Source organism: Pipistrellus kuhlii, unplaced genomic scaffold, assembly GCF_014108245.1.
Source record: "Pipistrellus kuhlii isolate mPipKuh1 unplaced genomic scaffold, mPipKuh1.p scaffold_m20_p_2, whole genome shotgun sequence".
Taxonomy (NCBI): domain Eukaryota; kingdom Metazoa; phylum Chordata; class Mammalia; order Chiroptera; family Vespertilionidae; genus Pipistrellus; species Pipistrellus kuhlii.
In genome coordinates this window covers 153,743,713-153,860,168 of record NW_023425515.1, presented here as the reverse complement: position 1 = coordinate 153,860,168, position 116,456 = coordinate 153,743,713, and the positions used below count along the sequence as shown (strand labels likewise).

Below are 116,456 nucleotides of genomic sequence, written 5' to 3'. Positions count from 1 at the left end.
ATTTTTACCAAAGCGGGGCTTGGTAGGAAGGTCTACCTTAGTCCTCGGGATTTAATACTCCGAAATCGCTTTTGGGATCCAGGGGCTGCCGAGGGCAGAGTGAAGAATGAGGGGCACAGTGCATACTGGACCTTGTAGTTCCTGCGACCAGGCAGGGCGTGGTGTTGCATGGCATGCTGGGAGTTGAAGTCCACTTGTTCAACCGTAACTCAACGGCCGGCAGCATGTGGTTTGTCTAGTAGAGACACCGCTTACAGAAGGATCCTTTCCCTCGGTTCTGCGCGTGCCAGACGGTGACGCCAGGGGCTGGGGAGGCGGACAAAGGGATGGAGGAAGTCCGCGGAGCCGGAGCGCGTAGGCGGCTGTGGCTGCTGCCGCCCACTGAAGGAAGTTGGTACCCCGGAAGTGGCTGGCCTATTGGGTTTGAAAGGGAGGCCGTTCCTCTGAACTACGGTGGCCGGCGGCCGGGAACTGGCGGTGCCTGAGGTCGGAGCCGCTGCCGTGCGGCACGGCTGTTTCTGGGGCGGCTGACGCCAGAGCTGGAACGTTTCCCGGGTTGGTGGCTCCTGCACATTTTTGTACACTTCTCCCGTTCTGATTCGGTGAGGGACTCGACGTGAGGCGAAGGGAGTCAGGAAAAGGTTGGGAGTGACCGTCTGGGTCCCCGGTTGACGGGTATCCTTGTGCGGGGCCCTGCCCTCCGTGGAGACCCTGTGTCCCACCGTTTGGGCTTGGAGGGTTTTGGCTCCTCCCTCATGTCTCCTTTCTAGTGTCATTTGCCTTTCTGACTTCTTACCCTTCCTGGGACTCAGAGCTAACAAACCTCAGTAAGCCTTCCCGGCCCCTCTCTCCCTGTGGCTTTCCTGGTGTGTTCCAGGCACGACCTCCTCTCCCCTGCGCTGTCGCACCCATTGAATTCCTCTCCCTTTTCTCCCCACGGAAGGTAAAAGAAAGGGGCAAAAATCAACAACAACAACAAAAAACCATCCCGAAAATCGGATTTCTGAGATCGCAATCTTCTCATTCCTAAATCTTTCCCCCATGTTTGGCCTCTGTTACTGCTTCAGACCTTAACATACTCCTCTGAATATCTGAATGCTTTTGCATCCAGACAAACTTTCAATGGCTTGATCTGGTTCTCGCTTCACCCTCCCCTCTTCTGCCTCCATCCACATGTGAGGGCTTTAGGTTGGAGAATAGAATCTTATGATGACTGATGAATGAGGAAGATGTCAGTGGTCAATCAGCATGTCTTCTGCTTATTGAGTTTCTATTTCTTAAGGTTCCTTTGGCTTACACTTTTGTTGTGTATGGATTATTTTCCCATAGGGGGTTCATTGCTACCCTGTAGGCAAGAGGAGAATACATGACCGTACATCTCTTTATATCTGAATTAGGTATTTAGACGGGATTTTTTTTTTTCTTTGCCTACCTGGAACCTATGCTCCTTGTGGAATTTTTGCAATGATTTTATGCCAATTAATAGAAGATAGACTGAAGGGAATACTCTTTCCTCCTTGGTTGTTAGTGATTTTGTATTTATGTTATGAATCATTGAAAGTGCCCAGAGGGATGGGAAAAGCTTTGAAAGGCAAAGACTGTGTGTGGTCCAATTTACACGTTAATAAAGCTTCCTTCCCTGAATAAGGAAGAGTTTATAATTAATCCAATAATCTGATGTATGTTGAATTATCAATTCATTCGCTGTAAAGTTTTTGAGAACAGTTTAAAGTTAAAAAAGTAGCCAGTATATGAAATTGTATGATTTAGTAAAAATTAAAAAAAATAAGCTGATGTTCTTTTCCTGTAAAATGAATGCAAATATATTGAAAAATTTATTTGTTGTAATTGCTTATGAGGTATTTCTTTATATTTTGACAGATCTGGTAAAACAGCATTGTATACTATTCACTGATATTGACAGAAATTATTGTCAATTCTCACTTTTTGGGGGCCATGTAACCCAAATGAGTTTTCAGCTTTTCTATTCTAATTATTGCACTATAGAAATTATAATAATAAAGTTACCATTTTTTAAGCAGTCAAATGTAATCTTTATGTGTTAATAAAATATAAATATTAATACTTGTACCCTATCAAATTGGAGTTATTTCTAATTAATCAGAAATGATTTCAGCCATACTACTCATGGCTAAATGGAAATATTCCATAATTTACTCATGGAATTCTTTTTGGGTAACTGATAAGAGGCTCAATATTAAGTAAACTTTTAATATTTTTCCTGAGACTTTATTCATTTAGTGGGCATTTATTAATACTTTTTACTATTAATCCCAAATCATCAAAACATTAATTGAGAGTGTTGCTCTTGTCCTCAGGTCTGTATTAAATTGCACTTGATTGTTTTAATTCATTGAGCTGTTGAGCATTATTTATATTTAGCTGAGGAAGAAACTGAAGCTCTAAATAGTTTGTTATTTAGTCTAGTTCTTTTTCTTTCCCAACTGTAAAGACTGGCTTACACAGCTGCAAAGATTTGTTTTCTACCCCAGAATATATAAAGAGCATTAATTCAGTAAATATTTGCTGAGGAGCTATTATGTACCAGATAGTCTTTAAGGTACTGGAACTAACAGTAAGCAAAACAGATGAAAGCCCCTCTCATAGGGAGCTAACAGAATGTATGAAATGTAAACCTTGTCTTCAAGAAGCAGAGAATATAGCCAATATACATGAGATTGTACGTGTTTTAGAATTTTAAAGTTGAAAAGAGATTAGGGAAGATTTCATGAAGTATATGAGATTTGATTTATAACTTAAACAGTACGTAGGAATTTAGTAGGTAGAAATTGGGAGGAAAGTAATTCTGGCTTAAGGCATAAAATGAACAAAATTCAGAATTGTAGGGGAGAGAGATTAGAAGGGATAGGTAACTGGACTGCTTTGTATCTTTAGTTTCTTGTACACGGATGCACAGTGTTGGTTGAATTTGAAACATGTTTAAATGAATGAAGTTAGAACAAGAGTGCAGCTACGAGGTAATGAATTAGATCTAGTATTATCGTAGGGGGAATGAAAGAAAGGGATGGGTTTAACAGCAGTTGGTGAAAGAACCAGTAGGCTCTTGTTAATTACTGACTGTTTGACGTGGTGTGGTAGCCAAAGGAGAAAGGAGACTAGATTATTAGGCTTGAACTGATTTTCCAATTTCATCAAATTATGAGATTTATTTTAATAAAAATATTTTTATTGATTTTTTTTATAGAGGGGAAAGGAGAAGGATAGAGAGTTAGAAACATCAAAGAGAGAGACACCGATTCAGCTGCTTCCTGCTCATCTCCTACTGGGTATGTGCCTGCAACCAAGGTATACGCCCTTGACCGGAATTGAACCTGGGACCTTTCAGTACGCAGGCAGACGCTCTATCCATTGAGCCAAACCTGTTAGGGTGAGATTTTTTTCTTTTTCCATTGAATTTTAGAGTGAGTGGAAGGGAGTTAAGGAGGGTAAGAGAGAGAAACATGGATGTGAGAGAGACACATCCATTGGTTGCCTTCCGCATGTACCCCACCCAGGGTCTCGGATGGAACCTGCAACCCAGGCACTTGCCCTTGACTGGGAATCGTATCTGAGACCCTTTGGTACAAGGGCTGACACTACAACCACTGGGCCACACCGGCCAGGGCCACGATAGTTTTTTTAAAAAAATATTTGATTTTTAAAAAAATTAAATTTTAGAGAGAAAGGAAAGAAGAGAGAGTTAGAAACATCTATGAGAGCATGTGCCGTTAAAGGGAATGGAACTCGTGACCTCTCAGTGCATGGGTCAGTGCTCAACCACAGACAGTCACACTGGCCAGGCTCAAATCATGAGATTTTAAAAAAAATTCCAAGATGCATCATTATTTTATGAGCCACTATGAAAAAAATATTTCCAATTAATCAAAGATTGCCAACTCTAAAATATATTCAGTTTCAGAGTTAAAGTGTAAAAATGTGTGATCTAGAAATAATGAAATAAAGTACTCCTGATGATGGTTAGTGAGCCTATAACCACTTTATTTTTATTTTTTGAGGACTATTAATAAATCAATTTGTAATCGTAGACATGTATTCAATAATTTAGTATTTACTTATTAACTAGGCACTCTTCTAGGCCACAGTGATATAGTGGTCAGTAACTACAGTCTCTACCCTCATAGAACTTTTTGTGTAACAGGGGGAGGTAGACATAAATCAAAGATTCCATCAAATTTAAAGTTGCAGCTATTGTAGTGCTATGAAAAAGCACTTGATGTAATACAGAAGAAAAACTGATTACGGAGGATATAAGAGTGTGGATGGGAGAGGCCAGATGACAGATGATGATAATATCTTGGACACAGTAGTGATGAAAATAGAAGTGGATGGATTTTAGAGATATTTAGGAGGAAGAACTGGATGATGGATAGGATATGAGGAATGAGGGAGAGGAAGGTGCCACTGCCCACCACTAGCTTTTTGGCTTATGTAACTGGATGGATAGTAGTATAATCAGTTCCCTGAGATAGAGAACATTGTAAGATGACCAGATTTGACAGGACATGCTTTGTTAATTTTTTTATTGTGGCATCAGTGTTCAAGGTTAATTTCTTACCCCCCACCCCTTATGTCTTTGTTTTATTTAAATACTAGGGGTTCAGCCTAAACAGGTTTGGCTCAGTGGTAGAGCGTCGGTCTGTGGACTGAAAGGTCCCGGGTTTGATTCCTGTCAAGGGCATGTACCTGGGTTGCGGGCACATCCCCAGTAGGGGGTGTGCAAGAGGCAGCTGGTCGATGTTTCTCTCTCATCGACGTTTCTAGCTCTCTCTCTCTCCTCCTCTCTGTAAAAAATCAATAAAATATATTAAAAATAAATACTAGGGGTCCAGTGCACGAATTTGTGCACCTTGAAAGGAACTGTGAACTATGAGGCTGCGGTAGGCACAGGGTGGGTCTTGGTCTGTCCTCTGCGTCCCCGCCTGGCTCCTCCTGCTGCAGCCCTGGTCCCGCGCCTGCCAGCAGCTCTGCTCCCGCTCGCACCTACTGATGGCACAGAGTGATTGGGGCCGGTGCCAGCAGCGGTTGTGAGTGGGATTGGCACTGTCAGTGGGCGCAAGTGGCGGCTGCTGCCCCGATCACCCCTCAGGAGGAGAGGGAGGTGGAGAAGCAATCAGGGCCGGCAGCCACAGCTTGCACCCGCTGATGTTACCAAGTGATCAGGACCCGAGCCGGGTGCTGGCAGCAGGTGTGAGCAGGGCCAGCGCCAGAAGCAGGTGCAAGTGCTGTGTGGGACCGAGGCACTGGACCGAGGCACGTGGGAGCAAAGAATTTTCAGTAACCACAGAGGCTGGCGCCCCCCCTCCCCCCTTGGTCTGGTGCCCCTGCTCACCTGCTCCATCCCACTCCACCATCCCACTGCAGCCAAAGCTCTGCCACCTGCTACCAATGCCCACCATGTTTTGCACAAGCCCCATGGCCATCAGTGCACGTGATAGCTACTGGTTGTTCAGTTGTTCCGCTGTTCAGTCTATTTGCATATTAGCCTTTTATTATATAGGATATTTAAGAAATGGTGTTGCTGAAATATATATATATATATATATATATATATATATATATATATTTTTTTTTTTTTTACCTTGCTTGAGCAGGGATAAAGTTCTGGGTGAAAGCATTTGGAAATATTTTGGTATTTGTTTTGAATTTATATGTAACATATTCAGCCATATATATGAATAGGTAACTGAGTAATGTAGTTATACATTATATTTATTTTCACTTAAGATTTGGCATTAAATTGGGCATCTGGTTAAACTTTAACCTTATGCAGTTGGTGTATATGTAATGTGTAATAGGGAAAAAAGACATGTTTTGAATTTCCTTTGAAATATCCCATTTGTATAATTTTTAACAGATATGGAATCAATACAACCAGTTTATTATTTAAATTTTACATTTCATAATATAGCAGTAAAGCATATAGAGTTTGGCTCTGGAGTCAGACTGCATGGATCAAAGATGTGTTATGCTGTTTACTAGTAATATGACCTTGCAGAAGTTATTTTGTTGTTTTAAGCTGTTTTTATTTTTAATCTATAAAATGAAGATAATAATACCTGTCTTATGGAGTTGTTGAGAGGATTAAATGAGATGATATATCTGTCTCTATCTCTATCACTATCTCTATAAATCTAGATCTATAGAGATAGATATAGATATAGATATAGATATGAATATATATCTAATCTATGTATCTATATATGTATAAGTTTATAAAACTTCCGGTGCAGAGTTTGTGTTTAATATTTTTTTATAGTGATATGGGGTCTCATATTTTCTGGACTTCTGTGACAGCATTTTAATTTTAGAGTTCTTATAGCTAATAGATTTTAAGTGGAAAAAATTGGGTTTGGAGAAAATGTTTGCTTCTTCACAGTCATACTAGATGAGCCATCACATGTCATCTTTCACAGATTCTTATCAGAGGTTATATTTAGGAAATTAATAGGAAATTAATGTTAGATTAGTTTGTAATTACTTATTATTTAATATTATTACTTTTATTCATTTATTTTTATTTTTTTAATGTTTTAAAAAATTGGTTTCTGAGAGAGGAAAAGAGAGAGCTAGAAACATCATTAATGAGAATTATCTATCAGCTGCCTACTACTGGGAATTGAGCCTGCAACTCAGGCATGTGCCCTGACTGAGAATCAGACCAGTGACCTTTAGGTACACAGGATGATGCTGAACTTGAGCCACGCTGGCCCGGGCAAAACATTGACATTTTTAAAGAGTCCAGGCCAGTTAATTCGTAGAATGCCTCACAAAATAAATTTGTCTAATTGTTTCTTCACAGTTTCAGGTTAAATAGCTTTTTTCAAGACTGTTAATTACATAGAAGATATAAACTTTCCATAGCATCACATCAGGAGTAATATAATTTGTCCCATTATTGTGATGTTAAATTTAATCACTTGAGCTGGACAGATTTATATATTCAAACAATGTCTTTTCCCTTTTATACTTAATAATTAATCTGCAGGGGTAATACTTTGAGATCACTGGATATCTTGTTTTCCAACAATTGTTTTTCTAGTTAGTAATTTTAGTAGCTGTTGATGATCCTGGCCTGAATCAAGCATTGCTTTGGTGGTTTTCAAATAGTGATTTTCCAGTTCTCTCAGTCCTCCTATGTTTGCTGGCTATCTTCTCTAAAGAAGAGCTATTTCTCATATCTCCTTTTATTTTGGTATCACTATATAGCTAAAGATTAAAAAAAAATTTATCCAGTATGTTATAACCTGTTATTCTTATTGATGATTAAATCATCTCAAATTTGGTTAGTCTCTCCTCAAGCTGGTTTCTATGACCTTTGTTAATGTCCACATTGGTGTTTGGGTGAAATCTCACCTTTTGTACAATAAGATATTCCTGGCTCACTTGTATATTCCCAGCTTGAGACTAGTAATCAGCCATTTACCATGGGGTCCTGGTTTATTTTAATGGGAAATAGTACTTAGAAACCAAGGTTTGGGCATTGACTGTACAGTTAACTCTTGAACAGTGCAGTAGTTAGGGGTGCTGACCCGTTTGCAATTGAAAATGCTCATATAGTTTTTGACATCCCCAAAGCTTACCCACTTAATAGCTTACTGTTGAAAACACAGTCAATTAGCAAATATTTTATTATATATATATATATATATATATATATATATATATATATATATATCTCTTACAATAAAGTAAGGTAAAGAAAAATATTAAGAAAATTATAATGAAGAGAAAGTACATTTACAAATATTGAAAAACCTTCATGTACAAGTAGATTGACATAGTTCAAACCCATGTTTTTCAAGGGCCAAATGTTCTTATGGCTACTGGAATATCATGTTTCTAGGCCCTGTCAATGGACACACACACACACACACACACACACACACAGTTTTTTGAAGATGAGTTAATAGGATACCTTCAATTAAAATTCAAAACCATGGAGTTCATTTTCACCTTGTCTTAGTTCATATGGTATCTCCTTTTTTATACAGGGAGGATTCTGATTCTCAACCACATCATTATATTTACTCATCGAATCTCTCCTACAACAACACACATAAGTTAGTTTTGGAATTTCTATACTGATACACCCTCCAATAACAGATTTATCAAGTAAAGATTTCTTTGCCATTTTATGTCCTTATAATATACTGTATCCCAATAAACATGTATAATAATAGTAGGTGTTTAAAGTTATTTGTATTATTTTTTCTATGTGATTATGTTATCAATTTGAAATAACCTTTGATAATATTATGCTAAGCTAAATAAATCAGAAAAAGCTAAGAACTATATGATTTCACTTATATGTGGGATATAAAATTGAAACTCATAGACAACAGTATGTGGGATATAAAATTGAAACTCAGACAACAGAGGGAAGGGGGTAGGGGATAGTATAGTATAAAGGTGGCCAAATACATGATTGTGGAAGATATTTGATACAATACAATATACAGATCATGTATCATAGAAATGTGCACTTGAAACATATGTGATCTTAACCAATATTATCCCAATACATCTAATAATAAAATAAATGTAGTTAAGTTCCTACTAAACTTTTTAATAGACTCTTTTTATAAAATCAGTTATATGTAAAACTAAAGTAAACATTTTAAAACTTCATCATAGTATATACTTATGAACAGTTACATCAAATAGAGCATATGCAGTTTTTAATCTTTGTAAGGCTTTAAACTTGTAGCTCTATTTTCAAATTAATAGGATATTACTTAAAATTAGAAATGAGTAGAAAAATTACATCAGACAATGCCATTTGAAAGCCAAAACAACTGTGATTGGGAACATTTTAAACAATGCTCTTCTTTTGACTGATGATACAATTCAAGCATTAATCTTTAACAATAGAATAATTGTTTTTCTGTATTCACACCCAGAATAAAAAGATTTATGTTATTTGTAAGTTCTTTTGTATTTGAAGAATGCCAGTTGTGACTGTGTATTACCCTGTAACATATTCATACATTTTTCACGTGTAAATATTTTCATTGGAAAAGGGAAACTTTCTCTTACAAATTATAATACTTATTATTTCTATTGAGAGACATATCCATAAACAGTCTTGAGTTTTGATTAGTTATAAACATCTTGCTTATTAGAATGTAAGGTTAATGAGGACAGAAATTGGATTTCATGGTTCATTGTATCTCTCATTGTGCCTTACATAAATAACCACTCAAATACTTGATGAATAAGTAAATTTGATGTTTTATAGTTAAACTAGAGGCCTGGTGCATGAATTCGTGCACTGTTGGGGTCACTTGGCCTGGCCTGTGGGATCGGGCTGAAACCAGCTCTCTGATATCCCCTGAGGGGTCCCAGATTGCTAAAAGGCCAGGTCGAGGGACCCCACTGCTGCATGATTGAGACTGGGGAGGAACCACAGGAGAGCTCCAGAGCCTGTCTGGCCAGTCTGGCTCAGTCCCAATTGGCCAGACCCCAGTAGATAGCTAACCTACCAGTTGGAGCATCTGCCCCCTGGTGGTCAGTGTACATAATAGCTACTGGTTGACCGGTTGACTGTCCCCTGGTGGTCAGTGCATGTCATAGCGAGCAGTTGAACCACCTTAGCATATCATTAGCATATTGCACTTTGGTTGGTTGAACAGATGACTGGACACTTAGCATGTTAAGCTTTTATTATATAGGATGACATGTAATTAATTACTGGTTTCAATAATATGGATTTACCTTTTCCTTACCAAAAGTAATTAACTATTTTGTTGATTAATTGATTTGACTCAGTATGTTACTTCTTATATGTAGACTGCATATTATAGTTACCTTGGACTCAACAGAGGTTACTGAGGTGCTGACATAATTAAACTTTGTTTATCAAACTGTAGTAAACAATATTCTTAGATGTAATGCTTAAGACAAGAAATGCTCACGATAGCTCAGATATCATTAAAAATTATTGCTCGTCGAGACTTTGGCTTAGTGGATAGAGTGTCGGTCTGCGGACTGAAAGGTCCCAGGTTCAATTCCGGTCAAGGGCATGTACCTGGGTTGCGGGCACATCCCCAGTGGGAGGTGTGCAGGAGGCAGCTGGTCGATGTTTCTCTCTCATCGACGTTTCTAGCTCTCTATCCCTCTCTCTTCCTCTCTCTGGAAAATCAATAAAATATATTAAAAAAATTATTGCTATAGTCTTTGAGCAAGTGGTTGAAGTAATCTCAACTCTTTAATATCCCATTTAGGTTGGTAATGATGACGACTTCACAGTCTGTGAACATATAATACTCAGTGCTGCCCAAGTGCAGAATTTTGCCTGTTGGAACTTGATCCAAGTCGTGTGTGAGGGTAAATGAATGTCTGCTCAGTATTTAGTTTCTTCCTTAGATGTTTTTATTTTTTTTTAGTTTAAGAGAAGAACACATAAATAGAGCATTTTATTGATGTCATATTGTAAATTTGCTGTGCAATGAGTGTTTTTAACTGGAGGATGTGATCCTGAGGAGTCCTAACAATGTTTATAAGATATGTCCTTGAGACAAAACAACCTTATTTTGTCTTTTTGCTATAAGACCTTTATTCTTATTTTAAAATCAAGTTTCTGAATAGGTGTGTCCTGCCCTTATCATGTTGCCTTTTTCTTTTGTCTTTATCTGTCATCTACTTTACCTAGTCCTTAGCTCTGAAAGAGGACAGTCCAAAAAATATTACATTGTTCTGCTTTTCTTCGTATTTGCCACTTAAAAGCAATAAGCATGCTAAGTTTATAACCTAAACACAAAGTTCAGTGCATAAGGATAGAGGACTGGCAGGTATAAGAGAGGGAGTAAAAATTGATACAATAATTGATGTTTCTATAAACAAAGAACTGAGATGGGGATAAGAAATAAGAGAGCAGAGATGACAGATCAACATATTGAAAGGCATTTAAGGTCAGACAAGGGATTGCTATTTGTTACTAAAAATGCAAGCAGGTAGAAAAGGTTGTAGATGAACAACTTAGAGCGGACCTCACACTTATTTTATTTGATTGTACAGCTAAAAGCACATCAAAAGTTCTAAATCAATATCTATATTTTACCTTGTTGCAGAATATTATTTGGGAAAGATGCTCAAGCATACACAAGTACTGGAAGTCTGCATGTTTTTATTGGTCATACTATGTGGCTAAGATATATTGTGTAAAATCATTCCCTAAAGTTCTGTCTGCCAAGAGCTTTTACTTGGCTTGAAATCCTCAGTGGGTAAAATATTCTATCTATTGCCATATGGGAGACGCTGATTACCTTCATCTGCCCTTCAAGGACATTGGTTTGAGTACCATTTTACATTTATCAGTTTATAATTTATCGACTGTCTTAATGCATGGTTACGGTTAGAAAAGTGACTCTAAAAATGACATCTGGGTCTCAATCGATGATTTTCATATCAAATGTTGTAGCCCTGCCTTCCAAAAGGACTCTGCTTGGTCTTCACTCTGCTTTTCACATCATTAACAATAAAGTTTAGTAATAACCTCATCTGGTAGTTTTATCTATATTTACTAAGATAGAAGTTTTCTCATTTTTAATGCTGTCACCTTTTAATTAAAAATGGATTTGTCACAATGTAAACAGGGAACAGAAATATGGAAATGGTGATGGAAAGATTTGTTGTAATGTGCATTAGTGACGAAAGTTTACTTGAAAAAGGTTATTAATTTCCCAAAGTTTTAAGAAATAAGCTATAAATCTATTTGAAAAGTGTTTGGAAATTGTAAAGAGTGTTATTCTGGTGATTTTCCAGACTGAGGCTCTGACATCACTATATAAAATAAACAGGAATTTTGACAATCACTGGGACAGTCAAGCCAGCTATTTTAGGTTCCATAGCAGATTTACGTGTGCTGGATCATGAGTAAATTATCACTGCACGTTATACTTGATAGGCAATGAATTTTATTTATTTTTAATTAAGAAAGCTTTTGGAAAGTGAAATTGTAGGTGAAAATAATTTAGAATTTTGCAGGGAGACTACTACTATTAAAGTTCATTATGGTTTTTTCATTTGTGTTTTGCTCATTTGTAGTTAAATTAAAAGTACTGTTTATCTTGGATTTTCTTTGGCTTATTTCATACAAATATAAAGAAAACATTTTAATAGACTGAATGGACTCAAGTCTTAATTTATTTTTTTTCCTTTTTCCAAGCTCACCACATTTATGTTTAGGAGAAACAAAAATTATGAATTATGGAATATCCGCTAAGTCATTTTATTTAGCCAAAGCTGCTCTGGGGAGTTAGATTGAGGAAGTTAAAGTTTTCTACATGACTAAGTAGCTGAATCCGATGTCTTTAAGAACCACAAGAATGAAGTTGTTTATCTTAAAAAGGAAAAATCACTTTGTGTCAGCATTTTTATCTTTCTTCTAGACTGTTTAGGAATTTCGTAACAGAATGTCTTCTCGGCAGGTTTCTTAGTCAAGCAGTTTTAGTCATTTTGTTAGAATTTAATATAACCTGGACACATTTGTAATTTCGTGTATTCAGTTTTTCATTTGAGTAATTTATTTTGAATAATTTATTTTAAAAGAGGCTCAATGTAAACACTTTCGATAATAAAGTATAAAATGGCATTTCATGTCTTAGAGATTCCACTTTGAACATCATGGACTTCTAGACATTGTTTTATGCATGTATATGTGAGTGACGCAAAATATATATGCAGATAGATGCATAAATCATATTCATGATGTTCTTTCTTCTCACTCAGTGCCCTGGATACCTCCTTTTAAAAATAATTAATAAACTTTATTTTTAGAGCAATTTTAGGTTCACAGCAAAATTGAAAGTATACAGAGTTCCCTTCCAGCACACACAACTTCCTCTACTATCTACATCACTGTCAACATAGGTTTCATTTATTACATTGACACATCATTACCATCCAAAGTCCATAGTTTACAGGAAGATTCAGATTTACTGCTGTAAATTTTAAGAGTTTGAATGAATATATAGTGACATGTATCCACAGCTGTAGTATCATACACTATTTCAAAATCCTCTGTGTTCTGCCTACTCATCCTCTTCCCACATGCCCCCGAACTCTGACAACCACTGATCACTTCACTATTTTCATAATTTTGCCTTTTCCTGAATGTCATACAGTTGGAATCATACAGTATGTAGCTTTTAAAAATTGGCTTCTTTCACTTAGAAATAATGCATTTGATTTTTCTTGACATATTTTCATGGCTTGATAACTCATTTCTTTTTAGTGCTGAATAATATTCCATTGTCTGGATATACCACAGTTTTTATCCATTACTGAAGGACACCTGGTTGTTACCAGGTTTGGTAGTTATGAATAAAACTGCTATAAACATCTGTATACAGGATTTGGTTTAGATACAAGTTTTTATTTCATTTGGGTAAATACCAACAATGCAATTGCTAGATCATATCGTAAGATAGTGTTCAGTTTTATAAGAAACTGCCAAACTGTCTTCCAAAGTATCTGTACCTTAAATTCCAAATAATTTCTATGAGCATTGAAAGAGAGTATCATATTGCCCCACAAACTTGTCAGCATTTGGTGTTATCTGTGTTCTGGACTTTGGCCATTCTAATAGTTTGTAGTGGTAGTTCATTATTGTTTAATTTGATTTTCTTGATAACATTTTATGTGGAGCATTTATTCATATGCCTCCTTGCCTTCTGAATATCTCCTTCAGTGAGATCTTTGTCTCATATTTAAATTGGTTGTAGTTCATGTTCTTATTTTTGAGTTTTAGAAGTTCTTTTTAAAAATATTTTGGATAGTGGTCCTTTATCAATTGTGTCTTTTGCAGAGATTTCCTCCCAGTCTGTGGCTTGTATTTTCTTTCCTTTTTTCTCTTTCTCTTTTCATTTTCTTGACATTGCCTTTCTCAGAGCAGAAGTTTTTCATTTTAATGAAGTCCAGTTTGTCAGTTATTTCTTTCAGGGATTGCGCCTTTGTTGTTCGAGTTAGGAAGTATTCCCTCTGCTTCTATCTTCTGGAAGAGATTATAGAGAATTGGTAATAATTTCTTTGTTAAATGTTTGGTAGACTTCACTACTGAAGCTATCTGGGCCTGATACTTTCTGTTTTGGAAGGTCATTAACTATTCATTCAGTATCTTTAATAGATATAGTCCTATTCAGATTGTCTACTTTTTCTTGTGTGAGTTTTGGCGGACTATGTCTTTCAAGGAATTGGTTTATTTAATCTAGATAATCAAATTTTTGAGCATAGAGTTGTTCATAATATTTAATCTTCAGGTATTTTGGGAATTTCCATCTATCTTTTCACTGACATTATATGATTTCTACTCTTTTAAATTTGTTAAGTGTTGTTTTATGGCCTAGAATATGGTCTGTCTTGGTGAATATTCTATGTGAAATTAAGGAGACTTAATCTGCTTTTGGGTGACATAATCTGTAAATGCCAATTACATCCAGTTGATTGATGGTGCTGTTGAGTTCAACTATGTCTTCATTGATTTTCTGCCTGCTGCATCTACCCATTTCTGATAGAGGGTTGTTCAAGTCTCCAACTATCATAATGGATTGATGTATGTCTTCTTCAGTTTTATCAGTTTTGCCTTACATATGTTCCCTGGATAGATTTTTATAGTGATAAATTTATATCATTATAATATGTATGCATCATAATTTATTCATCAGCAAATAATTGTGTCTATTAGCATACCAATATGCTAGATGTGAGGATATAGTACTGAACAAGACACATTCTCTGCCTTGAAGGAGTTTATTATTTGAGAAATAAGTATGCAAAATGCTTGCTTCCTCAGGCTCACCAATTTCATCTCTTGAGATGATAATATGAAATTCTTTTAATGTGAATTACTTTGATCTAGTACTAGTAAGGGTCAAAATATTTCCTTTTACAATGGCTGTCTTGTGTTCTTTTTTTTGTCTTTTGTTATTGATATAGAAGAGCTCTTTGTATATTAGGGACATTAATACTTTGTCCATATATAATAGGTATTGAATTTTTCCTAATTATTGAATTGTAACTCACCCTTAGTAACATTCTTTTTTTCTTCCTGTATAGAAATTTTCATTTTTATGTAATTACATTTTTCTTTTGGATTTTCAGTTTTACATACCATGCTAAGAAAGGCCTTTTCTACAAGATTATTAAAGCAATTTTAATAAATATTTCTTTGTAGTACATGCATACATGTCATGTGTTTGACTTATTTAGAATTTATAAAGTGAAGTAGCTTTATTTTTTTTAAACTGGCTAGCTTATTATTCTAGTATTATTTATTAAATTAGCCATCTTTTCTCACTGATATGAAATATATCTCATAGCAGGTACTAAATTCTCAAATGTGCTTGGATTTATTTCCCTACTCCCTATCATGTTTTATTCAGTGACATTCTTTGCTAATAAAAATAAGTATTTACTGAACTTTAATTACTGTAGTTTTTTAAAAAAAATTCTTTATTGATTTCAGAGAGGAAGGGAGAGGGAGAGACAGATAGAAACATCAGTGATAAGAGAGAATTATTGACCAGCTGCCTCCTGCACATCCCCTACTGGGGATTGAGCCTGCAACCCAGGCATGTGCCCTTGGCTGGAATCGAACCCGGCACCCTTCAGTCCTCAGGCTGATGCTCTATCCACTGAGCCAAACCATCTAGAACTAATTACTGTAGTTTTATAAGTGTTTTAATATGCAGTAAGACAAGTCTTCTCATTTGAAATGTTTGGTTATTCTTTTTTTAAAAAAAATATATTTTATTGATTTTTTACAGAGGAAGAGAGAGGGACAGAAAGTTAGAAACATCGATGAGAGAGAAACATCGACCAGCTGCCTCTTGCACATCCCCTACTGGGGATGTGCCCGCAACCAATGTATTGATACATGCCCTTGACTGGAATCGAATCTGGGACCCTTCAGTCCGCAGGCCAACGCTCTATCCACTGAGCCAAACCAGTTTTGGCTGGTTATTCTTTTTTAAAAGTGTTTTGATTTATAAGACTTTCCTAGATGGTTCAAGAGATCACTTTTCAAATTCGACCATGCTTTAAAGTTAGGATTCTTAGAAATAGTCATTTAAATTTTTGTTGTAGAAATAAAATGGGTTTCTGTCTTCATAAAAGATTGAAATTCAACTTTAGTTATGTTAAAAATAAGACAATACTGAGTTATTAAATTACAATAGTTTAACTAGTTTTACCTTATGATAATTTTATTCTCATCTACTCTCTATAACAATGATAATAAAAGTATTCTTATAGAATAGTCAAGAATATTTGTCTCATTAATTTCTGTTTCTTTCACAGCATCTGACCTTGGTTATTTACTTATTTAGGAGTCATTATCTAAGATAACAGACTTTCCCCACACAAAATTCCTCCCTTTGTCTTGTGTCCTCCCCCCACTTTATGGCATCTTGACTTTCACACTCTTGATAAGGACTGTCCAGAGGTTTCTGGTAGCTGGTGTTGGGAACAGTTTGAACCAAAGTCTTCCCTGTGGCCCACTTTTTTCCAAACTTAAGAAGATACATACGTGTATAAACTCTTATTTTTTTTTCTTTTTAAAATATATTTTATTGATTTTTTTGCAGAGAGGAAGAGAGAGGGATAGAGAGTTAGAAACATTGATGAGAGAGACACATCGACCAGCTGCCTCCTGCACACCCCCTACTGGGGATGTACTCGCAACCAATGTACATGCCCTTTTCAGGAATCGAACCTGGGACCTCTCAGTCCTCAGGCTGACGCTCTAGCCACTGAGCTAAACCGGTTTCAGCTAAACTCTTATTTTAAACATTTTAGATTTAGAAGATTCATAGTGGCTTTTTAAAAACAAACATTTAAAATTATATAAATTCATCTATTCTTTCTGTAAGATTTGGAAAAGGTTGATAATAGTAATATAAAAATAACCACATGATTTTACTTTTAGGGAAACTATTGTCAGTATTTCTTTCTAACATCCCCCCATTCTGGTGCCAATATCATGTGATACATAAAGTTTTAGACACCGCTAAATGTTTTTCCATTTTTATAAAAAGCTTATAATATGATAGGTTATATCATGTGGATGTGCTATATATATTCACACATTTTATAAGCTTTTTCCTTCTTTTCCAAATTCTGTTAAATTATGCAGTTTTCTGGAAGAAATAATTTTTTCCTTTTTAAAAATCTAGTTAGTTTAAAAATTCTAATTACAACTGGTAAAAGTGCTATTAGTGATATACCTACATTTCATTAATTTCTTGGTTCACTGATTCATTTAATAAACATATTTTGAAGACCAATCACATGCCAGGCAGGCATTAAGGATCTTCAAAAAGTTTACGGACTAATGCAGCAATTTCCAATCAGTGGCCACAGTAATTTTTTAAATTTATTTTTTTCCATCATCATTTACTCCTTCCCCCCTCCCCCCCATGTGCTCTTCCACCTCCTCCATCACCTCTGATCCTGAGGTCACCACACTGTTGCCCATGTACATTAGTTCTCACTTTCTCTTTCCCCCCTCAATCTCTCATGCTGTAATAGTTTATAAAACATGCAGTACCTGACTATTTAGTCAGGGGCACTGACCTCTTTTCCATTAAAAAATGACAACAGCCAACAAAACAAATAGTTGTTGAGTGTGAATGTCCTGTCTTGAGCCATAAATATATAGGTCATACAATAGAGTTGCAACTTTAAAAATATATATATATATATATTTTATTGATTTTTTATAGAGAGAAAGAGAGAGGGATAGAGAGCTAGAAACATCGATGAGAGAGAAACATCGACCAGCCACCTCCTGCACGCCCCCCACCGGGGATGTGCCCGCAACCATTATACATGCCCTTGACCGGAATCGTACCTGGGACCCTCCAGTCTGCAGACCGACGCTCTATCCACTGAGCCAAACCAGTTTCGGCTAGAGTTGCATCTTATTTGTCATGTTGCATAATAAGGTAGCATCTGATTGGTTAATTCTCGGTTCCAGAAATCTTTATATACAAATATAGGCACCTTATTTTTTAAGAATTCTCTTTGGAGCCCAGCAAATGTGGCTCAATTGGTTGAGTGTCATCCCATGTACCAGGGGGTTGCTGGTTCAATTTCTGGTCAGGGCACATGCCTGGGTTGCTGGCTCCATCCCACTCTGAAATCAATAAAAACATATTTTTAAAAAAGTCACTTTGAAGCAAAAAGGGCAGGAAATTACTATTACTATTGTTATTATTTTAAGTAAATCAATAAAATTATACCTATTTTTTTGGTCAGATTTAAAAAAATTATATTTTTATTGATTTCAGAGAGAAAGAAGAGGGAAAGAGATAGAAACATCAATAATGAGAGAGAATCATTGGTTGACTGCCTCCTGCATATCCCACTGGGGATTGAGCCCACAACCTAGGCATGTGCTTTTGATCGGAATCTAACCCAGGACCCTTCAGTCTGCAGGCTGACAGTCTATCACTGAACAATCTATCACAAACCAGCTAGGGCCTTTTTTGTCAGATTGACAAAAATATTTTTTGGTATGCTATAGACTTTTAGTAATTAGTTTATGTGTGCCAGGAGATTAAAAAAAAGTTGAAAATTGAAAAACAAATAATTACAATACAGTGTGATGAGTGCTGTGATAGAGGAAATATTCTATGAGGAAAGAGGAGGGGCATCTGTCCAATAGTAATAAAAACTAGAGGCCTGGTGCATGAAATTCATGCACTTGGGAGGTGGGGGTGGTCCTTAGCCCCACCCGCACTCTCTTGCAGTCCAGGAGCCCCCTGGGGATAAGTCAGCAGACAGACATCCTTAGCACTGCTCAGGGCTTCTGTGGGAGCACACTGACCACCAGGGGGCAGCTCCTGCATTGAGCGTCTGTCCCCTGGTGGTCAGTGTGTGTCATAGCAACCAGTCATTCTACCATTAGCCTTATATAGGATACCGTCAGGATATGGTGCATGTGAGGGAGTGGGAAAAGAGGAAACTAAGTAAGGGGACAGATGTCATTTCATGAAAGGCCTTGACTATCATCCTCAGGCCTGGGGGTACAAACATGAGCAAGGCAAAGGCCTGGAGGAAGATATTTGTAGTTATAATTTTCTCTCTCTTTTTTTCATTATTATTTTTAAAAAAATCTTTATTCATATTATTACAGATGTCCCTCTTTTTTCCCCCCCTCCGTTGCTCCCCTCCACCAGGTTCCCACCCCACCCTCTGCCCTTTCCCCACGCCCCATTGTCCTCCTCCATAGGTGCACAGTTTATGTTCAGTCTCTTCCCACATCCCCATCTCCCCTTTTCCCCGAGAATCGACAGCTCACTCCCCTTCCTTACCTCTGATTCTATTATATTCAACAGTTAATATTGTTCATCAGATTTTTAAAAAAAATTTTTTGGTTTTTAGATTCACTTGTTGATAGTTACATATTTGTTCATAGTTTTTATCTTTATTTACTTTCTCTTCCAAAACAACCCTCTTCAGCAATTCATATAATTTTGGTTTGGTGGTGATGAACTCCTTTAGCTTTTTTTTTATTGGTGAAGCTTTTTATCTGACCTTCGATTCTGAGTGATAGCTTTGCTGGGTAGATTATTTTTGGCTGTAGGTTCTTACTATTCATCACCTTGAATATTTCTTGCCATTCCCATATGGCCTGCATGGTTTCTGTTGAGAAATCAGATGACAATCGTATAGGTGCTCCTTTATAGGTAACTACCTGCTTTGCTCTTGCTGCTTTTAATATTCTCTCTTTGTCTTTTGCTCTTGGAATTTTAATTATGATTTGTCTTGGTGTGGTCCTCTTTGGATTCCTTTTGCCTGTGCGCTTCCTGGACTTGTAAGTCTAATTCTTTCACCAGGTGGGGGAAGTTTTCTGTCACTATTTCTTTCAGTATGTTTTCGATATCTTGCTTTCTCTCATCTTCTGGGACCCCCATAATTCTGATGTTGGTTCGCTTGATGTTGTCCCAAAGTTATCTTATATTATCTTCAACTTTCTGGATTCTCCTGCCTTCTTGCTTCTGCGGAGGAGTGTCTTCTGGCTCTTTATGTTCCAAATCTTTGACTTGATTCTTGCGATCTTCCATTCTGTCATTCTGTTTTTAGGACTCTGTATAATATTTTTTATTTCAGACAATGTATTCTTTATTTCTTGTTGATCCCTTATTATTTCTAGTTGATCCAATTTCATATCCTCAAAGGTCTCTTTTATTTTATCGGCTTTTTCTAGGAGATTCTTGAACAACCTTATAAGTGTGGTTTTGAACTCTATATCCAATTGCTTTTTGTCCTCCATTTCTTTCGTTTGTGATCTATTTCGTTGTCTCGACATTTTTGCAGCTTCCCTGATGGGGCAGAGTTTCAGGGTGGAGCCTACAGCCTTGGCTTCCGTCAGCCACAACCTATGCGACTACTGAGTCTCAGTATTCCTCAGGGTCCTTCAGTACTCGCTGCAAGCACCTCTGAGAGTGAGGTGCTTTTTGCCTGCTACCAAACAGTCTAGTCTCTCCCCCAACGGGCCCGGAACTGGGGTTCAGTTCAGTTGGAAGTGGGATTGGAGGTGGTGTCAGAGCAGTCTGGAGCCCCTGTCTCCTTTCTGCCAGGGCAATCCCGCGGCACAGCCAACCGTCCCTTCTCTGCGTGCAATTTGCGTGCCTCCGCGGCTCTGCCTTTCGTCGCTCCCCTGGGATTCCGCCTTACAGCCCAGGCTCCTCTGTTTGAGCCTGGGTCCCCGGGGTCTGGCCTAGAACTGGGGTTCAGAGCAGTCGGAACTGGGGCTCAGCACAGTCCGGAGCTTTTATCTCCTTCCCACTAGGGAAAGCCAGGCAGGCACTCAGCCTCCCCCTCCTCTCCGGCTTCGTCCTCTCCACGCGCGCCAAGTGTCTCCGTACCTTAGGCTTTTACAGCTCCTTCGCTCTTCCTTCTGGTTTTCTCCTTGCTTCTTGTTGTAGAATTTCCAGTCAGTCGACTTTCCTGTAGTTCTGGGTAATGTCCATTTTATATTTTAGTTGTATTTTATTGAAATTGTTGTTTGTGGCTGTGGTTGGGTGTTTACCTGTGCAGCCATCTTGGATCCTCCAAGCTAGATAATCTGGAGCTATAATTCTCACTTGTATATCAGCAGTCCTCAAATTAGTAGCTCAAGCCTAGACCTCATGCTTGAGTTCCAGATCTATATAAACCAACGGCCGTGTTGTCCTCTCTAGAATATATCTATAATGTAAGCTCGGGCAGAAGTATAGTATTCTGTACTTCAAGTTGTTGATAGGTTCTGCAATTTTAAGTGAAATGATATGTAGTTAAAGCAGTTGCCCCATAGGTTAATTGATACAAACAAGAATTAAGTTCCTATGACATTTCACCAAAATTATATAACTAAATGATGTTGAACAAAATGACTTTATTCAAGAACCTGTTATATTTCACTGCCTTTGTTCTAAGCTTTATCTGCATTGCCTAAATAGTGCTTGACAACAATTTACCAAATGATTAAATAAGTAATGATTCTGTACTGTTTCTTTCAGAGGCCTCTCACACTCCACATAAATCAAATTCATGATCTCCCTCTAACCTGCCCATCTCCTAATATTCCCTATTTCAGTGATTGGCAGCATCTATTTAATTTTATAAGCCAGGAACCTGGCTGAGTTTATCCTTGATATATCCCTGTTTCTCACCTTCCACATCCATTTTATCATCAAGAGTTAGGGAATTTTTGACACTTTTTCTCATATATCTATATCTCTCCATCTCCACAGTACCAGTCCAACCTACTATTATTTTACTTATAGTCTTGTACAATAGTAGTTTACTCTCACCATCTACTCTTGTCCCTTTCCAGTCTATTTTCTTTGCTGCTATTGAAGTCAAATAAACCCACAGAATCTGATTCTGATATTTCTGTTTGAAACCATATGCTAGGGTAAAGAACAAAATTCTTAACATAGTCTACAAGGCCCTGTGTGCTCTGGCCCTTGGTCAGACCTGTAGCCACATCTTGTGTTACTTTTTTGGACTTTCTGTGCTCTCTTCACCTTGATTTTTTAAATTCTTCCAATGGACTCTGTTTTCTCCTGCCTAAACTATGATGTATAATTTGTAGCTTTTAATATGTGTTATAAAATGGAATGTCTATTGTTAGAGAAATGAATATATCAGTACTTTTGAGTAGGTATTTATAACCCTAAAAGTGTAATGTTCTGTGCAGCATTTTCTTGAAAAGTAAACTGTCTGTAAATTATTGCAAATAAGCTCAAACACTTAGAATTATAATTTGTTCTTTCAGATTATATCACACATTTCTATTTTTCCCCTCAAGTTAGTTAAAAAACAAACACTTATGAGCTACATTTATTCTTATTTTAAAGTAAGAAAACATTTCCTGTTGTAAATTTAAGCCATTCTATTTTTTTTTTAATGCTGCAGTGTTAAGATAGGCAATAATTGTAGGAAATGCCTTAATTTAAAATAAAACAAAAATTTAGGCTTTATATGAAAGCAGTGACTTAATATGAGTGGAAGCTTCAATTCTGAAGATAGTCATCATTTTTCATAAGATTTCAAATCACCTTCTCTAATTACAAATAAAACAAATCTTGAACAGTTGCATAAGCACCAATGCTGAGCTGTGTTTCTAAGTTAACTTATTGTTTTAATCGTGAGTATCTGGGAGAGACTATTGTCCAGTTTTGTGTGCTAATTTATATTGTTGTATATTTGGTATTAAGTGTTTTATAAATTTAAAGTATTTATTGAATATATTATAGTCTGTTCTATAAAATGAGAATTTGGTTTGCTCATTTCAAATTAAAATGTTATTTAATCACTCAAATAACTTTAGCAGGTATTGTACCATATAACATGAACTTATTGTTTTTCTTTAACTTTTTTCTTTTAGTCAGTACAAAAGATTAAACTCTGTAGAAGAATGAAATCAAGTGATGGCTATTTCTTTGGAATTTGAATATGGAGGCCACAGGAACAGAAGAAGTTGACAAACTAAAAACTAAATTTATATCTGCTTGGAACAACATGAAATATAGTAAGTATTTTGATTTAAAAATTGTTTAAATCCAAAGATATATTTGAAGGTGAAGATTCCTTATTAAATCATTGACAATTGCCTAAGGTTCTCATTGAATGACATATTTCTGTAAGGAATGTAGATAAGAATGTCTCCTGAAGAAAGAACCAAATATCATCATCAACAATGTTTAGAAACTAAAGCATACTTATGTGCTCTCTTTAAAAAAAAAAAAAAAAAAATCCAAACAGAATTTATTCAGGTGATGGTAATACCTCCGTTTTTAGACTTACTTTCAGGCAACCTCGTGAACCAGGAAGTAAGCAAAATAGACTCTGAACACACAAAACAGACAGTATACAGTTCATGCACTTATAAATGAATTTCTCCTGGAAGTACCCTCAGACCCTTATTTTTTAACCTTGTTAATCTTGATTTGCAAACAAATCCAAGAAGGAAGGATCATATGGCATTTTGTTTGTTTGTTTTGTTTTTTAATTTGTTTTGTTTTATAGTTTATTTTTTTGTTTTTATTTTTTATTTTTAAAAGAATATATTTTATTGATTTTTTTACAGAGAGGAAGGGAGAGGGAGAGAAAGGTTAGAAACATCTATGAGGGAGAAATATCTATCAGTTGCCTCCTGCACACCCCCTACTGGGAATATGCCCGCAAGCAAGGTACATGCCCTTGACTGGAATGGAACCTGAGACCCTTGAGTCCGCAGGCTGACACTCTATCCACTGAGCCAAACTGGTTAGGGTTATTTGTTTGTTTTTAATTATTTCAGTTACAGTTGACTTTCAGTATTATATTAGTTTCAGGTGTACAGCAGAGTGGCTAGATATTTACATAACTTAGTTAACTTATTGTTTTAATTGTGAGTACCTGGGAGAGATTATTGTCTAGTTTTGTGTGTTAATTTATATTGTTGTATATTTGGTATTAAGTGTTTTCTAAATTTAAAGTATTTATTGAATATACTATAGTCTGTTCTATAAAATGAGAAATTGGTTTGCAATCCCCCCAGTAAGTATAGTATCATACATAGTTTATGATATTATTGACTATTCCTCATGCTGTTTTTTACATCCCCATGACTATTTTGTAACTTCCAATTTGTACTTCTTACTCCCTTTACCTTTTTCACCCAACCCCATAACCCTCTCCCATCTGGCAACCAATCGTATGGTATTTTTGAAGCTCACTTCAGACTAAAAAAAATAGGAGTTGAAGAAGCCTTCAGAAATGGAGAAATACTCAGCAGAACTAGTTTCAACAAGAAGAGAACATCATAGCCATAAAATAAAAATGATAAAATTTAGTGAAATTCCTTGATACTGCAAATTCAGGTAAAACCTGTTGGCAGTTGACTCCCAGTTCACTGGAAATCATGGCCAGCTAGCTATTTAGACAGTTATAACTTGAAAATAACATGACATTGCACTCTGAAAATTATGAACATTAATTTTTAAAGTTGAAGTCTATATATATAAAAGTGTAAGTGACCATTCGACTTGTAGTTATGATGTACACTGACCACCAGGGGGCATACACTCAATGCACAGTCATGGAAACATGGAACAGACTGATGAATATTAGAGGGAAGGGGGATGAGGAGAGGGCAGGAAGAGATTAACCAAAGACCTAATATGCATACTAGAGGCCTGGTTCACAGATTCGTGCCCTGGTGGGGTCTTTTTCCTGGCCTGCAGGTATTAGGCTGAAACCAGCTCTCTGACATCCATGAGGGGTCTTGGATTGCAAGAGGGTGCTGGCCAGGCCGAGGGAACTCTAGTGTCCATGCAATGGGCCTCTGGTATAATTTATATACTATTAGGTCTAGTAATAATTAATGTTGTTTTCTAATACTTTTTTAAATCGAATTTATTTAAACAATACAACAAAATTTAATCAACAATGTAGTTGCTGTTGTTTTCTACTACTTGTGCCCAACGCTCAAGAAGCATTTTAATCCCTCTATTGTAAAATTCTTGTGATTTTGATGCGAAAAATTCGGTCAATGTATTTTTGAGGCATTCTTCATTATTAAATTTTTTTCCAAGAAGAAAGTTTTGCAAAGAACGAAACAAATGGTAATCGGAAGGGGCAATATCAGGAGAATATGCAGGTTGAGGGAGAACTTCCCATTCCAACTGGCGCAGTTTTTCAGCAGTGATTCTTGCAGTATGCGGTCGTGTGTTATCGTGGTGAAGAATTACACCCTTCCGATTAATCAGCGCGGGTTCTTTTTCTCTTAAAGCTTGGGCTAACCTTTCCAATTGGGCACTATACACTGCACTTGTAATGGTTTGGGTAGATGGTAAAAGTTCATAATGAAGAATTCCTTTAAAATTCCACCAAACACACAACATCACTTTTTTCGCATGCAAGTCAGGTTTTGGCGCGGGCTGCGGAGCCTCATTTTTGTCCAACCATTGAGGCCGCCTTTTCAAATTAACATACAGCACCCATTGTTCATCTCCGGTAACAATTTGCTCTAAAAACGGCAAACGGTTTTGACGAGAGAGGAGCGAACTGCAAATTGTGACTCTTTGATTACGGTTGTTGTCGGTCAACTTATGAGGAACCCATTTTCCAAACTTTTGGACTTTGCCAAGTGCACGCAATTGATTGGAAATTGTTTTCTGTGAACAATTTAAAGTTGTCGCAAGCTCTTGTTGGGTAATTTGAGGATTTTGCACCAAAAGAGCTTGAAGAGCTTCTTGATCAAAATTGGACACACGGCCTCGACCACTCTTGTCATCTAACGAAAAATTTCCCTCGCGAAATTTCTCAAACCAACGCTGGCATTTTCTGGCGCTAACTGCATCTTGACCAAGAGCACTACAGATGTTTTTTGCAGCCTCACTTGCTTTTCTTCCTAATTGGAACTCGTAAAGCATGCAGTGCCGAATATGCTCTTCATCCGCCATCTTCTTAGCCCTAGTTTTGCAACAAAAACCAAACCAAACACAAACTTTTTTAAGCAAAACTTGTTAATTGCACTTCACACGTTCTGTAGATACCACGTGTTTGAAGATTATGTCAATACAAGTCAATGCCAAGCAAGATTTTAAACGAATGTTTAAAAACGACATTAATTATTACTAGACCCGATATAAAATGCACCCTTTTAAAGTGTATGTTATGAGTCAGTGGTTTTAGTATATTCACAAGGTTGTGCAACTACCATCGCTACCTAATTTTAGAATATGTTTTTAGCCCAAAAAGCAACCTCATGCCCATTAGTAGCTACTCCCTATTCCTCTATACTAGGGGTGTCGAACTCAATCAGAGAAGGGGCCAAAATCTAAAATCCAGCCTAAATCTCGGGCCGAATGGTTTACTGAACAGTCATAAACTGTCATTGTGATGGAAACGCAGCGAAGTGCAGTGATGACAGCGTGGTGCGGGCCACATTGCAAGGCCTGGCGGGACGGATTTGGCCCGCGGGTCTTGTGTTTGACACATGTGCTCTATACCTCCCTCCAGCCCCTGGGAACCACCAGTCTGTTTTCTATATCTATGGATTTCCCTATTCTGGACATTTCATGTAAATGAAATCATACAACATGTGGCCTTTTGTGTCTGACCCTTTTCACTTAATGTTTTCAAAGTTCACCCATGTTGTAGCATGTGCAATATATATCAGTACTTTATTCCTTTATATGGCTGAATGATATTTCATTGCATGACTATACCACATTTCTTTACCCATTCATCAGTTGATGGACATTTAGGTTATTTCTATTTTTTTGGAATATGAATAGAGTTGCTCTGAACATTGTGTACAGGTTTTATGTGAACATGTTTTCTGTTGTCTCAGAGTAGAATTTCTGGATCTTATGTTAACTTTTTGAGGAACTGCCAAACTTTTTCAAAGTGGCTGCACCATTTTACATTCCCACCCTTAATGTTTGAGGGTTTGAATTACTTCACATCCTCACCAACACCTTGTCCATCCTTTTATTAGAGCCATCCTAGTGGTTGTGAAGTATCTTACTGTGAGTTTGGTTTGCATTTCTTTGATGAACAATGATGTTAAGCATATTTTCATATACTTATTGGCCTTACTTGTATATATTCTTTGGAGTGAATATTCCAAAGATTCTTTGTGCATTTTAATTGGGTTGTCCTTTTGTTATTGAATTATATACTCTAGTTAAACATCCCTTAGCAAATACATGATTTGTAATATTTTCTTCTTTCTTCCTTCCTCCCTCTCTAAAATCATTAAAAACATATTCTTGGGTAAGGATTAAAAATTCTTTTATACCATAAAAACATTGTTACCTATTTGAAAGTAAATTAAAATTATTTTTTCTCTCTCATGTTCTTTAAGTGGAATGAATGTAGTTAAAATAAATATTTTTAGTTCATTGTCCAAATATTTTACTACTTTTGCAAAAAATGTACATCTATAGTTGATAATTGATGATTTGAAATTAAAGAAAATGTTGCTAGACTTTTAGTGCATAACCCTTTAATTGCAAAACAATTTTTTTCTCATTTAGGTTGGGTGTTGAAAACAAAGACGTATTTTAGTAGAAATTCTCCTGTATTATTACTTGGAAAATGTTATCATTTTAAATGTGAAGGTAAGTGCTAGATTTGTAACCCATTTAAAAATATGTAGAAATTCAATATGTAACTGTTTTCACTGTTTTATTTCTAAATCTACTTTTGGCGCATTTTTGTTGCTTTTTACTTCTATTTTAAAAACTGTGGTAAAATATAACATAAAATTTACCTTTTAATAATTTTTAAGTTCAATGGTATTAAACTTTCTTAAGGTTGTGATGCCATTACCACCATTTATCTCCAGAACTCTTCATTTGTAAAATAATGAAACTCCATACCCATTAAACAATAAGTCATTCCTCCCTTAACCTCAATCCCTAACAGTCACCATGTTTTGTATACTATAGATGTGCTGGTGATGTATTTTTCCAACTTTTTTTTTTTTTTTTTTATTAATATATTTTATTGATTTTGTACAGAGAGGAAGAGAGAGAGATAGAGAGCTAGAAACATCGATGAAAGAGAGAGTCATCGACCAGCTGCCTCTTGCACACCCCCTACTGGGGATGTGCCCGCAACCAAGGTACATGCCCTCGACTGGAATCGAACCCGGGACCTTCCAGTCCCCAAGCCGACGCTCTATCCATTGAGCCAAACCGGTCTCGGCTATTTTTCCAACTTTTATGTCTCTGAAAAAGTATATTACTTTCAATTTTTGAAAGGTATTTTTTGCTGGGTATAGAATTCTGGGTTGATGCTTTTTTTTCTTGCAGTAGCTTTGAAGATTTTGCCTCACTATGTTCTTGCTTGTTTTGTTTCCAATGAGAAATCTGATGTCATCCTTATCTTTCTTTGTACATAATATCCTTTTTTTCCTTGACAGCTTTTAAGATTTTTTTTTTTTTTTTTACCACTAGTTTAGAATAATTTGATTATGATGTGCATTGGTATAGTTTTATTCATGTTTCTTGTGTTTGCGTTTTTTTGAACTTCTTGGGCTTGTTGGTTTATAGTTTTCATCAAATTTAGCCATGTTGTCTTAAAATACTTTGTTTTCCCCTCTATTCTCCTTCTGGGTCTCCATATATACCTACTCGGTGGAGCAAAAGTGGGTTTATTGTTGTTCATATGAAATAGCCTATATAATAAAAGGCTAATATGCAAATTGTCCCCTTGACTGGGAGTTCTACTGGAGTTCGACCAGGAGGCAGGGCTGGCTGGCCAACCGTCCATGGCCCCTTCTCCCAGCTGGGCTGGCCAGACCCGTGCATGAATTTGTGCACCAGGCCTCTAGTAATACAATAATGAATAAATAATAACAAGAATAAACTCTGTTTCATGTACCCACAATTGTAAATTTACTTTGTCCTCCCCTCCTGTGTGTGTGTGTGTGTGTGTGTGTGTGTGTGTGTATAATTAAATTAAATATATCTGTGAAACTAAAACCTGAGTTGAAAAAAATTTTATCCACAAAGAAATTAGCTTGAAAACTTGTTCCTTAAGACTGGTGTGATGATGCATTTCCCCCCTTTTTGGGGGGTAGGAAAGAGAATGAATTATATACAAAAATAATGGAGGAAAAAATATATGATGGGGAAAATCTGATAAAAATCAATTAAACTTAAGTGCAGATACACTCCAATGCAAGTCGGGAACAAAATGTTAACTTCTTCCATTAGTAAGTTCCAAAGTAGTATGCATCATTTTAGAACTCTATGTCATAAAAATATACTTTTTGTTTTTCTAGAAACACCAGTAAAAAGTACCTCTCCTTTTCATTATATTCAACAATGTCTTAACAACAGAAATCAAGAAAATAACGACAAATGCTTGTTTCTGGGATTTCTTATTTGCTAACTGGCTTTCCCTTCATATACTCTTCTGAGATTATAAATTCATATTTAGGTCCTAGAAATTAATATATAATGGACACAAGTTTCTTAACCTGATCACTGAAGAAGACAATTAGTTGACTGAAATTAGGTATGGCTAGAATGCCTTTTAGCATAAGGGGGTCTGTTACTCATCCCTTGTCAACCTAGTTGTATTCACCATTGGACTGTGTTCTAAGGTTAGGCTGGTTGGCTGAGCTGTCATCCAGAAATACTGTTGAGCATGAGCTATACTTTTTAGTAAGACTCCCAGGAGATACATGAAGGGGAAGGGAAATAGAAGAAAATGTCACAGTAAGTTAAACCTATAAAAGTGTGGTTTTTCCTTAGTTAAAATGTCAATCGATTAAGCATTGTAATTTTTCTTATGCTCCATGAACTGCTTGAGTGTGATATCCTGTGAAGCTCTATAGTAAACCCATTAGATACTCTAACTTCCACAGATGAGATTTGAGGAATGGGTTATAAAATGCTGCCCTTGATATAGCACCTATAATCAAACCTGGCAGACACCTATTATAAATACACTATATAATAATGTGAGAAGTTTAGAGTAAGATTTTAGTATTTTATTTTCTTAAGCAATAAAAAACAGCTGCAATTTTCTATTTCTACTATTCACTTTCTACAATAAAATGTAATGCTTTATATAATATTGAAGGAAGAGGGTTTTATTGCAGTAAATGAAAGCCAATAATGAATATTTGTTCAGGAGACAGTGTGACAAAACAGATGTGCTCGAGGCAGAGGTGTGTGAGTGCTGGGCTGCCCATTCACTAACAAGCTGGAGGGGCCAAAGGTGTCTCTGGGCCCCAGTTTTCTCATCTGGAGAATAAAAGAGTTTTATAAAATTCAGATCCAAAGAAACAGATAAAACAACTTTAACACATTAACTCTCACTTCATGTTTAAATAAGATAATCATTACACTACTCAAGGAAGACCCTCAGAGAATACTTTTTATTCACTTTTAAATGTTATTAATTTTATTCTCTAAGTTATTTAATACTCATTCTCATCCTGTCTCACTCATGCTGCTCCTCCCCCCAAATGCCTCCCAATTTACCTCTCAGACATCTTTGCCAGTAGCCACACTATACAGTCACGTAGCTACCACTTGTTACAAGGTATTAACTGCTTTCAGGGCATCCCTCTCACAAAAAAAGTAAGCTTCTCCAGGGAAGAGAGGATTCAGACTTCTCCCCTACCTCCAGTTGCTGAGCACTCACAGCTGTCAGTGAGTGTTTGACAAATGATTTATTTATTATTATTTTTTCATTTTTTTTATTAAGGTATTGTGTGTGTACATATCTTACCATTGATTTTATTAAGGCATTATATGTGTACATATCTTACCATTGCCCCCTCCCCACCCCTCTCCCATACATGCCCTCATCCCCCAGAGTTTTGGGACCATTGATTATGCTTATATGCATTCATACAGGTCCTTCGGTTGATCTCTTATCTTCCCCACATCTCCCTAACTTTCCCAATGTAATTTGACAGTCTGTTTCAGTGTTTCCCAAACTTCTCTCATGATAAGAATCACCTGAATCCCAACTAAGACGTGCTAAACTAGAATTTTTGGGAACATATAGGTAAAATTGTATACTTAACTAGTGAGAGCTCCAACCATTTAATGATTCGCTGAACAGCTACCAGAGTCATGCAGTAGAGCTCCATGCAGTGCATGGAAGTATATCCTGGAGCGCTCTCTAGATGTCAAGCTCAGTTTCAGGAGTTTTATGTCATTACTTCTCTTTAGGACTTTTCTATATTTTCTAAGTCTTTTTCATCAAATGATTATTAACATTCTTACCAGAAAAAGCAGAGGAAAGATGTTGCTCAGAGATTTTTTCCCACATAATATTGCCAATTCCTTCCTTATTCACTCATCAGGGGGAGGGGGAAAGAAGGGGTAACTTGAGAGAGAATCTTTTATTTATTTATTTTTATTTATTTAATATATTTTATTGATTTTTTTACAGAGAGGAAGGGAGAGAGATAGAGAGTTAGAAACATCAATGGGAGAGAATCATCGATCAGCTGCCTCTTGCACACCCCCTACTGGGATCGAACCCGTGACCCTTCAGTCCACAGACCGACATTCTACCACTGAGCCAAACCAGCTTCGGCGAGAGAGAATCTTTAGCCAAAAAATTAGGAAAGCTCATAGTGTCATAACATAAAAGGTTGTATGAAGTTGATGAGCAATCATAAAATTGTATCACAGGACTTTAGTGTCTTTATTGTGTTACGGATACTACCATCAGTTAGATATATTGATACCCTGTTTCCCCAAAAATAAGACAGTGTCTTATATTAATTTTTTCTCCCAAAGTTGCGCTAGGTCTTATTTTCAGGGGATCTCTTATCTTTCCATGTGCTAGGTCTTATTTTCGGAGGATGTCTTATTTTTGGGGAAACACGGTAGGTAAAGGCAAGGTAGTAGAAAACTTCTTTTAAGTTTGACAAATTTATACTAGGTTCTTAGGAATAGCTCTTTAAAAATGACTTAGAAGAAATCATGTTGCAGCCTTAGAAGAACAAGGCAGAGCATCATTCATCTGTAATTTTGTGTAACCAAATAATTCAATTCTCCATTGTAGAAAAGCCAAAATGTTTTACACATAAAGTAGGTATTTCTTAGTTTCCAGGATAACTAATAGAAATTGTCTGAAATAAAGACATTAAAAGCAAACCTTCATTGTGCTTGTACTTTATATTTTAGTGCTATGACCTTGTTTCTATGGAAATTTGATAATAGGCAAATGCTGAAATTGAGGTTTCTTATATCCCTTTATTGAATGTCTCCCCCAAATTAAAAACAAATTGAAACGAAAGTTTTACTATCATGTTGAACATAAAAAGGTAAATTCTGTACTCACAAACTCTGTTAACTGTTTTGACTTAACACTTTTTATCAGAATGCTTAATCCTTACCTGCTTTCTTACCAACTTCTCCTAAAGTTCTGTTCAGGGCAATTAAAAGTCATTGGGACAAACTCTTTAACATATATCAGCTTGTTTGCCTGGTAAATTCATGCTATTTTATGATGTCATTCTTTTTACTCTTATTCATTATAATGAATTTATGGACAGGATTGAGAGGTAGGTGTTGCCTCTGAAGTATATACAATAATTTTGAATGGAAATGTTCAAAACTAGGGTAAATTAAGATAAACTCGTTTTGTGGAGGAATTGTAAAACATGAGCTGCATTCTAAAGAGCTTTTAAAGCATCACAAGAACTGAATTTGGCATATCTATCACCTCCATGTCAGCTTCTGTTCAGTAGCTGTGTTACACAGTCATTTGAGATCTAGCTCTAAGTCTTGGCTTCTTCATTAGCAATAGAGGGTAACTATACATGGGCCTTATTTGTAGTTAGTTAGAAGGGTCAAATGAGATATACATGAGAGTGAGTTGTAAATCTTTTATTATTATTATTTTTTACAAAAGTACTTGGACATTTTAATGAACTTCCCTCCAAGTAGCTTCCAGCTACCAGGCCACAGGCCCCACCAACACCCTTAATCTTCTCCTCGGCTCTTCTGCTGAAGAACTTGGCCTTCACAGTGACAGGCTGCTTTGGGAGCCTTCCCTTCCTCAGAACTTTGTAGTAGCCGAGTGCACCACATCAATGATGGGAGCAACTCTGGTCTTGCTTTTGGCAGCATTTACCAGTGTCTGCTCACTGACCAGGGCCCAGTTTATCAAGGTTGACAGTTGGGCAGAAGTTCTGGTTCCTCTTGAAGTGGTAATGCCTCATACCAACTTCCCCAAAGCAACCTGGGTGATATTTGTCGAAGTTGATCCTGTGATGATGCAAGCCACCAGCATTACCGTGACCCCCGGGTGCTTTCGGTGCTTGCCGACACAACCGTGCCGTGGCTCACACGGCCCCGAAGGTTTCAGGTCTTTCTGAGCCTGGATGGCATGTCAGTGGCAAGAGCGAGTTGTAAATCTTTTTAAAAAAATTATACAAAGGCCCTATTTTGGTTTCTATCACTATCATCTACCAACTGGTTTGTAAAATCACTCAGGCTTATCGTACAGAACCAAGAATAACAGAAGTTTTTACAAATAATTACCGGTATTTGCTTTTTGTTTAAAGGCATAATTCTCATAATTAGTTCAGTTTTTCACAATGCTGTCTTAAAAAAATTCTGAAAAAAATAGTACTTTCTATTTATTGTACAAAGCCATGTTCCATCTGGGTGAACTCATAGGCTTAATCTAGCTTTTAATGAAATGAAGAGCTTAACTAAAGTTTAAATAGAAAAAGAGCTATTCTATATTTCCTCTATGAAATCAAATAATCTCTGGCATTTAAGTGAGACAAATGGGGCTTTAACATCTTTATGACAATGTTTTTTACTTAAAAGAACACAGTCTAGCCACATTGTTACCCATAATTATTTTAATTCAAACATTTTCTCTCCTTTTCCTCTTTTCTCCTTCTCTTCCCTCTTCTCGACCCCCCCCCCCCTTCAACAACAACACTTTAGAACTTTTACCTCAACACTTCAAAAAAAATTTTTCCCCCCATTGATTTGAGAGAGAGGATGGCAGAAGGAGAAAGAGAGAGAGAGAAAAAAAATCAATGATGAGAGAATTTTTGACTGGCTGCCTCCTGCAGGATCCCTACTGGGGATCGAGCTCGCAAACCAGCCATGTGCCCTGACCCGGAATCAAACCGACCTCCTGGTTCATAGGTTGTCTCTTTGAGCCAAGCCAGCTGGGCTTACCTCAACACTCTTGAAGTTGAACAGGATTCTATCCACAGGAGGGGAGAGGAGAGAGGGAGCCATGGAGACAAGTATTCTTGTGGAGGATCTGGCATTTAATGCCCCAAACTTTATATTACAAATTAAAGTCTAAATTTGTTTTCTTTTTTGAAAAAAAAAATTTTTTTTACACCAATAGTCTCATGAACACAATACCTTTCTTTTAGAACAGTCAATATAAAAGAGGAGTCTGTTAAATCACTGAAGTAAGACTAAAACATATTTGTTTAAAAGTGAAAATTTTAAAGTAATCAGAACTCCGTGGATTCTCCTTTGGGTAAAAAAACAAGCAAGCAAACAAAAAACTTGTTCTGCAGCCCTGGCAGGCACATTTCACATCATTCAGTTACTTTATATTTTCTTTCCCACAATTTTCTTGCCTTCTGTGTTCAAATTATAGTTGGAACAAATAAGGTAGCTTTTGTCTGAGACTCTGAAAGCAGCTCACTTAACACCATACAGCCTCTCCCATGCCAGTCTCTATTTTGAACTTAAATTACAAACCCTAAATTGTTTTCATGTGAATTGTCTTGACTATCAACTCACTTAACAGGTGGGAGCACAGCTACCACCAATCCCTTAACTTGATTCCTTCACTTAGGTACCACCTGGATAGGTAACAATGGATAAATACTCCCATGTTGGTATATTAAAGTTTTTATAGAGAAAGGAAAAAAAAATATACCGCAAAGTCTTCATATAGTCCCACCAGACCTTAAATAGAGCTATAAATTGGAAAGACTAAAAACTGGAGGGTGTCAGGCAGGTTTGAAAATGAAAATAGGGCAAAGAACTGGGCTTTCAGGTAGTTAAGAAACTGGCTAGACACAACGGGGAAGGAATTAGGGGTGGGAATGCCAGGCATAGCCTGTGTTGGTCCCTGGTCCTGCCCTGGGAAAGCCAGCTCCAGGCAAGAAGGAGCCTGAGTGGTTAGAGAGCACTGACTTTCTCCCGGATAGGGAATGCAGGAGGAGGAGGAGGTTTGTGGAGGAAGGTGACTTTTGGCTCTGTTATGGGGAACACCGAAGTAGAGCTCTCTGGTTGAAAGTTCGTTATAAATTGATTTTGGCTAAGTTTGTTAGGTGACATCCCAACTTACATTGTCAAAAACAGCACACATTAAATCAAACACACAAAAAAGCCATTAGAGAAATGTCTTAAAGTTAACATACTAATGCCACATTTTTTGTGATTGTTTTCACAGAGCAATTTGGAATCTGGTTTTAGTAAATGAGGCATTTTATGTAAAATAAAACTTAAATAAAAACATTTAAAATTGTATTTTTATTATGGTATATAAAAAGTTATTGAAGCCATGGGTATAGAAGTGATTGCTTTGACATATTTTTCTTAAAATCTGAAAAAATTTCAGCCAGTTTTAATTACAGCCACCCTCCATTTATCCTGTTCTTTCTTTTTGTATCTCTGATAAATGGCTCTGTTAGATTTTTCTCATGTCTCTGAAATTCTTTGGTCATATTTACTATTACTTTGTCTCTCAGTGCTATGTCTTCAATAATTTATTTAGTTCTTCTGGTTCTTTAATTATCTCCTGAGCTGTGTATAATTAATCCTTCACTAAGCTCCTGTTTTTAGTTATTATAGCTATTATATATTTTTATTTCTAGTAGTTCCATTGGGTTTTCTTTCCCATGTACTTGGTCAATTTTAATAGTATCTTTTCTGTTATCTGTCCATCTTTCAATACCTTCCCATTTTTTAAATAAATGCATATCTAATTTACCCCTCATCTGCTAAATATCTGTGCTCCTGAGGTTTTGTTTTGTAATTTGCTTAAATTCTGATTATTTCTCATATTAGCTTGTCTAATTGTGATAGTCAGCCTTGACTAAGCCCTCAGTATTACCAGGAATTCTCTTCTGTTTGCTTTATTAACTTTCCTATTTTTTTTGTAATGGATTTTTGTCAGACATTCTTAAAAATGTCTCCAGTTTTTTAAAGTTCTCCAGTCTCCTCTGTCATAAAAAACAACAACAAAAAAAACCAAAGCAAACAATAAAAAAATAGGTTTTTCCTTTGGTTCCATATATTTTACATTCATCTGACAAATGTTTATTGCACATCTACTATGGACTGAACTCTGTGGCAGGTGCTGAAGATTCAGGGCAGCACAAAATAAACATATTCCTTCTCTTTGGCCCTGGCCAGGTAGCTCAGTTGGTTAGATCATTGTCCCAAAAGCCAAGGTTGTGGGTTTGAAATCCGATCAGGGCACATACAGAAAACAGCTAGTGAATGCCTAAATAAGTGGAACAATAAATTTCTCAAATTAATACATAAAAATTTAAAAAACATATATTCCTTCTATTCTAGTATACTTGAAACCTGGAGGGATGCAAAAGTAGATTTAAAAAAAAACAGTATATAGTTATGCCTTGCATAATCATGTTCCAGTCAGTGATGGACCTCATATATCTGATACATGGTGGTCCCTTCCTCCTATATAATAAAGAGGGAATATGCAAATTGAATGTCATGCCATCACAAAGATGATGGCGCCCATAGCAGAGGCTGAGTTCCCATAATGATACCTAACTAGCAATCAGCAGAGATGTGAGGCTGTGCCTCCGCCTGATGGGGCTTGACAGGAGATCTCAGACTGTGTCCCCAGCCCCAATGCCAGGGCAGGGGACCTTAGGCCGCGCCCCTCTCCCGGACGGGCTTGGTAGGGGACCTGAGGCTGTGCCCCCCTCCTGGCGCCAGGCCAGGGGACCTGAGGCTGTGCTGTCCCCAACCTGTGGTGCTTGACAGGGGATCTCAGATTGTGCTCCCCTGCCCGGCGGGACTTGATGGGGGATCTCAGGCTGTGCCCTCTGCCTGGCGGAGGTTGACAGGGGATCTTGGGCCATATCTCCCACCTGGTGAGGCTTGATGGGGACTTCAGAGCACATCCCCTGCTCTGGCCCAGGCTGGGGGACCTCAGGCCGTGCCCCCCGACCCTGGCACCGGGCCGGGGACCTCAGGCTTCGCCCCAGCCCAGTGGGGTTTGATGAGGGACCTCAAGGCATGCCACTTGCCCTGGTGCTGGGCCGGGGGAACCTCAGGCCATGCTGCCCACCCTGGTGCCAGGCCGATGAACCTCAGGCCGTGCCCCCCTCCCCAGCGCTGGGCCAGGGGACTTGAGGGTGCACTGGGAGACCTGGGGCTGTGCCCCTGACCCTGCAGGGCTTGACGGGGGACCTGAGGCTGTGCCCCCTGCCTGGCGGGGCTTGAGTAGAGTGGGGCCAGCCGGGTCTGGATCTTGCCTAATGGGGGTGGGTCTGGCTGGGGCTGGGTCCTTGTGATTTTGAGGTGCCAGGAGTGGGCGGGGACTTGACTCAGCCCCGTGGTGTGCCCCAGACTCTGACAGGAGGAAGATTTTCATATCTATTTTACTAATTTTCTTTCAACTCTGACACTTCTATTATAGAGAAAGGGCAAATAGCAATATTAAAATATTTCCCCTAATTAATCCCCTTTTAATGTGCACAAATTTCGTGCACTAGGCCACTAGTAAGATTATAATGGAGGTGAAAAATCCCTATTGTAAATTGTATTAAAGTATAACATACCATTATGTATAGTACAGAATACTGGACAATGATAATAAATGACTATGTTACTGGTTTCTGTATTTCCTGTATTATATTTTTAATTGTTATTTTAGAGAATACTCTTTCTACCTATAAAATTTTTTTGCTGTAAAACGATGTCATGTTAGGCTACCAGAAGCTTTCTATATTTTGTGTTTACTACATCTCTTGATTGCATGATTTTCTCATACTTTATTTGACCTCGTGTAGTTTTGTAGAGTAACATGCTGTACAGGTTTGTAGCCAAGGATCAATAGGCTATACCATTTAGCTTAGGTATGTAGTAGGCTATATCATCTAGGTTTGTGTAAATGTACTCTGATGTTTGCACAACTACAAAATCACCTAACCATACACGTCTAAGAATGTGTTCCATGCATGACTGCAGATATAATTAAAATTGTGACAAAAGAAAATCAGTTAGATAGTGGAAAGTTAACAGGAAAACTAAGTTCATTTAGTACTAGCAGTTTTCCAATGATATTGAGAGTAAATATTGAGAGGAGTCTAGATCTTAAGATAATAAGGAAGTAACTACTTCTAAGTAGGAGGTTAGGAACTATATGTTTGGCAAGCCACAGGATGAGGTGTGAGAGTTACTAGAAACTATTGTATCAAGTTTTAAAGTTAAATGTCTCTAAAGTGGAAATTTTGGGCATATTTTTAATGCCATGTTCAATTTCCAGGCATTTTATTTTTAATTAACTTTAACCTCTAACATTGAGAGGTATTCATTGATAATGGGGCTTGGCTTTTATTCTTTTTATTATTGTTGAAACTACATGCTGCAACTTAGCTCCTTTAAGCTGAATATATATATATATATATACACATATACACATACACACACACACACACACACACACACACACTAAAGGCCCAATGCTTGAAACTTGTGCAAGGGGCTCAGCCCTCACAGCCCTAGCTGCCTTGGCTGGCCTTGCAGCCCTGGCTTTGTCTGGAAGGTTGTCCAGAAGGTCATCTGGATGCATGTTCTGCCGTTTGGTCTAATTGGCATATTAGCTCTTTATTATATGGGATATATTATACTAGAGACCCATTGCATGGGATTCGTGCACTGGTGGTGGGTGTGGCCTGTGGGGATCTGTCTGTTGTGGTAGCGCTGCTCATCCCTGTCAGCTAGTGATGCTCCCACTGTGGGAGCACACTGACCACCATGGGCAGCTCCTGCATTGAGCTCCTACCCCTTGGTGGTCAGTGCACATCATAGCAACTGGTTGACCAGTTGTTCTAGTCATTCCACTATTTTGTCGCTGGGCTTTTGTTATTGGGTGATTGTGATTTTTTCAAAATGGCCTTAAAGAATAGGTGCAGAAAGGATGAGGAATAAAAGCATGATAAAACTACTTGAGCAGCTAAAACCGGTTTGGCTCAGTGGTAGCGTGTCGGCCTGTAGACGGAAAGGTCCCGGGTTCGATTCTGGTCAGGGGCATGTACGTTGGTTGCGGGCACATCCCCAGTAGGGGGTGTGCAAGAGGCAGCTGGTCGATGTTTCTCTTTCATCAACCTTTCTAGCTCTCTGTCTCTCTCCCTTCCTCTCTGTAAAAATCAATAAAATATTAAAAAAAATTTTTTTTTTAAAAAAACAACAAAAAAACTATTTGAGCATCTTCTTGAAAGGTATTAGAAATTGAACTCCTTGGAATTGAGAGTTGTAGGCAGATTTATCTACCCACCATCCACCCACCCAAACCAACCAGCATTTATTGTGCTGCATTTTCAGGTTGTAAAGATTATTAAGACCCTCTCTCGGAGTAATCAAAGGATGTTAGTTCATTTTTAACACTAGTGTTTTATAAAATACTATTGGCCTGGTGCATGAAATTCGTGCAAGGGGGGGGGGGTAGGATAAGTTTCCTTCAGCCCAGCCTGCACTGTCTCCAATCAGACATCCCTCCCATAGTCTGGGACCGCTGGACCCCAACCATTCATCTGCCTGCCTGCCTGATCCTCTGCCTGCCTTCCTGATCGCCCCCAATGGCCCTCCCCTGCTGGCCTGATCTCGCCCCTAACTGCCACTGCCTTGGCCCCCATCACCATGGCTTTGTCCAGAAGGAAGTTGGAGGTCCGGAAGATGACTGGTTGACTTGGTATAATTAGCATATTACCCTTATATTAGAATAGATTGGGAAAACAGTGACCATAGTTTTCACATAGAAATTATATGGTAACCAATTTGAAAAAGTCTTTAAAAATGATATATATGGTTACAACAATTTAAAAAAAATTATATTTCTACATAAAAGGATAACTATAAGAATTTTATATTTTTACTCTATATCTTGGTTTTGATTTTATAATTTGAGTTAAATATTCATGACAGTGAATACAGTGTGCACATTTTATTTGATTTTAAGTTCAAACACATTTTTATGTATTGATAATTATGATATTTTTGTTGCAGACCTCATTTTAGAGAGCACTAATGTCTATATCCTGAGCCAAATGAGGCAAAAAGAAAAGATATATTTATATTATTCCCTCATAAAAGAGTCAATTATGTTTGGACTATAGGATATTATTATTAACAATGATATCACTGATAATATCTTATGTTAGTGCTAGAGTATACAAAACATTCAAAGTTCATTCTCATTTGATTTTCAGAATAGTCTGATTAGGATGAATAAGATTTATCTTCATTTAAATAGAAAAATAGATTAGAAAAATTGTGACATACTCTGTAGCATATGGATAATAGTGGCATATAATACCGTTATTGACATCTCAGCATATGTTTTGACCATAATTTATATTTTTATTTTGCAGATGAAAATAAAATGTTACCTGCAAGATCAGGATGTACAATAGAAGATCATGTGATTTCGGGAAATGTAGACGAATTTCGTAAAGATTTTATTTCAAGAATATGGCTGACCTATAGGGAAGAATTTCCTCAAATAGAAGGCTCATCTCTGACAACAGACTGTGGTTGGGGCTGTACATTACGAACTAGCCAGATGCTATTGGCTCAAGGACTCATACTGCACTTTCTTGGTAGAGGTAAATCAAATCTCTGTTTTTTTTGTTTTGTTTTGTTTGTTTTTTAATTTGAATGCCAGCTTTTAAACTGTATACAGTTCCCTGTGGTTAATTTCTTGACTCCCTAATGTCTTCTAAAGTTGAAACTAATCTAACATATTGCATCTTTATTGAAGTGGGTCAGGTATGGCTTTTTATAATTCCCCTTTTAAAAACACATGTGGAACATAACCTATTATTCTTGGCTACTACTTGAATTAAGTAAGTTTAATTTTTAGTAGCCTTTGTTTTGGTGTGGTTATTACTTAATTACTAGAGGACTGGTGCACAGTTTCATTCACCAGAGAGGTCCCTTGGCCTGGCCTGCACCCTCTTGTAATCCAGGACCCCTTGGGGGATGTCGGAGAGCTGGTTTTAGCCCAATCCCCACAGGTCAAGTCGAGGGACCCCACTGGTGCATGAATCCGTGTACCAGGCCTCTAGTTAGCATATGACTTTTGGTTAATCTCTTCCCACCCTCCCTTCTCCCCCCTTCACTCTGAGATTCATCATTCTGTTCCACGTTTCCATGCCTGTGGTTTCCGCTCCTGCATTGAATGTCTGCTTCCTGGTGGTCAGTGTGTTGCCATAGCTACTGGCTAGTTGGCCAGTCAGCCAGTTGCTTAGGCTTTTATATATTATAGATTTTTAAAAATATATTTTATTGATTTTTTACAGAGAGGAAGAGAGAGGGATAGAGAGTTAGGAACATCAATGAGAGAGAAACATTGATCAGTTGCCTCTTGCACACTCCCTATTGGGGATGTGCCCACAACTAAGGTACATGCCCTTGACTGGAATCGAACCTGGGACCTTTCAGTCCTCAGGCTGACACTCTATCCACTGAGCCAAACCGGTTTCAGTTATATATAGATTTTTGATTGAACTCTCTGGATTATCTCCAGTTCAGTAAATCCTGGGCAGGTCAATAGCAGTGACTTTGAGCAGATAGTTAATATTTTTACATTTAAATTTACATTATTGTAACAAATTTTACACTGCTTTCTTTATTTTCTCTCCATATATCAATAATACTTTAAAATTATTTTTATCTTTATAGATATGATTGTAATCAGTTAAACTGATTAGGCATTTCTTTTCTTTTTCTTTTTTTAAAATATATTTTTATTGATTTTACACAGAGAGGAATTGAGGGATAGAGAGTTAGAAACATCGATGAGAGAGAAACATCGACCAGCTGCCTCTTGCACACCCCCCACTGGGGATGTGCCCGCAACCAAGGTACATGCCCTTGACTGGAATCGAACCCGGGACCTTTCAGTCCCCAGTCCCACGCTCTATCCACTGAGCCAAACCAGTTTCAGCTGATTAGGCATTTCTTAATAAGGTCATTATACTTAGTCTTTTAGACTCTCAAAAATGTTATTGATACCTAACTTACATATATCTTTTTTTTCTAGTGTTCTACCTTCCTTACCTTTCCTATTAGTACATTTTTTAACAATGTGTACATTTGTAGGAGGATTTTAGTTTACCATTTTATGCTATTCTATATGGTTACTAAGTGCTGTCATTTTTTGTTAGTTTTTCTGAATGGATGGCAAATATTTAGTTACCTTTTTATAGGGATTATTGATGAGATCATGTAGAGCAGTGGTTCTCAATCTTTCTACCACAACTCCTTAATACAGTTCCTCATGTTGTGGTGACCCCCAACCATAAGATTATTTTTGTTGCTACTTCATAATTGTAATTTTGCTACTATTAATGAATCGTAATGTAAATATTAGGTTGAGAACTGCTACGGTAGCAGGATTGCCTAAGACCATCAGAAAACACAGATATTTACATTACGATTCATAACAGTAGCAACGAAAATAATTTTATGGTTGTGGGTCACCACAACATGAGGAACTGTATTAAAGGGTCCAGGCATTAAAAAGGTTGAGAACCACTGATGTAGAGAATGTTTATTCAAAAGTGATATGAATAATGCAAGGAAGAAGAATTTTTAAACTCTGGGATGGATTTATTTGTAGTCTTGTGAAATCAGGGGCAAGAATTGAAAAAAAAAAAAGCATATCCAGAATTGTCTATGTGTGCCTGAGTTTGCTATTTGCCCCCCCCATCTCTCTCTCTCTCTCTCTCTCTCTCTCTCTCTCTCTCTCTCTCTCTCTCTCTCTCCCTCTCTCTCTCTCTCTCTCTCTCTCTCGCTTTCTTTTTTTGGAGGAGGTCTTTCTTTTCTTTTTTTTTCTTTTTTTTTTTTTAAAGTATATTTTATTGATTTTTTACAGAGAGGAGGAGAGAGGGATAGAGAGCTAGAAACATCGATGAGAGAGAAACATCAACCAGCTGCCTCTTACACACCCCCTACCGGGGATGTGCCCGCAACCAATGTACATGCCCTTAACCGGAATCGAACCTGGGACCTTTCAGTCCCCAGACCGATGTTCTACCACTGAGCCAAGCCGGTTTCGGCTGGAGTCTTTCATTTTATGATTCCCCCCCCCCCCCCCCCCCGTTTTTATGTAATACAGTCCAATTTTAGAAATTATAGAAACTATAGAAGAGTCCAGAGAATAATATTGCTACTCAAAAATAAGCATTATCGATATATTGACCTATTTTTCCACTCATACCTTTATTTGCCTTTTTAAAAAAGTGTACTTATTTATTTATAGTATGTTTTTATTAATTCCAGAGAGGAAAGGAAAGGGAGAGAGAGAGAAACATCAATGATGAGAGAGAATCATGGATCAGATGCCTCCTGCACTTTTCCTTCTGGGGATCGATCTAGCCCGCATTCTGGGTTATGTGCCGTTATCATGTGCCTTGACTGGGAATTGAACCATGATCTTCTGGTTCATAGGTTAGCTAACACTAAAGCACTGAGCCAAACTGGCTGGATTTTATTTGCTTTGTTTTTTTTGTGTGTGTGTGTGTTTTTTTTAATTTATTATTGAAAGTATTACATATATCCCTTTTTTTCCCTCCATTGCCATCTCCTTTTAAAATCAATTTTATTGAGATATAATCTACATGTCATAAACTCACTCATTTAAAGGGAACAATTCAATGATTTTTAGTAGATTTACAGAGTTCTGCAACCATCACCATAATCTAATTTAGGACAATTTCATCATCCCCTAAAGAAACCTCATATCTATTAGTATCTACTCCCAATACACTTCTGTTCTTTATGCAGTTATTAATCTATCATACTTTCTGTTTCTATAAATTTACCTCTTCTGAGCTTACTATTTTAGTTTAGTAACCCATCTGAGTTTAAATGTTGTATACTTATTTTAGTAGAATTGTTAAAGTCTTAAGTATTTAAAAGATCTGAACACCTTGCTTTGGAACTACTATAGCTTGGACCTGGCCTGATGCTTTGAACATTGAAAATTCAGACTCTGAATCATGGACTTCCCACACTGTAAAAAAATTTACTGCATCATTTGAAGCATCGCTGTCAGGGGAAAGAGAACTCAAAACCCCAACAATTTCTCTGAAGGACACAATTGGGAGGTACTCTGATGATCATGAAATGCGAAATGAAATTTATCACAGGAGAATCGTCTCTTGGTTTGGTGACTCCCCCTTGGCTCTCTTTGGCTTACACCGACTGATAGAATATGGAAAGAAGTCTGGGAAAAAAGCTGGAGATTGGTATGGACCAGCTGTGGTGGCTCACATTTTAAGGTAAAATGTCTTACAATCTTTGATCTCATGGCAGAGGTTCTCAGGCTCAGAGATACTGATTTTTGCAGTGTATATACGTCATTAGAACTTTTAAAGTCTAAGTACGTGTGAATATTCATAAAGGAGCTTTTATTTGCTACATTTTGCAAATGTAGTTACAATTCATTTACTGACAGTTTTCTTAATTTGCTAACAGGTATAGATTTCTAAGTCTCTTTCTAACCAGGTTTTCATTAAACTACCTTATTGAATTATTCTAAATACTAACAACTCAACTTTGGAACATACATAACATTACAGGGTGTTTTTTTTAAATTTTTATTAGTATAACTTGGGGGCTGCAATGTACTGATAGTGTAATGAAATGTCAAGAACTAAAATGGATGTTTTCAGCATTCCTTTGCATAAATCAAATTTTTGTATGTATGAGGCTATTAATATTATAATTTTATCAGAGTAAAATAGTTTGTGACAGAATAGTTAGAAAAAAATAGAAAGTTGCCCTAGCCAGTTTGGCTCAGTGGATAGAGTGTTGACCTGTTGACCAGCTTCAATTCCGGTCAAGGGCACTGCCCAGGTTGTGGGCTTGATCCTCTAATATGGGGTGTGCAGGAGGCAGCTGATCAGTGATTCTCATCTATGTTTCTCTCCCTCTTCCTTCCTCTCTGAAAAAAAAAAAAAAAAATCGAAGGTAAAATTTCTCTATACTTCATCTTTTTATGTGCCATTTATTTGGATATTACTTTAAAAAATATGTTGTATGTCCCATTATTACTACTAGAGGCCTGGTGCACGAAATTCATGCACGGCAGGTGGGAGGGGGCAGGGGGAGTTGTCCCTCAGCCTAGCCTCTCCAATCTGCCCATTTAAATGGGCAGTTGGACATCCCTCTCACAATCCAGGACTGCTGGCTCCCAACTGCTCGCCTGCCTGCCTTCCTGATTGCCCCTAACTGCTTCTGCCTGCCAGCCTGATCACCCCCCCTAAACATTCCCCTGCCAGCTTGATTGATGCCTAACTGCTCCCCTGCCAGCCTGATTGCCCCTAACTGCCCTCCCCTGCAGGCCTGGAGCTACAGTTTATATATTAAGCTGCCACAATACAGGCCATTTATATGCAGAAGCAGCTGTGTGGTGCTGGTCTGTAGAATGTGTGGGCGGGGCCTCAGGGCAGGGCCTCAGGGTGGGGCAGGGTCCCAGGACATCACTAGGTTGGGGCGTGGCTAACAGCAATGTCTGCCGTCAGCCATCCCTGCCCTTCTGTGTTTCCAAGTCTCCTTGATTCCAAGTCCCCGCTTACCTGCGATCCAGCACAGTAAACAATGATTGCTGCACGCCACCTCTGCAGGAGAGTCACCTCACTTTCGGACACAATGGCCAACAGACCAGCTTCTCCCCATAGGCATCTGGGTTCCCCATGTGACCCCAGAAACTGGATTTCAAAGTGATTGGGAACTTGTTTCCCTTTGGGTTGAAAAAAAAAGCCCACTCCCAGTTGCCTGCCACCAGCCCGATTCGCGTGCCTCAGTACCTAGGCTCCTAAGCTTTTCAGCGCTTGCGCTCCTTTCTCTTTAAGCCAACCTGCCCGTAGTTTTGGGTGATAGATGTCCTTTATATTAGTTTTAATTTTTAAATTGTTGTGCGAGCGGCAGACCAGTTGTTTACCTATGCCACCATCTTGGTTTCTCTCTAATTTTCATACTTCTGATTGGCCGGTGGGTGTCGCGAAGGTATGGTCAATTTGCATCTTATGGTTTTATTAGTGTAGATAAATGGAATTATTAATATGTCATCCAGGTATATTATGTTGTAGTAAATTTATTCCATTTAAAGTCATATATAAATTGGAAATTATTACCAAATTTTTTGCATACTATATTAAATTACTGTTATAATTTATAGGTAGATGCTTACAATTGAAAAAAGTATTTGCATAATGTTATTAAATGGATTGTTAATAATATCAAGTTCAGCTTGGTATGGCATTTATAAAAGCATAAGCATAAATGCTTAGCTTCTGCTCTTCAAGGTGCTGAAGACTTTTTGTAAAAGATCTGATAGTAAATATTTTAGTCTTTGTAGGCCTTATAAGGTCTCTATTGCTCTTTTTTTTCTTTCTTTCTTGCTTTCTTTTTAAAAACAAGCCTTTACATGGTAAAAACCATTCTTATTAAAAATAACAACAAACCCAGACCATAGTTAATACTTGGCTTATAGTCCTTAGTTATTGATTCTTCTGTACTATTAAACAAATATGTATAATAAGTTAACATGCATGTTAAGTTAAAGATTACAAAGATATAGTTAAGAAAAATATATTTCTACAACTTACGTAATTTCCTTTTACAAGATATCGTGATTAAAAAAATATTTTTATTGATTTCAGAATGAAATAGAGGAGTGCTAGAAACATCAATGATGAGAGAGAATCATTGACAGGCTGCCTCCTGCACATCCTCCACTGGGGTTCTAGCACACAACCTGGAGCCTGTGTCCCTGACCGGAATTGAACCCGGGATCCTTCAATCCACAGGCTGATGCTCTCTGTCCACTGAGCCAAACCAGCTAGGGCAAGATAATGTGATTTTTAAAACTATCATGCACCTTTAAAAAAAATGCTTTTATTAATTTTAGAGATGAAGGAATAGGGAAAGAAACATGGGATCCACTGCCTCCTGCTTTATGCCCCCTACTGGGGATTGAGCTGAGCCTGCAACCCAGGCATGTGTCCTGATAGGGAATCGAACTGACGATCTTTTGGTGCATGGGATGACCCTCAACCAACTGAGCCACAACAACCAGGGCTATATTGCGCACCTTTGAGAACATTATACTCACTTGGAAAATATATTTCAATTTTCAGTTAGGTCTATAGAATTCTAAGACTTGAAACTAGGAAATTTATTTGTTCATGCCATACAGGTTTTTGAATGAAGAAAAAAAAGTCATGCTATTGTTTAAAGAAAAGAAAAAGACTTTTATAAGTATACCAGTGGACAAATAGAAATTCACTGCTAGTCAGTATTGTAAGTTAATATGAAGCAAACCTTGAAGCATATTGTAATACCATTGGTTAGCAAGTGTTTAATGCTCTTTGAGTAATTTAGTGTAATAATCAACTTTGAAAAAAATTGATCTGATTTTTGATACCACTTAGAGGGTAGTTTTGAAAGCAAACATTACAAGTTAAGAGAATGTCAGGGAAATAATGGTTTTCTTTCCTCTTAACTCTTTACTTACCATCTGAAAAGAACAGTTAGGATTTTAAAGGATGTCCTTATTATTTCTTAGAAAAGCAGTTGAAGAAGCAAAACACCCTGATTTACGAGGAATAACTATTTATGTTGCGCAAGATTGTACAGGTAAGGAATGTAAATAAACTTTAATTTTCACCTGTTCAGTTGGTCAGTCTTTTTCATATGTGTTTAGGTTATCCCAATTTTATTCTAAACTAGTGGCTTGGTGTACAAACTCGTGCACATTAAAAGGGAATTGATTAGAGGAAATATTTTAATATTGCTATTTGCCCTTTCTTTATAATAGAAGTGTCAGAGATCAAAGAAAATTATTAAAATGTATATGAAAATCTCCCTCTTGTCAGAGTCTGGGGTGCACCATGGGACCCAGAGTCAAGTCCCCTCCCATCCACATGTGCGAGACTCAGACCCAGCTGGCCCCACCACCACTGGGCGAGATCTAGACCCAGCTGACCCCACCCCTATCAAGCCCCCCGGGCAGGGGGGTGCAGCCTAAGGTCACTTGTCAAGCCCCGCTGGGTGGGGGTTGCAGCCTCAGATCCCTCAGTGCAGCTTCAGGTACCTCAACCCGGTGCTGGGGCTGGGGGCACAGCCTCAGGTCCCCTGTCAAGCCCCACTGGGCAGGGGGTACAACCTCAGGTCCCTAGACCTGGTGCTGGGGTTGGGGGCATGGCCTGAGGTCCTTTGCCCTTGCCAGGAGCCATGCAGCCTCAGGTTCCTGCTGTTCGGTTGTTATGTTATGGCATCCCAGCCAATTTGCATATTCCTCTTTTATTAGTGTAGATGATTATGAAGGTAGGGACCATGACTTACACATTTGTGTTCCTATATAACCCCCTATACGTTGTAGGCATTTATTAAATATTGCAACTATGAATTCTTAGTTGCAATACTAAAATAAGCTATTAAAGAAAATTCTACTATTTAAAATGACTACTTTAGAAAAAACTAGATGGGAAAATTTAACAAAGAAATATATTTGGGCCGAGTGTGTGCCAACTACCTTCTCTTCAATGGATATGTTTCCAGGAGGTAAAATTCTTTGTTTGGATTTGCTTGACAATAGTGCTTCAGTACATCATCTAATGTTGCAGCTATTGTCCAGAATTTTGCCTTGTTTTATTGTTTTGGTTCTTCTGTTTAATGACAAATATTTATATATGTATGTATTTATTTATTATTGATTTTAGAGGAGGAAGAGAGAGAGAAACATCAATGAGAGAGAGAAACATTGACCGGCTGTCTACCGAATGTGCTTTAACCAGGATTGAAACTGAAACCTGAGCATGTACCCTGACCAGGAATTGGACCCACCACCTTTCAGTATTAGGGATGATGCTCCAACCAACTCAGCCACACTGGCTAGGGCACCAATATCTATAATAATGTCAAATTCTGTTGGGAGTAAAATAAAGACTTTAATTTGTTGATAAAATGAAAGTGCCTTTAAATAAACCATCACATACTGTTTAAATTTCCTTTTTATAGAAATGCTATTATCAGGATAAAATATGTTAATGTTTGGGGAAAGTTAAATATACTTCAATCATATCTATACTAATAAAAGGTTAATATGCTAATTAGAGTGGATGTTTTCCAGACGTCCTTCCGGACAAAGCTGCAGCAGCTGCCTGAGGCTCAGGCAAGCTTCTGAGGGTTAGGAATTAGATGGCTGCCACTGCCAGGGCCGGCCCGAGTCTCAGGCAAGCCATGGTGGCTGCAAGGGCTAAGGGTCAGGCAGCCATGGCGGCCAGCAGTGGCATCAGCAGAGGCGTGATGCGGGAGATGCCTTCCTCTGATTGGCCGGTCATCTCCAGAAGAGGGAGGCCATCCTCTGAGGGCTCCTGGATTCTGAGAGGGGTCAGGCTGGACTGTAGGCCCCCTCCCTCAATCACCCGTGCGTGTATTTTTGTGCACTGGGCCTCTAGTTTAATATAAAGGTATTTGCAAAATGCTCTATTTTGTCAAGGATACCCTAGTAACTAAGTAATGTTTATAATGTGGAAAGAATGGTAACTAAGTATACATGCACTTTTTTTTTTTTGTTAAGATTAATTTTTTTTTTTTAAAGAAAGTTTGATAGCCATATGAAAATGAAAATTGTAAATTTTCAGATGAGTATGATTTTTGCAGGTACTATATATATTAGCCAAAGGATGTACTTAAATAATTAATCATTAAATAAATTTATGAATTTGCTTTTTGTGCTTTTATTGCTAACAAACAGCCTTGGTCTTTAAATGTTACATATTATTAATTAAACAACACAAAGTTTCTCATTATATACTAGTAAGTGGTTTGTTTAATTTCAAGGAGTTTTAAAAATCTTTAACACTGATGTTTCAGAATCTCAAAGGAAGAGTTTATATTAGTGTAGTGTATTTTGATAAATTATAGGGTTAGGAATTAGATGAAATCAGATTTTATCAATAATTTCCCCCCATGGATATGGAAGATGGCTGCGCCCAGGTGAACACCTAGCCGCAGCTGCACACAACAATTTCAATAAAATACAACTAAAATATAAAACGGACATTGCCCAGAACTAGAGGAAGGTTGACTGACTGGAAATTCTACAGTGAGAAGCAAGGAGAAAACCCAGAAGGAGGTGCGGAGGAGCTGGAAAAGCCAAGGTACAGAGACGCGGCGTACGGAGAGGACGGAGCCGGAGAGGAGGGAGGCCGAGTGCCTGGCGGGCGTTCCCTAGCGGAAAGGAGATAAAACTCCGACTGTGCTGGGCCCCCGACTGCTCTGATCCCCAGTTTTAAGCCAGACCCCGGGGACTCAGGCTCAGCCATAGGGAGCCGGGCTGTAAGGCGGAACCCCGGGGAAGTGGCGAAAGGAGGTCCCAGCGGCACGCACACTGCGTGCAGAGAAGGGACGGTCGGCTGTGCCGCGGGATTGCCCTGACGGGAAGGAGACAGGGGCTCCAGACTGCTCCGAACGCCACCTCCAACTCCACTTCCAACTGAACTGAACCCCAATACCGGGCTCATTGTGGGAGAGCATAGACTGTTTGGCAGCAGGCGAAAATCAAGGGCACCTTTCTCTCAGAGGCGCCGGCAGCGAGCACTGACGGACCCACATAGGGTGGGGCTGACGGAAGCCAAAGCTGCAGGCTCCACCCTGAAACCCCGTCCCATCTGTAACTGCGAAATGCGACAACAAAATAGATCACAAACGAAAGAAATGGAGGACAAAAAGCGTCTGGATATAGAGTTCAAATCTACGCTTATAAGGTTTTTCAAGAATTTCCTAGAAAAGATGGATAAGGCCTATGAGGATATGAAAAGAGATCAACTAGAATTAATAAGGAGTCATCGAGAAATGATAAGCGATCAACAAGAAATAAAGAATTCATTGTCTGAAATAAAAAATATTTTACAGAGTCCTAAAAACAGAAGGGAAGATCACAAGAATCAAGTCAAAGATTTGGAACATAAAGAGCCAGAAGACACTCCTCCACAGAAGCTAGAAGGCAAGAGAATCCAGAAAATTGAAGATAATGTAAGAAACCTCTGGGACAACTTCAAGCGAACCAACATCAGAATTATGGGGGTCCCAGAAGATGAGAGAGAGCAAGATATCGAAAACATACTGAAAGAAATAGTGACAGAAAACTTCCCCCACCTGGTGAAAGAATTAGACTTACAAGTCCAGGAAGCACATAGAACCCCAAACAAAAGGAATCCAAAGAGGACCACACCAAGACACATCATTATTAAAATTCCAAGAGCAAAAGACAAAGAGAGAATATTAAAAGAAGCAAGAGCAAAGAAGGTAGTAATCTATAAAGGAGCACCTATACGATTGTCAGCTGACTTCTCAACAGAAACCATGCAGGCCAGAAGAGAATGGCAAGAAATATTCAAGGTGATGAATAGTAAGAACCTACAGCCAAAAATAATCTACCCAGCAAAGCTATCACTCAGAATCGAAGGTCAGATAAAGAGCTTCACTAATAAAAAAAAGCTAAAGGAGTTCATCACCGCCAAACCAGAATTATATGAATTGCTGAAGCGGGTTCTTTCAGAAGAGAAATTAAACAAAGATAAAAATTATGAACAACAAATATGTAACTATCAACAAGTGAATCTAAAAACCAAAAAAATTAAAAAAATCTGATGAACAATATTAACTATTGAATATAATAGAATCAGAGGTATGGAAGGGGAGTGAACTGACGATTCTTGGGGAAAAGGGGAGAGAGGGGCGTGGGAAGAGACTGAACATAAACTGTGCACCTATGGATGAGGACAATGGGGAGAGGGGAAAGGGCAGAGGGTGGGGTGGGAACCTGGTGGAGGAGAGCAATGGTGGGGGGGAAAAAAGGAACATTTGTAATAATATGAACAATAAAAACTTATTAAAAAAAAAATAATTTCCCCCCCTCTGCCATCATTAGTATTTTAAAAGGCTCTATTTTCCTTTCATTTCATCCTCTTCTTATTTGGTATTCTCTTCATTTGTAATTGCATCTCTTTTCTTGGCTTTAAATAGTTAAGACTCTATACTGTATATACTACAGTACAATGTCCTTTATAAATTGGATGTTTGAAACTACATTTTCAATGAGGTAACTTATGATTTCTTCTGCCCTTCAAATATTTCTATCCAGATGTTTTCAAACACTTCAAATTCAGCATGTTTAAAATTAAACTCATCACTTTTCTCTACCACACTCCTTCCTTTCTATTTACTTTACTAATAGTGTCATGTTCATATGCATACACTTACTTATTCTCAACTCTTCTCAACCAAAGCTTACCAATTGCACTTAAAAAATTTATTTCTGAAATCTCATCTCTCCTCTCATTGATTTAGATCAGACCCTTATCTGTAACTTGGACTTTAACTTCATTTCCTTGTGTCTCTTCTCTTTTTGATCTATCTGATCAACAGAAACTGATCATGTCCCTTAATTTGAAAACCTGTGACTGTCCGTTTACTCTGGCCTCATTATTTTAGCATATGAAGCACAAGATGTCCTTTATAAATTTGTTCTGACCTGCATTTCCAGCATTACCTCCCAACACTGTCTTCCATGTTGATACACCAGAGTTCTGTCAACCTTCAGGCCATTCCTTGCACATACCAGTACTATTATTATGTTTTCTCGTGCCTTTGCACATATTGCCTCTGCTTAGAATGTCCCTTATTATTAAAAGGGCTCTTGTTTACTTTTAACTTATTCTTTAAGAACATTCTCAAAGTTTACATCTTTGGTAAAACCTCGCCTACTCCCGTCAGGCAGAGTTAGTTGATTTTTCTGTGCTCTGTAACTTTTTTTGAAATATCTCTATTAAATGTTGCACTTGAAATCACTTATGATGATCTGTTTCTCCCCGTAGATCAATGATTGTTAAGGTAGCAGGAGTAGGAGAAAGGCATCTAACCTAAATTATTTGGTTGGGAATCAGCTGGAGTGAGCTTGTTACAGAATTAGACTATTTCATAGTCCCTACATATGTTAGAACTGGTGGAAGAATACCAGAACGATTGAACCAGACACTCTGAAATCAGGGTCTCATTTGCTATTATATCCCTCTAAGCTTTGAACACCTCAGTAAAAAGGAGGCCCTCAAAAAATGAAGGGTAAGAGGCATTTGATAAGGGAGGAGTTGTTTTACATGTCAGTGGAAATGTTACTTTGTCTTACTGTGGCAATATTTGCTTCTGGAGGAAGTAGACCTCCCTGAAGGGAAACTTCATTTGATTGGCTTGTGTATTAATTCAGAGAAGTAAAAGATAGGAGATGGTCATGTGTACACTGCCTTAAAAAGTGAGAGAATTTAAAGGTCTATAGTGAGAAGCCACTACTGAGTTGTTTGGAGAAAGTTGTTTCCATTGAAACAAATGGAAATAACTGTTGTGGCATTTTTGTAGCTTTGTTTTCGACTAGCAACTTTCAACCAGTGTGCTGCAAGAATTTTTTATTTTATTTTGTTATTTTTTAAAATACATTTTATTGATTTCAGAGAGGAAGGGAGAGGGAGAGAGAGATAGAAACGTCAATGATGAGAGAGTATCATTGGTCGGCTGTCTACTGGGAATAGAGCCCGAAACCCAAGCATCTGCCCTTGACCGGAATTGAACCTGGGACCTTCCAGTCCACAGACCACCGCTCTATCCAAAGAGCAAACCAGCTAGGGCAAGAATTTTTAAAACATGCAATACCTGATTAGTTAGGGGCACTGACTTCTTTTCCCTTAGATTGTTAAATAAAAAATAACAACAAACAACGTAATAGCTGTCCACTGTGAATAATTCAAAATTACTGTTTTTTTTTGTCAGATTGGCTAAAAATGTATATATTTTTGGTGTGCCACAGAATGTGAATAATTAGTTTATATGTACCGTAAGACAAAAAGGTTGGAAATCGCTGATTTAGACTGACTAGTGGAAATGGAGAAGCTTGTGTTCAAAGAATCTGGTAGCTCATAGTCTACATTTGGAATTTAAAGGGAAGAACTGGGGCACAAGGGACAGAATTTGTTAAGCAGTTCCCTGGAAGAGCAGAAGAGCGTGGTTAAACTGACAGGGAGTGTGGGTGTAAGTAAGTTTGAATAAAACTATTTTATGTTGAACAAAACAAAATAAAACTTTGTCTGTATTTGCTTCTACCGAATTCTCTCATTTTTCTCTTGAATTATTCCACTTCTGCTCTCCCACCCATCATTCCACCAAAACTACCCTTATCGATAATTGAATCAATTGGTCCCTTCTCAGTCCTCACATCACACAGTCTGTCCGTAGCAGCTGACACTGCTGACCAGTTGCTCCTTTTCTTTGTAACGTTTTGTTTGCTTCATTTCCAGAGTACTCTTAGGTTCCCTCTATCTTCCCCATCCAACTCCTCTGTTTCCTCTGCTGGATTTTCCTTATCTCCCTGCTCTCTAAAATAGTTGGTGTGCTCTGCTCAGCCTTTAGACTCCATGTCTTTTTCTGTGAATATGGGTTCGCAGGCCGATGCTCTATCCATTGCATCGGCCTGCAAACTGAAGATAGTAACTTTATCTCCTTACCTCATCTCTGCTCCTGTACCCCTTGCTCACTTCCCTTCAGAGGCACCGGCCTCTTATTCCTGGTACATGCTAGCTGTGCTTCTACCCTAAGGCATTTGCACTTGGTGATCTTTCTGCCTGGAATGCTCATCTCCTAGGTATCTGCATTACTTGGTTTCTTACTTTAAGTTTCTCACAAGATCTTGCCTACCATCTGATTTTAAATTGACCCTGCCCCCAGCATTTCCTATCCATCTTTCTCCCCTTGTTTTTCTTTGAAGCACCATCTGACATAAATTTTATTTATTTATTGCCCATTTCCCTGTATAGAGTGTATGCTCTTTTAGAGGAATTTTTCTCTATTTTGCTCACTCTTGAACCCCCAGTGCGATGTAGTAGTTACTCAATAAGTATCTGTTGAGTGCATAAATGAGGTAGGTATTTTTAACTCATTGAGACTTTGATAGTGACATAAGAGATCAGGTGACTGGCCAGTGTGGGGAAATTAGGGTAAAATTGTTTCTGAGAAGATTTAATACATATTCATTGTGTTTTTTTTCAGTTTACAGTTCAGATGTAATTGATAAACAGTGTGCTTCCATGGCCTCTGGTAATACAGATGACAAAGCTGTTATTATTCTAGTTCCTGTTAGACTTGGTGGAGAAAGAACCAATATCGACTACTTAGAGTTTATAAAGGTAAGAGATGAGAGTTGTTTATTTTTTGAAGGCAGTGATAGCTCATATGAAAAATACAGGTTTGCAATATTTTTCTATGAAATGAATAGTGATGATTTTATAGTTGTAGATCATAAAGTTTGACATTAGAGATTTAAAAAAAATATTAAAAATTGAGTTTTAAAGCAAAAGGATGGCCAAACTGGTTTGGCTCAGTGGATAGAGTGTCGGCCTGTGAACTGAAAAGTCCCAGGTTTGATTCCGGTCAAGGGTATATGACCTGGTTGTGGGCACATCCCTAGTAGGGGGTGTGCAGGAGGCAGCTGATTGATGTTTCTAACTCTATTTCTCTCCCTTCCTCTGTAAAAAAAAAAAAAAAAATCAATAAAATATATTTAAAATTTAAAAAAAAATAGAGAGGATGGGAGGAGGAGAGAGAGAAACATCAATGTGAGAGCAAAATATGAGTAGTCTGCCTCCTGCATGCACCCTAACAGGGATCAAGCCTGCAATCTGGCATATGCTCTGATTGGGAATTGAATAGACAGCCTTTCAGTGTTTTGGTGCATGGATGATGCCCAAAGAACTGAGCCACACTGGCCAGGGCTGACAGAGATTTCAAATTTCTTTAAAGATCAGATGTGTGCTATGATAAGATGTAAAGCCTTTTAATCTGTGTAGCTAATCAAGGAGACACAGATGCAGCAAAAATCATAATTCTATATAATAAAAACCTAATATGCTAAGTGCAGTCGACTGGTTGACCATTCAACCAATCAAAGTATAATATGCTAATGATATGCTAAGGCCACTCAACAACTCGCTATGACGGGTGCTGACCACCAGGTGGCAGATGCTCCAACCGTTAGGTTAGCTTGCTGTTGGGGTCTGGCTGATCAGGACTGAGCAAGATGGACTGGACATGCCCTGGAATCCTCCTGCAGTTCCTTCCTGGCTGGCCAAAATCCCGCATCTCTCCCCGGCCCTGATCATGCACTGGTGGGGTCCCTTTGCTTGGCCTGTGCCCTTTTGCAATCCAGGATCCATTGGGTGATGTCAGAGAGTTGGTTTTGGCCCAATCCCGCAGGCCAGGGACCCCACTGGTGCACAAATTTGTGCACTGGGTCTCTAATCTGTAATATACCTACATTTCCCATTACCATTATTTGTGATTCTTAAAGGTATGTATCTTTTTATTCATAAAACCCACATTAAATTATGTCAAGTAGTTATTGAAACAAACTGACTTTTCTATTATGGCTGCATTATCTATTAATTTATTTCCTGTGGCGCCATGAGGTCCATAAGAAGTTAGGATGATTATTTATATAGACAGAAATGATGAAGATAGACTATAGAGAGGTTCCAACTTTGTTTTCTTCCTAATAACCAGTTAAAAATCTGTTCTATTTCATAACTATTTTCCTAAAGAAGCTAATTATGTTATCTTGTTTTGGGCACTAAGATATTCGGTTGTCATAAAACTTTAACTTTTGAAATATTTAGTTGCTGGTTAATATTATAATATTTATATTATATTATTTACATAGTTTTGATAAAATTTCTCAGTTTTTCAAAGGTAGAAATCAAATTTCTTTTTGAATGGGATGTTATGAGATATAGTGACCTTGAAATAAAGTCTAGATTTGTGTTTTATGATTCATAATAATTTTTCTTCCACATGAAACATTAATCCCATATTGTGGTCCCTATGTATATGGAGGGAAATATTTCTTCAGGTTAAATTGTACTAATTTTAAAAACCTAGAGTAATTCTTTTCAGTATGTGGTGTATGGAAATCGTTTAGCTGGCATATTGGCTTTTCTAATAGTTACTAAAATTTTGTAGGTACGCTTGTTACTAATAACACCAATAATATCATATATTAATAACATATTAATCCTTTAGGTAGAAATGGGGTTTTGATTTCTAACATGTGGGTTCTTTAATGGAGTTATTGGTAGAATGTATGAAGTTATAAACCATTTTATCTAGAGAGTCCTTTGAAGATTTTAAGACCAGGGCATCTTGTCATGTCTCAGTAGGTTCTAACAAAATCTGAACTGGATTCCTTTTCCTTTTCCTTTTCCCAATACCATGAAAAAATTAGAAACTGAGCCAATCTTAGAACTGACTCCTGTAGCCACAACCCCATTGCTGGTGGAATGGGCTGTAGATGGCTTCGAGGCATGCTATCTCTGGCCAAGGGCTTTGCTACTTAGAGGTATTCACAGTATCTCTCAGATGGTGGGACTGCCTAATGCTCCTGAGTGATTCATTGGAGCCTGAATTGTGGTGAAATGAACCCTGGTTGGTACATAAGAGTTGCTTAACAAATATTTGTTAACTCTCCTATTTGTATAACACTTTCAATACAGGTTAATCTCATTTTGCCCTCACAGTCAGGACCTAGATTGTCTTTATAAAACAGAAAAGACAGAAGTTAAGTTCTATGGTCAACTCCAGGTAGCAAATTGGTAAGAGAGACTAGAACTTTTGGTTGGTCTTCATATTTTTTCCTTAAAACATGGACTTTAAAAAATGTAACAGTTGCCAAGACCGGTTTGGCTCAGTGGATAGAGCGTCAGCCTGTGGACCGAAGGGTCCCGGGTTAGATTCTGGTCAAGGGCATGTACCTTGGTTGCGGGCACATCCCCAGTGGGGATGGTGCAAGAGGCAGCTGATCGATGATTCTCTTTCATGGATGTTTCTAACTCTCTATCCCTCTCTCTACCTCTCTGTAAAAAATCAATAAAATATATATTTTAAAAAAATGTAACAGTTTTTTGAGCCTTTATTAAATTAATTTATAATATAGTCCACTAAAATGAGAGAGCAGTGACTATTGACACACTTTAATTTTTTAATTATCAGGTAAAAAGAGCTGAAGTGGCCAAATGAAGTAGATCATATGCTAGGTGTTATGCTTGGTCAGAGGGGATGGTTGGGTCAGAAGCCAAAATGAAATCATGTAAAGAGGCATTCACTTACAAGTGAAAAAAAAGTATCTAATAGCCCTAAAAGAAAAATGATCTTCCTCTTTTCCTTTCTTTTCCTCCACCTCCACTTCCAACTGTACTCATCTTTCGCCTTCCCTCCCCTCCCCCTCTGCTTCCTCTTCCTTCATCAGCAGTTGTATTTTTTCCTGGCAAGCCATTGTATAGTATGCCCTCTAAAATTCACCATTCAGCCAAAACCGGTTTGGCTCAGTGGATAGAGTGTTGGCCTGCGGACTGAGGGGTCCCGGGTTCCATTCAGGTCAAAGGCATGTACCTTTGCAGGCACATCCCCAGTGGGGGGTGTGCAGGAGGCAGCTGGTTGATGTTTCTCTCTCATTGATGTTCCTAACTCTTTATCCCTCTCCCTTCCTCTCTGTAAAAAAAATTAATAAAATATTAAAAAATAAAATAAAATTCACCATTCAGTTGTGTTTTTCAAATGTTTTAATCAATAATTCCAAAGTATTTCAGAGATGGTGCCTTCTCCTTTACCATTCTGTAAGGAAAAACAGATTCAGTGTGGTGCTTTATCAGCTCTTACCACGGGAAGTCAGTCTGTCTGTCTGTCTGTCTGTCTGTCTATATCTATCTATCTATCTATCTATCTATCTATCATCTATCCACCCACCTACCTATCATCTATATTCATTCATTCATTCATTCATTCATTCATTCATTCATTCATATTTTCTCAGGGACCAGGAATGAGGAAAATCTAATACATTCTCTTTATTCAGCAAGACAAATTAGGACTTTCTTTTTTGACTGATTACTTCAGTCTTATTTATTGCTCCATGGATATAGCTCAATAAATTCACAGCACTAGATAACTATGAAGTTTTTTTAGGAACTGAAAAGTGTTTCAAGTTTCCAGAAATACAGCCCCTTATATGTAATGGCATTCGAGCTTCTTAATCTGCTTCTAAGTGTTAATGGCTAAATCTGCTCCAGTATGTTGTAAAGGGAATATAGATGTCAGGAACCAAAGTCTTTCTTCCATTACTTGGACTCATTCTTCTTCTGAGGAGAATTGGTAATGAGTCCTGCTATATATTTCTTTTCTTTCTTTTTCTCAGCTGTGAGGGACTTAGAACGTTCGCTCCCTCGTGGGTCCCTATGTCATAGCATTGTGTTTCAGCTGATCAGGTGATCTCAAGTTAAAGTAAGACACTATCTAATAGTGTTAGGATTTTTATTTAGAAGAAAGCAGTAGATTCATTAATGATAAATAACTATTATTGTCAAGTTTTTTTTGTATGATTTCATCTTAACTTATTTTATAGTTAACTCTTAACATTTTAACCCAATATGCATTCTCTAGTATAATATTTAAATTTTTTAGTTATACTTTTCCTTTCCCCCAAATCCTCTATATTTTCACAAGACTGAAAGGGCTATTTATAACAGTGAGAACCTGAAAACAATTTAAATATTCATAAGGGGTTTTTAAAGCACATTTTATTTTCATAAAATAGAATATTTTGTAGTCATTAAAAACAATATAGGTCTATATTTTTTATAGGAAATAATATTTATGACATAATGAGAGGTAAAAGTTATAACAGTATACCTTGTTTGATGCCACATATAAAATTTCATTTGTAAATCTACATCTGACTATATGTAATATAGATATCTGTCAAGAAGATTTCCCCCCAAATGTTAATTATGATGAGTTTTAAGTGGTGGGGTTTGGGGAAATTTTTACTGTGTGTTTCTATTACAATGACCACATATTTTTAAGAAAATAATTAAGCTTAATAAATGCTATGGTTTGATTACTTGTTAAAGGGAAAAAAGCATTTGTTTATATATTCTTTAGTTTTATATCTTCTAGATTTCAAAACATCTCATTTATGAGAAGGAAAGTTTAACTATGTTTAATATTTTGGGTTTTTTTTTTAAATAACATATTAGTATTTTAGATGCTAAAATTAATGCAGGAACTATTGACAAGACATTATTGTTCCCACTGGACATATTTTTAACTGACCCCACAGGACTTTTATTTTTTTAAAGGTATAGAATTATTCGATCCAGCTTAAATAGAGTTCTCAGAATAGATGCTGAGGGGCATATTAAATTATTTATTCAGGTATCTCTTATTTTATAATTAGTAAAATAATTTAGCTTTAAATAAAACAGTAATTACTATTTTCCTTAGATTAAAATGTTTCCATTAGTCATTATACTTATTTCAAATGAAGAATAGTATGAAAATATCTGTCAATGAAATGCCATTGGTTAGAAAATGGGTTTTAATTTGGGATTCATGGTTCAACGAAAATAGCAACAAGATCTAAGAAAAATTTCTAGCCTTTCCAAAAGTCCGATGAAAATACATTGATTGCAATAAGGGTACACCAGCAACGGAAAAGCCTGGTGTTCTGGCTTTGGCAGGAAATGTTATTGTCTTTATGTGGTAACGTTGTCTGATCCCGTATTTGGCACACAGGAGTTGTTTCATATTATTGAGTGACAGGGTCAGAACATTTGATTTAGTCATGTTAATGCTGAGTGATTTATAGAAAGGGAAGATAGTTTTTTAGACAGAATGATTTCAGAACATGAGGACGAATGCAATAAAAATAAAACTGGTGGTGAAAAAATTGGGAACCCTAATATTGGTAATACAAAATTTAGTTGCTTTGAATAATTACCATTTGTTTCTTGACTCTAAAACTGAATTAATTTCTTTTGGCAGGGTATTTTAAGTCTTGAATATTGTGTGGGGATTATTGGTGGCAAACCAAAACAGTCATATTACTTTGCTGGATTTCAAGGTTAGTGATTTAGTAAAGTATATTTCTTCCTTGTTTTCTTTTGAAAGTCAGTAAGTTAATATCAGATCCTCTGGAAGCAGGATGATTAACAGAGCAAAATGAGTACCTTATAAATTCATCAGTCCTACCATAGCCACTCATTTGTCATTTGGTCCACAACATAATTGGATTCTGCAAAATGTATGTTTAATTTCTGTTATTGCATAAACAAGGCATAATTTATTGGTTTCACTAAACTTCAGAAGACATTGCTTTCACATTCTGGCAGTTGCTATTTACATATTTACTTTTTACCAGGGTTAGTGGTGCTAGTTGATGATAAAATGACAAGCAATATGTTCTTCCTGTCAGGATAAAGTAGTGCGATACATTTTTCATGTGCAAACTGTAGAATATAATTGTGTGTTTGTGAAAGTAATTTTATCACCAAAAATTAAATGACAATCTCATCACTTTATAAAAATTCTGCTTATACAAGCATATTTGATTATGCAAAAGTTAATCTGTCCTGTGCAAACCTATGTTTCAGTCAATGAATATCAGTCTGGCAAGCTGTTACTCCCAGGTTTTTTTTTCAGCTATTCTACATAGAAATTGGATTGTAAGCAGTGTAATAATAAGGTGTTTTTTGAATTACTTGTCTTCTGTTTTGTCCTTGTAGATGACAGTTTGATTTACATGGATCCTCATTACTGCCAGTCTTTTGTAGATGTCAGCATAAAGGATTTCCCTCTTGAGGTACTATGGATTAAGAGCTGTTTTCTTACTATATGAAGAAAACTCTAATTATTTAGAGATGTACTAGGCAGCTAAGCTTTTATGGTATTAAAATTACAGCTTAATAATACATATTTTACTGATTTATAAAACTATAACCCACACTATAGTCAAAGGTTAAATAATTTCTTACTGAATTTTAATTTAAGATATACCTTTGTTTCCATTTATCTTGTCTCTAACTTGTTAGACACCCTAGCCCTGCCACAACAATTGAGCAAGCCTCCAATAACTCTGTAAATATACAGCAGAACAGTACTGAAGCATAAAAATGTTAAGCATGTTTAAAACAAAGAAAGAAAGAAAAAGGGGAAAAAAGGAAAAGAAGATGATGGAGTAGGGTGAGAATGACAAGGTGACTTAAGGAGACTATCTGATAAATTATTATTATTTTAAAAAATATATTTTATTGATTTTTTAGAGAGGAAGGGAGAGGGATAGAAAGCTAGAAACATGGATGAGAGAGAAACATTGATCAGCTGGCTCCTGCACCCCCTCTACCGGGGATGTACCTGCAACCAATGTACATGCCCTTGACCGAATTGAACCTGGGATCCCTTAGTCCGTAGACTGACGCTCTATTCACTGAGCCAAACCGATTTCGGCTTGATAAATTATTTTGCTGAAGTCTAATAATTAAATCTTAGCCTCTAGTTTTCAAGAGCTTAGTTGGGTTTCTAATTTTTGTTTTAGGTTTGATTTCGCAACAACTTTTTTTCCTTTATGCCAGTCCTTTTGTGATCCAGCACTTGAATTCAGAAAATCTGAGAGTGCATAAGTGAGACATGTAATTAGTACATTGTTTTGGATAATTTTTCCCCAGTTGATGCTTTTATAAACTTTTAAAATAATTTTAATCATTTGAGTGGCATGGATCACTAATTCAAGGCTCCACAAGTTACAAATGTGGTTTAGTACTTTTTAGCTAATGATAATACCTAAAAATATTTAAGGAGAAGATTATGAAAACTGATTAACTGCAAGATTAAAATTGCAAGACCTTTAACTTTCAGTGATCAGAAAGACACATTATAAAACATTCTAGCACTCTTTGTAAACCGTTACCTCAACTGAAGTACAAGCTTCTTGAAGCCAGGTTTGCTTTCTGCTTTCTTCCTTCATAATATCTTGTATGCAAACCTTAATCTATATTCCTCATCAACGAATTGATACTGGGTGAGGCACTAGAGGATTGTGCTATGTGTAGCACATTGTAATTCCTTCTGCTGCATTATGGTCTTGTGACACCGAGGGGGATGCTTAATTGTGGGTTCCCATGGTCAATGGTTAGTTCAGGGAAGAGTTTGAACTGTTGGGATGAGTGTGTGTGTGTGTGTGTGTATTTAATAAGTTAAGATTTCCTAAACCAGAGACTATAGCTTCATGTTATACTTTTGGAATGATCAGTTCTAACTCTTATAAATACCAAACTCCTATTCTATTATTAAGAGAATATCTTATTCTCTTAATATTAATGTTTTATTAATAAGGTAAGAAAAACCATATTAGTACACATGCTAGTCTGTTTTAATTTCTGGGCCCTCAACTTCAAGTTTCAGGCTTCAGGTTCATACAGTGGTGACTCGTTTAATCTATCCTTGTAATTCAGAGAATACTGGTATTAAGGCTATTAGAATGATGTGATATGATTAGATAGGTGGATGATTGAATTAATCACTCATGTACCCTTTATGAATTACAGTTGTGAACTGCAGCTAGTTGGAGGTGCTTTTTAGTAAGTGTATTCTCTAGTTAACTAAGGAAGCTTCATATTCATATACATAACCAAAGTAGCATATTTATACCTAAAATCATTTGTTTGTATGTTTAGGTAATGTAATCCACTATTCCAAATCATAAGCCTAGAATAGTGCCTGACATTTGGTAGATGCCTAATAACTATTTGTTGAAACAATGAATAAATAATATATTAAAAAAATTAATAAATGAGAATTGACTTACCCTGGCCAGTTTTTTTTTTTCAGAAACACTTTTCATTGTCACAGAATTGTATCAGGTGAACACTCCCTAAAATGTGTGTGTTACTCTTACTAATAGTCAGAATTTTAAAAATTAAAAAAAGAATAAGTGTATAGTTCAAAGAATTATGATAAAATAAACATAGACTTGCAATATGACCTGGGAAAATATTTTAAAATCTATCTTGTTCTGCAATAAACAAATGATTCTGAATTATAAATTAATGGTGGTTTGACTTCGGGATCCTCTTGGGTGAACAAAAGAATATAATTTTACATTTAAGGGATGTAAAATGCCTCACTATAATATGAGTCCTTGTATATATATAGTAACACCCTATAGCAGTTTCAGTGATCAGAGATTTATGTTAGTGTTTTGTGGATAATTAGTTTTTTGACAGATGTCAAAACAGCCATGAATAACATTTTAGTGTTATTACCTTTGATGATTGAAGCAATATTGTGAAGTAGCACTAAGTCTATCCTGGTTTAGTCTTATTGATTCTTACATAAAAACTTTAATTGTCCTAGCCAGTTTGGCTCAGTGATAGAACGTTTGCCTGGGGACAGGGTCTTGGGTTCAATTCCAGTCAAGGACACATATCTTGGTTGTAGGCTCTTTCCCAGCCAAGGCCCGGGTCAGGGCTTGTGCAGAAGGTAACCAATAGATTTGTTTTTCTCATTTCGATGTTTCTCTTCTCTCTTTCCTTCTCTCTTCCACGCTCCCTAAAAATCAATGGAAAAATATCCTTGTGTGAAGATTAACAAAAACAAACAACAACAAAACTTTAATCAAAGTGTTATTATAATGTAGGACACTTGTATATGAGTTAAAAAATAGTTTTTGGGAGCTTTGGACAAACTTTGGTCCTTCTTTATTCCCAAGTAGCAACAAACAAATAAACTTTGATTATTATTGTTGGCAGGAGTTGGGCATATGATTATTTTTAGATACCTTGTTGTAGAATAACTTTTTATAAATATGACCTAGAACTTTCTTGCCTTACACTAGTATATCAGTATACTCCTGAATATTGTTAACTAACAAGCTCTTTCTTAGCTCTTCTGTGCCTTTCCAGATCTGTTTTTAATGTCTCTTTATAAATAAAACACATGAAACCACATCAGAAGAAGTCCAACTAAGACAATATTTGTGTTGATAGTACCTTGGGGAGTTGGGGGGGGGGGGGGTTCCAGTTTAGCTAGATTGGTTCTCACTATACAGTTAAGTGTTAGCTAAGCATTGTGTAAAAGGCATAGTTTGGTCTGTATTTACTGCCATGATGTTCTATTTGAATCTTATATAAGATTGAACTATTCATAAGGGGAAAGTAGATGCAATTCATAAGCTTGAGTAGATGCAAATGAATGGGGAAAGAATAGAGGGATTTTGATCAATTTACCAGGAACATAACATATATGAAATCCTGTATTACCCCACATTTTGGGAGATGGTTTCAAGGTAAAATCTTTTAGTTTTAGGTATTAAATATAGGGAAATTTTAATTTTATGAGTTCAAATTCAGCATAGATTGTTTCTTAATTGAGCTTATCCTTTAAATAAAAAATATAAAATATACAACAAAGAATTCCCACCCTTGTGTCCCATCGTCCTCTCACTTTAGCATGGTAATATTTGTGTGTCTTAACAATTTATGCACATACAAATAGCTATGAATATATATTTTATGGCCTTCCTTTTGTCCAGAAACATCTTTTTAAATATATACAACAACTAAAAGGAATTGGTGGCATCAGTGATTTTTAAGAGCAAGAGCATTTAAGCAGTTATTTTTTTAAAAAAAATCTTAAACCAAGTACCAGAATGTGGTGGTGAAGAAAAATATTGGAATGATTAGCTTTATTTTCTAGCCCTTTCCTACTTTTGTATTCTCTACTAATAGCCGCGTCCTGTTAGCAAGGGGAGAGGGGCTAGAGCAGTCTCCCCAGCCCATTGACATCTGTGATGCAGTGACTGCTCAGAAAATGAATTAAAGGCACAGGAGGACTGGTAAGAAGGAGGCAAGGGCCATAATAGAACAATTTTCACCTGTGCCTTTTATGGGATAAACAAGAACTTAAGTCAAGTAGAAGAGTGGGTTGGAAGAATAGGCAATTACGTACTAACTAGAGTCCTGTTGCCTGAAGATTCCTGCAAGAATGGGCCTTCCTTCCCCTGGCTGCCAGCACTGCCTTTGCTCTGGCTGGAGCCCCCTTTCCACCTTCCCATGCTGCCCAGAGGCCCCAAGTGGCTGGGGGTGGTGTGGAACGCCTCACCCCCAGCCACTCAGGGCCTGTGTATACAAATTTACCCCCAAATTTTTGTTGGGTTGATTTGCATACTCACACTGGGCGTTGCAAATGTATGGTCAATTAGCATGTTTCTCTTTTATGTAGATTGTGTCAATTGCTTAAGACTCTTAAATTGACTTCTTTCATATCACTGTGGAACATTTAAAAAAAATTAAATTTATTGGGGTGACACTGGTTAATAAGATTATAAAGGTTTCAAATGTACAATATTAGGATACATCATGTGTATATTGCATTGTGTGCCCACCACAATGGAACATTCATGAATCTGTGTATTTGTTGAAAAAGTTTTGATATCCTTATTCAAAGGTTTATAAACATTAAAAAACTAACAAAACAGACTTAATTGCACTTTAGTAGAAATTTTTATTTTGAATATTTGAAAAGTGAATTGCTTTACCAAATGGCCAACTTTATTCTAAACCTTGTATTAGCTTATATAATTTCCAGTGGCACATTTTTCTTCCCTTTATCAATTGTTAGATCACTTTGATACACTTTCTTTTGCAGAATGGCACTAATGCCACATAAGGTGGAGATTTGGTGAATTGAATATACACAGTGTTGGCTCATATTTTACAACTTTGGAGAGGAGGAAGGATTCTTTGCATTGGGTAGACTAAAACACCATTTGAGAAGCATATTTCAGTTTTGAGAAAAGCCAGATAACAAATTTTAAATTAGTAATATTCTGATATGTAAGTAAGTCCATCAGTAAAAGTAAATTAATCCTAAAGAATTTTTAAAATTACAGACATTCCACTGCCCTTCTCCCAAAAAGATGTCATTTCGAAAGATGGATCCTAGCTGTACAATAGGATTCTACTGTCGAAACGTTCAGGACTTCAAACGAGCTTCTGAAGAAATCACTAAGGTACTTTTATTTAAAATATTATTATAATATTTGTAAATGACCTAATTTTTATTTGAGCTATCAAATAAAAGACAAAAATCTGTAAATAATTACATTTTTGTAAAATTGTCTCTCAAATGTTAATGTTATTAGGAATATTGAACTAAAACTTTGGGGATTCCTAGCCTTTGATACTGGCGAAATCAACTAGTGAACAGTAGAAAATATTGATTGCTCCACTAGGTGGCACTGTTGAAGTAAAAATCCCTTTGCAAATGGATTAGGTTATCTGTGCAAGCAATTAGGTTATATTTTATTTGAAGAGGATTTTAAAAGGGCAATACCTTAGGGGTTAGAAAAAAAATTAATGAAGTATTTGATCAAGCCAAATTGTGCATTATTTCTTGTTAGTCCAAATGCTTCTTTGGTTTTTTTAAAAAGAGAAATGGTATTTTTGGATTTCTCCGAACTGCTTTATCAAATGAGCTGTGTTGTTACCTTCCAATAAGCTTGTCTAATCTGGTCTATTCGACTTATAGGATCTGTGCAATAGGTTTATTTAATTCCTTCTCATTATCTTTAAACTTCTGCATTTTTCTGGTCCTTGAGTACAGTACTGCTAAACATTTATAGAGCCTCATGGATTGTCTATATTTAGTACTTTGGGAAATACAAAAGCTTACTTATTGGGGAAATAGGCATAACTGGTTATTACTGTCAGTAGCTATAGCTTATCAGTTTATGGGTAGGTAATACTAGAATCACTTTTGGGAATTCTTAACTTGAGTTCAGATAGAGTAATACCTTATTACTACTTGACTTACAGTTAATTTTTTTTTTTTTTTTTTTAGGAAAATAGACGTAGTGGATTGAAATTTTATTTTTATCCTGTAAAAATAACATTAAATAAAAGGTTTCAAATAATTTAGGTTTACTTTACTTAACCTGCCATGTAAAAGGAAAATTAACAAAACCATGACAGAAAAATGAATGAGGAGAGAAAATGAGATATGTGAGAACCTCTTCCTAATCTTCATTTCTCATAGTTGTCGCCTTTTTACTCTCCATTTTCAACCTGGAAGGCCAAGTGAACTTAACAAAATATGTATTTTACATTTCCCCCTCTTTTATTATTTGAAATTTGAAATATTTGTGTATTTTAATTTGACAATTCTCTGTCTTTATGAAGTATTGTATATGTTCAAAAATATACAAATTCAGATGATATTATAATACAAATCAATACTAATGAACATACTCTATTAGAAAGTCCCATTTCTCTTAATTATTTTCTACCCAGGTTAAAACAAGTCAGTTTAGAATAATAAAGCAAAGTGAACCAAATTATTATTACTAAGTTGAAAAACAAGATTCACAAATGGATTTCATGTTGATATTTCCTCATTAAGAACGGATGTTCTTTGTGGTTTTATACTGATAGTTATTAAGATTTTTACATTGGAAAAATACTTAGAAATCACTTCTCTTAAAGCATTAGAGTAATATATACAATGTTGAGGCAAAAAAACAACAACAAAAAACCCACACATATTGAAATATCATTCGGAAGTACTGAGAATTTTGATAGTCTTTTAACTTTGCTTTAATAATAGTATTATTCTTAAGTTAATAGCATTTTGTAGCAGTATCAAAAACTCACTTTGTCAATTAGTAATTTGATTATTTACTTTTTATTGGAAGGTTATAAGTTAAGCAGTTTCCCTTTTCTTCCTAAAAATTGATTTTGGCATTTTTAGTAAAAAAGCTATTTTTTTTCTCTTTAAAAATAAAAACAACTTAAAATTATTTTTTCTAGATAGGATGTATTTTGAGTCTAAACTATAATGTTGAATTTGTTATGCTATATAAATGAAGATTTTTAAAGCCTTAACTACATAATTTTAAAAAATGTTATAAAAATTACTAAATTAATTCTATGTTTAGAGAGTTCAGTTCAGCAAGTATCTGGGTAACGGTTACATTGAAAGCATAAAATGACCAAGACATAATCCCTGCTTTTGAGCAAGGTATAAGGCCTCTACCCTAAAGTACCATTTGCAATTCAGGAGAGGGGATAGACGTATGTTACAATGAATATTGTAAGCGTCCATACAGAAATAGAAATAAGTTGACAGTGAAGAAAAGGTGTTGAATAGAGAGGGATGTCTCATTCAACTCGAAGTTCTTTATTGTGATGCTGATATTTAATTTGGAACTTGAAAGTTTAGGCTTAATTTCTGTTGGCTTAGGGAGAAGGAAGGGTTGATATGGATGTGAAACATTGGAAATTCCTACAGACTACTTGGTCTGATCACTTAGGAGAACAATTGACAATTCTAGCAAACTTAAAAATATGTATACCGTTAGACACAGCAATGCATGTTGTATACTTATATAATCCTAACCAAAGTGTTCCTATTTTTCTTTAGGGGTAGTTGTTTCAAGCAGAGGAAATAAAAAGAGGAAAGGTATTAGAAAAGGAAAGTATAGAGCTTGTCAAGGGAATGGCAAATTGTCTAGTTGGTAGGTGCCAAAGATACCTGTAGGGCAGGACTGTCTTCTGGCTGCCTGAATCTGTATGGGTGTGGCCTGGAAGATTTCTCCATTTCTAACAAGCCTCCCACATAATCTTGCACATCAAATCCAAGGGCTACTGGTGTAAGACAATGCAACCCCACATGTGATACTCAATTATTTTAGTTGGCCCTAGAACACATATTTTAATACTAGGATAAATATTTTAATACTTATATATTAATTTATATTCATATTAGAAAAATATAACCAGAATATCAAACATGCGATTTCCTATTTATTATTGATTTTAGAAGGCTATTTAAGTTTGAAATGGTGAAAAGAGAAATCTTAATTATAATAGAGATGGGATTCACGGCAAAAATAAAGGTATACAAATGTCCAAGTCTGTATTCGGCAGTATGTTGATTTTATTAATTTCAACCATACAGAGATAAAGAGAATAACATAATAATACCCTATTATAATGTGCTACCACTGAGCTTAAGAGAAAAAAAATTACATGTATTATCCATCCCCAGTCTTATTCTTGGCCTTTCTTCACAATAGTAACAGCTATCCTAAATTTTATATAATACTTGTACCTTATGTAACCATTAACAACATAAATTATTTGAGATATTGTGAAACTTTTTACTAATGATATCCTATATAATAAAAGGCTAATATGCAAATTGACCACATGGCGGAATGGCTGATTACTATGACCTACACTGACCATCAGTGCACTCCCGCAGGGGGAGCACCACTCCGCCAGAAGTCAGGATCACAGCTGGTGAGTGCAGCGGTGGTTGCAGTGCTAAAGATGTCCGCCTAAGCCATCAGTTGGACATCCTCTGGGGGCTCCTGGACTGCAAGAGGGTGCAGGCCTCACCTGTGCAGGCAACCTCCTCCTATCTGGTCATGACCCATTATGAAGTCCCAGCCTAATTTGCATATCACCTCTTTATAATATAAATGTATATACCCCTCTGCAACTAAGGTTTTCATGTAATAGTGACCTAGAGGTTATCTATTTCTATACACGTTGGTCTAGTTTATTCATTTAAACTGCTGCATAGTGAGTAGTACATTCTATAATATACTATTTTTAATTTAAACTTTCCTTCATTGATGGTAATTCACTGATTTTATTTTCTAATGACTAATCCTTTATAATAAAAGGCTAGTGTACAAATTGACCAAATGGTGGAATGATCAGGGGGCAGATGCTCAATGCAGGAGCTTCCTCCCCCCTCTGCACCTTGTGCTCCCACCGGGGGAATGCCACTCATCCAGAAGCCCTGAGCCGGGCTCATGCCTGGCGAGTGCAGCGGCGGTGGTGGGAGTGAGCCTCTCCCACCTCCATGGCAGCACTAAGGATGTCTGACTACCGGCACAGGGAGTGGGCCGAAGCCATCATTGGACATCGCCTGAGGGCTCCCAGACTGCAAGAGGGCACAGGCTGAGCTGCGGGACCCACAAGTGCACGAATTTTTGTGCACCGGGCCTCTAGTAATGTATATAAGAATACTTAAAATGACCCTAAGTTCTTATCTAAATGGAGTCACCCGTTCAGACCCATGACCTCTCTGATCTCACCCCTTAGCACTCTTCCCCCAGCTTACTCAAGGCCAATCACATAATTTCCTCCTGGAAAATGCTAGGTGTCTTCTGTTTTAAGGATTCTCTTTGTTTCCTGGGCCTGCAGGCTCTTCCTGCAGGTATTCCCTGATTCTTTCTCCTTTTCTCCTTTTCTTCTTTCAGGTCTTTACTCAAGTGTCACCTTCTTAGGCCTTCTCTGTCCACCCTTATTTCACTTGTTATTATCCCCTCCCCCCGTTTTCTTTTTCTTTTTAGGGTGTTTGTTTGTTTGTTTGTTTATTTATTTATTTATTAAAATATATTTTATTGATTTTTTACAGAGAGGAAGGGAGAGAGATAGAGAGCTAGAAACATCAATGAGAGAGAAACATCGACCGGCTGCCTCCTGCACCCCCCCTACCGGGGATGTGGCCGCAACCAATGTACATGCCCTTGACCGGAATCGAACCCGGGACCTTTCAGTCCGCAGACCGACGCTCTACCACTGAGCCAAACCGGTTTCGGCTAGGGTGTTTATTTAAGTGCATGCACATACACACACACATATTTATTCTGCTGTATCATATATAAACACATTATGCTTATTTAACTTATTTATCACCTGTCTACTCCACTGGAATGTAATCTTGACAAGGGCAAGGATACTTGTTGGTTTTGTTTATTATTGTGTCTCCAGTGATTAGAGCTGCCTGTCACATTGTAGGAGCTCAGTAAATACTTGTTGAATGAAGGAGTGGGTTAAAGATACTTTGTTATAAATTTGTCTTATTTATAAATTCTTAACTCTTCTAGCTATTTGTTTAGATTTTCACCTCTACATTTCTAAATAATGTGTTTATTCTGCTATTTTTTGATAATCCATTTTAGACATTACCTATTAGTTTTTTGTTAATAGTACTTGAGGATTTAGCTATTCTCATATCCCTTAACCCCATTTTTATTTCTCTCAGCTGTACACCTTCGACAGATTTTGGTTAAATCACTATTCAGTGTTCACATTATTATGCCTCCATAATACTGTTTACATGATGTATGCTGATTACATTTCTTTTTTTTCTCATGCCTTCATTTTCTCAGAGTTAATACTTTCCCCACTTTTCTTTTCCTTTGTTTGCTTTGTATTTATTGAAAAATTTTACAAATGTTGACTCATATCTGTTACTTATCTAGCAGCAAATTTTTCATAAATACAAATGTAAGAAAATCTATTTTTTTCTCCTTTTCTGGAGACTTTCCTCTCTATTTTCTTTTCTCTCCAGTCTTAACTGCTCTCTAGACCTGATGCAGAGTTGTTCATTTGGAACTTCTTAATGCTACTTTGCTGACTTGGATCCCTGTCTTCTAAATCTCTCCTTAATTTATTTTCTTGTTTTGCTGAAGCATAGATTCCAGTATTTTCCTCAGTAAAGGATGCCTAGATAGTAAAGTTTTGTAGAGGTGTTCTCTCTTTTCCGAGTCCAGCACGGAAAAGGAACAGGTCTGGTTCCTGAGTAGAGGAGCTGGGGATTAAGAAATGAAAGAAAGAAGGAAAGCAAGATGCAGAAATAGAAGCAAACTGGGAGTTAGTTGGGATGCCATTCTCTCTGATGGAGAGGCAGTGACCCTGAGCCCATGCAGCGTATTTATATTATACCCCCATTTACCAGGAAGTATCACCAAAACTTAGGATCAAAGGAGCTTATTTACATTCTTGAGTAGGCCCTAGCATTCCTGGTGCTTGCCTGGATTTGTATATTGACACCTGGGCTGATATGAAGGCCAAGCTGATAACATGTCCAGCCTTCTTGGGGAAGCATTTTATTATCCAGTTGTTGGACTTATTAATATACTCTTATTATACAGATGTTGGACCTTTTGAATTGTTTCACTAATTTTCCCATCTTTTTATTTTTCCCTTCTATTTTCCATGTCTTTATCATTTTTATATGGGATGTTTCCTCTATCTTCTAACTCTTCTATTGTTCTTAAATTTTAATTATGATATTCAAATTTCTAGGAATTATTTTATTTTTCTATTTCTCCTTTTTTATTACATTCTCTCTCTCTTTTTTTCTTTATATGAATGTAGTTTTCTCTTCAAGGAAATTAATTAGAGTAATTTTGAAGTTTTTCTTGTCCTTCTTTTGCTGTATATGATCTATTACAAACTCGTTTTGTTACGTTTTATTTTTTGTTTTTTTTTTGTAATCTTCCAGTATTTCACTGGCTGCTTTCCCCCAAATGACTGGTGATCTTCAGTGTCTGTTTGTATTTGAGTAAGGGACTAAAAACCTGAGTGGATGTTCTGTGTGTCTGAGCATGTTTTTTTCGCTGATGACCTTCATCCTAGGGTAATTAGGTGATAAACCTGCCTTTTTTATTGGATGACCCCTCCCTGCATAGGTTGGTAAATGGTTATCTTTTTTCTAGAGTTGTTTTATTTTTTTCCCCAGAGAAAAGTTCTGCCATCTGCTTGTAGAATATATGTTGTCTACAGTGCTCCAGGAGAAGGAAGTGAAGGATGCTAGGGCCCTGCAGTTCAGTATTTTAGACTGTCTCTAAATTCCTCAGCTTCTGTTGTCATCACTGTGCCTGGTGTACTAGAGTTTATAGCTTTATTTGTTTTTTCCGAAGAATAAATCTTTATTTTCCTATGTGTGGGATGGTCGGTGGGGGGCTAAAGAGGGATAGTTGTTATAAGAAAGGACCTGGGAATTGAGTCTATATGCAGGCTTTCAATCACTTTCCCTTTCAGTTTTGTGTCTCACCCTGTTTTTGTGCCTTTATATATTATTCCTCTCCAAGTTCTGCAAGGTGAACTTGCTCACCTTTCATAGATATTCTTCCAACACACATCTCTCCCAGCCCCTGAACTTAGATTGTATCTTCTCTGCTCTGCTGAATGTAAGGGGCCCGATGTTGATTGTTTTTGTCTGATCTCACCTCCTTTTCTTCCTTACCTTACTTGTTCCCAGCCTAATGGTTGTTATCAAATAAAACACTCCTGTGATAAACTTACTACCTAGTAATGCTGGCATTTAAGGCCAGAAATGAAAATGTGAGTATTAGGAAAGTAATCATTTGATTATAGAATGAATATCAACACAAGAAAAAAAATTTGCCCATGGCTATAACAAAATTTATAACACAGCCCTTGAATTCCAGACACCCAATCTGGAATTCTTCAATCCAAAGCTAACATTTGTTGAATCTTTGCCATATGTCACATACTGTGCTAATTAAGCACCATATATACATTTTTCTCATTTAATCTACACAAACCTTCTGAGGTAAGTAGGTATCTCTGTTTTACAGATGAGTAATCTTACACTTACAAAGGTTCAGTAACTTTCAGAAAGGTCACAACTAATAAATGGTAGTGCTGAGATTCACACCTCAGACATTTAACTTGAGAACATGTGCTTATAAGCACTATTCTGTACAGTCTCCCATTTATACATCAATCCATGGTTTAGACAGTTGGCTATCTAATCTTTATTTCAGGTAATGGTGAACGAATTATTTTCCTTGGGAATCTTTTTCATTTTGGACAGAACCTTATCATTAAAGAAGCTTCCCCACATTCAGTTGGAATCAGCTGCACATAGCATTTACTCCTTTGTCTCATTGAGTAAAAGAATAAGTTTGCTTCCTCTTCTAGGGCAAACAGTCCCATTTTCTCCAATGGTGCACAATTTCCCATACCCATCACTATTTTGTTAAAATGTATTTTTCAAAACACTTTAGTGTTTTACATTTATTATGTTCATGATTATATTTCCCCTTCTTCTAATCTGTATTTTCCAAGTGAAATCGGGGAGATATATATTTTTTTTATATGGATCTTTTTTTAACTTTGGGATTTAATGATAGGAACTCTGATTTCTTTAAAAATCTTCAGGGGCTTCTAATTTAGTTGGGAAGATATGAAATGGACAATAAAATGACTGAATTAGAGTATACTTAATGCCAAAAGACTACTATGATAATAATGCAATAATAATAGCCAACATGTATGATGCCAGGCAATCTTTAATTATTTTTACAAATATTACTGATTAAATCCTCACAACAACACTGCCAAATAGATGTGGTAATACTGACATTTTACAATAAGAAAAACGAGGCAGCCTGGTTAAGTTACTTGTCCAGGATCACACAACTCATAAGTATCAGTCAGGTTTCTACTGAGACTGCCCAAGATTCACGGTCCATGTTTGAAATCCTTACTAGAGGAGGTAACTGGAGGACAGAGATATCTTGAACAGAATCATTAGGGTAGAGTGTTATGGGATGTTTATGGTAGACATTTAATGTTCACGGGATTTGAAGAGTCAGGAGAAAGGAAAATTACTTTGACATTCCAAATACATTCCAAATACATTATCGTAGATCAAAAACACAATAGACATGTTAAAGTAAAGATTGGCCTTTGTCAGGGAAGATATCGGCCTAGGATAGGACATGACTACCCACCATAAGCTGCTTATATTTTAAAAAGTTTTAATTTCAGTCCATCCTTTGTGGTTGCAAGGCTGCCATGCAGGCCTTCCTTGAGCTAGTCAGGTTAGCGTGTGACCCCTTTTCGTCCACACAGTGGTTATAATAGAACCAAACCGCTTAAGCTTAAATTCTGGCTCTGTCATTTACTAACTGTGTGAACAAAACAGGTCACTTAAACCCTCAATATTTTCGTTCCCTCGTCTGTAAAACATGGATGATAATAAAGGGTAATAGTGAAGTGGTTGAAACTCAGAGAAGATAATATTTTTAAGAGAGAAGATAGAATATATAGAGAAGATAAAGGATCAGTAGTTGATTAATATTTACATTCAGAAAGTGAAATCACTGAAGGAGATAAGAAATAGCCCAGAAAATAGGAGAAACAGGAAAGCAAAATATTATAGAAATCAAGGGGAGTAAATATTTTAAGAAAGAAATGCCCAGAAGTGTTGATTGCTATAGAAATATAAAGAGAATAGGAACTAATAAAAGGCCTTTTTATTTGAGGACTAGAAGAGAATTTTCAGAACAGCGAGGGTTAAAAGTTGGGTTAGAGCGATTTAAGATTGAGTAGTAAGAAGATAGTGTGGAGCTAACATCACGTACACATTTAACTTCAACTCAACTACACAAACTCATAATAAAAAACATATTATTTTTCCACGTGTACTCTTTATTATATGCTGTACATTACTATATACTGTACTATTCATTTATACATGGTACTGAATAGGGTTGTATATACAAAATTATGCTTAACAACCTTTTTAAACAATTTGAAGGCTTATGGAAGTTAATTTTGACTATTTGATTTTCATATTATGGGCTGACTTTAGAATTAAACCCTGCATTAAGTGTAGCTCCACAGTGGTGAAGACAGACCACATAGGTATAGACTGCTCTGCCCTGGGTATAGTTTTACATGTGTGCTGGCAGAGACCAGTGGAAAGGTTTCAGCCTGAGGACAAGTGGTCATCTCCTGGTCTATTTCTGTTCTTACAACTACGGGCATTATGATGGAAGAAATTGCTTAACTTTTGTCCTCTAGCTTTCTTCTCTGTAAATTCTGAAACCTGTTAAGTTAGTACATAGGGAAAATGTGATAAAATATTTGACCTTTTGAAAAGAAATCTATGATTTGCCTTTTAGATAATAAAGCTGTTTCCTGTATCTGTGGCTATATTATTAAAATGTATTTCATATGAACTCTCTCATAGAAATACTTTTAATTTAATATTGTTCTGAATGCCAGGGATACATATTTATTTTAGCCATGTTTCGAGAGAATCTATAAATGTAACATAATAAGAATTTGACTAACCTTTGATTTAATATTGGCATTTGATAGAATTTGGTTTTTATCCCAGAAATTATCCTTTAAGAACAAATTATATTAAATTGATCATGATGAATGATGTACCAAGTGGGGCAAAAGCAGGCTTACAGTTGTGAATACATGAAACAGAGTTTACTCTTGCATTATTATTTATTAATTATTGTATTATTTTCCCTATGAGCAACTATAAGCCTGCTTTTGCACAACCCTGTATAAGTACTCTTGGTATTATTTCCAGCATTCTCTGGGACTCACATAAACATTTTGAAATCTTCCTTATAGTTCCAGGTTACCTATAGAAAAATTGGTTTCTATTAAAACATCCTTCATTCAAAATTTTAAATTTATTTTTTAAATGAAAATTTTTTATATATTTTTAAATAAAACTTGTTCGACAGAAAGATTTAAAATTGTTTAGAATGTGTTGCTGGCTTGTCAACAAATACCAAATGGATAGAGGTTATAAAGGTTGCTGTTGTCCTTACAAAATTCTAGGTATTGCTTTTTTCACTTCAGAATTATCTAATGTAACTCTAGAAGGTAATATGTAAAGTGTGGATTACTACTATATAGATTACTATTTTTTATGTTGACTAGATTTTTGCAGAAATATTTTTTTCAATGCCGAAACCGGTTTGGCTCAATGGATAGAGCGTCGGCTTGGGGACTGAAGGGACCCGGGTTCGATTCCGGTCAAGGGCATGTACCTTGGTTGCAGGCATATCCCCAGTAGGGGGTGTGCAGGAGGCAGCTGATCGATGACTCTCTCTCATCGATGTTTCTAGCTCTCGATCTCTCTCCCTTTCTCTCTGTAAAAAAATCAATAAAATATATTAAAAAAAAAAAAGAAATATTTTTTTCAAATATAGTGATCTTTAGAAGGTCCAAACTTAATTTTTTTTCATTTTATTTATTTTTTAATTTTTTTGTCATTTCCTCTTTTTATTTATTTTTTATTCTATTTTATTTAAAAAATATATATTTTATTGATTTTTTTTGCCCCCCTCCCTCCCATTCATACCCTCCCTCCGCAGAGTTTTATGTCTGTTGGTTGTACTTATATGCATGTATACAAGTCCTTCGGTTGATCTATTATCTCCCTCCCCTCCCCGCTGTAATTTGACAGTCTACTTGTTGCTTTACTGTCTCTATGTCTATCTTTTGGTTCATCAGTTTGTAATGTTCTTTATTATCCATAAATGAGTGAGGTCATGTGGTGTTTCTCTTTCATTGATTGGCTTATTTCACTCAGCATGATGTTCTCCAATTCCATCCAGGTTGCTGCAAATGATGAGAATTCCTTCTTTTTTATGGCAGCATAGTATTCCATTGTGTAGATGTACCATAGTTTTTTTATCCAATCATCTGCTGACGGGCACCTGGGCTGTTTCCAAATCTGGCTATTGTAGATTGTGCTGCTATGAACATAGGGGTGCATATATCCTTTCTGATTGGTGTTTCTAGTTTCTTGGGATATATTCCTAGGAGTGGGATTACTGGCAAACTTAATTTTTTAAAATAAGTTTTTATTTTTAATTTTGGTCATCTTAACATTGTTCTGAGATAAGGAGCTTGGTTACCTGTTTTATAGATGAGACTCAGGTAGAGTTACTTGTTGAAGATCACATCAAGGTAAGTTGTAGAATTGGGATTATTAGAATGAACCTTCTTACTCAGGTTAATGCTTCTTTTTCTGGTATCAAGAAATCTTTCACAATATTGACTATAGTCCATGAAACCATTTTGTGTCATTGTCTGCTACTACTAAAAGGAGATAAATATTAACCATAGAGTGAGCCCTCCAACTAATGTGACCAGAAGACTTACTTAGATGGGGATAGGGAGATGGTACTTAATTTTTGAAGGCCCTAATGGAGAAACAGTTATTTAGCTATAAATAAACTGTACAATTTTGTCTTTTAGCCAGAACATTAAAGCATTGGCACTGAATAAACATAGATGAGAAAAGCTAATGAGATATTTGGGGCTAAAACATCAGATTTTGTCACGGGGTGCTACTGTGCACTGTTGGATAAAGAATTCTTCTGTACTTTCTGTTACAGATGCTGCAAATTTCTTCTAAAGAGAAGTATCCCTTATTTACTTTTGTCAATGGACATTCCAGAGACTATGATTTTACATCGACTACAACCAATAAGGAAGACATTTTCCCAGAGGATGAAAATAAAATATTAAAAAGATTTAGCACAGAAGAGTTTGTCTTGCTTTAAAAGATAAGAAGAACTCTTTGAAGGGAGAAAATAAAGAGAAACAAGATTACACGAAACTGGTTTATTTTCACAAATTTCTTAATTTTATATGTTCTTTAAAAAAGAACATTTAGAAATATACAAGTTTTAAAGATATTTTTCTGAGAGATAAATGATTTATGAGTCTTGGTTTCTAATAAATAACAAGTGATTCTGACTGTATCACTACTATTCTGCTGAGACCTTCTAATTATGCCACCTTACCTTCTAAGCCTTCCAGTTTTTGAATTCTTCCACCCGCGGGCACCAGTTTCCTGAAGGTTTTGTGATGTAGCCCCCACATTGGGATTACAAATAGTTTCAAAAGCTTCAGTTCATACTAATGACCAGAAGAACAAGAGAATGCATCTTCTGTGCTGCCTGGCCTCCTGATATTAATGCAACCATATTGGATGTATATTGATAAACGAAGTAATAATTGTTAGCTGTTGTTATATGCATACAATTATATAAGCAGAATTGTGAATTTAGGTAATATTTAGCAATAAGATTTTATAATAGCTTCTTGTTTTTCAGCTTTCTTTGAGGAGTAAATATGAAGTATTAGTTTTTCCCACAAAATTAAAGGTTATGTTACAATAATGGCATCTAGTCAGATCAGATAAAGGCAATTTTTAAGATAGAAATAGTATTTGTTTCTTACCTCAAAAATTAAATTTTATGGGGAACGCTATTTACTATGTAGTTTTGAAATCTAAAGATAAGTACCAAGAAAGAGATCAACAGATGCTCCTCTGTGTGATTTTTGTTATTTGTATAAATCAGTGTAGTGGTGTTTAGAAGCTGAGGCCATCTAGAAGGTAAATCTGCCTTACGTGTATTATGTGTTATTTAAAGGCCAATTTGTGATATAAAAGTACACAAGTTATTATTGAGCCAGGATTATAAATAACTACTTTAATAAAGATGTGAGAACATAAAATGGCTTTGTTTTGGTTTTAATGGGATTCTTTTAATCCTTTCATTTGAAAACTCATTGTCTCTAATGAATTCTCTTTATAATAAGGCAAATAATATTGTTGCTCTGAAAGCAAAATATTAACTTATTTTATGGAGCTTCCATGTTTCATTGTGGAAAGGTGACTTATCTGTGGAAATTGTGCATCATTCAAAGTCATTGATTTCTCCCATCAGAAAGCCTATTTGCTAGGTTTGGAGTTGCATGAAAATGGAAACAGAGGGTGGGCAGATTGCTTTCGTATGCCTGATGGGAGAAATCACGTTTGGCATTTTCCAGTGAGGATAGCTTATTGAATTGAAATAAATAGCTTAAAATCTAAACTTTTTCTTTTCTCTAGATAAGATTTGGACACATGAAGTCCAGTACTAATTTTCCTAGAAGGTCAAAGCAGCACAGGAGCAAGAAGCCAGTGGTATGCCCAATTTTATACACTGCAGTCCCACATGTAAATTATTGCAATTTGTTGTTCCTACATGCCTGCAGAATTCACCGGAGTCTACAAGCACATCAAATAAGAGCGCCCATACTTTCCAGTGAATCAGAGATAATTGTAAGTGTTCTCTTACAAGAACTCTGTAAAAGCTGCAAGTTATATAACATTCTGTCCTCAACATGTTTGGGGATCATTTTTAAGAAGGATATTGGAATGAGTTAAAATTACACCAGGACAGAGACAGAGTGGAGGTGAGAGAAGGCAGAAACTTTCTTTCCATTAAATTATATTGAAAATACTCAGAATATTGTCTAGACAAAACAAATGAATCCTACCATACAATCATCCCCATGACTGAGAATAAGTGGTTAGAATTAGAAGGTATCCTTTAAATCATTTAATAATATGTATGTATGAATGAATGAATGCGTACATTCATGAAAATTGAGAGATAGGCTGATAGATTTATCTTGCCTGTTAATGCAGCTTCAGCTAAGGACGAGACAAAAAGTTGTGATCATCTTTTTTTGGAAAGGCAGTAACAAAATTGCATCACTATTATTGGGATAGAGGTACTGTGTATTCTGGTTTCAGACTTTGTTGTGAACACAGATTTCATTTTAAATTCTGACAGCCAGTAAACTCAGGCAGTAAAGCTTAAGGATCTTTTTCAGCCTGGAATGAAGGAAAGTGGAAGAGGACAAGCTTCAAAGATGGGTGTTCTGTTAGACGTAGGATAGGCGGATCCTCCTTTTGGACATCAATATTAAGATGCTAGGCTTTGCCATTAACATTTCAGAAATGAATTTTTAAAATGCTTGATGTGACTTTTGATGGTGAAGGTTTCTTTTTTCTCTTCTTCCTAAGACTTGACACTTTGTATCCCCTTTTGTCATTGTACTCACCACCAGCAGGCAATCCTGAGACTTATCATTTGCCGAATGAGTGCATGAAAAGATCCTTTATAGTATGAGTATGTCCAAAAGAATTTCCCTGAAGTATTGATTTTTTTTTTTTACATTAAACTAACCACATTAAATCTGTATTAGTGAGAATGTAACTTTAGCAAATTAAAATTTTAGGTCACTTTTGTGTTCTGTTAACCTTTAGGATTTAACATTGTCCAAGGGCAAACATATCTAAAAGTATATATGTTAATTCTTTCTTTTTTAGAACTAAAGGTACAAAAATGACTTTAATCTATTCAATTTTAGGTCAGAAATCTGTGATTTTTTAGAAATCTATATTTACTTTCTATTTTTCAATGCCAGAAAGCACTGTATTTCTGGTCAAACCATACTAATCTAGGTGTTTTTTTCTTTTTTTTTTCTTTTATCTGTTAATAACTTTGCTCCTAGAATAAGTTTCATTTTCTTTTCTTTTTTTTTTTTTAATATATTTTATTGATTTTGTACAGAGAGAAAGAGAGAGAGATAGAGAGCCAGAAACATGGATGAGAGATAGTCATCAATCAGCTGCCTCTTGCACATCTCCTACTGGGGATATGCCCACAACCAAGGTACAGGCCCTTGACTGGAATCAAACCCGGGTCCCTTTAGTCCCCAGGCCGACACTCTATCCATTGAGCCAAACCAGTCTTGGCTAAGTTTCATTTTCATGGTTTATCAGAGATCACCTTTGTAACTTACATTGTATATCTAAGTCTTTTTTAACTATACAACTGGAAAAACATTATAAAGGATTTAAAAAAAACACACCCAAAAATAGGAAGGAACAAGAGGAAGAACAAATAGTGAGAAAACATTTAAAAGTATTAAATAATGATAAGAATTTCTATTGAAACAGACCTAAAGAGGAAACTGAGAATTTAAAATAATAGTAAAATAGAAGCAAGATATCCAGAATATATTGATAGAGGCAATTTCTTAGAAAGGATAAGGGATGATTATTTTCTATAAAAAGAAGAGCTAATGTCCTTTAAAAAATTTTAGGAGAATATTTATCATGTAATATTTATTATAGCCTCAGTATTGTCAGTCAACCACAATTCAATAGTACTCTACTCAATTGAGCTTTAAGACCAAACTAGAGATGAATTGAAAATGTGAAACATCAGATCAGGAAAATTAGAAATATCTTATTGATTCTAACATATACATTTTATATTATTTTATTGTTTGAATCTTAAATTAATTTAGAAACCTTAAGCATTTTTGTGTGTTCTTTATGGCTATATAAAGATTTTCTTCTTGCCTATAAACTTTGAAAAATATTATATTTAGAGTTAGTATTGCAGACACCTTTTTGAATTAGCATTTTCCAAAATCCTCTTTGACAGTTGGTGGCAAGTAATGGCCCAAAACATTCACAACTACAGTTATAAAATTTCATTTATTCTCCTACAATAAGAAAAATAAGTTCAAAGTAGATAGTATATGTTTGTTATTAGGTAGAAAATTACTGTGCTATCTTCTAACCAATTCCTCCAGAAATGTAGAATCTCAGTCTTTTCCTATTTTAGGTCAATGATACGATACAGATACCAGATGTCATCTAAGAGTGTTTCATAGCCCTAGCTGGTTTGGCTCACTGAATAGAGTATCGGCCTAGGGACTGATGGGTACCAGGTTCGATTCCGGTCAAGGGCATGTACCTTGGTTGCAGGCACATCCGCTGTAGGGAGTGTGCAGGAGGCAGCTGATCGATGTTTCTAACTCTCTATTCCTCTCCCTTCCTCTCTGTAAAAAATCAATAAAATATATTCTTAAAAGTATGCTTTAAAAAAGTGATTCATAAAAAATAAATCCTGCAAACAATTATTTTTCATTTAAATTACTGAAAATTCAGTTAGTAATTATAAACATACATGTTATATTTATATTTTATAGTAAGATATATAAATTAATAAGAATTAGGAATTCATGCCGAAACCTGTTTGGCTCAATGGATAGAGCATCGGCTTGGGGACTGAAGGGTCCCGGGTTTGATTCCGGTCAAGGGCATGTACCTTGGTTGCGGGCATATCCCCAGTAGAGGGTGTGCAAGAGGCAGCTGATTGATGACTCTCTCTCATCGGTATTTCTAACTCTATCTCTCTCCCTTCCTCTCTGTACAAAATCAATAAAATATATTTAAATAAATAAATAAATAAAAGAATTAGGAACTCGTAAGTTACTTTATAAGCAGAAAGAGTAAGGAAAGTCAAATTCAATATGAATCTGATAATGAAAGGATGAGAGAATTATTGAGAAGTTTTGAGTGTATCTAGGCACATACACCCTAGTAAACTGACACACATAAAAATATATGAATTAAAAGGGCAGCATGCTGGGATAATTTAAAATGTGATGTAGGTATTGGAAGAAAGTAAGTACAGACCAATACCAGAAAGTGGAGAGGGGCCTGCCATGTTGCACAGCGCCAGTGAGCACAATCTTCAGTGTATGTTCTGTGAATGCCACTTCCTGGAGTTGTACAGTGTGGCATACTGATATTTACGTAACACTTGTTACTTAGCACTGTTCTGGTCAGTTCACTTACTACATTATAGCTAGTGATTCTAAGATGGGGAATTGGATATGGGATTAGGGAGACAATATGTCCTGGGACTTGGATTATCACATAATGGACAAATAAGGAGAGTCTAAGGTCAGCATTCTAGTTAGTAACCAGAGGGTTTTAATGGAGATACATACATACATACATACATACATACATATATATATTTAAATTAATTCCAAAATATTTAAAATAGTACAGAAAAAAATCCACCCCACATTTTTGCTACCTCGACATATTATTTTTCCTTATCTATATTCCCTTCTATTTTTTGTTCATGTTCACATTACTCTAAGCATGCTTAATAGGTTGAATTTTGATTCTCATTGTTTAAATTTAACTATTTTATTTGATGGAGAAGGCTCCCATTCAGTCTTTCATATTTTGATTTGTATATTGACATTGTCTTAAGCGTCTGATTTATATAAATAGTATTTTTTCTTGTGTCCTATGACTGGCTCCTAATCCTGACCTACTGTGCTTGGCCAGTTCTGTGACTACAAGCTCATGTCCCTACCTAAACAGACTCTTATTTTTATATGTAATACGTTCTTAGAAACACATAAAACAGTTGAATGTGAAGGAATTGAACCATAACTGTTTTCAGTGTCCCAGAGATTATAAACATATTTTATTTTTTTTAACTTTTATTTTTTAAAAGGTACTTTATTGTTTATTTTTAAAAAATATGTTTTTTATTTTTATTTTTTTGAAAAGAGGAAGCAAGAAGTTGGGAGAGAGAAACATCAATTAGAGAAAATAATTGCCTCCTCCTGGGGATCAAATCCGCAACCTGGGCTTATGCCCTGACCTGGTGACCTCTCATTACATGGGACGATGCTCAACCAACTGAGCCACACTGGCCAGGACTAAAAATGTGTGTTTTAATTATAAGTTTTAAAAAATCATATAGGCTTGATGTGATTTTGGATGATATAGCTATGGCATTTCATAGGTGTCTTTATATTTGTTCTTTTATAGTCTTAGAGCTTATTGACTTACAGTCCAGTGAGCATTTCTTTGAGACTAATGATAGTTTCTATCTTTATACTACTAATTATATTAAATTTATGAGACCTACATTTCTTATCATGAGGTTTAGCATTTTCATTTTTCCATTTTTCTGTCATGTTTACAAAATAGGGAGAAATGAAATGTAAAATCCCAATAGTATATAAGCTGCTATACAAAGATTGTGACATTGCCAGCAAGCAGCATTGGCTCAGAGCTTAAAGTGTTTGTCAGCTGATGTTCAAAAGTCCCAACTTTATAATATTTAAGGAAATCAAATTGCATATGAAAGTCTAATGTCTGATTTTAGTCATCTTAGTGGGTGTGAAGTGGTTGGTATCTTGTGTTTTTTTTGTAAGTAATTTATCCTTTTAAAGTGTACAGTTCAGTGGATTGTAATATTTTTACAGAATTATGTAATGATCACCACTGTCCAATTCTAGAACATTTTCATTACTTAAAAAAAAAAAAAATACTCTAACCTACTTTTTTTTTTTTCATGGATTCCAGGTATTTCATATAAATGGAATCACAATATGTGGTCTTTCATGTCTGATTCTTTTCACTTAGCATAATATTTTCAAGATTTATAGCACATATCACCAGCACTTTATTTTTTTTTGGTGACTGAAAAATACTCCATTAGGTGGACATACCACATGTTCTTTATTCTTCAGTTGATAGACCTATGGGTTGTTCCCACTTTTTGGCTATCTATAATAATAATAGCATAATATGTTAATTAGACTGGACAGCCGAACAACCTTCCGGACATCATTCCAGACATCCTTCTGGACGAAGCTGCGGCAGTGAGGGCAGAGGCAGAGGTGGTTAGGGATGATCAGGCAGGCAGGTGAGCAGTTAGGGGTGATCAGGCAGGCAGGCAGAATGGTTAAGGGCAATCAGGCAGGCAGGCAGAGGTAGTTAGGGAAAATCAGGTAGTCAGGCAGAGGCAATTAGGGACGATCAGGCAGGCAGGCAAGCAGTTAGGAGCGATCAGGCAGGCAGGTGAGTGGTTAGGGGTGATCAGGTAACAGGCAAGTGGTTAGGGGTGAGCAGGCAGGCAGGCAGGCAGGTGAGTGGTTCGGAGCCAGGGGCCATTGCTGGTTTAGGCCCGATCCTGCTGAGGAATCCCTGTGTGATCAGGCCTAAATTAGCAGTCGGACATCCCCCAAGGGGTCCCAGATTGCAAGAGGGTGCAGGCCGGGCTGAGGGACCGCCCTATTTCTCTCCCCGCTGTACAAATTGTGCACTGGGCCTCTAGTTTAGAATAATTCTGTAATGAGCATTGTTTTCATTTCTCCTGTGTATACACTGAGTAGCCAGATTATTATGATCTCTGAACACATAATAATCTGACCACTCAGTGTGTGGTGTGTGTGTGTGTGTGTGTGTGTGTGTGTGTGTATATATATATATATATATATATATATATATATATATATATACACACATACATACATATGTGTGTGTGTGTGTATGAGGCCCAGTGCATGAATTTGTTCATGGGTGGTGTCCGACCAGCCTGACCAGGGGGAGGGGACATGGGTGGTTGGCTGGCCTACCTTCTGGTCGAACTCCTGGTCAAGGGGACAATTTGCATATTAGCCTTTTATTATATAGGATATTATATAGGATATACACTGAGTGGCCAGATTATTATGCATTTAGAGATCATAATAATCTGGCCACTCAGAGTATACCTAGGAGTGGAATTGCTGGTCATATGGTAGCTCTGTGTTTAGTCCTTTAAGGAAATGCCAAACTTTTCCATAGTGATTACACCATTTTACAATCCACCATCAATGTTATAAGGGTTACAATTTTCTACTTTCTCACCAACCCTGTTTATTATCTTTTTTATTTTAGCAATCTAGTGTTTGTAAAGTGGTACCTTATGTGCATTTTCCTAGTGACAAATTATGTTGAGCATCTTTTCATGTGCTTGTTGGCCATTTGTATATCTTCTTTGGATATGTATTCAAATTCTTCCCTCACTTTGAATTGGGTTATTTGTCTTTATATTAATGAATTGTAAGATTTTTTTTTGTTTGCATATTCAGGATACAAGGCTTTTATCAGCTATATGATTCACAAACATTTTCTCTTATTCTTGGTTTATCTTTTTGCTTTCTTGATGGTGTCCTTTGAAACATAAATAGTTTTAATTTTGGTAAAATCCAATTTGTCTACTTTTTTATTTTTTCTTTCTTTGCTTTGCTTTTGGTGTTATATTTAAGAAGCCATTGCTTAATCTGAGGTCTCCAAGATTTATACCTTATACTTACTCCTAAGAGTTTTATAACTTTAGCTCTTACATATAGGTTTTTAAAAATTCATTTGGGGTGGATGGAGGGAGATTAACCATATATGCATAGTCCATGAACACAGACAATAGTCTGGTGACAGCCTGGGAGGAGCGGGTGTGAGGTAGAGGGAATCAATGGGGGAAAAACACAAAAGAACAAACCAAAGAAGATATCTGTAATACTTTTAATAATAAATATAGTTTTTTAAAAATTAAAAATAAGTTAAAATTTATTTTGATTTGATTTTTGTAGATGGTCTGTGATGGGTGTCCAAATTTTTTCTTTTGCATGTGGAAGTCTAGTTATCCCAGCACCATTTGTTGAAAAGACTACCCCCCCCTCCCCCCCCACCATTGAATGATCAGGACCTTCTTATAAAAAACCAATTCACCATAAGTGTAAGACTTTATTTCTGGACTCTCAATTCTATTTCGTGTATATGTCTATCTTTTGCCAACACCACACTTTTTACTATAAAGATTTGTAGTAAATTTTGAAATTGGGAAGTGTGAGTCATCCAACTTTGTTATTTTTCTAGATAATTTTGGCCAATTCTGAATCCCTTGCATTTTAATATGGATTTTAAGATCAGCTTGTCAGTTCTGCAAAAATTTTTATTTTTTTGGTGTTTATCTATCTATCTTGATATTTCTTTGGACTTAGTTGACAGTTTCATTTTCTAAGTTCTGAAATGGCCAACAGACCATAGAAATACATTTCTTTAGGCTCCTCCTTGGAACTAACATCTTAAGCAAATTGCAGGCCTTGATTCAGGGCCAGTATTTATTTTTAAAACAAAATGTTTTTGAATTTTTATACAGTGTGAAATTGGCCCCAAACACCAAAGGAATACAACATGCAAAACATAGGTCATATAGCAATGGCCATAATCTATAAGAACATACCAAAGTAGATAGTGTATTACATTGTACCATCGCTTCAGTTGGAACAAGTGTTTCAAAAGCAAGACTTTACATAGTCAGTACTACCAGTTTGGAGGGGGAGGGGGGATGAATCCTTACAATTAGGGAAACACCAGTGTTACTCTGTGAGCTCCAGTGTTACAGCATGGAGATGGCATTCGTGAACTGGCTAACCTGTGGAATGAGGCTGGCTCTGCTTGGAATGCCACATTAGCACTTACTAGCTGCATGGCCTTGAATAAGTTACTTACCTCATCTATAAAATACAGATATTGCAACTATCACATTGGGCTGTTGTGAGGATTTAGTGAGAAAATGTGCAAAAACACTTAGAAAGTTGCATTGTGAGTGTTGGAACTAGATGGTCTGAGCATGAGGAGAGGGTGCCAAAGGATAGAGCCAGCACATGGCAGTGGGCATGCAAAGCTACTCCTCTGGGTCAGAGGGGTTTCAGTGGAAGGCGCATCTTTGCTGGTTGAATTTAGGAGGGAATTAGTGTTGTCAGGAAAAGTAAAAATTTGAGTCAGCATGAAGAAATAGAGGATTAATGATTGCTACGATGACACCAATGACCACAACTGCACTTACTAAGTACTTAGATATTATTTAGTTTAATCTTCAAAGAAATCTTGGAAAATAGCTATTTTTGCAGTTCCCATTTTACAGATGAAGAAACCGAGGGCCAGATAAGGTAAGGTAACTTGCAGAGTTAGCACAGTTGACAATTTGCTGGTCTGGGATCTAAACTCCTCCTGATTCCAAAGCCCGTTCTAGTTTTCCCTGCATCACGTTGAGTTCTAAAGGCACAGCAGGCAGAGAGGGCAGGAAGACTGAGCTGCATGGGGACGAAAGCGGGACAGCTGTAGAAGGGGAGTCTGTGGCCAGAATTTTGGAAAACCAGGCTTAAAGACACAGGCAGTTTGGTTAGTAGACTGGAGAGGTTGAAGAAGAGATGAGATGCCACAGACTTATTTCAGTCTGCATTGAGAATCAGGTTCCCATTGTTTGAGAAAGTTTCAGATAGATGGGGAGTTTAAGTCAGATGCTCCTTTTCTCTCTTTCCTCTGCACAGTACATCCTGCCCACATTGGGGTGAAGAGTCTGATCTTAGTAGCCTCATGAGGCGGCATTTGGAGCCTTCTCTCCTTTGCCTGGCCTTCAGACCCCAATTTTCCAGAGACCACGATTGAGAAAGACCTTTTGTTGCCGTACAATAGGGGGGAAACTCCCAGGGCTGTAAAACAGACGGAGGACTTTGCAAAATATAGCAAGTTCATGTCTGCTAATATGTTAAGTGATTTGGCCTCCCTCGTGTAAGTAGTGATTTGTTGTTTTCATGCTAATACAAATTCTTGTATTAATAGGAGCATGGCCCTGGGTTTCTTCATCCGCCTGGGAAAAAATTACTTGTTTGATGGTAAACAAAGAACAGAAGAATTGATTCACTGTCCTCGTTTTTAAAAAAAAGATGGTATGAAGCAATAGTGGAATAATTTTAATTGTAACCTTCTAACACTTGCCATCAGTAAGATCATTTGTGTTCTGTTTTTAGGAAATGGAGTATTAAAGAGTACATAGTGCATTAGAAATGCAAAACATGACCGCATGTTCTCAGGGTTTTGTCAGTGTGACATGAAAGAGCGCTTGTACTGGGATGCTCAGCTCTGAGGGTATTCTCTGTTCAGTGTGTATTTACAGAGATGTATGAATATTTGATTAATGAGTCATGGGCTCTGGAGAAATTTAATAACAGTATTGCTGTACAAAGCCAGGCCCTTAACTGTTAACACAGCTGCCAATAGTGTCATTGACACTGCAGCCCTTTCTGAATCAAGTAGATTCTATGGAGTAAATTCCTTACTCAAAAAGGGATCTGTGAGAGGCATTATTCCGTTATCTGTTTTGAACTTTACTCAGTGTATAGGCTCTGATTTGTCAAGATCTTTTCAGTGAAAACAAGCGGTGATACGGAAACTTAAAAATGATCTTTTAAAACTGATTACTTTCCTCAGAAAGTAGTTGAAAAAAATCATTGGTAAATAAAAACAGTTGATTATCCTCTTCAAGATTTTTTGTTTGGTACTCAGTAGTAATTTTTGCTTGCTTATCGTGTATGAAATATCCTTAAGAAGAGGAAATAGGAGATATATTTGTGATTTAGGCTCATATTTATTTGAACATATGAGCCTAAATCTAAATTCATTATGAAATATAATTTAATCCTCAGGAATTATTGAAGGCTAATTTATCCCTTCAACTATTTTTTTGTTTTTAATATCTATAGAGAAATCAATTCTTACTTTCAAAGGTAGGTAGGTATTTTAGTAATGTTACCTCATTTAACTGCTTGAGTAACAGGGAGAAATGTCAAAAAAAAGATAAATTTAGTGCAGGCACTTTTGCTGGGAGCTGTAACTGCAGGTTAGAATTATCCATGCTATGCAGAATTTCCTGCAACACTTCTCCTTAGGGCCACAATGCATTACAGCAGACGTATAATGAAGCTGCTATAAAATCTCTGGTAATTAAGGGGGATTTGACAGTAATTGCAACAGTGAATCAACTTAATTATTACCTGCTTCAAAGAGAGCTAACCTGATGTTATAATCTAACCTTTTCTACTTTTAAAATGGGAGATTAAACAAGTATATGTAGCATTTAAGAATTAAATTTGTTGAGATAGAATTGTATTAATATACTTCTAATATATTTTATGCACACGCACACATCAACTTCTCAAGAAGAACTAGGATTGGGCTTGCTGTGATCCATTAAAGGTATTGGTATGCTCTGGAAATGGACCCAAACCCCCACATTTCTGACTCAAGTCAGTTTCTCAAGACACACATAGACCTTGACTGTGGTCTACCTGCCCTCCACAGCATAAACAAGGATGCTTTCTTAATATTGCCACGTAAAGAAAAGAAATGCCAAAATTCTTATCATTGCTTATATTTAAATAGATTAGGTCTTAGAACCTTAAAATATCATCCAAAGTTGCAAGCAAGTTGATCTGAAAGTGAAGGTTTCGACTCATCTGAGGTTTTATATAACTTGGTATATCCAACCCTGGGTACAAAGAACAAGATGCCCAAGTTTTAGCCCAAGTTCTATCTGTAGTAATGCTTCTCATAAAGATCTCCCATTTCCTGTTGCCCGCCATCTTTCTTTTAACAGGAATGGGAATGGGCAAAAATGGAAGTATCGGTGTGCTTTTGCTATGCGTCCATGAGTTATCAGGCACCTAGAAAACAATAGCTTCCTTCCTTCCTTCCTTCCTTCCTTCCTTCCTCCCTCCCTCCCTCCCTCCCTCCCTCCCTCCCTCCCTCCTTCCTTCCTTCCTTCCTTCCTTCCTTCCTTCCTTCCTTCCTTTTTATTGCTTTTTACAGAGAGGAAGGGAGAGAGATAGAGAGCCAGAAACGTCGAAGAGAGAAACATCGACCAGCCACCTCCTGCACCACCCCCACTGGGGATGTGCCTGCAACCAACATTACATGCCCTTGACCGGAATCGAACCTGGGACCCTTCAGTCCACAGACCGACGCTCTACCACTGAGCCAAACCGGTTTCGGCTGAATAGGTTTCTTATTTATAGTTTGGCCCTCAGGCAGATTCCCCTAACCTTCTTTTCTGATTTTAAGTTTTATACTTGTGTCTTCATTGGCTTTCGCTTTACCCATAACCATATTAACTCTCTGTAACTGTAGAAAACTTGGACTGCAGTAGTTGTGCTTTGGTGTAATCTTTTTGTATGGTTTTGTGTTTGCCAGATGTAGAGACCCAATGAACAGACTCATTTCATGGGAAAAAACTGATGACCCATAGATTTGGTACAATTTTGGGGATGGATCAGTCTTAACCACTGTTTGCCACAGTAAAAGAATGCATTCAGATGAAAGTGAACCAGAATTGATTCTCCAGCCAGGCAGCAGGACCCCTGGGCGGCTCATTGATCTTCTTAAGATTTATTCTGGTGTGCTGCAAATTCAGCCTGAATTCTCTGGAGGAATATTGAGAACACACATTCTCTACCTTGTTTTCTGAGTCTGCTTCATACCACTAAACAAATTCTCAATATAGGAAGCAAATAAGGGGAGAGGGAAAAGGGACTATACTTTTAATAACAGTTAAGGAGATAAAGCCATGTGAGTTCTAATTTTTATTTGGTCACTGATGGACCTGGGACAGATTGTCTGGAACCTCTTTCATTCCTCTACCAGACTGGATTACAGCCACTCCCCAGGGGCTCTACACAACCCAGTCCTCTTGTTTGGTGAGAAAACATTCACCAAAGCAGAAGCTTACCAAAGTAATGGCTTTTGTACAGGTAGTGAGCAGAGATTCCACAAGTACCTGTTTTGTGCAGGGATCCTGCTATTCCACGTGAGCCATGGTTTCTTGTGTTCATGCTCATGACTTCGTTTACCCTGAGCGGTGATCTATGTATCCTTGGTTTTTACAGGGTTCAGTCTTCGTTAGTGATGAACAGAGGAGGGTAAAGACCATAAAGCCCAAACCAGATGGTTTCTACTTGATAAACAGTGTAACGAGGCCATGGAGAAAAGTTGGAGCCATTGGCCAGAGTAATAATCTCTTCCTCCCACAGCTTGTCTGTGAGATAGAAAGGTGAACCAGACAGGCAAGGTTCCTGCTCTCCTGGAGCTCCCACCTAATTGTAACTTCCACTCAGTGCTGATTATGCTAGGCACTTTATATGCATTATCTCATTTTTTATGCTAGAAACAGAAACCTGTGCTTCATAGGGAAGAAACTTCAGACTTAGAGATTAATCAAATGGTCCAAGGCTACCCAGCTGATATTCTACTGCAGATCTGATTCCATAAATGGTTGAAACCACTTAATTTTGGAATTGTCTGTGGAATTAATGAGCCTTAGTGTTCCTTTTCTAGATAGAAGCGAAAACTAACTTGGTCATATTTACCATACCAAATATTTATCATATTTTACTATAATAATACAGTGAGTTAGAGAGCCTTAAGTTTTTACTTTTGCATGTTTGTTTTTAAACTAGACTTATACAACACATTAATATCCTGGGTGTCACTGAACCCAGAAGGTGTTCATGAAGAACCCCTGAAATAGAACAGCTTTTTTAGCGCCCGCATTTACAATGTCTGAAATAACCTAGGAACCAGTGAGTTTTGAAGCTGTTACCCTCAGTTCCTCTCGATCTTTGTCACAAGCTAAATGTGTACTAACTACTTAGGAACTTTACGAAGATTGGCAGCCACTTAGAGACCTGCATGGTAAAGACAAATTGTGATACTTCTTTGTTCTTACAAAATGATGGAGTTAAAAAATTCGGATTATACTTTCTGAGAGAAAGTTAATTACACAATCACCTCAATTATTCAGGGGTAGAATATTAGATTAAGGATACATTCATTCCTGCCTTTGGCAACAGAGAAGGACTTTTTAAGTTGATATGAATGTAATCACAATAAGAGATTAAGAGTGAGCTGCCATCACTTGAAAAACGACATGCTGACATATATCTTTGAAGGGTGGCAATGTTTTAAGGGACCTTAAAGATTATATAGTCCATTGTCTTCTTTTCACAGATAAAGAAACTGAGACCCAAAACGATAAAATTACTGGCCCAAGTTGCACAGCTACACACGATAGAGCTATGATTAGAATCTAGTTTATTCGTTTAGTTGAGAGAAAATTTAAATGATTTATGTTTGGCAACTTTAATGTAAATAGCGGCTTATCTACTGATGTCTTTTAAAAATCTATTCAGATTTAAGTAAATTGAGTTATTCAGTTAACTTTTAAGAGTAGAATCCTGGAAAGGGATGGAGTTCCTGTTACAGAAAATACATTTCTTTTGGTGCCCAATTTGAACATTGATGTAGACTTTGGATCATTAGTGAAACTAAGGAGAGAAAATAGAAAACTCATTGCAGAGGTGAATCTGAGATCCCTTTAAAAAATAATTCTACACTTCCACCTCCTCCCCCTCCCAACCCCCCTGCCAGTTCATACCTTGGCTTTTTGTTTTATTGTTATTGGGTCACTTTTGCAAGAGGCATTGGAAAATCAATCTTTTTAAAAATATATATATTTTATTGATTTTTTTTACAGAGAGGAAGGGAGAGAAACATCGATCAGCTGCTGTTTATGTCCTTGGTATATGTCCTTGACCAGAGGTATCCAAGGTATATGTCCTTGACCAGAATCGAACCTGGGACCTTTGAGTCTGCAGGCCGACACTCTATCCACTAAGCCAAACCAGTTAGGGTATGGAAAATCAATCTTGACTGCCAGTTCGCATAGCTTCAAAAGGAGAGTAGGATATGCGAAGAAAAAGAATGGAGATCACCGAAACCGATTTGGCTCAGTGGGGGAAGACGGGGGGAAAGACAGTGGCCACCTTTAATTCACTATAATTTCAAAATTTTTTTTTAATTTCAAATTTTTAGAATGAATTTCAATTTTTGTTTCTCTATCTTGTCTCTTAACTTTCATGCCACTTTCATCTTCACATTAAATATTCAACAAATGCTAGTATTTTCTTAGCTCAAGCAATAACCTATATTTTTCCTCAGTTTTCCCCAGAGACAAATTCACAGACGTACATGACTCAGGAAAATACTAAGGTTTTGATTTTGTGAAATCCTAGATTTCAGAGATTATGAAAAGATTTCTAATCATCTGTATTAGAGCTTCTCCTTTTTTAGGGGTATAAAAATAAGGCCTCCAGTCCCAGGAAATTTAAATTCTGAAATAAAAAGAAATATGAGCCTGTGAGGGTGAGCCAGGGAGAATTTTGGCTGGAAATTTAGATGTGTAATGTGGTTCGGCAAGAAGACCCAATCCATTTTCCCGTTGGCTGCCTAATTCTGATTTCTCTAATAGAGCCTGAATTTGGAGGATCATCTTCTCTGACCACGTTCTCTTCTGCCAGACCCACAGGAAGTGCCAGACTGCCATTTGACAAGGAGACGTAAAAATGGGAATGAGGGATCAGCTTGGATTTCCCTAAACTCTATTTGTGTAATACTCACGAAGGCACCACACACAGCGCGCAGGCCTGCTACCTCTGCGGAAAATGCAGTGACCACTCTGATCTCAGGGCCCTCTGACCTCCATCCACACCGAAGTGGGGATGGGCGTCAGGGAGAGGATTTCACTGTAAAGACAGCGATGTGATTTCGAATCCCTTTTCCCTGAAGGTACCAGCGGAATCACCAAGAGGCAGCCTATTCCTTCTCAAATGAGATACAGCAGTTTATCATGTCAGCCTGTGCCGGGGAGGGGTAAGGCCATGGGGCTTCTGGCTGTCAGGAGCAGGATTTCATCTCAGAGACCCTCAGGCCACAAGTTCCTTCTGCCTTCTCCATTGTCTGCTGTTCTGTCTCCTTTCCCCATCCCATGTCCTCTCGACCAATCTTGTAGCCCAAATCCAAGTCATGTATGTAAAATACATATCATTTAGGTTTTGCTCTGATCCATTAAGAGAAGCCTGCCAATTGTATCCTAATCATTTTGGTTAAAAGAAATACACACGAGTGGGCTGTTTTCATCGATACATTTTAATATGCTTCTACAAACATAGGGAGCTGTCTTTGAACGTTTGGAACAATTCCGTGAAAAGGATGTGAAATCATTTCTGCCTACTAGAGGTGCAATCTATGGACACGGGGTCCTGAGAGACAAATACACACGTGTGATTCCTTTGTGGCGCTGCAATATTGAGATTCTGCTCACAGCTCCTATTAGCGCTCAGCCACTGATTTCAGGTTTTGCCCACAGTAATTGTTGCATTGTAAAAATCTTTTGTGTGTACTTTCTGAACTGCTGCGTTGTTTATAAATATTTAGTGATAATTCATGTCTGGGTTGTATTTACCCCCATAGTTATGTATTACAAATGAAACGGCAGCATCTGCTGAAATTAAAAGTGGCCACATTTTCACCGGGGCTTAATTAAATGCCAAAATTTATCTACATTAACAACAAAGTAGTGAAATTTATTGATCAATTCGCATGATATAAGTTGACAAATGGCTTTAGCAATCTCCATAATTTTCTACACGTGTTAAAATGTGTAATGAAAAAAGAACACTATATTAACATTAAATGAGGAATGAAAGGGAGGTTTTGTACCGGGGCCAGTGCCCTGGAGCAGTGTACTTTGTTTTCCGGGCCCTGTCCAGGCTGGCTGTTGGAGCTGTGTACAGATGGGTCTCTGACAGTCCTACAGCTGTTCTCCTAATTGTCCATTAAGTGTTCTATTGATTCTCTGATTCAAAGTACATGTCTTTCAGCTCCAGCTATCGTGTGAAGTGGCAGACACATTCCTTGTCGAATGACAGAGCTGCTTGAAACCTAAAAATGTGGTCTGCCAGTTTCAATTGAGGATCCTGCTTTCAAAGGAGAAGGCTTGGTTAAAGGCGCTTTGTAATAGCTGGTTAGGTTTTATTTTCTAAACTTTTAGCATCAATCAATTAAAGCAGCAGCAGCAGCACGAAGAGTTTTAATTCCTGGTTAAGCGTGTATAGATTGCGCCTCGCTGATTCAGGGCAGGACGAGGGGATTGGTATTGGTCACAGAAGATGCATGCAGATTTTTCCCCCCTCTGCGCACCTGACATGCGCAAAGTCATTTTCATTTGACTTGCAAGTTCACTTTTAGCATTTTTTAAAAAATTGAGATCATCTGCAATTCCAGATTATGCCAGTCAGAAGCCTGTTTAAAATCATCTCTCTTTAATCTGGAAAGCGAACGATAAGATGCATATCTGTTGCGAGGGCCATAAATCTTCAGAGAAACAAATAACCATAGATAAAACTGTAAAAGTTATTTAGTTCTCCACTGAAGGCGGCTTATTAATCTAAAATTTCCAGTCCATTGTGTCATGATTTGGTTACCACTCTGTATCTCATTTTGTGCAATTGTACCTCAAGCAAAGAGCTGATCGCTTCAGTCTGAACTTTATCTTTTGTAATCTTAAATGCAAGGACTAAAGCAAAAGCCTCTATCAAAAAGAGTCCAAAACGGTGGTTTAGGTCACCCCAATGTATTTGCTTTCTTTTCTTAATGGGGTGACATATCTGAATGTTTTTACCATTTAGGTTTATCTCTTAATTACGTCGTAATGTAACATTGCAGGGGGAAAACGGTCTTATTTATCTTGTGATCTTTCAACTACAAATGAAATGAATAAATAATGTTTGTGCCTCCTGTGTATCAATTTAATTAGGAGCTATCCCAGCGGCCCTAATCACAGATGAGGCTCTCTGGTGTGATTTTTAACTACTAAATAAGTTTTCAGATCCATCTAGATTTTCAAAGGGAAAGGAGACTATCCAACCCACATATTTAAATCTGTTTAATGCTTTCAATATGCATATTTAAATGTATTAAAATGAGAACTATCGATGATCTGAAGGAAAGTCGCTTTAAGGATGAAGTGAAAACTGCTCTCACAATTAGTTGTGCATTCTTTTTTATTTTAAATGTCTCCTTTGTATCTCCTCACAATAGCCCTCTGTGAAGAATACTCCCATTTCTCTTTTCTCTCACTATTGTGGGTAAAGGAGCATGGCCACTAAACTAGGGTTCCTTTTGTCCAAAGCAAAGGCTTTGTATCCTGATGCTCTGTCTGGAGTATGACTCTGCACTGGGACCCTCCTGCCTCCCTGCTATAGCTTCCTAGGCAGGAAGTGAGTGGCCTGTGGGAAGAGTTGCTGAAACATTGAGCCAGAATTTGTGTACTTTTAATTTCTATCTACTATAATGTGTTTGGGATTTTTGAACGTATTAGGAGTTGTATCCTCTATTTGCTTTTTAAAAAGATTCACTTTGAAATTAATAAAATATGCGAATGAATGGAATATATGGTTTGTATTACAGAATCTAGCCTAAATGTGAGTCTTTCTATATGTTTTGGAACTATGGAAACTCCAACCAAAGTGTCCTCTTCCCAAAGGATGATAAATCCTCCCGATCTGCTTTTTCTTGGGAAACAAGTGAAAAATCTATTTCTCACACGGTAATGTAGTATATATTGATACCTGCAAAACATTATGTGAATCTATTCAGACGCCAGCACTTCCAATTACACCGTTAGCCAGTTTTTTAAAAAGATTTTTAGAAGCTTTCAACTGTAGACTTTTGTCTTGTTGAATGAACTTCAGCTACACTAAATTTTAAGTAAATTTGTGATGACTGAGCAATATACATTGGCTGAGCTAGAATCCAATAACCCACAGGACAAATTAATTTTCAACAAAAAGGGCAGAAACCTCAAGTGCCATGAGTATATGGAGTCTCATTCTATCTCTCTGGAGCCATTTTTGCAAATCACTACAGCTATTCATAATCTAAATCAGTCTCCTTTAGCAGCGGAAAGATCTTTTTTCATGACAAAACAGAAGATGACATTCATTAGTGCCTAACTTGCATAAGCTACCTTAAATTTATTGGTGCTCTTCTACTTATCCGAGTAAGAATTCCTTTGTCTACAGCTATAGGAAAATTCCAGTTGTACTACTTAAAAATATAAATTGTCACTTTTATCAGAACTTTTGGCAGTTTACTTTATTTTAGAAGTAAAACTGGTGGTTAAGGTTTTAAGACTTCCAATGGGCATTGTTTCGATCATACTTAATAGGTGCCTAGGATAGTAATAGGATTGTGTATAAGCTTCTCTGCTGACAAAAAAAATCCACATGTTCACCCACGTACTGCTGGGAGGTTTGTGGGGAAGTTAACCTTTATGGCGGTGGGTGTGGCTAAGTGCAGCATTTCCTGACAGCGGTGGACAGACTTAAAACCACCCCGCCTGTTTGCTTATATATCCAAGGGCTATGTGTGATTTTAAAAGGGCAAACTGCTTAGACGACATCATTTTGAAATGTTTCATAAGCTGTTCTAAACCTTTCAACCTAAAAAAAAAAGAAAAAAAAAAGCCTAGTTAAAGAGGAACTTAGTCTTATTTCATAATCTTCTTATTAGAACTCTTCTTTTGTTGGGCACATTTTTCTTTCCAGTTTGTAAGAACTAGCCTTGGATCCATCTGAAAAAATTAAGCTGTTGCTACATCCTTAAGACCATGCTTTTGCGTTTTGTCTTCTCCTATCCCCACACATGAAGATTACAAAATAAAAGAAGGAAAAACTGAGTATACATAATTTTGCACTGATAGCATTTGCTTATGTTTGTTTTTAATCCTGATGATCAGATGCTCGGCCCGATGAGGCAGGGAGGAGAATTGCCTAGGAAGGATTTTTTGGAAGGGCACAGGCACCTGGCCCGTCTGTGGAGAGCTGGAGGAAAATGTGGGTGTGACCTCGACTGAACCTGACTTGGCTGTGGTAGCATAAGAAAGCCAGATCCTGAAAGAATCTTTCACTAAAGCTTCCTTTTCCGTGTGCCTGCCTTAGCTTCTCTACTGCCCACATTCACTTTTCTGTCTGTTGCTAGTCATCACTTATCCTAGGTGGCAACATTGGGGTATGCCTTGGACATGGCCTAGAATGAAGGGAGAATTGAACGGTACCACAAGCGGTGTGGCCCATGAGTTGTAATGCCAAAACCGGTTTGGCTCAGTGGATAGAGCATCGGCCTGCGGACTGAAGGGTCCCAGGTTCGATTCTGGTCAAGGGCATGTGCTTTGGCTGCGGGCACATCCCCGGTGGGGGATATGCAGGAGGCAGCTGGTCAATGTTTCTCTCTCATCGATGTTTTTAGCTCTCCCTCTCTGTAAAAAGTCAATAAAAAATATCTATCTATCTATCTATCTATCTATATATATTTTTAAAGAAGAAGTCTGGTGTTCTGATTACAATAAAAATAAGTAGTTGATTCAACTGTGGGAATTGTGGGAAGTTGGGGGTTAAAGGGAGATGAACAAAGAGAACTGCTGATACGTTCTAATTATATTGTATATATTGGTATGGGGATGTCAGACTACTGATCAGCATAATCTCAGATGCAACCAGGCTTGACAAAGATTGCTTAGTGGTCAAACCACTGTAACCAAGTCAGTGAGCCAACATGTAGAGTGAAAGTTAGAAGAAACCACCCACAAATATATAAAAAATTAAGTTTATTATAAATTTCTCATCGCTAAATGTGTATACACAATAAGTCCACGTGAGCAGAACTGAATTTGGCCTCTAGATCTAATAACAGGGCAGAAGCCAGGGTATGATTATCTGAAGAATGAATTTTCTGGGTGAGGTCTTGGAAGTTTAAATAAGACATTGATACCTAGAAGTTTCAACTAGTATCAGCTGCCCAAAGTCTTATAGTTTACTAACTAGGTAATGCTCCCTCAAAGGTAGAGTTGATTTTGAAAATGACATAAAACAGTTGGTTGAAAATACCTCTCCTCAACACTGCACTGCCACTATCCTGTTCTAAGTCTCTGTGATTTCACACCAGAATTATTGCAATAGCTTCCAGACCCCGTCTTTGCCCTCCTACTGTCTATTCTCAACACAGCCAACAGAGTGATCTTTTAAAAGCCAAATCAAAACCCTCCTATGGTTTTCCAGTTAGGCAGAAAACAAAGTTTTTATTATGGCTCACAAGGCCCTTCATATTCTGGTCCCTGGTTACCTGCAAACCTCATAACCTCCACCTCTGCCCATTGCTCCACCTCTGTCTTCCTCAGCCACCTTGTTCTTTAAACATGCCAGGCAGGCTTCTGCCTTAGGTCTCCATACTTGCTTTGTCCTCTGCCTGGAAACCTTCCACAGGATAATCTCCTAGCTTGTTCCCTTGCATCTTTCAGGTATTTGCTTACACATCACCTTTCCATTGATGTCTTCTCTGACGCCCTCACATCCAATTCATCCTATTTCCATTCTCCATCAGTGCCTGTATTAGACCTTAATAAACATTTGTGGGATGAGTGAATGAAGTGCTTCAAGTAGTTGCTAGCATGTAATGAGAACTCAATAAATGTAAACTATATTTTATTCCAATTATAAACTTGTCATTGTGCATTGTAGAGGACAGCTCTCAGCAAAGGGTCTCCTTGTGCCTATTAATAGTAACTCTATATAGTAAAGCTCATTTATTATTTCACTTTAGCCTCAACATATCCCTTTCGGGTTACCACAGTGCTTAGCACCATGCTTTAACATCCTCTGTAAATGTTGGTTGAATGAAACAAATAGTTCAGATTCTGAACTGAGAACATCCTTTTCAGAATGACAAGAGTAGAAATCCACTGTTCTTTGGGACCAGCTCCCCGATAAAGCTTTTCAAGACAAAAGCAACAAGGGAGGTGGAAATTTATAGGTTAACATTTCCCCTTCTTCCATTCTAAGTCTTTGTTCTTAGCCCTGGGTCCTTTTTATTTAACTTAAAATTATTGGGCAATTCCAACAGCTTAACTTTGTTTTCCATTGTAGAACTTATAGTTCATGTGCAATACAAAGTTTAACATCACAGCAAATGATACCTTTGTGAAGGTAGATTTTACAGGTCAGTTTGATAAATACAAAGATCTGCTATGTGTCAAGCACTGTGCTAAGTGCTAGGGATTTGTAGATGGATATTATTTAGTACAGTCTTGAGGAGCCCAAGAACAGTGGAGAAAACAGATATGTAAATAACTGCATTTCAATGCAGTGTGGTAAATGCTGTAATACAACCATATACAAAGGTACAGAGATAGCAAATAGGAAGGAATGATTAACTTTGGGAGATGCTGTCATTGGAGGAATTATTTTGGTAAGTAAGTTGGAGGCTGGAGAGGATGTAGGCATTTTAGATAGAGGGAACAGCACAAAGACACAAAGATGTGTAACAGCATAATGTGTGCAGAAAATCACAAATAGTTTGGTATTACTGAAGCAGTGTGTGTGTGTGTGTGTGTGTGTGTGTGTGTGTTTAGGGCTGCTGACATGTGTGGGAAGTCCCAGAGCATGCGGTTATAAGGCTTTCTGTGGAATGTTAAAAACTGGTACTATCCCATGTGGTCAGTGAGGAGCTATTCAAAAGAGAAGTGTGACTCTAAACACTACTCTGCCTGCTCTCTAGAGTAGTGGTTCTCAACCTTTTTAATGCCAAGTCCCTTTAATATTTACATTTAATCGTAATGTAAATATCTGTGTTTTCTGAAGGACTTAGGCTCTACAGCAGCGGTTCTCAACCTGTGGGTCGGAAAACACAGATATAAATTATATTATGATTCATAACAGGAGCAAAATTACAGTTATGAAGTAGTAATGAAAATAATTTTATGGTTGGGGGTCACCACAACATGAGGAACTGTATTAAAGGGTCTCGGCGTCAGAAAGGTTGAGAACCACTGCTCTAGAGGGTGCACTGAGGAAGGTAAGAGTGGAGGTAAGGATCCCACTAAGAGGTTATGGAAGAAATCTTGGGGTAAGAGGACGATGGCTAAGGAAGATGGTTACTGGAGATGGGAAGAAGAAAGGGTTTTTGAAACAGTCTTAAGACTCAGGCAAAACTAATTTGATGTATTGCATTTAGGGGGCATGCGGACAGCAAAACTCTATTTGCTTCATAAAAGTACACTTACGACTCCCAGATTCTAAATAAACTGGGGTCTCATTATTTGCTGAGAAGGGGCATTCTAGGAACAGAATGCCCCTGCAGCATGTAGGCAGACTCTACATGCTGCAGGCCCAGAACCGAATGGTTGTTTTCGAAGGCCAAGGATTCTATTCCAGTTTCTAAGAGTTGGAGTGAGTCTCAGAGGTCATTTAGTTCAAGCTTCTACTGAATGCATGGACCATTTCTGTAGTATTTTAGACAGAAGATCATCCAGCTTCAACTTGAAACCCACTTCAGTGGTGAGGACTTTGCTCTGTGAGGGTGTGGCATATATTTGATGCTCTGTGCCCAGAGTGTCACTCCCCAAATGATCACTTCCCACCAACCCTCCACCAAGTGTCTCTCTTGAACTGATGCTCTTCCACCAGCTACCTAAGAGGAATCCCACCTCCGTGCTCTCCTTTCAGAGCGCTGGATAAGGAGTTGGAGAATCACCCTTGTCCCCTAGAGTCAGGCCAGGAGCCTGTGCTGGAGGCAAGCATCGGTTCCAATCTCTGCTCTTTTTGGAGTACTGCCTCTTCACACAGCAGAATCTATATTGGGCTATAATAATCCTGAACAAAGAGGCAGATTTCCATAATGCTCACTGCTCCAGTCTATGATACTTATCACATCTTGTATTAAATGTGCTTCCTTCATTGAGCCTAAGAAACTCACACTTGAAGTTTTTCTGTTCAGACCTGTTCCCGGTCTACAGAACCCTGTTCACCTTGGCAGTTAGGACTTCACCTCTCTTAGCATAGCTTTCCCTCCTTTCTAAAATGAGGAGAATAATATTATTTCCTTCCTCAAAAGGCTTTTTTTTTTTTTAAGGATCCAATAGAATACTATATGTAACATCATTTTAGACATTATTTTAAAATGTATTTTTATTGATTTCGGAGAGGAAGGGAGAAGGAGAAACATCAATGATGAGAGAGAATCATTGCTTGGCTGACTCCTACACATCTCCCAACCTGGGCATGTGCCCTGACCTGGAATCTAACTGTGACCTTCTGGTTCATAGGTCAATGCTCAACCACTGAGCCATGTTAGCTGGGCTCATTTTACACATTCTAAGGAACTGTGTAGGTATTATTATTTACCAAAATCATTCTTGGTCCAATTCAGCTCTAAGGGTCTAACTCAGGCAGCTGGGAAAGTTGTAACCAATGGAAGGAAGAAAGTTAGTTCTTTGGAGCCTATAAGACTGTCACGGGCAGAATTGCCCTTATTTTGCTGACGAAAACCAGACCAGACAGGACAGGGGACTTTCCCTGAGATTTGCCCGGGTCAGAGGACTGGCAGAGAAGTAGCAGTCCCAAAGCTGGAAAAGACAAGATTGCCAGCCAGCAATCCACAACTGCACCCTGCCTCTCGCTCGGTCAAGGGAACTATTTATCTCTTTACCAGGTGGATGGCTTGTTATCCTCTTTCCTTACCCCGAGAGCAATGGCCGGCTTCCTCTGGCCCCCAGGCTCCTCGAAGACCCAACTGTGTCCTTTTATCGAATGGCTTTCCCAAGTAAACACAACCCTGTTGTTTGTCTCTCAGTTGCTCTGCTGTGCGGGGGAATGAGGGCTCCACTCTCCATCAGCGGGGGCTCCAATGCCAGGCCTCTGATCTATAGCTCGGGGACTGCAGGGCATCTGAGTTGTAACAAGAACAAGATGAGCTTGTGGCCTCGGGCTTCTAACCTGCTCCTCAACCCACACTTCAAAGAAAGTTATTACACAAGAGTTAGACTAAATCAAACCAAGCTGCAATGTTTGCGTACTGTGGCCCATTTTCAGATCTCATTGTATCTCACCACCGAGTCCCTCAGAAACCCAGTTGGGAGCAGCACAAAGCGACCCAATGATAATTTAGTTGTAGGTCTTTAAGAATGAGTCCAACTGATTTATTTTGAAATTTCAGTTAAGCATGATGTCAAGAAAATCTCTCTGGCTATTTATCACCGTGTTTCCTCTTGCATAGTCTGAGTAGGCAGAATAAAATTAGGAGCCAGCTACTCACATGCTTCTGGTGTTTGAAATTGTAGGCTGATATTGTTACTGGAATATCAGAACACTAAGATGTTTTGATGATAATTTTTCTGCCAGAAGAACTCTCATTATAGCAAGGAAGGACTTTATTATGCCATTTGCTTTCTTTATTAGCCTTGTTGTACAGGTGCTGCGAGAAGAGATGATCTAAAGATAATATACTTCACTTTGGTTAGACCGACTACTCCCATTTTTCCAAATCATCACAACATGGAAGCATGAAAAATTGCATTTTTCCCCCTTTTTTAGCTTTGAATAATGGCTACAAGACCCATTAGGTTTTTGAGTCATCAAAGAAATAAAGCTTCTATTCTTATTGTCTAGTGTTAAGTATGTTTTGTATAATGGTTTAGAAAACTTTGGGTAAATAGGGCAACTATAATTTATTATAGTAATTGAACCATTGAAACCTGTCCCTCATAGCCATTCTTTACATATTTATTGTGTGTGACAGTGAAACTTTTAGAAAATTCTTTATTTCCAGCCATGAACCTTTGCAATGTCTCAGAAGCATGAAGGGTCAGGACTAGGAGAGAACACCAAGTGGTATGAAGCAGTTAACTGAGATCACAAAGACAGGTGACTTACTCAAGGTCACACAGCAGTTACTCAGAGCCATGGCTAGAGTTCAGGTCAGAGCTCTTTTGCTTATACCCATACGTGGCACTTCTCTTGTGAAATCAGGGGTGACAGGTGAACCAAAAGGAAATAATTTTGCATGAACAGAGACAAAAATGAACTGTTCATCACAAACCCAAAGGCCATCAGGTAAAAACCAAAAACCAAACAGTCAATCCAAACAACCAGAGTGGGATGAGAGGCTGCAAAGCCCTAGGAAATGATATTATTTGGGTTTGAAGGTAAGAGGAGAGGAGGATGCTATAGTCTGAACACATCTATGGTGCAGGAATAGAGTTTTTCATGACCTGTTCCGATTTCTATCTATTGCTCCAATATTTGCATCCCATCCTTAGGGATCAGAAGGAAGCTTCAAGTTGCTGTGCTTTGGAAAAATTGAAGACTGAGTTGCTGCTGAAGAGTTTCTCACCCTCTGTCCTGGTCAGCATCTTACCCTTTCCCTTGGAGGTGCCCCTACCACTTGTCCTCTGAGGCAGAAGGCTCCAATCAGCCCATCACCTAGTCTGGGTCCTCCTCCCTGGCAGATACAAAGCATGTCACACACTCACTGCCCTCCGGGAAATCATAATCAGTTTCAGAGGTTTCAGGGGGTATTAGCGTCTTGAAATTATTTGCAAATGTTCACATATATGGGAATATCTACAAGATGGGTCGAAGAAGTACCTGATTATCAGGAAAGGTTAGAATTTACTGGTCCAGTTGGAGAGATAAGACTAACTTACAGAATCAATAAAACAAGGACAATGTAACATACTGAGATCATGGTGGGTCAGTGTGAGACATCTCCCAGAATGAGGTGGGGTTTTTAGGTGTGTCTTGAAGGATAGAAGATGCCTGAGTAGGTAGTGTGGAGAGGGCACGCGTGCCTGATGGGAGAATATAGAGGATTGGGAATTAACATTTATTCAACAGAATATTGATTATACATTAGGTGCCTTACTACATCTGATCTCATGTAACGGTCACAACAAGCCAGTGAAGTGAGGATTATCATCTCCATGTTACAGGTGAAAACAGACTCAGGAAGGCGAGGTGACTAGTGCACAATTAGAAGATTGGCAAAGCCAGATTTAAAACCCAAGTCATTTGACCTCAAACCTTTGTTATCTGCCCCCTTCCCCCACTTCCCTATGGTAGCTATAGCATAAACAAAGGAATGACTAAGGAATGAGCACGGTACACACAGATGAGAGAGAAAATCTACTTGATTGAAGTGAAGGCTTCTTGCCAAAGAGCATGGCTCATACAGTAACAGTAGTGTTAGATCCTGTCAGGCTAGGACAGGATCTTTTATTGAGCCCTTACTATGTGCCAGTCATGATGCTAAACTCTTTATTTTATTTAATCCTCAAATTAACCTTATGAAGGAGATACTGTTATTATCCTAATTTTGCACTTGGAGAACCTGAGGTTATAAGTAATCTGTCTAGATTCACACAGGCAACGGAGGGCCGAACAAGAATGGGCTAAATGAAAATCTAATTTGTTTGACTCCAGAGTCTGCACTCTTGAAACATGCTAGAAAATTAATGTTTAGTTAGTGTTCACAGTGTGCCAGGCAATGTGCTGGGCACTATACATGCATCGTCTCAATTTCTCACCCAAAAAAGCCAGAAGATATAATTCTTATGTCCTCTATTTTACAGACAAGAGGCAAAGGCACAGGTGAACTGATGCTTAGGAAGGTTTAGTAACTAGTCCAAGGTCACACAGTTTGGCAGGACTGGAATCTAACCCAGGTCGTCTGGTTCTGGAACCTGAACTCAGAACTCCCATGGTGTACTGTTTGCCAAAGCAAGGATTCTGGAAGTGAAGGGCTAAATACGCTTAAAAAAACAACAAAAAAAACCAACAACATATATATATATATATATATATATATATATATATATATATATATATATATATATATATATAAAATTGATATTTTACAGAGAGGAAGGGAGAAGAATAGAGAGCTAGAAACATTGGTGAGAGAGAAACATCAATCAGCTGCCTCCTGCACACCCCCCACCAGGGAAGTGCCTGCAACCAATGTACATGTCCTTGACAGGAATCAAACCTGGGACCCTTCAGGTTCTGCAAAATACACTTATCTTAACTATTCCCCCTTCTCCCACTATCCTATCTAATAAACTGGTTTCTGCAAAATATACTTATCTTAACTATTCCCCCTTCTCCCACTATCCTATCTAATAAAGACAGAATATGCTAATTGACCCTCATGCAGTCACAAAGATGGCAGCACCCACAGCCAATAAGGAGGAAATATGCTAATTGACTGCCTGCCTTTAAAGATGGTGGTGCCCACAGCCAATAAGGAGGGAATATGTGCCGAAACCGGTTTGGCTCAATGGATAGAGCGTTGGCTTGGGGACTGAGAGGTCCCAGGTTCGATTCTGGTCAAGGGCATGTACCTTGGTTGCGGGCATATCCCCAGTAGGGGGTGTGCAAGAGGCAGCTGATCGATGACTCTCTCTCATCGATGTTTCTAACTCTCTATCTCACTCCCTTCCTCTCTGTACAAAATCAATAAAATATATTTAAAAAAAAAAGGAGGGAATATGCTAATTGACTGCCACACCCTCAAAGATGGCAGCACCCACAGCCACAAAATGGCGGCACCCAGTCCCTTCAGCCCCACTGGGGTGGTAGTAGGCACATGGCAAGGCCTGGCCTGCCTCCAGGCAGGCCCAGCTTCTCCTTGCGCTTGCCTCAGGAGTCCCCCATTCCCCTCCGTTCCCCAGCTGCCCAGGGCTGGCCTGAGGCAAGGGCAAGACTTGGATGGTGGCATGGGCAAGACAAGTCACCCAGGGCTGCCTGAGACTCAGGTAACCAGGGCCAGCCAAGGTTTGAGCTGCCGGCAGTGGCAGCAGCAGAGGTGTGATGATGTGTCGCCTTCCCCTGATCACTGGGTTGCCTCCTACCCCTCAGGGCTCCTGGACTGTGATAGGGGACAGGTCAGGCTGAGGGACAACCCCCCTCCAGTGCATGAATTTTCATGCACTGGGCCTCTCGTATTACTTATATGCTCCATGCCTTTTAGTGGCTCCCCTATTACTTTAGGTCCTCATACTTTGGACCTAAAATCACTATTAAAGGAAAGCCTGGGGTAAATGTTTTGTGTTTGTTATGAATAAAGATAATGTGATTAAGACCTCATTTATTCATCAAATATTTAGTGAGCCCCTCCTAAGGACTGGTCAGGGTTTTGAGAATATAAAGATATCCCCCCCCCCAAAAAAAAAGTACTTATTTTCAAAGATTGCATAGTCTTGTGAAGATAATAAATACATGAACCAATTATTAAAATGCCGTGACAGAAGTAGGGACAGAGTAATATCAGAACATAGAGAAGGGGCTCAAAATAAGCAGGAGGGTGTTGGTGGGAGTTGGGGACAATGCCCCAAAGAAAGCGACACTTCCATTAATTGATTTTTAAAGATATATATATTTTATTGATTTTTTACAGAGAGGAAGAGAGAGGGATAGAAAGTCAGAAACATCGATGAAAGAGAAACACCTATCAGCTGCCTCTTGCACACCCCCTTCTGGGGATGTGCCCGCCACCAAGGTACTTGCCCTTGACCAGAATCGAACCTGGGACCCTTGAGTCCGCAGGCTGATACTCTATCCACTGAGCCAAACCGGTTTTGGCGATTAATTGAATTTGAGTACAGATTTTCTTGTATGTGTTCAATACTTGGTAAGCTGTTTATGACATTTTGAAGCTGTTAGTTCAATGTGGTCAACACATTATCACTTAACTGCATTTTTTTCTCTTACACACACACACACACACACACACACACACACACACACACACATTGTCTTTCACACTTTTTACTTTCTCATTGAAAACCTGCTCTCTTAAAAAGTCAACACAAAGCCAGTGGTTTGTGAAGACATCTGCTGCTCGAGGGCTTTTGCTGGTGATATCAAATATGCTGTTCTTAGGAAAAGCTTTGAATGTGTTCCTTATTTGACCAAAGCAGCAAACTCCGACAGTGACGCTCTGAGTTGAGAGTATCTCTCATCCCACGTGACTTAAAAAAAATATATTTTATTGCTGATTTTACAGAGAGGAAGAGAGAGGGATAGAGAGATAGAAACATCAATGAGAGAGAAACATCAATCAATGCCTTCTGCATACCCTCTTCTGGGGATGTGCCCGCAATGGAGGTACATGCCCTTGACCAGAATTGAACCTGTGACCCTTCAGTCCACAGGCCAACGCTCTCTCCAGTAAGCCAAACCAGCTAGGGCCCCACGTGATTTTTAACCAAGAGGTATTTCCAAGGTAATTTTATAAAATTCAATTTTAAGTTTGATGAGTTTTGACAAATGTATACAATTGTGTAACTGCCATTACATTCAATGTATAGAATAGCCTCAGCCAGTGTTGCTAAGTGGCTAGAGCATTGGCCTGCACATCCAGTGGTCACCGGTTTGATTCCTGGGCACATACCTGGGTTGCAGGTTCAATTCCCAGGGCATGTGCTGGAGGCAACCAATTGATGTGTTTCTCTCCTTCCCATTCCACTCTCTCTAAAAATCAATGGGAAAATATCCTTGGGTTAGGATTAACAACAATAAAAGGCATAGAATATTTTCAAAACCTGAAAAATTCCTCTTGGGGGCTTTTTGCAGTCACTGGATTCAGTCATAGTAGTGAGAGCTATAGTGACTTGCCTGGCTGGAAAGCATGACCAATCTAAGGACCCAACATTGATTGAGCTCTTTCTAGATGCCCTACTGAAGTATATGCATAGATTTATGTACACTCTTATAGGCCTCGGGGAGGAGGAGGGGGGGTATTATCTCCATTCTATAGGAGAGGAAATTAAGGCCCAGAGAAATGAAGTTACTTGCACAAGGTCATTGAGCTAGAAGTGGTGAGGCCAGAATTCCACCCAAATGATGTATCCCCCACTACCTTCTTACTGCTAATCTATAGAGCACATGTGTCAAACACAAGGCCCGCGGGCCAAATCCGTCCCGCCAGACCTTGCAATGTGGCCCGCACCGCGCTGTCATCACTGCACTCCGCTGCGTTTCCATCACAATGACAGTTTATGACTGTTCAGTAAACCATTCGGCCCGCGATTTAGGCTGGATTTTAGATTTTGGCCCCTTCTCTGATTGAGTTCGACACCCCTACTATAGAGGAAAAGCTATAAAGAAATATGGGAAGCCAAACACAGAAAACCAGATAGTCTAATTCTATTTATATAAAGTTCTAGAAAAGGCAAAACTAGAGATCAAAAGCAGATGACTGGTTGGCAGGGGTGGGGGAGGGATTATCTGTAAAGGGGCCTGAGGGAGCTTTCTCAGGTTATGGAAGTACTAGAGGCCTGGTGGACAAAATTCTGGAACAAGGGTGAGGGGTGTAGAGGGGTGAGTCCTTCGGTTGGGCCTGCACCCTCTCCAATCCGGCACCCCTCGGGGGATGTCTGACTGCTTCTCGCAATCCGGAACTGCTGGCTCCTAACCACTTGCCTGCCTGCCTGCCTGATGGCCCCTAACATCTCTGCCTGCATGTCTGATTACCCCTAACTGCTCCCCTACAGGCCTGATGGCCCCTAACTGCTCCTTTGCTGGCCTGATCGCTCCTTACCACCTCTGCCTTGCCCCACACCTGGGATCCAGGATTCCCTCTTCCAGCCTGTGGCAGGCACCCAGGACCCAGGCTTCCCTCCCTCTGGCTGGCTGCAGGCATCCAGGACCCAGGCCAGCCACATTCTCAGGGGACCATGAGCAGGTGGCTTTGCCTGGGCCATAGGCACAGCTGCTGGTGCCCAAGACTGTGGGGCGGGCAGCTATTCCTCTCCCAGGCCACGGTCCCAGCCATTGCACTTGGAATCACAAGGTGGGCAGCTTGTCCTCTCCTAGGCCACAGTCTGGCTGGTCTCCATTCCTCTCTTGAGAGCTCATTTGTGCCTGGCTGGTCCCCATTCCTCTCTCCTCAGTGTTGAGTTGTCTGAGCCATGATGATGTGATGACCATTTGCATATTATCTCTTTATTATATAGGATTCTACATCTTTATTGTAATGGCAGTTATGAACATACATTTGCCCAAGCTCATCAAAATGTATATGTGAAACTGATTTTTATTATATGCAGATTATACATCAATAGAGCTAATTTTTTTTTTTTAATTTTAAATGAAAAAAAAAATAGAGAAAGACCTTGGAACCATCTCTTTATGTAGAAGTCACAGCAACATGGTCACCTTTAAAAATGTAACTTGTCACATCAATTAATAAAACTATAGAAATATTTTTTATGTAACTTAATGCTACAATTAAAAAAATATTTTTATTGAGTTCAGAGAGGAAGGAAGAGGGAGAGAGAGAGAGAAAATCAATGATGAGAGAAATTCATTGATCAGTTGCCTCCTACATGCTCCACACTAGGGATCAGCCCGCAAGCAGGGCATGTACCCTGACTAGGAATCAAACTGTGACCTCCTGATTTATAGGTCAACGCTCAACCACTGAGCCATGCTGGTCAGGTTAACATTTTTTGTTGTTGTTAACCTTCTCTCAAATATATTTTCCCATTGATTTTTAGAGAGAGTAGAAGGGAGGGAGAGAGACAAAGAGAAAGAAATTTTGATGTGAGAGAAAACTTTAATTGGTTGTCTCTGGCACGTGCCCTGACCAGGGCCTACATGCAACTGTGAGGTATGTACCCTTGACCAGAATCGAATCTGGGACTCTTCAGTCCATGGGCCCAGCTGGTACTTTATCCACTGAGCCAAGCTGGCTAGGGCGATGCTAAAAAATTTTCAAATCTGGCAAAAAGAAATTAGTGCTCACTATAACTTTGAAATTAAGTCAACAAACTATTTTCTTGCACTAAATGAATAATTTAGTATACATTTCTGAATTTTTTGCAAACATCTGGTGAATAGGGGTCTGATTAAGCATGATGCAAAAAGAGCTTGCAAGTCGGACTGTTTACTAACATTTCAATTTCTATGCCTCATTTATTAGACTTGGAATAAAAAGGTGAGAGGGCTGTTTGGGATTGTCTTTAACCTTGATGATATTTCCACTGAAGCAGCATAATGGCTCTTAATTGCTTAAGTGAAGAGAACATGTTGACGTGTCCTTCTTTGCCTAAGAGCTTAGCGCCTAAACCATTATGCTAATTCAAGCATTATATACACCAAAGTATTTATGGGACTGACACAAGTGATGTTGCAGGTAAAGGGCTGTGAAATGGTCTGTAAACAGAGAGAATTGATTTGAGGCCCGAAAGCAGTGCTGTTAAAAGTCACAGCCATTGAACAGCCAACCCTACAATTTCTATCCAGATTGTCAAACTGGGTCAGACAGTGTCAGCAGGGCTGCCATTAGAGATCAGTTGGGTGGTTCAATAATATGTAAACCAACCACATAAACAGGTAGTTCTCGTGGTAGAGGTCCACACCCGTCTGTGTGTGTGTGTGTGTGTGTGTGTGTGTGTGTATGAATTTTCACTATGGAAACTTCACAGTGCCATATTTAGTCAAATGCTAGTGTGGTTTTTTTTTTTTGTTTTTTTTGTTTTTTTGTTTTTTTGAAAAAGAAAAACTTCCAGCCGGTACAAGTTAAACAAGACAGCAACAATCAACGTAAAGACATCCAGGCAGAATGAATCTGAAACCATATAAGAAGAAGGGACAATCAGATCCTTGCCCTTGACCTTCCAGGCTTCGGACATCACTTGTTTTTTATACATACATATATATATATATATATACATATATATATATATATATATATATATATATATATATATAGAGAGAGAGAGAGAGAGAGAGAGAGAGAGAGAGAGAGAGAGAGAGAGATATTTATAGAGAGGAAGGAAGAGAGATAGAGAGCTAGAAATGTCGATGAGAGAGAAACATCGACCAGCTGCCTCTTGCACACCCCCTACAGGGGATGTGCTTGCAACCAATGTACATGCCCTTGACCGGAATTGAACCTGGGACCTTTCAGTCTGCAGACCGACGCTCTACCACTGAGCCAAACTGGTTTTGGCCACTTGTTTTTTATGTGTCTCTTTCTTTAATAGGACTGTACATTTTTTGAGCCAACCTCAAAATAATGATGTAAAGCTCCTTGTCACCTGCATTATGACCAGGCTTCACTTCAGACATTAAAATATATATAATTGATTTCTTTAAAAACTAGGTTCTATTTATACAGTCTCCAAATACAACTGGATGTGATTTAGTTCCATCCTTGCTTTAAATGTGTGAAAACCAGAATTATCTACTTGTTTAGTCGGATTTTAGAAGACTAATGAAAAATGTCCTCCCATCCCAGCTCAAGGACAGAGGAAAAGACCACAATTTCCTTTCTTCTCTTTTCCAAAATAAGACAAAGCAAAACAAACAAAAATCTGTGAACATAAAAGGAGCAGAGGATGATGATGAAGGCCACGGACTTTGAGTATGAACCCCTACTCTGCCACTGACTGACTTATGGCAAGTTATGCAACCTCCCTATGTCTTAGTTTCTTCCTCTGTAAAATGGGGTGTTTACCTCACAGACTTACCGTGGGGATAAATTTGTAAAAAGTGCTTGGCATTAAAAAGTGTTAAACATGACCCATACATTGGCCTCATAAACTTTTGATTTAATGCCGGATATAATTTTCATCTAAGCACAACTTTTTCTATTCTCGGGGTTCACAGAGATTATTAGCATTCTGGTTTACTGGGTATGTGAGGTATTTAAAAAACCAAATAGCTCACTGTTCATTCTTTTCTCCTTGTTTACCCCAGTGAAGGTTTTCTGACATAGGGTCAGGCTCTGCCTCAGGAGAACATCCTTCCCATAGGGTTTTCCTATTGGTGCTGCTCCCGTGCACTCGCCACGAGTGGAATGAAGTACATCCTGACCTAATTCAAATGGATCGGTTCAATTTTTCAGGCCCTTTTTTCTTGGACAAGACCCTGTAAGGATGCTTCTTCTCTTATTAGATTGACACCTTATGTAAATTTGTTGCCATTCCTGCCGAGACTGGTTTGGCTCAATGATAGAGCGTAGATCTGTGGACTGAAAGGTCCCAGGTTCGATTCCCGTCAAGGGCATGTACAGTGGTTTCAGGCACATCCCCAGTAGGGGGTGTGCAAGAGGAAGCTGGTCGATGTTTCTCTCTCATTAATATTTCTAGCTCTCTATCCCTCTTCCTTCCTCTCTATTAAAAAAAAAAAAAATCAATAAATTTGTTGCCATTCCAAGCCAAGCTTTTGGTACAGAGCTCTGCTTACATTGATTAATAGTTTTAATTAAAACATCTTTTTCTAGGTATATACCTGCTCAGGAAAATTTGATGGATTTCAGAATCATGAATGATTGAATTTAAACTTGACACAGTATAAAATCGAGATATGGTTTAACCATCATACCATTTTACTGTCCTTTTAACTGTCTTCCTTTAGATTGTGCATTAATAAAAAGACAAGATTTTAATTTAATTTTAATCAGTTAACTAGTCAGTTCTAGGTATGAAATATGGTATTTTTAAAAAATATATATTTTATTGATTTTTTACAGAGTGGAAGGGAGAGAGAGATAGAGAGCTAGAAACATCAATGAGAGAGAAACATTGACCAGCTGCCTCTTGCACACCCCCTACTGGGGATGTGCCCACAACCAATGTACATGCCCCTGACCAGAATCGAACCTGGGACCTTTCAGTCCGCAGACCAATGCTCTACCACTGAGCCAAACCGGTTTCGGCTATTATGGTATTTTCTAAGAGCTTGACATGTGGGATCATATCAGGGGTTATACAGTTTATACTACAAACGTTCTGTGTTAAAATTTCTAATATGTTACTAATGTATACTTTAGAAAGTATTTTTAAATGCGTGTATGATATCCCTTCATTGTAGGCAAATATTTTTTTCTAATGCCTGTCACAATATTTTTAAACTAGGGGTTCCTTTGAATCTTTGAACACCCATATGTTTGTTTCAGGGATGCCGTTAAGTCTGGCTGGGGAGAAAAATAGAATATCAGGACCACCAGAGATAATCTCCAGAGGATATTTGCTTTCGATCCTTCTCATAGTCAGGGCTGCGCCCAATAATTCCGGAGCAGTAGAAATCTAGCTTATTTATTAACATATCTAAAAATTTCACAGCCTCACATAGCAACCCATTCAGAGATTCCATAATCCAGGCCAGCAATTCCTCAATAAATTTTAAATCTGGTTCCAAAGAACAACATAGATTGTGCCCCTCCTGTCCTATGGGCAAAGTCACAAAGGTGTACAAACTGCTGGAGCTGGTTCCCGGTCCTTTAGGCCACAGAGAAAAAGCCTTTAAGTCTATCAGGGATGAGAAATAGATTTCAGCACCAGTGTCCATTCTGATGGATTAGTGTAGTGCCTGGGGCAAGGTGTTTAAGAACCCGAAGCTCTGTCCCGGATCAGCAGGAAATCGTGCCATGATCTATAATATTAGCAATGCCTGCCATGGTAAAGTGCTGGAAGATAGAAGCATGGGCAGCATCTTCTCTGGTTGAAGTTACTTGAAGGCTAGAAAACCAATACCAGTTTAGATTAATACAAAGCAGATGTTTTCTTTTACCTGCATTACATTTTAAGATTTTCATATATCAATAATTTGGAGAATATCCTGGGTGCTCTTTTTAGTTTTTTTTCCTGAAAAA

At 37.6% G+C, this 116,456-nt stretch overlaps 1 protein-coding gene and 1 non-coding gene across 6 annotated transcripts; one reads left to right on the top strand and one right to left on the bottom strand.

Annotated features, from left to right (window-relative positions):
* The first annotated feature begins 440 nt into the window (after positions 1 to 440).
* Positions 441 to 80,317, top strand: ATG4C (autophagy related 4C cysteine peptidase). 5 transcript variants are annotated; one of them, XM_036445660.2, is made up of 11 exons: positions 441 to 555; positions 22,919 to 23,062; positions 27,561 to 27,644; positions 40,631 to 40,864; positions 44,215 to 44,545; positions 47,836 to 47,906; positions 55,368 to 55,504; positions 61,188 to 61,266; positions 61,928 to 62,004; positions 67,090 to 67,209; positions 79,189 to 80,317. In XM_036445660.2, the coding sequence occupies exons 2-11, from the start codon at positions 22,987 to 22,989 to the stop codon at positions 79,354 to 79,356; spliced, it is 1,377 nt and encodes a 458-aa protein (XP_036301553.1). In that variant the 5' UTR covers positions 441 to 555; positions 22,919 to 22,986; the 3' UTR covers positions 79,357 to 80,317. The 5 variants fall into 5 exon arrangements, with proteins under 5 accessions (XP_036301553.1, XP_036301551.1, XP_036301550.1 ...); XM_036445658.2 differs by having other exon boundaries at positions 475 to 602; XM_036445657.2 differs by having other exon boundaries at positions 511 to 641.
* A 7,954-nt stretch (positions 80,318 to 88,271) lies between these two features.
* Positions 88,272 to 88,408, bottom strand: LOC118725137. Its single transcript, XR_004989878.1, has one exon. It is a non-coding gene; the product is annotated as a small nucleolar RNA SNORA2/SNORA34 family (small nucleolar RNA).
* Between the last annotated feature and the right edge of the window lie 28,048 nt (positions 88,409 to 116,456).

What these genes read in the sequence shown, in the direction of transcription:
- ATG4C (XM_036445660.2), top strand. Translation starts at nt 22,987, where the DNA reads ATGGAGGCCACAGGAACAGAAGAAGTTGACAAACTAAAAACTAAATTT. An exon ending in TTGGAACAACATGAAATATA is followed by an intron (nt 23,063 to 27,560) that starts GTAAGTATTTTG and finishes TTTCTCATTTAG; the next exon opens with GTTGGGTGTTGAAAACAAAG. An exon ending in TTATCATTTTAAATGTGAAG is followed by an intron (nt 27,645 to 40,630) that starts GTAAGTGCTAGA and finishes TTTATTTTGCAG; the next exon opens with ATGAAAATAAAATGTTACCT.